Source organism: Camelina sativa, chromosome 4 (assembly GCF_030686135.1).
Source record: "Camelina sativa cultivar CO46 ecotype springtype chromosome 4, ASM3068613v1".
NCBI lineage: Eukaryota > Viridiplantae > Streptophyta > Magnoliopsida > Brassicales > Brassicaceae > Camelina > Camelina sativa.
In genome coordinates this window covers 2,509,316-2,634,997 of record NC_141883.1, presented here as the reverse complement: position 1 = coordinate 2,634,997, position 125,682 = coordinate 2,509,316, and the positions used below count along the sequence as shown (strand labels likewise).

Below are 125,682 nucleotides of genomic sequence, written 5' to 3'. Positions count from 1 at the left end.
GATGATCTAGGGTCTCGTTTGTGTGTTGGTGGTTACATTATTTATGTTGGAACCTTGGATGGAGTTATGCTAGATTGTTGGATGGATTGGTTAGGAGTGTTATGTATTGATGATGTATTGGTTTTGTATTATTGGTATGTTTTCGCTTTGCTTAATGGTTATTGCTGGTTTAATGATGAGTTGTGGTTTGGGTTGCTTAATTAAGTAGTATGGGATGCTTAATTATATATATTTTATTTATTATAAAAATAATAAAAAAAAAAAACGGGTCGGGTTGTTTCAAGAACTTGGCTCAATCTGATGGGCATTACAATGAGGAGTACAATCGCACTATGCGATCTACTAGAGAGGAAGGTGCCAAATACAAGAGGGACATGAAAGCCCTCAATGACAAGCTCGATAAGCTCCTCAACCAGCAGCAGCATGTTCATGCAATCTCAAGAGGAAGAGCAGTTTTTACAACAAGATGGGGAGAATGTTCAGCTAGAGGATGTGAACTACATAAACAACCAAGGAGGTTACAACACAGGGTACAACAACTACAAGCCGAATCCGAATTTGTCATACCGTAACCCGAATGTTGCCAATCCTCAAGACCAAATCTACCCATCCGCAGTTCAAGGGAACCAGGTCCAGCAAAAGCTTTTTGTCCAATACAATCAAGGCTATGCTCCTAAGCAGTAGTATTCTGGTAACTACCACCAACCCATTGCACCACCTGGATTCCAACAACAACAAGGCCAGCAGAGCCAATCCCAAGAAGCTGATCTACGCTGCTTAATTCAGCAGATGATTCCAAATCAGGCCTCGGCTGCTATGGACAACGCAGAACTGTTTGCAGAGATGAGCAACAAGATCGATTCTGGATACAACGACTTGACTTCCAAGTATGATTCCCTCAACACTAAGCTGAGGTGCCTAGAGGGCCACCACAACAACCACCCACCTCCAAAGATCAAGCAGTTTCCAGGTAAACCTGTTCAGAACCCAAAGGATTATGCCACTGCCCAAGCCATTTTCCTTGATGATGATTATGAGGACTACCTCACTGAGGACAGTAATGTTCAAGATGGGGAGGATATGGATCATTATGGGATGAATGAGTCCCAGTACTACATATTCGAGTATGAACCCGAGCCTTCACCCGAGGAGACTGATCGAGTCAATGATCGAGTAATGGTTCGAGAATCACAAATCGATGAACCACCCGAGGCAGAACCCGATGACTCACCCGATGATGGTGATCGGATGATACATCGAATAGATGTTCAGATGACAGATCAACCTCAACTGCCTGTACCAAAAGAAGGGGAACTAGAGGAAAGGTTTAATGCTGCTCTTGACATCCAATTAGAGGCGCTTGCAGAGCGCATGGCCAAAACGAAAAGCTCCACCTCCTAAGCTCTTGCCACCACACGAACTTCAAGAGGAAATCACCAAGGATACAGCTCAGCTGGAGATTGAGATTAAGGAAGCTGTCAAGGAAATTGGGAATGCAATATTGAGGAGTGGAGTGTGCTTAGATCATGAGCTGCGAATCGAGGAGAAATTGGAGGATCCGGCTCTTTTACTATGCCATGTTCAATAGGTCTTAGGATTTTCAACAATTGCTTGTGCGATCTGGGAGCTTCAGTCAGCATCATGCCGCTATCAGTTGCTAACAAGATGGGTTTCAGCAGTTTTAAACCGAGTAGTCTGTATTTGGTTCTAGCTAATAGAACAATCAGACATCCGATTGGTATCTGGATAACTTGCCTCTCAGGGTTGGAAGAGTGAAAGTTCCTACTGATTTTATGATCCTTGATATGGATAAGGAACCAGACGATCCATAGATCTTAGGGAAACCATTCTTGGCAACAATAGGAGCAGTAATTGAGGTGAAACAAGGCAAGATCCGAATTGAGCATGGGGAGCATTTCAAGATGGAGTTTGACGTCAAGAAAGGCATTAAAAGGTCAACCATTGATGGTCAAGTTTTCTCCACTAAGACAAAGCAAAGAAGAGTCAAGCATCTTGAAGAAGTCAACACTACATTTGCTGTGGAACCTGGACAAGACTTGGAAAATCCATTGAATCAGCCTGCTACGGTGGAGATGATTCCAGAACCTCTCCCTCCTAAAACCCATGCTTAAAGAGCATGAAGAGTCAAGCTTAGTGACTTAAAACAAGCTCACTTGGGAGGAAGTCCCAAAGGTATCCTTTATTTTGTTTTAATTCTTATTTATTTATTGTATCTTATTTTCTATTTTTGCATATTTACATTTATAAAAAAAAAAAAAAAAAAAAAAAAGAGAAAAAGGAAATTTTGGGGAATCCGAGACTCTACCCGAATTCGTACCCGACGCGCCTGATCGTGTTCCTACTCGGGTGGCGAGTGGAGTCCGAATTCCACAGTCCCAAACCCACTCTCGGCGAAGCCCAAGTTGAAAACCCTAGCGGCAGCCACTTCTATTTAAAGAGGACTCTCCATTCCCCAAGATAAAACCGATAAGTGCTAAAAACTTTTAACCTTCTTTTTTATACTTCTTCTCTCTCTCAAACTCGAGTGTTCTGAGATTTCCTGGAACTGACCCTATTGATCTCGAGTTTAGCTTTTTTTTTTCTTTTCAAAGATTCAAAAATGGCTCCAAAGGTGAAGACTTACCAAAAGAAGGGGAGCAGATCAACCTCTGCCGCTGCTAGAACCGGAGGTGATGCAGCCGAAGCTCACGATTCACAAGGAAGGGGAGACGTTCCACATTCTCAACCATTGGCTAGACGTTTCGCATCCCCAACCCGATGCTCAACCTGATCCACCACTCGCGAGGGTGCTCGAGCAACCGATCCTGTAGAAACCCGTGTTCTTTCTCCCAATCCTGTAGCAGTCGCAATCCGCCGATCTCCTCGACGTAGGGACCTGTCTACGTCCGAGAGAACCGTTACTGATCCTATGGAGGTCAATTCTGATGTCGGTGGAGGAGAACCAGAGGAGATCCAAACCTCGCGGTTAAGGAGCAGAGCTGCGGTTGCAAGAGGGAAGAGACCAGCCTCTGAAAGGGCTGAGAAGGTGGCCGAGAGAGCAGCTGAGGAAGAGGATCGAGACTCAGAGGAGGAGAGCCGTGACCGAAAGGAGGAGCAGAGAGAACGCACAAGCTAGGCTTCGCGGAGGCTGAAGCAGAAAGAGGTGGAGACTTCGGCCAAGATTTTCAAGGTCCTCCGCAAGATGAGATTTGTAGGAACTCCTTTCCCTCATCATGAAACAATGAAGCAGTTGGGAATCATACGAGATGTGGAGTTCCTTTTCGACATGTGCCACCTGGGCCAGATGATGCAAACCAACCTCGAAGCTTATGAGGAGGAGACGGTTCACTTCCCCTCCACACTGTGGTTGCACTATTTTGAAGACCACCCGACCCTACTACCCGATGGGGGGATCGGGTTCATCACTTTCTCCGTACGCAACAAGGAGTACCAGCTTACCTTCAAGGAGATGTAGACTCTATATGGTTTCAAGGCTGGGAGTGGAGAGAACATGGAAGTGAGCGAGGAGGATATGAAGTCCTTATGGCTGACAATAGGCCACAAGCTCCCTTACAAGTCTACAAGCTCCAAGTCTGCTCAAATAAGGAGCCCTGTTCTGAGGTATTTTCACAAGTCCCTAGCTTGCACCCTTTTTGCTAGAAAGGAAACCGGGAATGTGAACGATCATGAGCTCCAGCTGATATACATTGCCTTGTGTGGAGTGTTAGACAATGCTAGGGATGGTACACCGCTAGTCGAAGATGCCGCGGACACTAGTATGGTCTTTGTGCTGCTCGATCAGTTCCTCTACCTGAAGTCTTGGGCAATGAAAACTGAGACGAGGGATGGAGCTGGAGAGATATCCATTGGAGGATTGGTCACACCAATCTTGGTAGCCTGCGATGTGCCCTAGAATGGAGTAATACATAAGCCGAGATGGCTAGACATCGACTACATCACGATGGCGAGATTCTTGGCTTATGAGAGGCCAAATGATATGTTCTTGTTCAAGTTTATCCATCCAGCTGCCGGAGCCGCCCAAATGATCCTACCCAACGTCGTATGCAGAGTCCGGCTAGGGGACAACATAGACTTCACACCACCTTCGGAGGAGCTGTACAATCCGGAGGAGGAATCCGAAGCTGAAGAGAACAGGGAGATAACTCGGAAGATTTTGATTTTGAGGAGTATGTTTGCTCTCAAAAGCAACATGTTGGGGTGAAGGAAGCTCACAAGAGGATCGGCTGGTTGAAGAGGATGAACAAGTTTTTGGCAAGGAAGGTAAAAGACCTCGCTGGCTCAGTGAAGGTGATGGGAGGGCAGATCAAGGAGCTGCAAGACAAGGCAAGCTGTGCCTGAGCTCCCACTTCGGCATATGCACCCACATGGATGGGGAGAAGAAGACCGCTAGGAAGAATCCGAGGATTAGCACCTCCAAAGCCCCACAGAGCATCCTCCTACGAGCCCCAAGTAGAGGAGGATGTCACCATACCAGATAGATTGCGGAGAAGCCACTCGGATGCCTATCCGACGCCTAACCCGATGGGGTACACGATGCCCTATCTGATGCCCCAGCCGAAGACCCAATCGAATGCCGTATCAAATGCCTTACTTGATGCATCTTGGAAGCGACTACATGGGTGATCATTCTGGACCTCTCCCACCATACCCATTGTATTATCCAATACCCTACCCGATGACCTACGCGACGTCGTACCCGATCAACCCCTCGGATGCTGGTCCGAGCAGGTAGTTCGTGCGCATAACCGAGCTCTCTGATGAGCGAATCCCGGCACCTGCTGAAGCCGGTGATGACCCTGGTTACACGTTAGCGAGTATGGAGGTTGCTACAACCTCCTTCTTCACCAAGCCATGAGGTACCACATTCATCCAACCTTTGTAGATAACATTCCATTTAGTTTTATTTCATTTTGTGTGATTCTTGGATTCTTTTTCAGACTTTTATTTACACAGGGACTGTGTAATTTAAGTTTGGAGGTGGGTCCTATAAAGTATATAACATTGTGTTTTATTTTCTTATTTCAAATTATTGCATGCTAGTTTTACTCATTTGAGTCTGCATCTATTTGTATAAAAAAACCTAAAAATTAGAAAATTTAAAAAAAAAAAAAAAAAAAAAAAGTGTTCATGTAGTTGCATTTTCATATTAGGATTGAGTCTAGATTTCTTCATATAGGATTGTTGCATATGCATTTTAGGGGACAATGATTAAAACCACCTTGTTTAAAGTCAAAACCTTAGGATTGAAGTTATAGCCCTTAATCACAGTTCATTGTTGCTAGATCAATCTTTGAGAAAAAAATAAAAAATCTTTGTTTAAAACCTTGTGTCTTTTGAAAGCTTCCTCTACTTGTGTGAAACTTGCTTGAACATTGCATCATCTCTATATTATTGGACTTAACCTGAACTTCAATTGTCTTGCTTATGGAATTTGAATACTTGCTCATGGTAACTCTAAGCTCGGGTTAACACTCCATTTTTACCAATCTTTTCGTTTAACCCGATTTGTTTTTCCTACCCTTGAACCCAAACATTTCTTTCAAACCTTGTTGTGAATCGTTGAGTGAGGCCTTTTCATTGTGCTATATGTTGTGAAACCTTGAGAGTATTGAGAACGATAAAGAACTGGCTCTTGTTTTAGCTAAGTTTAGAATCATTTGGACTAGCTAATAGAATCGGTTTTGAAAGATAGGTGGTTAGCATGATTATTTGGGGTTGGGTTGAGGAATAAAAGAGAAATTAAAAAAGGAAGTCCCTAAGGTCCAATTTAATTAGCTCTAAGTCTCTAAGTAACAAAAAAAAAGCGAAAAAGATCTTACTATAGTCTCCTAGAAAAGAAAAAGAAAAAAAAAATCTGGGAAGTTTTATTAGGAGTTTAGCAAAGAAAGAAAAAAAAAAAAAAAAAAGAGAGAGAGAGAGAGAGCTATATGTTTAAGGTTTAAACCTTAGGGATTATAAAAAGGGAGTTAAAATCAAGGATGTGGGTAGTTTAATTCTAAGGGATTTAATAAAAAAAAAAGTGAATCAGAAAAGGGTAGATTATCAAGAGTTAAGTTTTGTATGCCCTAATTGTTCTCAATCTTAGATAGTTTTCACAACTGCCCAGCATTCCTCCTTTTGAGAGTAAGCCACCCAAAGAAATTGTTTAAAACCACCCACCAAAAAAATCTTTACCCTTGAAACCGATTGAGCTTGATTCACCTTCCATTTGCAAGAATTCGCCAAATACTGTAATGAATGTGAAAGAGATGTTCTTTAGAATTGCAAGTCTTTACTTTTAGTTGGAGGATGAATTAGATCGATGCATGGTGATAAGCATAGAAAAATATTTGTAAGTAGGTTGATTGATCTTAGCACCATTAAACTATCTTTAAGGACTATAGCTTGAATCCTTCGCTTAAGCTCAAAAGGTTATAAGTCCCATTTTTAACCTCTTCCTCCTACTTCCTTGCTAGAGGACTAGCAAGATTTAAGTTTGGGGGTCTGATAACTCTCTAATTTACATGTTTTAAGCATCCTTTTTTGTCCATATTTTGCATCGTATTTGCCCTAACCTTAGCAATTTTAGGTCATTTACTGTAGGAATCCACATTTAGGCCATTTAGGGTGTTGCACTTTTTGTATTTGCACTTTTTGGATGAAAACAGGTGCTTTAGTGCCTAAAATGGGAAGAAACAAGGTCAATCCGAGCATGTACTCGAAGGAGCTATGAAGCAGGAAGAACAGTCCGAACCTCAACCCGATCGAAGAGGATCCAAGGGCAGGAAAGACCAACCCGAGGACTTATCCGAAGAGCAACCCGAGCTCATCCTCGAGCACCTCATCGAGCAGACCCTCGCGCAGGACTGGGAAGCTAGGCTTAATGGGTTTCCATTTATAAATTCCCCCTCTTCTTCCTCTCGCCCTAGCATGCCGCAGACCCTCAGAACAGAGAGTGAGAGCTTCTGGGAGAGAAACTGAGCGATTCAAACTCTTTTTACACTTTGTTAGGATTTATTTTACATTTTTTTGTTATCCTTTTAGATTTCTACTCTATACTCTTCTACTCTACTTCTATTTTAAATACAATGCAATTTTCGTGTATCTATGTTTTTATGTTTTCAGCAATGAGATCTGAGTAGTGAAGTAGAGTTTCTAAGAATGGGATAGACGATTTTTTGTTCTTGATTGGTTAGCATGTCTTAGCTTGATTGTTTATGTTTTATAAATTCCCTTCTAGATTGGTGTTCTTAATGTTATCAAAAAACTGAGAGGCTGAGATTAGATCTAGGGTGTTTTACCATCGTGAGGTGTAGATGAAATGATTGAATCAATCAATGCTAGAGATTTACTCACTTAGCCTAAGAGATTAGATGAGTAAGGGGTTTATTGACAATAATGAATCGGTTCGTATTGCCTGCTTGGTCATGTTTCTCCAACGAGAGTTGAGTAGGGGAGTGATCAAGGTTGATTGTTTCTATCATGAGAGTATTTTAACAAGATTTTAGAGATTCATTGTCTAGGGAATATTTGCTTGAGGAATTTAGGACATCCATATTGGTCAGGAACACTTAGGAGTCGATTACCCCATCCTTAGAAGCTTTCGCATTTCAATTGTTTGCATTTTTATTCCTTACTCGATCCCTTACCCAAACAGGTACATGATCACCTGCTTCGAGTATACCTTCGAGCTGTTCATACTCATCTTGCTTACTTGATCACCCCACCCGATCTTGTACTCGAATGCTTGCATCGAGTGCTTAGGCTGTGTGGTTTCTTGTTTATAATCTTTCTTTCGCTATTCTAGGATTGTTAGATAAAACCCCTTTTATTGCTTGGCTTGACTTGCATAGTTCTGATCGCATCCTATCTGCTAGCATAACAACCATTTGGATTGATAACCCTTTGTACTACAACTGCATAGGGAATTGATACCCTGGGTGAAAATCATACAATCACTGTTACAAAACCTGACCTTTCCTTTGTGATACATATTTTGTCTCAGTTTATGCATGCTCCCAAAGCAGCTCACTAGGTGGCTGCACTTCAGGTGGTTCGATATCTAAAAAATAACTCGGGACAGGGTATTCGTTTGTGGGCTGGGTCTGCTCTGCGTATCACTGCTTGGTGTGATTCTGACTATGTGGGATGTCCGCTTAGTCATCGTTCGCTTATCAGCTTGGTGGTTCTCCGGGCTCGTGGAATATGATATGACCCGACCCGTATTTTTTTTAATAATAATAAATAATAAATAATAAAAATAATAAATAGCTACAACTAGTGGTCCCATATCCACTAGCCACCTATCCACAACCACAACCAACAACGGAAATAACAATACCAATAAATATCCAATAATGAAATAACCAAAACATCATGAATCATGAAACCGGCAACCTAAACAATGTTTTCTAAAGACCCAACTCTAGCAACCTAGCAATGCCAGATAACATACAATCGAGTCCCTAGAACATCCTCCTCTTCATCGCCTTGATTCCACGATCACACTTTGCCTTTACCTGCACCACAAACACATATTGAGATGCATGAGTATTTGAGAAACACTCAGTGTGGCAATCTTCCCATCTACTGGGCTACACACACAAGCAACAATGATACCAATGTTCTAAACAATAAACAAACAAGACAAAACAAACCAGGAAATCAAACATCATCTCGCTGGAAGGGAGGTATCGACCGACACCAGTCAAGTGTCGATCGACATTGGCCTTGGTGTCGACCAACACTACCCCACAGTGTCGATTGATGCCCAATTTGCTGGTGTCGACTGACACCAAGTGGTGTCGATCGACACTCCCTCTGCAACCACGATCCGCTCGAAGCCAAGACTCGAATCTCGCTTCCCAACCTCTTTCCAAATCGTCCAATACTCAAAACCCAAGCCAAATACGTCTTTAGGAACCTATAGCAACCAATCCCCAGCAAGAAAACACACAAAACAACAACACACAAGCAAGAACAAGGAAATCAAAGGCTTAGATTAACCATGGTCATGCACTCACCTCTTTGCAGGAAGATTCAGACCAACAACAACGAATCCAACCTTCCTAGCAAGCTTCTAAATCCTTCCCAGCCTTGGATCTCTCAAGAAACAGCAAGGAATCTCACAAATCTCTCTCAAAAGCTCAAAAGCGAGGTTTTCTCCCTTTGACACTCAAAAACGATAAACGGCGACAAAGACAAACCAAAAACCCTTCCTTTTGTCGACAAATACTTAAGTAACCCGGTTCAATGGTTTCCTAAAACCAAATCGACGATTACAACATTCTTGTCGAACCAGAAAACCTTGGTGTCGACCCCCACCACCATGGGTGTTGATCGACGCCCACCCCCAAAACGCAGAGTTTTGGTTCGCGAGCGTTACAATTCTCCCCCACCAATATAGATTCGTCCTCGAATCTCAACCAAACATCAGTCAAGGACTCTCGTGCCACCGTCTCCATGGCCCGCACTCCTCCGACCGATCTACGAAAGGTGACCTCTAGGCGATAAACTCACGCTCCATGCATTATTTGCTCTCGACTTTTGGACTTTCCTTTACTCATAGGCCTAAACCTTGAGTTTTTATTGGCTCCTCATCAGACCTAAGTCTGCATGCTATAATGTCGGCTCCTCATTGGGCCATGGCTTGCATGCCATAAGATATATAAGGAAAAATCAAATACCCGTCTCTCGGGTTGCCACCGTACAGCGCGCCCCCGGATTGTCATCCGAAGTCGATATACCAACCATACTCCCAAGCCACAAAGTCTCAGAATATGGCAGTACTAGGAGAACCTAAGTCCCCCAAGAGTCGCGAGCAAACATTTCTGAACACGTCTGAGTCCTATCCCTATCCAGGTTTCCTTCCCGTGGCTCGCGTAAGACAACATGATGCCCTACCAACCACATATCCCCTCACTAGGATACCTCATGACCACACAAGGATCATCTCACTGCCCAACGGGCCGCCACAAAGGCCAAACAAATGTCCTAAACAGGACCGCCACCAAGGCCAAACAAATGTCCTAAACAAGACCGCCACCAAGGCCAAACAAATGTCCTAAATAGGACCGTCACCAAGGCCAAACAAATGTCCTAAAAAGGACCGCCACCAAGGCCACTCGTCTCGAAGGACGGTCACAAAGACCATCTATCCCGAAGGACCGCCTCAACAGGCACTCTGGCTAAACAGCCCGCCACAAAGGCCACACTCTGGCTAAACAGCCTGCCACAAAGGCCACACAATGGCTAAACAGCCCGCCACAAAGGCCACACAATGGCTAAACAGCCCGCCACAAAGGCCACACAATGTCTCGAAAGACCGCCACTAAGGCCACACAATGACTAAAAAGTCCGCCACTAAGGCCCCACATGCCCCTCCACGGCTTCCCCCACTAAAATGGACAATTTTTAACTCACATAAAACTTTCCACTTTTACCACTTTCCACTTTGGGAAACTTTCCATTTCAGGAAACTTTCCTCCAAAAACCCCGCCTCACGGAAACTATGTACCCCGAGCACCACCTCATCTTGTTACTTAGTCGCACAACCAACCACCCCAAGCGACCAAGTAAACAAGAGAGATGGGCTGGAATACCACTTCTTAAACCTTGCCTTAATCCTCTCCTCAGGCTCCCAAGTCTGCTCCTCAACACCATCACAGTCCCAAAGGACTCTCATCAAAGGAATCTTCTTCTTCTGAAGGTCCTTGATCCTCCTCTCGAGAACCCTCACTGGTCTCGCCTCCAAAGTCATGTTAGGCTGAAGATCCTTAGGAATCTTAGCTAACAACTGATCATCCTCACAGAGACACTTCCTCAACATAGAAAAATTGAAAACCTTATGGAATGCACGTATAACCTCAGGTAACTCCAGTCTATAAGCCACTGGTCCAACACGCTCAATCACTCTGAATGGACCCATATACCTCAGACTCAACTTAGTCTCAGTCAATGACCTGTTCGGACCCCGCAACATGGCCATCTTGAGGTATACTCTATCACCAACCTGAAACTCAAGATCTCTCTTCCTCCTATCGACATAACTCCTATGCCGATCCTGAGCTTCCTTCATGTTCAGCTTGAGAACCCAAATCTTCTCTGAGGTCTCCTAAACAAAATCTGCCCCGTAAATGCTCCTCTCCCCCACCTGAGTCCAGCATAACGGTGTAAGACACGGCCTCCCATATAAAGCCTCATAAGAAGCCATCTTAATACTTGCTTGATAACTGTTGTTGTAAGCAAACTCTACCAAGCTCAAATGATCTGCCCAATAGCCTCCCCAATCCAACACACACATCCTCAGCAAATCCTCCAGCGTCTGGATCGTCCTCTCTGACTGTCCATCTGTCTGGGGATGATAAGCTGTACTCATATGCACCTTAGTACCCATCTCTGCCTGAAACGCTCTCCAGAACACCAAAGTGAACTTAGAATCCCTATCAGACACAATGCTCGCTGGCACCCCATGCAACCTGACTATCTCCTTCACATACTTTTTAGCCAAAACCGCTGCTCCATCAGTCTTCTTAATGGCGAAAAATGTGCCGACTTAGTCAACCGGTCCACAATGACCCAAATAGCATCAAACGTCCTGGACACTGGCAAACCTACCACGAAGTCCATAGTAATCATATCCCACTTCCACTCCAGAATGGGAAGACTCTTCAGCAAACCGCCTGGTACCTGATGCTCAGCCTTCAATAGCTGACACACAGCGCACCTCGCAACCCAACTAGCCACGTCCTTCTTCATCCCGACCCAGTGATAATACCTCTTGAGATCATGGTACATCTTAGTCGCTCCTGGATGAATAGAAAACATGCTCGCATGAGCCTCACTCAGAATCTCCTGCCTCAACTCATCATCCTTAGGCACACAAATCTGCCCATGCACCAGAATAGTACCATTAGCCGAAACCTGATACTCTGAATCAACATCCTTTGAGGCATTCACCAGCCCCAAATCCTTCTCCTGAGCCAACCGCACTCTGCTCAATAGATCTGCTCTATCAGCTGCAACTAAGCCCAACAGCTCCTGAGAAACCGCACACAAGCTTAACGCATTGATCTCTCCTACCAGAGAATCCATATCTTACTCAAAGCGTCTGCAACCAAGTTAGCCTTACCAAGATGATAGGCTATCTCCAGATCATAATCCGCCACCAGCTCCATCCACCGCCTCTCCCTCAAGTTTGGCTTGGGCTGAGCAAATATATACTTCAGGCTCTTATGATCCGTAAACACCTGTACCTTTGCACCATAAAGATAAGATCTCCAAATCTTCAGAGCAAAAACTACAGCACCCATCTCCAAGTCATGAGTAGGATAGTTGTCCTCATGCTTCCGCAACTGCCGTGAAGCATAGGCAATCACCTTCCCATGCTGCATCAACACACATCCTAAACCCACTCTGGATGCATTTGTATAAACCACATAGGATTCTCCCTGCTCAGGCAAAGCCAACACCGGAGCAGTAGTCAACATCTCCTTCAGGCTTGCAAAGCCTTCCTCACACTCCTGTGACCAGACAAAAGGAACATCCTTCCCCGTCAACTTAGTCATAGAACGTGCTCTGCTCGCAAAACCCTGCACAAATCTCCTGTAATACCCTGCCAACCCGAGAAAACTCCTGATCTCCGTGGCATTCTGCGGTTTAGGCCAATCCATGATAGCCTGAAGCTTCTCCAGATCTATAGAAACCCCATCTGCAGACACAATGTGACCCAGAAAACCCATCTCACGCTGCCAGAAACTACACTTGCTCAGCTTAGCAAACAACTTATGCTCCCGCAGCTTCTCCAGAACTGCTCTCAAATGCACTGCATGCTCCTCAGGACTCTTAGAATAAACCAGGATGTCGTCGATGAAAATGATGACAGACACGTCCAAAAACTCCTGAAACACGCTGTTCATCAATCTCATGAACGCAGCTGGTGCGTTAGTCAACCCAAACGGCATCACCACATACTCATAATGCCAATACCTCGTCCTGAAAGCAGTCTTCCTCACATCCGCCTCATCTATCAGGATCAGATGATAACCCGACGCCAGATCTATCTTGGACAACCAAGTAGCACCTCTAAACTGATCCAACAACTCATCGATCCTCGGCAAAGGGTACTTGTTCTTCACAGTGACCCGGTTGAGACCCCTATAATCAATACACAAGCAAAAACTCCCATCCTTCTTCTTAACGAATAACATCGGCGCTCCCCACGGTGATACACTAGGACAGATGAATCCCTTGCTCAACAAATTCTCTAGCTGCTTCTTCAGTTCTGCCATCTCTGCTGGAGCCATCCTGTAAGGAGCTTTGGATAACGGTGTCGTCCCTGGTTCTAGTTCAATCGTAAAAGGATCAGACCGAGAAGGTGGTAATCCCTGCAATGACTGTAACACGTCTTCAAACTCCTTTAAAACCTGAATACCGCTAACCGTAGACTTCCTTACTGACTCTGGCATAGATATAGTAACCAAATAAGCCTCACAGCCCTTCTAGATCATCTTCCCAGCCTGAATGGTCGAGATCACGAGACTCCCCGAAGTCGGTCTAATCCCCTGATAAACCAACTTCTCTCCTCAGCGCTCAAACTCCACTCTACCCCGATGACAATCCAGATGAACCATATGCCGATACAACCAGTCCATCCCCAAGATAACGTCATACAGCTCCACTAGGCTGATAAGAAAATCCGCTGCGATATGAATATCAATTCCTCTGGCTCGTCCAATAACCCTCAGGAACTTGCCTCCAGTAACTCTGACAACTCCTGTACGCTCCCTGGAATCCCCTCTGATTCCCGCGCTCTCTGCACACTCCGGAGTAATGAAGCTATGCGAAGCTCCAGAATCGAACATAACATGGGACTTAAACCCTCCCACCAACAAGGTCCCTACACAAACCTCATGTGTTGAGAACCTAACACTTTATCACAGGACAACATAAAATCTGAACTTACTAAGAATTCACAAATATTAAGTACCAGAAATTATACATGTGATCGTCCCGTCACTGGTTCCACCAGTCTCTACAGTCGTGTAAACCCATGGCGCCTGCTCAATCCGTGCCACCTGTTGCCCTCCCGTCTGCACCTGCTGCAACGCTGCCACTGCTACCGGCTGCAACTTGGGACAATAGGGCCTATTGTGCCCTGGCTCCCTGCAATGATAGCACACACGATCTGCAGCCGTCAGAGCACACCTCTTGGGACAGCTAGCAACCTTGTGATCCTTGCCTCCACACCCGAAGCAACTCGGACAACCCGACCACTGCGTAGTCTCCCATCTCCTTTTGGTTCCCTGCGCAAGCTTGCCGCCCTTGCTAGAACCTCCCTGATGCTGAGCCTTACTAGGCTGAACTGCTGGGCTAGCCGCCACTGATTGTGCCCGGATATCCTCCTCAATCCCTGCTGTAGTGAACCCTCAAATCGTCACGTAGGGCCCTCAAAAACCTCCTGATCTGAGCCTCCTCAGACTCCATATCCTGACCCCCATACCTCAGAAGTCGACTGAACTCCAAGTCAACCTCCCGCACTTACCGAGTTCCCTGAGTTTGTTGAAGGACCCAACTCTAGCAACCTAGCAACGCCAGACAACATACAATCGAGTCCCTAGAACATCCTCCTCTTCATCGCCTTGATTCCACGATCACACTTTGCCTTTACCTGCACCACAAACACATATTGAGATGCATGAGTATTTGATAAACACTCAGTGAGGCAATCCTCCCATCTACTAGGCTATACACACAAGCAACAGTGATACCAATGTTCTAAACAATAAACAAACAAGACAAAACAAACCAGAAAATCAAACATCATCTCGTTGGAAGGGAGGTGTCGACCGTCACCAGCCAAGTGTCGACCGACATTGGCCTTGGTGTCGACCGACACTACCCCATAGTGTCGATCGATGCCCAATTTGCTGGTGTCTACCGACACCAAGTGGTGTCGATCGACACTCCCTCTGCAACCACGATCCGCTCGAAGCCGAGAGTCGAATCTCGCTTCCCAACATCTTTCCAAGTCGTCCAATACTCAAAACCCAAGCCAAATACGTCTTTAGGAACCTGTAGCAACCAATCCCCAGCAAGAAAACACACAAAACAACAACACACAAGCAAGAACAAGGAAATCAAAGGCTTAGATTAGCCATGGTCATGCACTCACCTCTTTGCAGGAAGATTCAGACCAACAGCAACGAATCCAACCTTCCTAGCAAGCTTCTAACTCCTTCCCAGCCTTGGATCTCTCAAGAAACAGCAAGGAATCTCACAAATCTCTCTCAAAAGCTCAAAATCAAGGTTTTCTCCCTTTGACTCTCAAAAAACGAGAAATGGCGACAAAGACAAACCAAAAACCCTTCCTTTCGTCGATAAACACTTAAGTAACCCAGTTCAATGGTTTTCCAAAACCAAACCGAACCAAATCGACGCATACAACATTCTGGTCGAACCAGAGAACCTTGGTGTCGACCGACACCACCATCGACACCCACCCCCAAAACGCAGAGTTTTGGTTCGCGGACGTTACAGAATATAAGGCAATGGCTGAAACAGTTTGTGAGATTCTTTGGCTGTGTGAGTTACTTACGTTTCTTGGTGTTAAATGCCCATATTCTGTTTAGTTTCATTGTGATAATTAATCCGCCATACATATTAGCAAGAATTTGCTGTTCCATGAACATACTATGCATATCCAGTCGGATTGCCATTTTATCCGTGATGAAATTATTCGAGGTGTGATCGCTCTTCAATATGTCTCCATATGGATTCAACTCGCTGATATTCTTACTAAGCTCTTGACCGCAAAGAGTTTGACAATTTCCTGTCCAAATTGGGTATTTGTGACCTCCATACTCCAACTTGTGAGGGTATTGAATGCAGAAAAACCTTAGGTGTAAATATATTATTTTATAAGTACTATAATGTAATTTATGTTAATAACCTAGGTTAATAACATTTGCAGAATGTATATATATGGTGTGTCGTCCAATGAATAAAGTAAGAAAACCTTTGATACCAAACTAGTTTTCTTGACACAAATCCTAGTGAAGTATACATTCCAGAAACTTCTTTACAAGTTTACAAATACTCCCTTTGTTTCTTAATTTTTGAGAAACAAAAAAAAGTTTTAAAAATGTGGATATTTCGTATTTTCAATGCAAATTTTAACATTTTTTCTTCTAATTATACCATATTTATTAGAATTAAAACGAAATAAATTAGTTAGTTTTGAAAAATAAAATAAGAGTTTAATAGGTTGATAATATTAAAATTACTAGGTTGGTACCCGCGCTACGCTGCGGATTAATTTTTTATGGTAATGAACTTGCAATATTATTATTAATAGGTTGGTACCCGCGCTACGCCGCGGGATTAATTTTTTATATTATTTTTTTCAAATTTTTCTGTTTTGTTTTTCTCGATTCATAATTTAATATATGTTATTTGGAAGCAATTCATAAGTTTTTGATAATTTCAATAGTATTTTATTATTATTATTATTATTTACATCATCATGATACTTGAGTTTTTTTTATTTCATAAACTTAGTTTCTGAATCACTACAAGAAAACATGGAATCGCCGACTACAAAAACAATCACTATATAGTCGCAAACTACTTAGTAACGACTAATTGGCGACTGACATACGTAGTCAGTAAACAGTGCGTCGCTAAAATAATCAATCGCTAAACAGTTGACACCGAGCTACTAATTGGCGACTGGTAATTGTGGTCGTTCTTCCCTCGCCAAACAGTCGCTAAATTTAGCGACTGAATTGCAACGGTTTAGCGATCGATCTGGTTACTCATTTGCGACTGTTTTGGTTACTGTTTTGTGTACGTTTTGGTGACTGTTTTACGACTGTTTAATTATCATGTTTTTTAAAAAAAATCAGGTAAAAAATAATTATTTGATTTTGTAATACCAAAACTGATTATGAAAACTATAACTAAAACATAACAAACATGAAATCAAACAAAGACATAAGTTTAATTTTACAACCAACATAAGTTCCAGAAAACATCCAAACAGTCATTAAAAATGTTTTTATGAGTTTCAGAGCAAAGAGGTACAGGAAGTGGAATCGGTTGGCATAGAAACAACAGGAGTTTCAGAGCAAAGAGGTACAGCTGCTGTCATCTCTAACCTTCTTCCCTTGGACTAACACCCCAATACGTATTCCACCACCGAGTAAAGCAGTAACAGCCTCTTTCACCGCAAAGTATTAAGTATCATGACTAATGTTATGAAATAACATTGATCATTGCACACAGCAGAACCGAAACATCTAAAGAGACGGACAGGAAAAGACAAATAAATCACGCACCTTCAGTAAGCCTACAGTTGCTGTCTCTGGAACTTCAATAACAAGCTCCAGAATCCTAAGGGACTTGATAATGAACTTTACTGCAAACAATGATATAACATGAGACCCACCACTACAAGAAATATGAGTTTTGTTAGCACTAGAAAAACACAAGAGTTATTGAAAAATAAAGATTCAACCCTTTATAATACCAAAACATTAAAAGCCAAGTGAATATACCTTGTAAGCACCAACATAAAACTCATTTTCGAGCATGTCCTACAAGTGTTCATCGAGAACATAGACAAACTTCTTGAACCGAGATAGTCACTTGCACTTCTTACAACAATTTACCTTCGTTCCTGCAAACATCGGAGGTTAAAACATGAATCAAAGGTTCTTTACTTTTTCAATCTCCAGAACATTTGTTCATTTATGTGTAAAGACGAATAACTAACCAGTCCTTCACAATTTTTCTTCTTCCTCATGATCCAGCTCAGTAAAGAACACCTGCAAGATATCAACGGTATTGGATATATGGACTAACCTGCTGTCGACTACACCTGCAAACCAAGAAGTAAAATTCTTCTGTTATTGTTCTCCAATTTCAAGCAGATTTTACTAATTCTTAAATAGAAATTAGAGAACAACACAACAATGATGATTCTCTTGCTTCCCTTCTTTGCAGAGCAACGCTCAAGTCTTAATTCAAAACTTCAGATTCACCAAACAAATCTAGCAGCGTAGAGAGAAGCACAAGAAACAATAGGTGAATTAAGAAAATCAGAGTCATCTAGCCAACTATAAATAAAACCTTTTGAAAACTTCATTAGCTTTAAAAAAGACATCTGGCAAGAAACACTTTGATCTCAGCCGAGAACCAAACCTAAACTTAGAGACATCTTGAGATAGTTGAACAGGAAATATGTAAAGTGAAGCTAGAAGAAAGTTTGAAACTTTAACCTGAACTCTTTGCAGAAAGAATCACAAGCCCATCTCTGTTAGTAACCCGAAACTGGGATCGTGTGAGATAAAAGGAGACATCAACGGCAATAGAAACGGCAGCGTTATAGCTTGAAGGCGTAGTAGAGAGAAAGCGACGAGGGGAATAATGAGGAATAGGGTTTTGGATCTGGGTCTGGAGGAAGTAGTACGATTGAGAGCAATTGAGAGATACAAGGAGGGACTATGGCGTTTTTCGATTGAGTTGGGGATGTGAGGGATTAGGGTTTTGAGGAATAAACGAAAGAAGAAGAGAAACAATTGAGAAGAGATTTGAGGGATTAGGGTTTTCTCGGGGAAGAAGAGAAACAATTTGGGTTTGAGCCGTTTTGTTACGGTCCAAATTTGGTTTAAAGCCCAAATTAAATAAAACAGTCGCTAAAGAATAGCTGTTTAATCGCAATGTTTGGCGACTGTCAAATTGGTCTCCAAACTAGTCACAAATTGGCGACTACACTGCGATATTATGCATCAGTCTTGAACTAGCATCTATTAGGCGACTGTTTTATTTTAGTAGCCATTGAGTAGCAAAACAATAGCAATAGCAATTTAGCGACTGTGTTTTAGGTCGCAACTTTCAGTCGGCAATTCCATGTTTTCTTGTAGTGAATAGATTTTAAATTTTATTACCAACTAAGTTTAGTGATTACAAACCATTAGTTCTTGATTAGTTTCTCACTCACAAACTTTCTAGAACAGTAAAACATATTACTCTTTGATGTCTACATTTTAAATGTTCTTGATGGATCTCTTAGAGTACTTTAGGTTTAGCCACTTCAATCTTTTGTCTCATAAATCCGACATAAACCAAAGATGAAGCTTTTGAAATTTACTAAGATCAAAAGGAAAAGAAAAAATGATAATTTTCATATAGAGAGTTCTAGAAGTAGTAGTAAGTAATATGTATTGTACTAAACCTTGAAAAAAGAAAATGTTCTGATCCAAAGCAGCAATCTGCTCAATATCATCTTCATTTAAGACCTAAGTCAACAAAGAAGAGGTGAGTCAATTTACGCAAACTCTAATATTTCTTCTTGAATCAACCCTAAAAGCTTGAATAAAAACGACATCTTTACCTCGATTGGACCTGCGATTCTAAAATAGATTAATGAACTTTGTCATGCCGAAGTTGCTCTTTTGTAAATTTTTTAATCTTTTTTATATCAGACGTCAATTGTGTGGTTAGGGAGGGGCTTACATGAGGAATTGATATCTATATGTCTCTCTTCTCTTCTTCCTTCTTCTTCTTCATATCACTATGTGTTTCTCTCTCTCTGCTTTCTCCTTCTCTCTCTCTATTCTATCTTTCCAAATTTCTTCCCTATTCTAATTTTTAGCCTCGCCTCTTCTTCCAAAGAGTTCTCGATAACCGGAGAATTTGATTTCAAATGAAATTCTTGTTCGAATTAATCAAAGGTGAATTTGGTAAGTTTTCTTTGCCTCTTTAACAATGACTTATGCTTCTTCTATGTCTCCTGCCGCACGAGTCGTGCGTTTTCTTCTCTTTATGTTTGTTTCATTGAAGGCAAAACTTTGTGACAATTCTTTTGTTTCTTCTCTCTAACTGAATCCAAGAGCAGTCTTATAGTGTGAAGGAGAAGAACACACAATTAGAGTCGTCGTGTTTTTTTTTATTATGTTGGCAAAGGTCTATGAAGTGAAAGAGAACGTGATGTGGCACATAGAGGTGTCAATCGGGCTGGCTCGGCCCGGTCCGGCCCGAAATCCGCAAACTCCGCATATATTTGAACCCTTCTCGGCCCGAGCCAAAATATTTTCAAGTCTATATTTCAAAGCCCAACTCGCCTCTAAGAGGGATACAAGACTTTTCGGGCTTTTCCGAGCTTATCTTACGGATTAAAAATTCAAACTTATAAGTTAGTTTATAATATGTCTTAAAAAAGCAATGTTTAAAGGTGCAATATAAACAAATCAATCAAAATTTAAATAACTCATCTATATTCACTAAACCCAACTTAATCTAAAATAAATAAAAAAATAAACCACCGATGTAGTGGGCTAATGGTTTAAGTGCAGGAGTTGGATCTTTGTGCTCCCTAGTTCGATTCCTGGTGGGAGGGATGCTTTACGCCATGTCATAAGGTATTAGCAAAGGTTGGTCCCGGGCCATGGGAGAGATTAAGGTCCAGGCCCGAACTCCTCCTAGTTAACAAAAAAAAAAAAAAAAAAAAGTTAGGGTTTTGGAGCAGCTGGTTCCTCAAAAGCCCAAGAGTTCTCCTTGCGAACTTTTTCTTCTTCTTCGGGTGTGAAATCGTTCTCGATATTAAAGATCACACGAACCTCCTCTGGCGTCATGTCTTTGATGTGATCTGCAACGTTCTGGCAAGTGAGATCAAGAAGGCCTTTGACGTTGAGATAGTTAGCAGCGAGAATGAGTTGGAAGACTGTCGCCAGATCTTTATCCTTGAGAAACTCTGCTTCCCATTCCTTGATCTTCGCGGCTTCTTCTTCAGACATTGAATCAGCTTCCTTCTTCTCCTTGTCTTCCTTGCTCTCTTCTTCAGCATCTACAACATTGACGTGTGATTTGCAATACTCGATCACCATGGAGAGGATCTTTCCGGTGACGTTTGAAAGCGGGATCTTCGATCATGTGCCTTACGATCTGCAGTTTTCTCGCCATCAGAGCTCACCAACTCAAATTTTTTCGAAGACATATTGTTTATGAATTATGCAAAAGCTATTGGAATGAGAGAGATTGTTGAATGATGAATAGAATAAAGAGGAGTCGAAGAAGTTCTATTTATAAAGTTTAAGAGTCGGTTAATTGTGTTTTCCTTTCACAATTGGAAAACATGTGTTTCTTCTTTTTTCTTCCAAGTGCCAAACATAATAGGAAAAACCAAATCCTACTTTAACTAGGTTTTACTTTTAATAATTTGGGGCTTAATCGCAGATAAAAATTCTGGGCTTATCTAGTTGATTCAATAAACTTCTTTAACATATATAAACTAAGAGATATCTCTTGCTTACAGCACGGATCAACATTTTAAAAAAAAATTCTAGTATAATAACAAAAATTATTGTTATAATTTTTTTAAAAATTATTTTGTTTGAGATAATATTTATTTTTAATTGTTCTGTAAATTTATTAATCTTTTTAAATACTAATTATTTTTGAATATTACAGTATTTTATTTTTGATGTATATTACAGTTTTATATTGTTTGGTTGTTGTATTTGCATCATTATTTTGTGAAATATGAAGGAGTAATTTTAATATTATAATTGTGAACAAATAAAAATGATTAATTTATCATCTATATAAATTTAGTTTTACCAACTCGCCAATGTGGAAATTAAAACACACATTTCTTATAGATTGAGTAATATATCTTCATTTTAAAAAATTCAAATTACAACATATGCAGAAAAAATTCTGCATTTTATTAACCATAAGTATTATATGAAAATTCCAAACAATTAGTAAATAAAAATAAAATAAAAATGATAGGAGAATCATAATTTGAAATTTTAACAAAATCTTTGAAATTTTGTTATTAAAAATAATTTTATTGTGTACTTGGATATAAAATCTTAGTTTTTGAAATTCTGATTGGTTTATATTTTTAAAAAAAATATTTAGTAATTTTCGTCCATAATTTATTAGAGGGAGAAAAAAAAATTATATTTTTTTAGATTTTTTTATATTTGATCTGACAGCGTTTTTTATTTTTTTAACTAATTACCTTTATATAATTAATTAACTAAGCTCAATCAAATTTTTCTAATGGCAATTGAATGTAATTTTTTACACATTTTAAAATTAGTTTCATATTTGTACTTACCAATTAATATAGTAGGATATATTCATTTTGTTTATTTATTATTAGTATTATCTATGTAACGATAAATGTCTTATTATAGATGTTATACTATTTTGGTATTTTGTAACTTAATGTTTCTATTAAAAAGAAACTATTGTTATTTTTAATATAAAAATGGTACCTATTGGCTATTCTGTATTAAAATATAGGATTGGACTTAAACTAAAATACAACTTATAGTTTTTTGTATCACACACAGTATTACTACTAGTTAATTATATCTTATTTGCCGATCATCCGTCCACTTGCTGTAAGAAATTTAACACACGTATTGAGAGGATTAACCTTAGGCTACGTTCTCGTAATTTTCCTTAGGTGCAGTCATATATCACATTCTATCGTTATTCTATAAAGTGTTGATGAAAGAGTTTGTATTGTCCGTGTATCACGTTGTTCACCGGAGAGGTATGGTTTCTTATATAGCTATCAGATAAGATTAGAATGGAGATGAAACATGCTTTAACAACAAAATTAATTATAGAGACCAAAAAAGTTGATCTTACATTCTTGAGAAACGATCTTCCTCGGATGCTTTGTTTTGTGTTTTTGGCATCTATTTGAGTTTTATACGGTCAAGACAACCAGGGAGTGGTATTTTTTCTTGAGTCATTTAATCAGTTGATTTCCTTTAGTGTCCTTAAATATAATTTCTCCAGACTACGACCACGACCACAACCACAACTTCCTTTGTCTTCCTACTCAATATACTTTTGTCAAAGAGAGGTTCAGCTGCACCATCTCCTTCAGTTGAATCATGATCATCATTGACGTCGATTGATGATGATCTCTTATTGATTGAAGAAGAAGAGTACAACACATATACAAAAAGAGGCTAACAAGATATTCTATACACTACAAGAAAAACGATGGGACACATCCGTTTAATAATGTCACAAAGTAAACCGACGTTAAAAGTTTTGAAAGCAAGGAATTTCCCGTCGATTTACGAACCGACCCAAATTTTATTAAGACATAATAATTCATTTGTTAAGTTTTTTTCTTTTGATGTAACCAAAAAACGAACTAGATTTGGTCGTAATATGTTATTATTTTATAAAAGTGTTGATGAAAGAGTTTTTGTTTTCCATGTCGTTATTTTCCACCACGTTGTTCACCGGAGGGATAAAAGTATAAGAAACATGCTCCGCTCACGCTCTTCCTCGGATGGTGTCCTTTTGGCATCCAATTTTGCCGATACAATCAGGGAGTGGCATTAATTGTTTATTGTGCATCTGTTTGCTTTCCTTACGTCTCCTAAATTATAATTTCTCCGACCACCACGACAACCCTCGTCTTCTTACTTATGATCTTTTCTCAAAGAGATTGGACTTGGGATTAGAAGAATATCTTGTGATACAAGCTATGGTTTTATGTTTATGTTTAACTTAGCCTAGTCAATTATCTAGGTAAGGAATGAATAACGCTATTAAAGAGACCCTAAAATTTGATCACACACTTGAGAAGCAGAAACATATAAGTCATTCACTAAATTAAATCATATATGGAAAAAGAAAAAGAAAAAAAAAACTAAACTAGAAGCTAGGGTTTTTTGGATCTTCAAAAGCCCAAGAGTGTGCCTTGTGAATCTCTTCTTCTTCTTCGGGTGTGTAATTGTTCTCGAAGTTAAAGATTTCTCGAACTTCCTCTAACTCTCTTTTCTATGATATAATCTGCAACGGCCTGGCAAGTGAGATCAAGAAGATACCATCACACATTGAGATAGTCAGCAGCGACAAGGAGGCTAATGACCGTATCAACATCAAGATTCTTCATGAACACTTTGTCCCAATCCTTGAGCTTCTTCTTCGCATCCTCAGTTGCTACATGATCATCATCGACGTGTCTCTTGCAATACTCGATAACCATGGCGAGGATCATTCCTGTAACTTTTTGAAGCGGGATTCCGTTAGTAGCACAGTCGTCTTCAATCATTTGAAGCGGGATTGCCTTACGGTCTGCATTTTTCTCGCCACCACTTCCTCAACTTCGAAAGACTCGCCATCAGAGCTTGTCAACACAATCTTTTTCGAAGACATTGTTTACTTTGAATGAGAGAGGGTTTTTGGATGTCTATATTTATAAATGTAAGAGTCGGTCAATTGTGCAATAATCCTTTTCACAAATAGACTTGGGGAACCCTTTTTCAGAAAAAAAAAACAATAGAATTGGGGTAATTAACATGTTATTTCCTTTTCTCACAAAAAGAAAAAAAGGAAAAGAAACGCAAATTCTTATTCAAAAAATCGTTTCGTAAAATATATTCCAGAAAATTTTTTAGAAATTGACTAATAGTCTTCTGTTTCTTAATTTAAGGAAAAAGTGTTAAATGTGAATATTTCGTATTTTTAATGCAATTTTTGTATAACATTTTCTAGTTTTTCCATATTTGTTAGAATTAAAATCAATAAATTTATTTTTCTCTTCTATATAAATTAGATATTATTGAATTATATAATAACAGCCTAGTATTATTTTGTTAAGAGTTTTAACCTTACACACCTATTTTATGGTATACCATATACCACTAATGGAAAAAAAAAGGTCGCACGATTTCTGGTTATTTGTACACGTTGCTTTGCTTGTGCCTCCAACTCTCCAAGAAAGGAATACTTTGACTCTTTGAGACTCATAAGAGATTTCCAACAGGATTCTTTATTTTTGATTATATTTTGGTGTAATTTCATTTTAAAGATGGGTTTTACTCCAATTTATTTCTTCGCATTTGACTCCAAAAAAGGAATATTTTTAAAATATTATTTTCATATTTTATTATTAATTTATATAATAATCTTTTATATATTAAAATTACAAATTTGTTCCAATTATTTTATTTTAGCAAAAATAAAAAGTTAGCATCTTATAAAATTTATTATTGAACAACAATACATTGCACAACATTCATTAATTATTAGTCTTTGTTGTATTAAGTTGTTTTTAATCTTTAGTTTAAGTCATATTATGTATTTTAATTTTTTATGGTAGTTATACTATTTTGTACTTTTTGTATTATCTATTTTCTATGTAATATATTTTATTGTTGAATTTGAAATTATTATTTATAAATTAGGTATAAAATAATAATAATTAGCTCTATTTATATATAAAATATAATTATATATAAATTTAAAGGATTGATTTAGAAATAAAAAAACACAACTCCAAAATGGAGAAATGACTTAAAAAATTTCAAATATAAAGATGAATTATAAAGATTTCTATTTTGGAGATGAAAATAAAGTTGGATTAGAGAAAGTTTTTTCTTCAAAACGGAATTTGGAAATAGGAATGGATATGGGCTGGAAATGGTCCAAAGGTCATCCACCTAACCAATGGCTGATATGCTCAATGTTTTTTGTGTTTTTTGTTTATATTCATCGAATTCCGTGAATATAAAATCTCTTAAAATAAAAAAAATATGTACACGCACATCACGTTCCTAGGTCTAATTGATCGTCTTCCCTGAAATATATATACTATTGAACTTTTGGAATTCCCTAATTGATCGTCCTCCCCTGAAATATACCTACTTAATGTTCTTTTCTCAAAGAGATTGGACAATTAGGATTAGAATTTAGAAGAATATCTTGTGTTACAAGCTATGGTTTTATGTTTATGTTTACCTTGGCCTAGTCAGGTAAGGAATTAACAACGTATTAAAGAGACCAAAAAGTTGATCAGACACTTGAGAAACAGAAACATATAAGTCGTTCACCAAATTAAATCATGTATGGGAAAAAAAAAAAAAACTAAACTAAAAGCTACTCTCTTGTCTATGATAAAATCTACAACGCCCTGACAAGTGAGATCAAGAAGAGACCGTCACACATGGATATAGTCAGCAGCGACAACGAGGCTAATGATCGTATCAACATCAAGATTCTTCATGAACTCTTCGTCCCAATCCTTGAGCTTCTTCTTCGCATCCTCAGTTGCTACATGATCATCATCGACGTGTCTCTTGCAATACTCGATAACCATGGCGAGGATCATTCCTGTAACATTTAGAAGCGGGATTGCGTTAGTAGCACAACCGTCTTCGATGATGTGCCTTACGATCTGCATTTCTCTTGCCACCGCTTCCTCAACTTCGAAAGACTCGCCATCAGAGCTTGTCAACACAATCTTTTTCGAAGACATTGTTTACTTTGAAAGAGAGATGGTTTTTGGAATGTTTATATTTATAAATCTTAAGAGTCGGTCAATTGTGCTATTATTCTTTTAACAAATATAATTGGAGAACCCTTTCTAATAAAAAACACAAATAGAATCGGGGTACCATGCATATTTAATGTTTATTAAAAAGACACTATAGTTATTATCTTATTAGAAAGAAACTATTGTTATTATATTAGAATATATATAAAAAGATACCTATGGTTACATTAGATATAGAATTATAAACTAAAATACAACTTATATATCTTTTTTTCACCTATAAACTTAATGTATTAACTATAGTGAGATTTTTATGAGTTTTTAAGTAATTAATCTTTCATATTTAATTTAAGAGGATGCTAGTGGAGTACAATTCCCTCGTCACGTCGGGGACCAAATTAAGCATTTATAACAGTTACGTTGTTCTCTAACTTTTCATCACTTCGAAATCAGTGTTTAACAACATACCATATCAGTCGGAATCTTCTTTAATTTAATTTACAAATAATTTATCAGAACTGGAGTACTAGGCCCTTTCTCTATTACAGTTGTCGCTTATAACTTCTGAGGTTTTACATTTGTGTGGCTACTATTGGGGTTAATTAGTTGGGTTAGAAAACGTGCATGATATGGCTGGTTAAGGTCTGGCTATTGAGCAATCGTTATGGCTTGATCATTGCTGGTCCAGTAACAACCTAATGAATGGAAATATCATTAACTTGAAATTTGTTAGTAGCCTTTTGAGGTCAGCAATACGGTGTTGGAAAGTTATAGAAATCCATTCTTTCCGTTTGGCGGTTAATGTTTTTCAGTGTTGATTTGGGCCTCTTGTAATATAAGAGGTTAATGGATGAGTTTTTAGCCAATAGTTTTTGAAAATGGTTTGCTATTTAATTGAAACATACTAAGCGTCGATAGCTCAACTGGTAAAGACTTTCTCGCAAAGTCTAGAAATCGCTGGTTCGAAGGACGGCGCTTGGGAAGGGGCCATATAAAATGCTCTGGTCTCTGGTCTGATGGTATGTACGGGCCTAGGCCTGGAACCTCTTAGTAATTCAAAAAAAAAAAAAAAAAATTTAACTGAAACATAAGGAAAAATACAAGGATTTTTTATGGTTCAGTATGTAGAGAGGATTCCTTAGGCTACGTACGTTCTCCCATTTTCTCTTATGTGCATTGTCGTTATTATATAAAGTGTTGATAAAAGAATTTGTGTTGTCCCCGCGTGTATCACGTTGTTCACCGGAGGGATATATGGTTATGAAACATAGCTTAAAATGGAGATGAAACATGCTTTAACAACAAAATTAATTATAGAGACCAAAAGTTGATCACATACTTGAGAGACGCTCTTCCTCGGATGCTTTGTTTTGTGTTTTTTTGGCATTTATTTGAGTTTATACGACCACGACCACAACGCCCCTCGTCTTCCTACAAGCTATATATGGTTTTATGTTTATGTTTAACTTTGGCCTATAGCTAGTCAATTATCTAGGTAAAGAATTAACAACGAAATTAAAGAGACCAAAAAGCCGAGATCTTGTCTCTCTCTCATCACATTTTTATTACTTTTTTGCTTTTTATTAGTTTGACACCCACCACAGGATGACGGAAAAACGGCTTTTTCATACCTCCACAATAGTCTTGTGTTGAATTTATACATTTGATTATTGATCTGGCGTAAACATACATTATGTTGATAGATATTTGAATTTCGTACCCTAACTTTGAAATCAATACCCCAAGTATAATTGTTGTGCCATAACATACAAAAACGTGTTTATCGACTAACTCTGTTAAGCTTCCGTTTAATCAAAATGACGTGGATTCCACGTGTGCGCGACGATCCAAACAACGTCGTTTTGGCAAAGCAAAGAATCAAAAATTTTGTCTAAAACGACGTCGTTTTTTTATTTCTATCCAAAATCTTTCTTCTTCTCTCCCGAAACTCTCTCTCGCGGCGGAAGAACCCTAGAATTTGGGCGTTTTCAATTTCGAGTCGATCTGAAGTAGGTTATCGTATGTATTCATCATCTAGTTCTGGTAAGTAATAATTATTGTTTTGGTTGATTTTAATTATTCAATTTCGATAATATATATGCGAATTTTGATTTGGAAATTTGGCTATGGGTTGAAAGCGAGCTACAATCGTCGTGGACAAGAAAGAGGGATACCTAGAAAATGTAGATGTGGTGCAGTGTCTGTAATCAAAACTTCGGAAACATTGAAGAATCCAGGGAGGTTATTCTATTGTTGTCCTTATGGCTCAAAGGAGAATTGTGGTCATTTGTTCAAATGGACTGATTTATCTATGGTGGAAGAGATTGAAGAGGTTGAGAGTGTTGTTGAGAAGATACAAGTAGATGTGGGAAGCTTAGAGAAAGGCTTACATGATGTGGAAGCTGAGATGAAGAGTCTAGCAATGAATAGCAATGGAAGTGAAATAGAAGGCATAAAAGCTGTTGCACAAGGATGTGAGAAGGAGATTGGAGAACTCAAAGCCATGATCGTTTGTTGTGAGAAAGAGATTCAAGCATTACGTAGCTTCAAAAATTTGATTGTGTGTAGTGTAGTCATGTTTGTTGTATATGCTTTAATCTTTTAAGCAATAAGCAAAACATGTCTTGACTTGCTACCAATGTTAATGGAGCAATATGTTTATGTAATGCTAATGGAGCTAAAATGCTATAAAGAGTGTTGTTTTAGATGATTCCATTTAGATGACAAAGTTTTAAACAACATCCGATTCAATAAGTAGACAAAAAACAAGCATCCTACATCTTAAACCATATACCAAAAAACCATCATCCTAAACATTCAATCCAAACAACATGATCCTAAAACTTTGAACCATCCTAATCATAAGCTATAAAACAACTAATCAGCAAGTGAAATCTGTGATGGTTGGCTTGATTGGCTTGGTTGACTTGCTTGACTTGGACCTTTCCCTTGTGCTTTCCTTGGCTTATAGCGATGGACCCCAAGATTAGGACAACTTTTTGTGTTATGTCCTACCGTGCTACAGTTAGCACAACGCAAAATAATTCCTGCTCTGCTAATTTTAATCTTCTTTGGTGGAGCGACATCTTCTACAACCTTTGCTTTCTTTTTCCTTTTCTTTGGAGATTCATTTTTGCCCTTGATTCGTTTTTGTATCTTTGTCCGCCCTTTAGTTGGCTCTCTAGGTGGTGGTTGAATCTCTGTTTCACCCGATTTTCTCCAGAAGTACATACCATTAATCCCCTCATTGTCTCATTGTATTGAGCCACCCATCTTGATGTCAAATACCAGTCAGAGTTAACAAAATCCTCAGGCTTCAGATTCTTCCTCATCCCAATTACACGCAAGACATGACGGCAAGGAATTCCTGTCATACTCCACCTTCTACATGCACATGTTTTTGCATTCGTATCAACCCTGAAACCATGATGAACATGTTCTGCCACCTCATAATGACCATTACCGCAGGGGATTACCTGACAATACTTCAAGTATCTCTGCTCTTCCTTAATAGTCTTGGCCACTTTCGGAGTATACTTCCCCTTGTGCTTTGCAGCCTTCTTTCTTCTCTTTTCATTTCGGACCAAGCATTGTCGCCTTATGGTCTCCAACATTGCTACCAATGGCATCTCTCTTGCTTTGTTGATAGTATTGTTGTAAGACTCTGAGAAGTTATTCGAGACATCTTCACACACTGATGTGTAGCCGAAGAAAGCACGGCTACAGTTCTCTGGATTCTTCGACATCACAGCATCATAAACACCTTGATCAAACTTCTTCAGTTCTTCAGTGGCTCTGTTGTAGTCTGCGTTATTGAAACTTTTGGCAACAGCCCAAAATAGGTGTTTAGGCAGCTCTTTACCCGGATATGCTCTCCTAAGGTTCCCATATATGTGGCGTGCACACATACGATGTTCGACTTTGGGCAACTCTTGTTCCACAGCAATAAGCAGGCCCTATCATAAAAATAGTAAGTGTCTCAAACTCATATTTTAAGTATAATGTAGATTAGGAGAGTAAGTGTCTCCAACTCACCTTCTGCCTGTCTGAGATGAGACTAAATCCTTCACCATCTCCAAGTTGCAAGTCTGTTTTAAGAAGCTGGATAAACCATAGCCAACTATCTGTATTCTCTACTGGCACAATAGCCCATGCAACAGGGAAGAACTGGTTGTTGGCATCTCGTCCTATAGCTGCCAAGAGTTGACCTTTGACATCGTTCTTCAAAAAACAACCATCTATCCCAAATATGCGTCGACATTGAGCAACAAATGTCTTCCGGAGTGCTGCCAAACAGACGTAGAACCTGTCGAACTTCTCAATACCTTCATCCGTTCTCATTGTTCCCACTTCAACAGTGAGCCTGGGTTAGAACTGACAAAAAAATAAGCAAAGTAAGAGATGAGAATCGGTTTCAAAAAAGTAAATGCAAATCTACAAAGAAAAACTTACTCAAGTAGCTCTAGACGGTAGTCCTTTAGTCTAGCAAATTGCTCATCATGTTCAGCTTGAATCATTGCCAATGCTTTTGTCTTGGCTTTTCTACATTGATCTGGAGTGACCACCAAGTTGTAACGGTCCTCCATTACTGCTTGTATTGTCTTCGGCTTGAAAGTAGGATCATTCCTAATGTCATCCAATACTAACTTAGCAATGACCCCATCCTTCACTACCTTGCTATACTTGTTTGGGACACATGAATGGACGTCATTGCAGTACATGACTTGGAATGTGTTAAGTTCTTTTTGAAAAGAACAATAGAGTCTGAATTTGCAACCACCACCAAGAGAGCATATGACTTCCGATTTCTCAGATCCCCATCTTGAATACTTCACATTAGTTCCTTCCTTAAGCGCATACTCAACAACAGCTTCCTTGAACAAAGGTATGCTGTCAAATACCTGCCCCAATCTTATCTCTCCACTGCCTTTTTTGTACCTAAGGTGTTTTTCGGATCCACCATCCTCATCATCTGAATTCTGAGGAGTGGCCTCAGAATCACAAGCCTCATCTTCCTCATCTTCCTCATCATCATCTCCTCTACCGAAACAATCCTCCTCATCACTACCTCTAGCAGACCAAGCTCTATCGTTGCCTTCACCATCTCCACCATCATTGACTCCTTCTTGACCAACTCCATCATCATTGTGTTCTTCTTCACCAGCTCCATCATCATTGTGTTCTTCTTCACCAGCTCCATCATTACAAATCTCATCCTTCTGCACATAGAGTTCTATTGATCTTGTCCACAGCGCAGCTGAACACATTCTCTGGAAACTATCGGATCCATCATACAACAACTTCAACTCTGAGAACATCTCGTAGGGGTATTTAAACCGTATCCTTTGCCCAATCATATACAACCCAATCGACTCCACCATGTTTGTAAATATTGTCTCTGCCTTGCATTCAAGACTACAAGTCTCGCCTCCAACATATGCAATCACAGCACCATTGGCGACTTCAAACTTTCCATTATAGAAGATTATGAAAATTGGATCTTCAAGTCTACAAAAACAAAACCAAATATTGTTCAAAACCGAGATTTTCTCTAACATACACACACACAAATCATACACAACTTATACAAATACCCACTATTATAACACATTTTTGATGCAATTACACAATAGAATTCAACAAACTATCCAATGCTAATCAATCGATGAACTATGAGGAATTTCGTAAATGATTTTTCGAAAATTACCGGTTTCGATCTCCAGGTGCAACCTCCGAACCACCTTCATCCCCGGGAATCATTGCCTTCGGCTTCAGATCGACTCGAAATTGAAAACGCCCAAATTCTAGGGTTCCTCCGCCGCGAGAGAGAGTTTCGGGAGAGAAGAAGAAAGATTTTGGATAGAAATAAAAAACGACGTCGTTTTGGACAAAATTTTTGATTCTTTGCTTTGCCAAAACGACGTCGTTTGGATCGTCGCGCACACATGGAATCCACGTCATTTTGATTAAACGGAAGCTTAACAGTGTTAGTCGATAAACACGTTTTTGTATGTTATGGCACAACAATTATACTTGGGGTATTGATTTCAAAGTTAGGGTACGAAATTCAAATATCTATCAACATAATGTATGTTTACGCCAGATCAATAGTCAAATGTATAAATTCAACACAAGACTATTGTGGAGGTATGAAAAAGCCGTTTTTCCACAGGATGACTGATGAAAATGCTCTTATATTTTTCTCTTATTTATTATTATTTTAATAAAGAATATCTACTCTTAACATCTACTGTTCTTGAAATCATGAATTAAAAATCTAATTTAAAATTCACTGTTATTCAAAACAGTTTGTGGATTTGGATTTTAATAAGTTTTAGTGATTCTGTAGGATTTGTTTAGTTAAAAATACAGAAATCCAAATCTCATAGTTTTAGGTGGGATTTGAAAGAAGTTTACCATAAATCATATCAACTTCTCTAAAATCTATCAAAATTCTAAATTTACTAAATCACATAAAATCCTCTAAAATCATGGTTTCAATACATCCCCTAATACTCCCTTTGTTTCTTAATTCTAAAAGACACAAAAAAAAGTGTTAAATGTGGATATTTTGTATTTTCAATGCAAATTTTAACATTTTCTAATTTTACCATATTTATATTAGAATGTTAAAAGTTATATTTTTAACAACTAAATATTTTTAAAATGTTATTACTAATGTCTTATCGAAAACCTAAAAAAAAAAAAATGTTGTTCTCTTAAAAAATCATCACATCATCACAAATTGGAGGGGAAAAAACCTGTTGCATAAACAAAACCCCTTAATATATACGTGATGATGCATCTACTCATGTTTTAATTTAGTGAATTTTGTTAAATTATTTCAAATTATTTGGAAAATAACTAATTGCCACGTACATTAAAGATAATATATATAGAAAAGGTTTGCATTAGTAACAAACTAACCTTGTTTCACTTTTCCGTTCAAGGTATTGAACCTGTGAATCATCAAATCAGAGTCATTATGATTAATCAGTAGACAGTAGTGCTTACCCCATTATTACGATTTAAGGCTTCAAAGCTACGTACGAATGGCTACAGAGTCTCTTCCAAGTCATGTTATTTGAAACAGTGATTTTCTAATCTCCTATAAACAATTTAACGCTAAGTAAGGATGTAATAATATAATAAATAACGATAATTGTAAAAGGTACCTTCTAATTCCCAAATACAGTAGAAAATGCGAGCCCTTTGCATGGAAAGCGACTGTTCCGCACAACCGATCCCTTTCCCCAGTCGAGTTTTTCTTTAAGGCTGCTCTTGGGAAAAAAAATCTCTTGTGGCTGTTATCGAAGTCTTTATTCCAGTGGCAGAGACGTCTAACAGTATGACTGTATGAGGTTGGAATTGGAAGTTGAGGTTCAAGAGGTAAGAGATTCGGGGACAGAAAGGGTGGCGATGGTCCCTTTCCATAGCAGTGGTGCGTGAGACACCAGAGAAAATTTAAGGATTTAAAATTTATGGGAGTATAATGATATGGGTCTGAGTTCTCAGTTAAATTATAGAGGAAGTTGAAACGGTTTCACCGATCTTGGGATCGTGAAAACGTGGTGATGGACTCTGACTCTCGTAGGAGAAAATTTAGATGTTTTAAAAATACTATAGCAAAATTAGAAAATTCGTAATAAAAGGGGTTGGCCGTGTGAAGTTGATTTTTTTTCTTTTCTAACAAGATAATAATTATGTTTCTTACCCACAAATGAACCATGTAAATCTATAACAATTTAATTAATGAGTGTAATTATCCACAAATTGAAGTATGTATCTCTTTCCTCGTCTCTTTCTTTCACATAACTTTTCTGTTCTTTCTCCTTCTTCTAGTTAAATGGCAAGGTAGGGTTTTGAAACACAATTTTCCTTCATTCACTTGTTTTTTTATACATTTTTTGGGTTTTAGCATATATGAAGTTCATAGATCTGATTTTTTCTATGGTTTTTAGTTTTTTTTTGGATCTTGAAAAGTTTTAATTGTTTTTTAACAAAATTTAGGGTCCTCTTGTACCTTTTGATATCTTTTCAAATACTTTTATTACTTGTGCAATGCTAAACCTATGTTTATTTAACTTTGGTGATGTAATTATCTAATATATTCACAATTTTTATTTAGGGTTTCTGTATGAACTAATATGATTTTTTTTGTTTGATGGTTTCCCGTGCAAGATACTCTCTCCATTTCAAAATATAGGATGTTTGAGTTAACACGCATATAAAAAATAGTTACTTTTAAATTAACCAATCATAAACAAGACAGCATAATATAAAATATAAAATTAGTCAAAAAGTTGAATAGAAAGTTGGAAACATCATATATTATGAAACGAAAATACTTCTATAAACATCATATATTATGAAACGGAGGGAGTATATCCCAACGGTTCTCAAGGTTCATTCGATGCTACTGGTGGGTCTGGTGGTAGAGGTGGAGACCACCATGGAGGTGGTGACGACCATGGAGGTGGAGGTGGTCAATAGGATTTTTTATTTTTATTTTTTTTGTGAAAACAAAATTAAAATTCTAGAAAACATGAAACAAAGGGAGCAATAATTGAATACAAAACAAATGGAGTTATAAATTCTCCAAGAATGGAATAACATAACAACTTTGATTTCATGAAATACGAAGACAATGCATAATCTAGGGTTTCCGGTCGGTAGTAACAATTGATGTAATCCATCAAATGAAAACTCATTTGTTCAGGATAGGTAGTCATCTGAGACCAATCATTCCTCTTGTTGACCCTGATTTTGACTCGGATTATCAATTCCATATTGAGGCACAATCGCCGGATACCATCATGTTGTTGATATTGATTATGACCAAGATGGTTAACATTTGCATTATGATCATAAACACCAACTGTATTTATCACTGGATAGTAATCTTGTTGGGCAGCAGCAGCAGAAATATTGTAACCGGAAAAAGTATTAACCTCCTCTGGTATCTGGATTGAAGAGATTATAGGCCTCAAAGGCCATAAATCATTAGTTACTTGAGGAGAGTTGGAAACATTGAGAGTTGGAAACATTGAAAGTTGGAAAGAATTGAGAATTCACTTCAACTGAAGATGTTGGTGCCATGACATTTGTAGCAGCTTCCGATGATTCACCATATTCAACATGAGATTGCCTTAGGATTTTATTTTTGTGGTGATAAAGTTCTTTAAGATACTGATCAATGTACTTACACAAATCTTCACGATGTCTGTTAGTCAGCTTAAATCTATCTGCCTTCCCACCAAGAAGTTCGAACATGGCCTCTTTCATCATCCTCTCCGCATTGTCCTTCATCTTTCTCTTGTTATTCCCCATAGCTTTTGATATGTTTTGTTTGAGAAAGCCTTCATGGTTCACCATTTTTTTCTCTTGCCTCATATCTGTCAGCATCTCAAACTTCTCCACGACGTTCTTTACTCCCAAGTTCGATGGCCAGGCCTCCGTAACTGAGTTGGATGGACTGTAAATCACAGTACATGCTTCGATTCCGCAGAGTACGAAAGCTCGTGGATCTTTTTCACGAAACCTTTCTTTCTCTTATTGAATGTTGCTTTTCTCAGTGAATCATTTTCAATGTAAGATAGGTTTAGCTTCTTTCTCATCACCATAATTGAAGAAAAAATATGTGTGTATATGAATTATGTTTTAGTGATCTTGTATGGTGTGTGTTGATTTATCAGAAGTTCGTTTATATAGAACAAATGATGAGCTGGCAAAATTTAATTATAAGGTATCACATTTAATTTTATAAAATTTATTAATTACATATTTGAAGTAAAAAAATCTTTAGGCATGCCATTTGGTTGGATACAGTAACAAATATTTATTGGTGAGATTTGTTGCTTAGACTACAAGATTAATTATCATTACAAACCATCATAAATGTTGTATTCACTGGTAAAATTCTGGCTATGAATGAGTAAATGAAAACACCAAAAGTTATCATTTTTATTTATGAAGATACATGGTAATTAAATTTGGTGAAAATGTTTTCTATATAAATTATAGTCAATTATTATTTTATTTTGAATAACAGCTAATATTTACACACATTTGGATATCATGAGTAACTTTAAAAAAAAAATATATTTCATACATTATTACAGTGCATCAGCATATTAAATACATAAAAATGATAGCTTTTAGTGTTATGATCACTCTATCACTTTATTTTTAGATATGATTTGTTAACACAAACGACGACTTTATAATATATCTGCATATATATTATGATCACATATCATTTTTTCTGTGTACCGCGGGTTAAAATTTAATAAGTTAACAAATCTATATATTAAACTTTACAGATATCCAAAATAAATTAAATAGCATATTAAATACATAACACATATATTAATTATACTAATAAGATAAATCTAAAATAAACTCAATCAACTTAAAATACTATCCAAAAATTTCAAAAACATTTACACCAGGCCGCAATGATTATCTAGTTTCTACTTCGTATTTACAATATTAGATGAGTACCCGCACTACGTGCGGGTTTGTTTATATATGTATATATACATTTATTGTAATACTTTATTTGTGCTTCTTATATTTTCATATTTGAAAGATTAAAAATTATATAGTAACAAACAAAACAAAGTTTTTTTGCTGAGGAGGTAAAGAATACTAAATTTTGATTAAAGCTAAATCTTATTGTAAAGTGATTTTTGTAGACGAACATTATTAGCATATTTTTTTAGGAAGTAAAATAATCATACCATTTGCACATTTGATTGGTAGATAAAAACATTTAAAAATCCTACAACTCTTGTCTAAAACTTAGGTGTTTAGATATATTTGTATTTAAGCTTCCCAACTAAATACCATGGGACTCTCAAATTCTCTTTTATCAAAAAGTTTTTCATACAGGTTGATTAATTTTTTAATGGTTATACTTAAGATAGACAACTTCCCTTCCTGCTAGCTATTCAATTTCTTGAATATAACTCTAGAATTTAATTTTTAATAAGAATTTCATTTAATTTCCATGTTCTTTTTTTCTCTGTATTTTCCTCAACCAACATGCTATCATTGATTTAACTATCTTTTATTCGATAGTGAACAAAACTCCGATCTTTTTCATATATAAATTTTTATTTCTCTAAGGATACACTTTCATGAATTTCTCTACAATATTAACCAAATTCCCAGTCACTGCTGCAACTCTTCAAATTGTTGAGAAAATTCTAATGCCTAAACCATATGTTCATGGTTTATCCTAAGAGAACGAAGCGAATATTTGGTTTTACTCTCGAAACATTTTTATCTTTTGGTGATGTATCTACTTACTTAAAGAAAACATCAACATATTCTAAACCTCTCTAGATTTCTTATATAAATATTGAATCTGTTTGTGATATGAAAAAAAGAATAAAAGTCATGAAAGATGTTTCAAATTCCTCTTTAATTTTAAATATGTTTGCTTTTAATTTGAGTTGACATGTGGCATTCTCTCCACTGCTGACGTGTCATTCATATGGAGAGAGTTGACCATCTTTTATAGTATAAATATATTTTTTATAAAATTATGAAACCTCGATTTTTTTTTTAACGTCTCTTACTAGATATCATAAATGGTTACATGGTCTTGAAATAAATAACTCCGTAAAAACATAGGAGGATAGAAATAAGTTCGAGTAGTTTCTTCTTGATAATGAGCTATCTTAGCCAACTTATCAGCAACCTGATTATACTCTCTCCGCACTAGGGAAAAAGATATATCAGTGAAAAGATCTGCCCAACTACGGATATCAATTAGGAGATTATCCATAGTTATACCTTCCATTAGATCGTCTAGAGCTTTGCAGTCTCCTTCAATTATCACCCTTCAGTATCCTCTACACCATGTTGTCTGAATAGCATGTAGTAGCGTTAGACCTTCTGTCTCTAGTGGATTAGATGCTTGTTGAAGTTTTGAGCTCCCGGATAAGAGATAAGTTCCTTTTTCATCACGGATTATCCAACCAACTCCAATGCTACCATTATGATATTGAAAACTTCCATCAAACTTTACCTTAACGAGGCCCGTTAGAGGTGGTTTCCATTGCAATGGATGAGGGGATGTATGTGGCGGAGAGTTGCAACGTGGTTGTTTTGCAGAAGATTGTGTCGCAGCCAGCCATTTATCAACATTGTCAGTAGCCTTAGTAAGGACCAACTCTGCTTCCCATCTTACTTTGTTAAAGATAAGATCATTCCTTGATTTCCATAATTGCCCGCCGATCAAAAAGGAAGATGACTTTTATCTTTATCTATCATAGAGTTGTGCATCATCAGTAACGCTTCAATATTATCTTCAAGAGATGATGAAAAAGTCTGGCTAGCAGGTAGATTTGACAATAGCCATATTGTTTTTTTGTTTTTTTATTTCATTATTATTTATATTTATTTTTTAATTAAAATATAAAATAAAAATTTATGTGGCATAATCTAATTTGTCTAGGTGACTTGTGGGATAAAGAGTTAAAATAAAGAAATTAGTTACTTTTGATTTTCTTTTTTTTTAACCAGTTACTTTTAAATTATAGAAAACAATGTATACACAACTTTAAACATATAATTTTTTTGTAATGAACTCGCAATATTATAATTATTACTTCTTCTGTATTATAAAGGATGATGTTTTAGTATTTTTTTTTTTGTATCACAAAGAATGATTTCATGTATATTTTTATCAATTAATGCTAAGAAATTGTAAATTTCAAAAATCATTAAATAAGAATTTAAAAATTTGATGAAATACTACTAATTAATAATTATAAAATATGTTAACATAAATAAATAATACACTTATTGTTAAACATTAAATGTTTTTTTTAATATATGTAAAAATCTTAAAACATCATGTATTCTACAGAGGGGGTAGTGAAAACAATTGGAATTTGTTGGTGGATCAAAACAGACCAAATAATGAAAAGCATTTCTCAGGAAATTCCAAAAGGAGACGAGACGAGAGAACATTATTAGCGTATGTTGTTTCTATAGAGACATTACTAGTGTATGTTGTTTCTATAGAGACAACCTAACAAGTTTATTGTATAAAATTCGATCATCTCTTCCAGTGCTGCTCTCTAACAAAGCGCTTTGCACAAGTTCCTGCAACATCATCACACATTGTTTAATATTACGATGATTCTATACAAAGTGATGACAACCGTATTTGAGAAATCTACAAGTTTTACCTTGACTTCACGGTGAGATAGAAACTTTCCCAAGCTGTGAATGGTCATCCTCATGTCTTCAACCTGAAAGAAAACAAACACAAACAGTATTTGCATACTCATCCTGAGAGATTTTGATATGATTTTATTATGTACAAGAAAAAAAAAACAATCTTCTTTCTTACCCTAACATAGCCTGCCTGGTTACGGTCAAAGAATCTGAAAGCCTGAGCCAGAAAAACAAATAAACAAAGCTTTTAGAACTAAAACAGCAATAAATAAATAAAACACAATATCTGATTTCTCAAGTTTTGAAGGGAGTATTTAACCTGTAACAGCTGTTTATCAACAGTTTCCTCTCTTTTTGGTGCATCAGACGTTCCTCCCTCTTGCCTCCCATGCTTATCAGTTCCAGACTTCGTCTTGATTTCAGTTTTTTCATCGATCCGACCTCTTTCTTCTTTTTTATCAGTTGCCACTTCAGTTATGGGATTGGCAACAGTACCACTAGTATTCTCAAGGTTTCCTTCTTTCTTCTGCGGCGAAACAAGAGACATGAAACAAAGTGAGAAGATTTATAAAGAATACAACTTGTTGGACTCAATTTGAAAAAATGCAAGTCAAATGTGTTCATACCTCTTCAGCAGGGTCTTCTTGCTCATAATTTGCAACGTCCATTTCCTCGCATTCTTCTGGATCTTCTTCTGGGTCTTCTTCAGGGTCTTCTTCAGGGTCTTCTTCAGGATCCTCCTCAGGATCTTCCTCTGGATCGTCATCATCATCCTGGTTATCCACTTCCTTATTAGATGTTTCATCCCCAGTAACTTCTTTACCGCCCACAGTTTCTTCAGTGTTGGCTACAGCTTCCTTATCTGAAATTTTCCGGCTACCGTCTACGATGTCCTTGCCTGAATTTTCTTTATCATCTTTCCCAGGAGCGGATTCGGGTATAACAGAGGTATCCTTATCTTTATGTTCAACTGTCTTTTGACGCTTATTTTGGGATTTTGCTTCATTTTGCTTGACAGACAACTCCTGCTGCTGCCTCTTCCGTTGATTTCTTTGTCTCAAAAATTTTACACGTAGTTTCTTGAAGGGAAAAACGAAAAAAAGACCGTATAAGAAAACAGTTCATGCGAGTCAAAAACAATAACGTCAAAGATCAATTATAAACAAACCTTAAGAAATTCAAAGATACGGGAACCCATTTGATACTGCAGCATCTCAAACAGCGATTCCGCAAACAATGAAAGCTGCAAGAACATAGAAGATAGTTTGATTAAAACTAAGTAGTTCAGAGGCAACAACAAAATGTGATACACAGAGTTCCAGTGGAAAAATGAAAACAACAAACCTCAAATGATGACTCATCAATGTCCTTGTCAGTGTAATCCAAGAGGGAATCCAAAGAGACCGACAGTGAACGCAACTGCAAAACAAAAATGGAAGAAGTTACGACCAATAATGTAGCCATTACCAAATGTTATGAAACCGCTTATATACTGTCCACCTACTTTGGAGTCTTTGTTACGTTTTGTCTGTAAAATAAATCCTGGCCGAGGAGGTTCCTCTGACTTTTTCCTGTCCTTCATTTGTATCCTGGACTCCTCTTTTCCACCTTTCTCTTTAATCTCTTTCTCAGTAATTTTTTCTTTAACCTTTTTCTCATCAGCATTATTCCTATCAATTTTTTTCCCCTCAGACTGAGTCTCTGAGTTGTTTTTCCTTTCATCCTTCTTGTCTTCACCTGTCTTAGTGTCTTTCTTATTTGCAGTAGAGGAACCCTCCTTTTTCTCAGTATCTGGAGATCCTGTATTCTGTTTTATTTTCACACTAGTGGAGGCATTCTTTTCTTTCACTGCTTCTAAAGATTCAGCCGTCGGTTTCATCTCCATACTACCTGAATCAGGGGTTTTCTTGCCTGCCTCCACTACCTTCTTCTCATCACTATCTCCTTCTTTCTTAAAATCACCGTCCATACTATTGTCTATTTCAGCGACCTTCCTTTTAGCCACCCTTTTGATGACTTTTTTCTTTACAATTGTCTTCGAAGGAGTTTGCTCACTAGCCTTAGCACTGGGATCTGAAGTATCTCCAGTTCCAGCTCCCGTCACAATTTCTGAGCCCTTCTCTTGACTTTGTGTGGGTCTCGCTACTACCTTTTTCACTATATTTTTGTTAGACGATATACCAATGGATTCTTCTTTAGGGACTGTGGTCTCCGATATGGCGACCTTTTCAGGAACTACCTTCTCATCCGACTTCTCACCTTTTTTAACAGTTCCTTTTCCATCGTTGACAGGCCTTTTAACAACTCTTTTAATGATCTTTTTCACGGTCTTTTTAGTTCCAGTCGTCTGAGTGCCAGAAGCGTCTCCTGGGGACTTTTTCTCTGCATCCTTGGTAACTTCAACAGTATCACTGCTGCCCTTTCCTGCAATGACATTTTTCTTAACCTCCTGAGAGAGTAGCCGATCTCTCTCAGTAAGAGCTTTCCTAAGTGCCAACCATTGGGTTCTCCATGCATCAGAGGAAGGAAGGCATTCTGATAAATCGGGGACATATAGTACGGTGATCTCTTTGTAGCTAAAACCCCCATCTGAACCAACCCTTTCATAATGTATCTGTAAATGCCACAAAAAAAAGTCAACGCAAATCTACTTAGATTTCCAAACAAACTAGTAAGCAGTATCGCTTTGTTCGCTTGTACGTATCTTAGTGCTACCATAAATAACAAAATGAAATTGCAGCAAAACAGGACACGAAAAAAAAATATTTGAAAAACATTCATGGAGAAAATCTCTAGATAAACCAATAGCAATAATGGTTGATGATCCACATATTTTATACTGTCAGAAAGAATCCATATATCAGGCAGTCCACTACTAAGCTTTATATCATCTTCAACGTCAGGTAGGAAATAAAAGATTGTAGGATATATATACACACTATCTTAGCTACAATACTCGAGTGTCATGTCCCCATACGTCCAATATCTCAAAGTCTTAAACCAAGACTCTTGGTCCAAGAGAAGGAAAACATACCTCGAGAAATGGATTCCAGTGACGGCAGTTGCTCAGATCAAGATTAAGCTTATCCTTTGTGTGTCTGCAAACTCAAAAGGTTTTTTAGTCTCAGACTAAGAACAAAAGGCAGCAAAGATGATAAATGAATAAGTGAAGAGACAAACCTCAGCATTGTCTGAATTAAGGAAGACTGGTCAACTGATGGGTCCATGCCATCTGTGGGATCCCAGGAACCACCAAACGCCATGAATGAATGATCCTTTTTAAGAACAGCAAATTTTAATATGTTGCACACGTGAGGTATACGGTCCTCAAATAATTTCTCTGAAGAAAGATCTTCCAGAGCAGTCCTGCTCAGCCCGCTCATCAAAACCATCTGAACAGTAAAGAAAACCCATAACACATCAGCAATTCTTTCAATATACTCAGAAACAATAGCAGCAATGATATATCATGCAAACATGACTATATAAGAAGATAGTAACGAGCAATGACATAATTAAAGAGACAATCTTTATCAATGAGAAAGAAATAGAAAAAAAAAAGCCAACCTTGGCATTCCAAACAGTTTTTCCTCCAGATTTCAAAGCTAAAGGCTTCGTCGAAGTACATTTCACATCAGCTCCACCATCTTCAATGTAATCATGCTCAAAACTGCCGTCCTCAACAAACAATGGTTAGGTTTGCAAAAACAATTAACTAGAATTTAAAGATAGTGTAACAAAAGTGAATCCACAAAATTTGAAAAATGTGTGCAACTCTAGTATAAGGTACAGTCAAGGGAAACAAAAACTCCAGATCAGATCTATTGAAACCGCGTAAGAAGGATTACAATCCTAAGGCAGACAAAAATTGTAAATAGGAAGCAGAATAATTCACCTCACAGCAGTATGCATAGAAAGTGTAAGCTTCTGTTTCGGCCAGTTCACAACAACCTTAAATATATAAATTTGAGGTTAACAATCATTCAGAACTCCACTCCGTATTAGATAATAATTGGGGGGAAGGATTAGATAGAAATACAGAAACCTTGGAAAACTCAGAAGGCACAAAAAGCCTGGGATATCTTTTATCTAATGTCAAGTAATCTCTCTCCATGTCAACCAATCGCGAGGATAAAACCTGCATACAGGTCGCATAATTTTCAAATAAAAAATACTGCACACTATGCTTAAGCACTGCATCACACATAAAGAGGGCAGGTAACTCTGCGGTTTTCTACATTTAATTCAATACGAAGTCCATAAGACAAAACTAGCAATCAGGCAAATTAACTGGAGACCACAAAAACCAGAAGCCATATAACAGGTTGCAATTGCCCTCCAAAAAACTACCAAACTCAGGAAACATAGATAGAGCAGTCTGATATATGTCAGACTAATTTCAAAAGCAGGTAAAATAATCCCCAGATGTGGCAAGAAGTCAGAAGCTTGGCCAGATAACACCCACAACGAGAGAAGGCCATAAAAGGAAGAGGAAGTATAACAGTCAGAAGCTTGGCCAAATAACACCCAAGTACAGGAAGACATCTGATGGAGAGAAAAGGAATGAGAAAGCTGAACTTGACAGAGTTTACATGAAAAAGAGGCAATGGTCGGGAAGTAGGATTTATCATGAATTTTTTTGTTGTCAATGATTGTATTGAGATGGCCAGGCTGATATAGTAATCCAGAAGGGACCAAGAGATGCCGAAGTCAATCAATAAGAAAACATGTAGAATGCAGGAGCTGATAGGAAGATGAGATAATACTGAGGAGCAGGTAAAAAACATCATTAGGTGAGGAATCTCTTGGAACACTTATTACCTTGCAGACATAATCTCTCCTTATTGGCTTAATCGGTGAATATCGCCTTCAGGTATAACAGAAATAAGGTTAGTGTCTGGTGCAGCAACAGAAAATGCCCTGTATTCCAGATGAAGAGCGTGACAGAGATAAAAAAATTAAACCTAATTGATGCTTCACGATGTTGTGCATCCCGTCGCAAAGTGGAACTACGTGCATCCCTAGAAATAGATTTAGGAACTGGAGTCCGCTCCTTAGTGTCCTTGGACGTAGCTCTTGCTGTTGGAGTTCGATCTCGTTTTATTTCGAGAGCACGTTTTCGCTCACGTTCTCTTTCTCCTTCCTTCTCTCGTAGCTCCGATATGCGTTCCCTTTCCCGGTCCTTAGCTCTTTGCCTGTCTCGTTCCCTCTGCCGCTCTCGTTCTCTATCACGTTCGCGTTCCCTCTCTCGCTCTCGCTCCTTATCTCTGGAGCGTAGATTCTCGCGACGACGCTCTTCTTCCCTTAGTTCAAACTCCCTGAGATAACTCGCCCGGTCATCTTTCCGGAGATCATCAACACGAGGACCACCACGAGCCAGTATGCCACCAGGGTAGTCCAGGTCAAGAGATGCTGCACTGTGGATACCTTTCCCAGTGCCATAATCCCTCCCTGGAGGTAAGCTAACGCCATAACCAGGATTTGAAGAATTCTCCGGATAAATATAGTCATCTAAATTTCGCCGAGGAACAGCTCCTAATAACGATGGGGTATGTTGGCTGGCATAAGAAGATGTGCCGCGTAAACCGTGAGGATCAGACTCCAACCTTCCTCCATAATGCATAGCTTCTTGATCAGAATGCCGTACAGTAGAACTTCGTTCTGTAAGATAATCGGCTTGTCTGCCAGAAATGTATGCTACTCAGTGCAGTAAGATATAACTTTCCTTCAAACGTTATTGCAAGTTTTGACAAAGTACAGTTGTTTTACAATAACAAAGGTCTTGAGAGAACAAATAACAGACGTAACCAAAAATGCAACAATTTGAACAAAAAAACATATGCTAGAAAGAAATCAGGTTACCGCTAATCATTGAAAAATACCTGACACCTCCATCAACAGAAGAGGTATGGAGCGACTGAATTTTTAATAATTGTTCTCCTCGGAGGAGAGATGCTTGATCAATGCGATCATACAAGTCAGTCTGCCAAAATCATAAAATTAATGCCAATTGTAACACCACGGAACAGAATTTAACCAAATTCAAGAGATTTTCAAATAAATGTGAGGGTGGGCGCACCTGACGACCAAAACCAGATGACTCAGCATATCGACTAGTTGGTTCATTTTGCAACTCCCTACCGACATAAGCGCTTGACCGTTCACCATACTGCCTTCTGTCAACCGGAATGTAACCAGACAGCTTATCAGAATACAAATCATCCGCCTTTTGACCATAAACATGACTCGAGGGGGACAAGTAGCTTCCAGAGGCAAATTTAGGCGAATCTGGTAAAGTAGGAACATATCCCGAGCGGCTATCCAAGACTGATGAACCTAAGCCATTGGTGCTTAAAGGCTGAGAGCTGCTAAGAGAAGATGATCCATAGGCAGAACCATACTGCGTTCCATAATGACTAGCAGATGTTGACAAATGCGATCTGTATCCACCAATGTCAGTTTCTTGAGCACCACCACCTGTAATTGAAGGATGGCGAGAACTACTCAAAGAAATCTGAGAGCCTCCTTCTGCACCACCACTGACTGAACTTCCAGGATAACCAGATCCAAGCTACATAATAATAATAACATAGCAATTAGCAATAAAATTCTACCCACTTAAAAAGCATAATGCACAACAATGGAGTTCAATGTAATTTCTTCAATCCAAGAAAATTAACAATTCCCAAATCAAATATGAAATTTCGTGAAATTAAACATCAGAAAGGTGGGATTTTGATTTCATGGAATTGATGATCTTACATTCTGACCATAACCAGACTGCGAGCCGTATTGCTGCTGTCCGTAGCCACTCCCTCTTGAAGAATACATATCTCTATGCATCTGATTCAATTTGTTATAAAAGTTAGTAAACCATTGCCTTAGATAGATAAATACAAAGAACGAACAATAACAAAAACCGATGGAAAAATATACGAGAATCCAAATACATGATTCGCTCAAGTGACGGGGGCTTACCTACAAGAAGATTGAAAAAAAAAAACGTGATTGACGGAGAAGGAAGATCCTAAGCAATTGAGAGATTTCAAGAAGAAAAAAGAAAACCCTAGAAATCACACAGATTGAGGAAGACGAACTTGAGACTCTGGATTGAGAGGATTAGTTTGGTGCGAAGACGAACTTAACAAGGGTTTCTTTTCTTTTGGTTATAGAACACGCATGCATTATCTTTTAATGGGCTTAGATTTTATGCTATAATCTTTAGCCTTTTTTAAATTCGTTATAGGCCCGTTCCTTTATATATAATATGCATATTTGTTTCCAATTAAGCATAACAAATTTAACTTGATAAGGGTTTGCATATTACTATTTACCTTTTTCTTTTAAAATTCTTCTATGTTTTTAATTCACATTTTACAATTATTTTCAAAACATTTAATTTGGAGGACTGGAAAATTAATCTCATACTGAAAATATTCTCTAATATTGATTTATGTAAAAATACTTCAATATAAATTTGAATGCCTTTTTACTCTTTCTGTATGATTCTATCTCAACTATTTCCTCATGTGCAGCCATTAGCCGAGGGTACTCATCTTTGAGTCGATCTACTAACTTCTGCAAGATTCAGTATCTGTCAAAGTCAAATATCGTCTTTGTTATCAAGCAAGTTACTTTGGCGCAGTTGGCGACTTCCTTCGCAGTCATGGCAGGAGAAGCGTCTTTTTGTCTCTTTAGAGTGGGTCGTACACGGTACATCTAATTGCATTCCCGCCTTGTGATTTTTGCAAAATCCTTGTAAGCTTCGAGTTTCTCTATATGGTGATCCGTGATCGTTTCTTCTTCCATAACTGCAACCAAAAAAAAAAAAAAGACAGAAACTGAATTTCCAATCTATGCTGGCACTTGAATTTAAAGTTGGCAGCACTAAAAAATGTTACTACCAGTGAATATGTTCATCAAGCTAAAATATAATTTAGACATGCCCAAAGAAAATCATGGTGTTCAAACTATTGTGCTTTCTAAACACATTTCAAGAGAACAAGAGAATTTATAAAATGAGGTTAACTTTACTGTCTAATATCTATGCAAAATTATCTTTTCCATGTATAAAAAATAGGGAAATGGATTATTTATTCAATCATACAGCAAGCATATCACATGAGCATATAATAGAGCATACCAGCCCAATAATATAATGTGATCTTGAAGTTTTGTCGTTCAAAGCAGTTTCACGTACTTGCCTTTGAGCTATAAGAATATCAAATGGAAAATCACATAGATGAATGTAAAAAATGACCAATATATCTCATGAACGAGACAATGAGTCATATTTCATTTTCATCAACACATTTTGAGGCTTTGCCAAACGTATGCACCTAGACTACTATCACCATCAAATGCATTAAAAAGTATCTTAACAAGTGATAGGAAGTATTACCTTCACAGTTGCCAATTAAATGCTGTAAATGTTGCCTGCTTTCTACCACGTCCTCCACCATATTTTCCAAAATGAATCCATTCTGCAAAATAGACAACATTCTCAAAGTTGCTGAGATTGTGTATGTCTATTTCAGCAATTAGCTTAGTGCTTCCGACCTTTTAAATACCTCTGAATCATCTACCAGTCCAAGGGGACCAGTATCAAGATTTAAAAGGTCAACCAGAGTCTCTTTATAGACAAAGCTCCTTTCTTGAGTCTGCATAGATTTTACAGGATTCATGGGCTTAGAAGAAGAACATATCACCTCTTAACAAGAGCACAGAAATAGGGACCTTCAAGTTGGTCACTCACTTCTTATATGCTCGTATATATCTTTAACAACACTTTCAGTAACCCCCATGTGCAACACTTTCTCTATTCTACTTTATTTACATCTTTTCTCAACTGCATAACCCTGCAACTAAACCTCAGTCTCCTCCTCACTCCGGGCTTGCGAGAAAACTCCAACAACTTCTTTTGATTTAGTTCACTCTGTTTACAGCAACTCGTAGCAGATCTACAATCTGAAAAATGATAAAAGTATATACCAAAACAAACTGTAAATCAGATATCTTAAGTTGCTCTGAACACCTAAAATAAAGTTACAATTTGAAGTTCTGTACGGCACAATGGGTCAACAAATTTAGTATATACCTGCGTGCACTTCCAACTTCCTGACTCCGATTGTAGAAAACTATACCCCATCTCATTACGCAGCTTCAGGTCGTGTATAACTGCGTCTTTACCAACCCTTTTACCTTGGTAAAGACGCCAACATGATTCTGAAATGAAAATAAACTTCTTTTTGTATGATATGAAGCAACTTTAGTTTTCATCTCTGCCTCCATAACAAGACCGACACAGCAGCTTTGACATACCCAAAAGATCACATACAACTTCTATATATTATGTATACACTGTTATGATACTTTGTACTTAAACAAAAGCATATACTCGATTAGGTACAGAAGATGTACAAAAAGGGTCTTATGCTTCCTACTTACAAGTATGCGGATCCGAAGCTCTTCTTCTGTCCTTATTGTTTTTACTTTCACCTACTCCCTTTCTATCCTTCTGCGCACAATAAATCAGTTTTCACTCTGCAAATCACCGAGAGGGCATGAGCACAGCATGTCGTTTCTTATTGTTTACCTTCTTCTTAATTATATTTCTGCATCTTGGTTTCTGGAGAATGTCTCGGATAAAGAATGAGTGCCAACGCTAAAGAGACCCCAAGACCAACCACTCCGCTAAAAGGCTGTAAAGGGCGGCTCCCTGCAATCCAAGCCGGAGAACTTGGGTTGTAGGTGAGGAATCCACCTGACTGTAGTAAAAAGCTTGTTGCTATGGTTCCTGCTCGCAACCCGATCGGAACAATCAGATTTCCTTGGCTTCTTGCACGAGCTCCAGCGAGCGCCAACGACAGAAGCCATAACCCTGGAATTGATCTCAGGGATCTGGAAAATTCGACAAGAAAACAAAAACAATCATTATATAGTTTGTACAGTTAGCATTACGCTACGGTACTCCTCATGAACAATAGTGGTGTACAATTGCAGTATGACATACACGTATATCCAGTTCATCCATGATCTATATAAACAATAATATACTTGGAAAAGATATATACCTTTGGAACAAGGCAAATATGAAACCAGTAATGATAATGCTTTGATGGTAGCCTAGATCTATAGCAATCTCATCAGGCATCCATGACCTGAAGAGTAACTCTTCCACAAGCACAACAAATGTCGCAGCTGTAATTCCCCTTACTATTAGCATAAGCAATTGCCCGCATCCCTTGAGACACTTCATGGCATCAAAAGGATGTGGAAAATATGGCGGTCGAGAAAAGATTGCAGCTCCTAATATTGCATTTACGAACTGTATTAATAGAACGACTGTCATGCCCCCTGCAAAGGCCTTCAAAAACACTTGAATCTGCAAGAAATCTTTATAGTATCATTTCTACTGTTTTAAAAGCATGAATGTATGGAACTGAAGAAAAGGAGAACATATGAAGTTAAGGGAAAAGGAAAATCACAACTACGCCATATATTTTTGCTGTTTGAAATTCAAACAGGTCCACCAAGATCTTTGTTGAAGCAAATTGGCATTTGTATTATTTCCTTGTTTTCGTATTTATGAGGGAAACTGATGCTAATGCGCTAATAAAGAAATCCAGAAGGCAGGATCACGGAGTATTAATGGCCAAGAAGTTTTCTCCAGCTGTGCAACGAAAACCAAACTATTTTAATCTCAGTGTTACGTTTAAGGTTTTACCTTTACTTTGACTGATGCCTTAAAATCAAGCCCATATTGCATGAATGGGTTTTCATACTTCCGTACTCTCTTTCCCCACAGCATGACAAGAATAAAAACAGCAACATAGAGGCCAACTACACTAGCTAATTCCGCCACTCTAGAGGGATTACTTGTAGACCAGCTCTGGAGGAGTGTTGGAAGCAATGGAATCACAACCGGTGACCATAAAACGAGCAACATCCCAATAAAGCCCACAGCCCTAATAAAAACAACAAAATAACGATACACACGAGAATCATTAGGACCAGCTGATATGAAGAAGAATCAAAGGACCCAACTTATGGTAAAATCACAAGAGTATGGAATCTTTCACTGTTATCCGAAGAGAATGTAACATTTTTAAACGAGGAATTTACTAGCAAACATGTATTGAAAACATAGCATATTTAAGAACGGGGGGGAATCACTCACAAACCTGTAGAGAAGAATAAAACGTTAGTTCTCCTGTTTGTCTTTAATTTTATGGGAATGGTTAACACACATCGATAGTTTAGCATTCATTATTTAAGACCCACGTAAACCACAAAAAACAAAATTTAGTAAAAACATTCTGCCAACGGTAGTAAAAAAATAACAGAATACAAATATGAGCATCCACATTTTATATTGATAAGAGACTACTTCAAAACCAACCACATAAGTTCCACGATACTGGAAAGAATCAACAAAGATGCTTAGAGAGAAAGCAGCTTACCTCTTGAGCAAGGGCCACTCATCCATACGCAAAAATTGGATTAGCTTATCAGTTAAACTCATAGCACCACGAAGGCCACCCCAGAGCAGAGCAAGTTTGCCAACTAACTTCAATATGCCACCCCTTTGACCCAAATCTGCCAACATTGCCACAATCCTGTTCACATGAAAACCAAGGGCTTTTAGATCAAGAAGAATCTTAAGGCACTGAAATAGAGGAATTGACTTATCTACTTTTAATACCTATCCTGATCCACTTCGCCAGTTTCCTTTGTTGGAACTGCAGGACCAGCTATGGACATGGCTTTCTCAGCAAAACTTGCCACCATATTGCTCTGATCGAGCTTTCCCGATTCTTTATGTTGACTATCTTTCTCCGATGATTTTGACATGAATCCACCTCTTTGTGGATCCTGTGCAGGAGACACTAATTACAAGGACGAACATATATTTATGATCTTTTGCTTAAATATTTATCTGAATGCTAATGTTAAACAATACCTCGTCTTGAGCCAGCATCGCAGATGCACCCAAAGCAGCTGTTACAGCACCAACCATGACACCCTCATTGTTAATACTTTGCAGGCCAGATTCCACCATTTCTCCAATGGTCGAGTTGTTTTGTTTGCTCTCCTTGCTCACTTTGCTTGGCACAACACTCGTTGTTGCCCCACTGTTAATATTTTGCAGGGCAGATTCCACCATTTCTCCAATGGTCGAGTTGTTTTGCTGGGTCTCCTTGCTCACTTTGTCTGGCAGAACCCTCTTCGCTGCACCATTGTTCTCGTACTTTTGTGTTCTACCCGGGACAATATCTCTCTTAGCACTGTTGGTTGTTGTAGACACATCGAAATATTTTCTCAAAGCAGCTAAAACAGAGCCAACAACAACACCAATAGGCAGTACTTGTCTGAGAAAATGCGCCTCCTGGACAGCAGATGCAATTGCCCTAATGATAGCGTCCCCATGAAGTTTACCTACTTTTCCAGAAGGGCCATTGGAAGTTTTGCTATTCCTTATGAAAGTCCAAGTAGGCTCTGCATATACAACAGAATAAGAAAATGTCTTTGCCACCATTCTTATATCCTTACTGAGTTGAGACTTAATTTGTCTCATGCCAGCTGAACCCATCCTGCGTTGAACTTCTACGTTCAAAGAGTCCGATACAATAACTTTAATGAGGTGCTCTAATTCCTCACATCCTTCGTCTAATTTGTGAGGACCATCATTTTGATTGTCCGTTGCATCATGCATTTCGGAGAGCTCCGACTCTTGTCCATGGTTCAATATCATATATGCAGGCTCAATGACGTTGTCTTCATTACCTACACTAAGGGAATGAACCTGAACATTTTCGTGCGTATCTCTGCTGGCTGCTGCATTGTCGGCAAGGTTACCCAAGTATTCTGGTTGTTGATCTAGGAGCTTCCATTTACCTGCCTCTGGATAATAGTCATTATCCAAGTGTTCTGGTTGTTGATCAAGGAGTTTCCATTCACCTTCCTCTGGATAATAGTCAAGCATGAGAGCAGTGGTTGTATCTAAGTCTAACTGCTTTGCAATCTTTTCTTTTGAAAGTTTCTCCCCACGGTATCCACGGTATCCATCATGAGAAGAATTTTCGACAGAATCTGTATTTCTTTCAGGTAGAACCTTTGGTGAATGCTTACCATTCACAAATTCATCTCTGCCCAAATCTTTTTCAATCATTTCCCCTGTTACCTTATCACTTTCAGAACTTTTTTCTGTTTCATTCACAATGCATGCAGGATCATGTGAGTTTTCAGAGGGCATAAGGCTCTCGGTTTCTCTCTTGTCGAGAATTTCCTCTTCAGATGGAGACATTGCCTCATTAGTGATATTCTTCTCATCGTTGAGAGTCTTCGTATCCTTGAGATTCTTCTCATCACTTACCTCATTTCCTTCTTTATTTTCTTCATCCAGCTGAGAAATCATGTTTTCGAGCACACCGAAAACACTATTGACAGCTACCTGAGTTTCATCATCCATCCCCGTCAATGCTTCAAATGCGTGGGAAACATTAAATTTGGACTGATTTGGTTCCTGAATTGCTGGCTTAGTTTGGTCTGATACAGGCTGCATAATTTTGGTTTCTTTGCTCTGATCATCACTTATGTCTTTCTCTACAGGCTGTGAAGCAGAAGATTTTCCAGCATCTCCTTCATTGTCGGTAGATGTCACCTTGTCTTGATCTGTGGCAGACTGTTTTTCGTTATCATTATTTTTATTAGTTTCCTCCTTTCTTTGTTGTTGAGATAGTACAGCAGCTTGGTCCACTTTGTCCCCATCACTAGTTATATCGTCTACACCAACTGGCGGTGGGTTGATACTATCATTCTTTGTATCTGAAGCCTTCTCGAAAGCATCAGCTACACTGGATTTTTCATCAGCAATTGGTGCTCCTTTCTCATCGTGTTTCTTAGTTTCTACCTGTCTTTGAACCGTAACTACTCCAGAACCTTGCTCCACTTTGTCATCATTACTAGTGACATCCTCTGTGCCGATTGGCCCCTGGTTAACACTATCACTCTTTGCTTCGGAAGCATTCTCAGAACCATCAGCTGCACTGTTCTTTTCATTGGTATATGACTCGTGATTTCCAAGACTATCATCTTGATCACTGTCAACAGGTTGGGACTTTCCAGAATCACCGTCTTTCTGGGAAACCTCGGTAGGGGAATGCTCTAGTTCTATTCCACCTGGAGAATTGTCCGAGCCAGTAATGGTGTCGTCTGAGCCACTCACCAAATCATCGCTCTTATCTATCGGATCGGGAGAATGAGAATCCTTTTGATCTATGGCACTTGATGTTTCTTTCTTTGCTTCCTCCGCTTTTTTCAATCCTGGTGATATCCTAGGAAGCTTCAGCTTTTCAAGATTTAATTTAGTGCCACCTGACTGCAAGATCCCAGTTACAGCTGTTGTAATCTTCCCACGAACGTCTTCTGGCACGGCATCTTGCAATGCTGTTAGAACTGTCTCTCCTCGACCAACAGCATCCATAACCTAAACATTTACTGAATAATTGTCAAGCAATTGTCAATGCAGCGACAACAGTAAAACTTGTTAATATTATTTTTACTTTTGATACGTTGGGTGTTACCTTTTTCTTCTCTTCATCTTTTAGGGTGCCAGGCATGGTTACATCCAGCATGTTGACAACCACTTCTGCAGTCTGCAACACCTGACCTCTTTCACTTTCTTCTACGTTAGACTCATTATCTTCGATTGATTCAACTTCAACAAGACTGCTTGTTGAAACTCTACTATTTTCTGTTTCATCAGATCCATTATCGACTTTAACATTCTTTTCTAAATCTGTTCCAGTCGACAAATTTGAGTTTGGGGTGATGTCACTGTCTTCAAGTGTTTCCTTGAAAGGATCTACATCGTAACCATTCACCGTCTTTTTATGGGCTGCCTGTACGAGCTTCTTGGCCCCGATACTTTTTTCAGGTGCTCTGGCTTCCGAAAAAACTAAGCCCTTTGAAGGGTTAACAGTAACATCCACGTCTTTCAAAAGTGGATGACGACCTTTCAGAAGCGCAAGTTCTACAGCTGTCAACCACTGCATGGCCAACATAGAAAAATCAATCTCTCAGACATAAAAAGAACATAACAGGACAGTCAACTAGGAATTAAAGAAAATAAAACCTATTCATGTGAAAGAGAATGACTTGCATATTATTTGCATCTTAACCAGTAAAAAAACCAGATGTTTATACTAACAGTCTGTCTAACGTAGAGAAATTATCAATTACAAACAACATGATCGTAATAGTGAGCATCTTGGATATAGAGGGTATCATGCCTGCCTTTTATTATTCAGTAGTAACAGAAGAAAAATAATCAAAATTATACAAGTTGGTGTATCTGTCGGAGAAGCATTATGTTCCACCAAGATGGATTGACTATAAACCACTGATTTCAATATAATATGTCAAGTATAATTCATAACATTTGTGAGTATGTGTGACTATGCAAGAGAGAAATATAGGGAGAGAAGTTGCCTCAATCGCAAGGTCCTGGCACCAAGACACGGCCACTGTACGTCCATCGATCAGATCTGGTGAAGACGAGCACAGAAGCAGACTTGTGTATGGATTTTCAGCTATTGAACTCCGTGGTATTGTATAAGGTGGTACCACATTGTCATTCTGACAAATACACACAACTTACAGAGTCAAAATATGTACAACACAGTTCACAAAAGTCATTCAAGAGACCAGTATTAGACTATCTAAATAAAATTTACACGTAAAATGAAAACTGATTTAAAAATTGAAACCTGATTTAAGTTTACAAATGTAACTTATGAGTACCTATGTCAAAGGAGATAACCGCATATTGATCCCTTTTAAGGAAATTTTTAAGCATGTTTATCCTAAGGATCAAGATCCTATTTTGTATCAATGCCAACATCACCCTAAAATAATGCCATCACAGCAGCTAGTAACTCATTCAACATTATTCTCAGATTACTTCATGATCCGTGCAGCATAAAATCTCCTTTGACATAAAATGTCCAATAGTTATATTATAGAATTCCTTAACTAAATTACACATACCTCTAAATATGAATTTTTTACTATAATGATACCAGAAAATATAGCACTTCTGAATTGGAGATTAAATCAGGTCAAATAGAGAGGTATAACCTTAAAAGATAACTGCATAGCCAGAATATTCACCTGTATAAAGAGGACAGGAACTTTTATTTCCCCAATCACATCTCTGGTTGCACAACTGGAATAGAAATCTTCTATACTCTCGCAACCATATGTCACCATGGACAAGGCTTTATCAAATTCGCGAACTGATTTTGAAGACAAAGCCTTTCCAACATCAAAGGCTTTTGCTCTGCCTTGGAAAAGCTCCTAGAACGTGAAACCATATGCATAGCCCAGTCAGTATAAGAAGAGCTCACTCTAAACGAGTTCATAAATCATTATGTAGCTTTACTAAGAGCAATACCCAACCTTATTTGCCAGCAATATCTCAACTAATCCACCTGTAATTTGTTGATCCAAACTAGTAGAATAAGGAGATGTTCGTGTGATCTCCTCAAGGTCAAAGGGATTATCAATGCATACAGCAGCTGTAAGAGGTGATCTTTCCCCAGCTTCTGCCAGGTACTTTGTCAACATATTTGCACCATACCCTCGCCCCACAGCCGTAAGTGTCGTCCATGGCCTTGTCTTGGTTAAGAATCGCAAAGCTGTGGATACATCATCACTGTCACCAGCTGTAAACAACCTACAATTGCAAAAAATCCATCTGATCAAATAGACTCACAAAGCACACAAGAGATAAGGAACCCTTAAGAGAATCTACTAGCTCACCGAGGTGTAGTGAGAGGCGAACCAGCACAACCTCTAGGGTTCATGACCACAGGAAACAATCCCCGCCTCAGAGCTTCGCATACAAAAGATCGAACGCCTTCATCCATACTGCCTTGCGGCGTTCCAGGTATAAAAATCACCGTCGTATCCATCCCACGCTCCTCCTTAATGTCCAAATTAGCCGGCCAATCAAGGGATACAACGCCACCGTCCTCAGTAGTGATACAAACCCTCTGATACTCCAACGGAGTCTTCTCATCCGGAGACGATACAGTAATCTTCCCGGTATCCGAAGTAACGAAATGCCTCTCATCAGTCACGAGTCTGTCGCTTAAACTCTCAGAAGAGTCATCAAAGGAGAACAAAGAGGAGCAACGGAGAAGAACAAATCTGTTAAACGGCGTAGGAGTCGTGAGAAGAATCCATTCCCCAGCAACAACGTCATCATCAACGATTGATGATCTTCTTCCAAACAACCTCGACGATAGAAAAACGGCAAAGCCGGAAGCGAATCCGGCGACGGATGGAGCAAAGGAATCGAGAGGAACGCTGCCATCGAAAGGAGGAGGGAGAATTGAGGAATTTACGCGAAACGAACTCCGAGTCTGTTGTTTGAAACGAGCTCGCTTCCTGTGAAACACACCGAAGCCGTATGAGCTACGGCGGAGCATAAACGGAGAGGCGTTTGGTATAGGTATGGCGGTTGTTGTTGTTGCTGAGTGAAATTGAAGAAAATTGGAAGACGAGTACATCTTTGATTCGTCCAAGATGAATCATCCGAGTTTGTGAAGAAGAAGAAGAAGAAGAAGAAGATGAAGAAGAAGAAGAAAGAAGAAACTCTCAGAAGAATTGAGATTTGAAATTTTTATTTTTATTTTTTTGGTGCTTCTCAATTTGTTCATGTCTTTATTGTGGTCTATATAATTCCCTATTTCTTAAACCATTTCTTAGATAAATACACTATTTTTTTCTACGTTAATGGCGCACTTTTTTAGATCACTCTAACCAAGATTATGCTTTATTATATACATTAACAAAAGTTTCTATTTCGAATGCTGCACTTAAGGGATACAGACAACATGTCCTAAGTTCAAGAATTGAGATAGCAACCAAAGATGGTTAGAAAGGAATTTGAGATATGCAGACATTTGACTTGGTGCTCTGCATAAGTGATAGTTGAAATATGAGCAACTTCTTACTGTTCAAAAAATAACTTCTTTGTTTCTTATGACTCAAATTTCTTGTGATGGCAAAGTCTCAAGAAAGGAAGAAGTGAACAAGATCGTCTAGCATGTCTTTTTGAAACAAGTCTGGGATTAGAATGTTAAACCATACATTTAAAAATCAACACAGACTGGTTGTGGTGTGGAGCCAGCCAAGTAAGAAAGCTGAGTGAAGGATCATAGAATAACAAAGTTCCCAAATTCAACGATTATTATTATGCCAAGATGAACGACTTTGTAATACATAATACTAAATCAGCGGTTCAAGCGGTGGTTGATCGCACTATCAGACATCGTCTCCTCTCCATTTCAGGATCGACGACTTCCTCGTCCTCGCTCTTAGCCGGTTATTTTGCTTGTATAAGCTTTCCCTTTTAATTTGTTACTAGGTAACAACCCGCACTATATGCGGAATAAATCGACTCAAATAAAATTATTCCAAGTAAAATTATTATTTAAAATTTAAGGTGTCATAATAATAATTTTACACATTATTTTTTTATTCAAATTTACATTTAATTATTTTTGTGTAAAGAAATATTTCACCCGTGAAATGTGAAAAATAATGTTAATTGTTGTGATAATTGTGATAATATTATTTATTTTTAAGATTATTGTAATAATTAATTTTTAATATATACTCCTTTGTTTCATAAAGAGTGTCATTTTAGAATTTTATTTTTGTTTTACAAAGACTGTCATTTTACATTTCCAATATACTATTTTATATTTTTAATGCATCTTTTCATTAGATTTTCTAGCTTTACCCTTAATCTATGACTAAATTAACTCATTAAACATTTATTAAATAAGGACATATATGTATATTTTAATATATTTTTAATTTGTGTAAAATGTGTCAAAATGACACTTATTGTCAAAGAGAGGGAGTAATTGAATAGTCATCAAATTTTTTAAAATCGAAGAAAAAGTTTTGTATTTCAAAAAGTCAAATAGTTGAATAAGTTTTTAATAGTTTATGAAATGCAAATTACTTTAAATTATTAACTATATTTTATTTTTTTAATAGTTGATGAAATCTTTCATTTGAAAAAAACTAATAGAAAAAAACATTACCTTATATATTACAATGACACATTTATGTAAATAATAATGAAATAAAGATTTCTTTATATATTTTAATGGCACATTTAATAAATCAAAAGACTTATTTTTGTAAATATGTTTATCTTGAGCTGCTTAATTGCAATTAAATCTTCAAATTGCTCTGGCGACGACACATCAGCATTTTCAACAAAATACTTGTCTATTAATATATAAGGGATGTTATTTGCTTTTTGTACAGAAAAAACTGAAAATGGTATAAAATTTAACCTTTTACCAAAAAAAAAAAAAAAAAAAAACTAGCAAACATTAGGAGAAACCAACACTAGAAATTAGAAAGCCTAATTGAGTTAATAATGAAACTTTTATTAATGGTATCATCAGCTCATAGATGAAACAAAAGATACCAAGGGTAACATACACCAGACTTGGAAACTCAGTCCAAAACAGCTATTGCACCAAGTGCCTTCAGCTTCTCCACGATCTCCTCTCCTTCTTCTTTTGATACTCCTGTTTTCAAAACCGACGGAGCCTTCTTCACCAAATCCTTCGATTCTTTGAGAGTCTTACCTGTGAAACTCCTCACCTCCTTGATGGTCCTGATTTTCCAACCTTCATCAAAGGACTCCAATCTAACCGCAAACAGAGTCTTCTTAGCTTTGATCACCACTCTCATTTTTCTTTGATTTCTTAGGTTTCCCTTAATTCTCTACATTTTTATTGACTCATTACAGATACCTATATACATAACATACAACTTGCTCTACAAGCAAATAATTGTACTAGAGATGTCGGAAACAGAAAGAAAGCAATAATTGTACCTTCATTACTATCTTTGCTTTCTTGACTCGAAATTGCTCCCCAAGCAAAAATGTCACTTCCCCAACACAGATATTTTCTACTTATTACGATGTACTTCGTTTTTGCCAAATTCTATATTTTAATTAGTATTTTTAAGCCACAAGTTACAAGATCATAGTTTATCCCTTGAATACTACTACCTATGTTCTTTGCCTCCCACACTATTCATATCCTTCCATGTCGTCTACAATAGTTGAAATGATTTAACATAAAACACACATAAAGAAGAGTCAAAGAGAACCTATTATCTTAAAAGGTCAAAATGAAATCTGTTGTAACTTAATAGTAGTAACTTACACAAGTCTTTGACAAAAGAAAGTTTGAAAATCTAATAAACCAAAAAAGGGGTTAGAAGGGACTGATTGCATTTGGAAACAAAACTGTTTTCCTTTCGTTTTCCATATTTTTAAACACATTTATGTGTATATATATTTCTCCTCTGCCCTTCTTTCTCGATTTTGCCTCATTCATCATGAGCTTTGTTAACCTCCTCACTTGTCTTTGATTCATCAGTCTTTGGTTCCTCGGTCTTTGATTCATCAAACGCCATCAACTGCAGCAGCAACAAAAAAGAAGAAGAAAAAGACAATAAGCTCACTAATCCTTGACTACAACCATAATATAAACATGTAAAGCAAACACAAGGTAACAAGGAAAGTTCTTCTGCTCTGTTAGGTTCCAAACACAATTATGAAAAAACTGAAAATGTTTATACATACATGTAAATGCTTTTCGTTTGCATTTACAACATTCGAAATCTACGAGGAGAAAACGAACCGGTTTGATGTCACCGTTCCAAATGCAGTGAGAAGCCAAGAACCCAATTACGGCTGGGACAATGTATAACAAAGCAGGCTAAAACAGAGGCAAAACACAAACCCCCATCAGAGAAAATCCCAAAAATTAGGTAACAATATAATGGATGACAACAATTAAGACACAGAGACAGACCTGTGCTGCTTGAAACCAGTTCATGACTACAATCGTGAGGATAACACCAACAGCGTATCCGATAAATGCACTTGTGAAGTATTGTGGTTGTCTACGTCTTGACACATCAAATCTTAAAGCAAGTGCAACAAAAATACCTAAAGGAAAAGAACAGCTAATGTCTCATATTCATATAATATCCGAAATACAAGAGTGTATAACCAAAAAGCTGTATATAGTTATTGAGTTACGCATTAGAGAACATACCGGGAATGACAATGTCACCAAGGCCAAGCATAGAATAGGGTCTTAGAGCATCGCCCGTAGGGAATAAAAGCTGAAACAAATATGCAACAATGAGATTACATACAAGATCACAACAACAAAAAACCAATTTAATTTTATTTGGTGTGTACTTCTGAGGCAATTTCACTAACCTTTATTGGAGCATCAAAGGATTTGGCAACACTAACCATAACCGGAGTGAAGAAAACCCAGAAGATATCATAGAAAAATAGTCCTGCCTGGAAGTCAAGTTAAACAAACACCGAAATGATTAAGACATCTTCGATGACTTGAATTGTCTTATCATCTAATCAAATTCAATAATAATAACATTCAAAGATGCGGCTCTTACCAAAAGGATGGCACCAGTCTTGAATGATCCAAGAGAGAGCATCTCAATTCCCTGTATTGGCCACAAGATTAATAAGAAAACGAAGTCACATCCAACAACAGTAACGACACTGATTCCAGTTCAATTTTAAAATTCTATAATATGTTTTGATAAAGAAGCCACGTAGCTTATGCGTTCCCATACAATGTTCTTTAGAATGGACGGAAAGGAACCTGAATGCAGAAGGAAAGGCCGAGAATATTGTTAGCCAGCCAATGTTTTTTCCACGCATACCACGCACAGAAGAAGGTTCCAGGGATTCCTGCAACAACTTGGGACTTTGTGAACTCTACCTCCAAAGCTGTTTAAAAACAAAGGTGTCAGTAATAAAAGAAAAAATTAGTCTGAATTACACAAGCAGATATCAACCAAAGGATAAAACCAAACACTGAATAGAGTACAAAGAGTAAAACAGATATGCAAACGGGACAAACACATAGGAATTTGGATGATCATAACATTAACCAAATTAGCATTGAAAGACTATCACTAAGCAAACAATGACAAACAAAACCATAACATCACATCCAAATATAATGAGAGAAAAGGTACCAAAGAACATTGATGGTAAATCTTAGCTACATACACTTGAAATACGGAAAACGCCAGATGATAAGATTGTCGTTCCAAGGATCAGGCAAAAATCTTCTGATGGCAGGTAACAATGTCGCCCTGCAAAACACATAATTATGTCATGACTTGACCATAGCAACACGCAAAGAGAAAGAAACATGTAGCAGGAATTTAGATAAGACACATACGAAAGAGCGACAATCCCAAGAACAAAGAAGTAAGCTGTTAGAACAGCATTGACCAAGTCCTTTGAGAGAAACTTGAACAATAAGAAAAGGGAGAGAAGCATAGCGCTCCCAACCAATGGGAAACGCATGGCATGTTCTTTAGACATGGTCTCCTACATCATTAAAACAAAACATTTTAGATCAAATTGGAGAACTGAATCACTTAAAACTAATTAAAAAAAAAGAGAGAAATCTGATCACGTCTACGTCTTACCGTTGGAGGAGTATCCTTCACTGAACGAAAGCAACCCACATAAACAGTGATACATGCCGTAAGGATAACATTCAAATTTGGATTTACTCTCACCACGAGTGGTGCCAATGTCAAACCTGTAACAACAACAACAACAAACCCCCTCAATTTTGAGTCCTTACGTCAAAATCAATAACACCCACCAACCCTAAACCCTAGAGAAACCAAACCAATAAGAAACAAACAACAAAAATTGCATATTTCCAGCAAATTCGAAGAACAACCCCAAAACCGAAAAAGTTAACAACTTCGTCACCAAAATCATAAATCAAAAGAAACCCATCACACGAAACAATCACATGATCGTAAAAACCGATCGAAATTGAAATCCACTAGACGAATTGTAAGAATTACAAGAGTGAAAGAGATAAAAGACGAACCTGCGAGAGCGAGATTCGCAAATTTCTCACAGTTCTTCATAATTGCTTCTTCTTCTGTTTCGTATAAACTCTCTGTAACTCTGATGAATGTATATGTATAGAGAGAGATCCAATGGTGTGGTGGGGTCAAAAAAAAGATAAAATTTCCACCAGATCTGTTAAAAAAAAAAATTAAGATGAAGACGAAGAAGAAGAGAGAGTATGGAAAGAAAATTAAGATACTCGATGACTACGAAAGTTACGGGACTGTGACCTACTTATGTGACAGACATAAATTACTGGTAACGTTCACGTGTTTATGACATTACGTTCGAATTATATTGGTCGATTAATTACCCCATTCATCACCACCGCATCACAATTCACAAAATATGTATTTTTTGTTTCCTTACATGTGTAAGTCAAAAAAAAAAAAAAAAAAATGGTAACCGATACTTTTCTACTTCAACTGAAAACAAAAAGTGCTGAACAAAATCATAGTCAAAAATTGTAACACATAATTAAATTTTGGGAGATTTCGTAATCACAAATTAGTCTAATCTTTTTTATTTTTGTATTATTGTTTTCCATATTTAGTCAATGTAAAAATATTATATTATATACAGTTTGAATTGATATAATTCTATATTATAGTAATTTTACCAAATATGTTAATATAGATATTAATCAGATGATTAAACCAAAATTTGACTTAGGGATGGTAAACGGAAAGAAAAGATGGGAGCCGATTGTGTTTGACTCTTTCATCTTAGTTTTGGTACTAGTTAGAGACCAAAGTAGGGGAAACTTGTGCATAAGCACACAGTAAGCCCAATTTTTGATAATGTTTAATCAAAACATGTTCACAACGGTAAAAAAATAGAGAAAGCAGAGGACAATACAAAGTTGAATACTATTGAAGGAAACCGATACAATGAAACAACGTTTATGAAGGAACGCAGAATCACTTCTCACCTGCAAGAATTTCGGAAGAGAATCTCTAGCAAAACGTTGAGGAAGAAAGTACTAGAAAGTTCTAGAAAATGTTTACAACTCTGAAAATGCATAAAAGATAAAGATGAGCTAACATTGCTCTTATACTGCCACCACACTAACAGTGTTTAACCGTTACTTGACATTGACAGCCTGCAACCTCTGCCACCTGCACACTGCCAGCTTGATTATTCCTTCCTCACGCGCTCGTCACTCTCTTATCCAAAACAATAAGCCCCACGTGCACTAAATGCCTCTTTTGCTATATCAAAGCCCCCTGTTCTAAGAACCTTGACCACAAGGTTCAAAGGCTGGAAACTTGCACTGTAAGTCAAACAAGAACTCCCAGGTAGCTTCGTCTTCCGTTTCATTTGTCCATTGAACCAAGACCTTTGTAACCGCACGACCCTGCCGCTTAACCATTTGACGAGCCAAGATCTGCACTGGTTCCTTGACACCGATATCCGACACAATAGATGGAAGCTGAGACGAAGTGGGAACATCACCAACCTCTGCCTTGAGTTGTGACACATGGAAGACCGGATGAATCAGAGAATGGTCTGGTAGCTGCAGTTTGTAAGCCACTTTACCACAACGGTCAACAATCTTGTTAGGGCCATAATACTTTGGAGCGAGCTTCTGAGTTGAACACATAACCATAGAGCCTTGGCGATATGGCTGCAACTTGACAAACACAGACTCACCAATATCAAAGTGCCGCTCAGAGCGATGCTTATCCGCTACTTGTTTCATACGGGTTGAGCTCGCATAAGGTGAAATTTGAGGACCAACAGCATTGCTTCACGTTCCTGAAGACTTCTGGCCACAACAGCAACCTTGGACTCACCAGGAAGATAAGGAAGATGCACTGGAGGGGTTTTACCATAGACTGCCTCAAATGGACTGAGCTGAGTGGAAGTGTGAAAGTTGGTATTATACCAAAACTCTGCTAAAGGTAACCAACGACTCTACAACTGAGGACATTCACTACACATGCAACGAAGGTAGGTCTCCAAAAATCGATTAACAACCTCCGTTTTTCCGTCACTTTGAGGGTGATAAGCACTCAAAAATTTCAGTTCAACTCCCTGTAGAGAAAAAAACTCCTTCCAAAAGTTGATGACGAATATCGTATCCCTGTCACTCACAATAGACCGAGGACAACCATGAAGTTGAAAAACAGAGTCCATGAACGCTTGTGCAACTGATACTGTCGTATACGGATGCGATAGAGCCATGAAATGGGCTGCTTTAGTCAATCTGTCCACCACCACAAATATCACCGTCTTACCAAAGGATTCAGGGAGACCGTCAATGAAATCCATTGATAAGTCAGTCCAAATTGTATCTGGAATGGGAAGTGGTTGCAGCAAACCCAAATAAGCGGCAGTGTCATACTTGCATTGTTGACAAACTGCATAACTCCTTATAAACATTTGAATGTCCACCGCCATGTTCTTCTAGAAAAATAACCCTTTCACTTTCTTATAAGTCACATCCCTTCCTGAATGTCCACCTATTCCCGAGCAATGCATCCATTGTAAGATGGTTTTTCGTAACTGATCATCATTAGGGACTACGATTTTGTTCTTCCTACGCAGAACTGATTGAATCCATGAATAATGTCTTTTTGCTGCAGGATCAGCCTGCAACTCGCTTATCAACTGTTTAAGTTCTGGATCTTTCTCATAATGAGCTTGAATTTCTTTCATGAGATCGCACTCTAGGACTGACATTTCCATATGTAACACTTCAGCACCCTCTACGCGTGACAAAGCATCAGCTGCTATATTGTCTTTTCCCTTCTTGTACTGAATTTCGTAGTCAAACTCCAACAGCTTAGGTAACCATTGTTGCTGAATGGGTGTGTTCAACATCTGCTCCAAAAGGTACTTCAAGCTCCGCTGGTCAGTTTTGATAACAAAGTGATTTGGCAATAGGTAATGTCGCCATTTCTGAACCGCAAAAACCACTGCAAGCAACTCCTTCTCATATATCGACAAGTTCAGTTGTTTACTTTTCAAATGTCGACTGATAAAGGCCAAGGGATGGCCTTCCTGCATCAACACAACGCCAATACCGGTGGAACAAGCATCTGTCTCCACCAAAAACGGTTTGCTAAACACTAGGAGTGCAAGAACCGAAGCATGACTCAAAGCTGTCTTCAATTTTTCGAAAGCTTCCAGTGCCTCTTGAGACCATAAGAACAAATCCTTTTTGGTCATGGCAGTCAAAAGACGAGCAATGGTACCAAAATTTTTGACGAAACGTCGATAGTAACCTGCTAGACCGAGAAACCCACGTAATTGTTTTAGATTCGCGGGAACTAGCCAGTTTGCAACAGCGTTGACATTGGCAGGGTCTGTAGATACCCCACCAGCAGCAACAAAATGCCCCAAATACTCAACCCTATCTGTTGCAAACGCACACTTGCTTTCCTTGGCAAGAGTTTATTTTGCCTCATTGTCTGAAAGACATGCTGCAAGTGATTGATGTGATCTGTCAGATTGGAACTGTAAATCAAGATGTCATCGAGGAATATGAGGACAAACTTGCGCAAAAACTCCCTGAAAACATCATTCATCAATCCTTGAAACGTAGCCGGTGCGTTAGTTAAGCGAAATGGCATTACCAGATATTCATGATGTCCACTGTGTGTTTTGAACGCAGTTTTGTAAACATCCTCTGGCTCCATGCGAACTTGGTGGTACCCTGCTCTTAAGTCGATCTTAGAGAACACAGAAGAACCCCCAACTCGTCCATTATATCCTCAATGAGTGGAATTGGGAACCTGTTTTTGATGGTAAGAACATTGAGACCCCTGTAATCCACACATAATCTCCAAGTATCGTTCTTCTTCTTGACCAATACTACAAGCGATGAAAAAGGGCTAGCACTAACTCAAATGGTACCAGCAGAGAGTAACTCCCTAACCATCTTGTCAATCTCATCCTTCTGGTACACCGCATATCTGTAAGGACGTTGGTTAACCGGGTCGCTTCCCTCCTTTAAAACTATCTTGTGGTTATGCCCTTCACGAAAAGGTGGTAAAGCTGTGGGTTCTTCGAACAAATCTTCATATGTGGTCTTTAACTCTGTAATAGCTTGGTTATCAGCATTGTTACGTTAAATTAGCTCCACTGCATAAACCATTGCCTCCTCTTGCTCAACTACTTCCTGAGCACAGATCATCGAGATTTGTATCGCCTCCTCATGATTCTTGTTAAACTTGATGGCCTTAACTGTTCTTACTTACCCTTGTTTGATTCCATGAAGAAGTATTTTCTGATTCTTCCACCAAAATCCCATTTCTAACTCCTGCATGTTCCAAGTCGTGTCTCCTAATGGTGCTAACAATTGAACCCCCAACACCACATCGCAACCACCCAAAGGAATGATCATGAAATCATCTTGAAATTCCGTACCCTGAAAAGACCACTGAAATTGAGAAGCCTTACCTTGTACCCCCAACTTACTTCCATCAACTACTGCAACTCTCGAAACACCTGCAGATTGTACGTTTACACCTATCTTCTTTGCTGCACTGGGATCCATGAAATTGTGTGTAGATCCCATATCAAGGAGTATAAACAACACCTTTTTCTTGTGAACTCCCTTAACCTTCAGAGTTTTGTAATCCGAAATCCCAGCTACTGCACTAATAGACACCATTGGCATGTCTTTATCCTCCTCGGTTACCATCAGATCAACATTTCCCGTATCACCCTCATCCTCTTTTTCGACTTCAATCATTAAAACTTGTGACTTCTTATGCTTAAGATAGTGGTCTGGTGTATACTTTTTGTCACAAATATAACACAACCCCTTTGCTCTCCTAGCACTCATTTCCTCTTGAGATAAAAATTTCCTCGCCGGTTTCTGAACATTAGACCCCACATTCTCCGATAGATTCTCCTTCTTACTTTGAGTTGACTGTTTTGCGACTGTTGTTGTGCTTCCACCATGAAACTGCTTGGTATATGATCCACCAGACGTAGTACCCTTCGACATAGGATGAGCCTTCTCATAGAGACGACTGAGCATAAAACATTGGCGAACGGTCTGTGGTGAAAACATTCTGATATGCATCTGAGTATCAAGACGAAGACCTGCAAAATAAGAACGCACCAAATAATCTTCTGAAAGTGTAACTCTCGTTCGGATCAAATCAAACTTCTGGTGATAATCCACTATTCCATCAGTCTCCTGCAACGCTTTCAACTCAGCAATCGGATCTTCCAACACATCAATGAACCTTTCTTTCATCAATAACTTGTACGACGGCCAATCATTCAACAGACTCTGACCAAAAGGTGTTTGTACCAATGCATGATGCCAAACAGACGTGTGACTATCAAAATGCATAGTAGCCATACGAACCTTTGTGTCGTTTGGTGTAGCATCAAGAATAAAATAGTCTTCCACCTTACAGATCCACTCCGAGAAATGTTCTCCATCAAAACGGGGAAAGTCCACATGCACTAAACGAGTAACTCCCGAGTAATGACCAGATCCCGATGAACCTCCACCGCGTTGTTGACCAGAACCACCTCCACTTCCCTCTGGCAACGCCGACACCGCCAAGGGACTACACTCTCTATGAGATTTGCTCGAGGAAGTCGGTGGACCCGGTATCAACCTGATCAAATGCATCATGTCAGCCATATTCTGCTCCATCCTCTTATCTTGCGCTTCAATCTCTCGTTCTATCGCATGAGTCCGATCAAGAATGGTTCTCGCATCACCGATCGTCTCACTTCCTCCTTCCTGAACTTCTTCCCCAACCAGATCCTGCCGATTAATCTGAGATCTCGTCTCACACCCATTGTTTCCGAGGTTCGACTTCGCTCTGATACTAATGATAACGTTTAATCAAAACATGTTCACAACGGTAAAAAAAAACAGAGAAAGCAGAGAAAAAAACAGAGTTTAATATTATTGAAGGAAACCGATACAATGTTCAGGAAGGAACACAAAATCACTTCTCACCTGCAAGAGTCTCGGAAGAGAATCTCCAGCAAAACGATGAGGAAGAAAGTACTAGAAAGTTCTAGAAAATGTTTACAACTCTGAAAATGCATAAAAGATAAAGATGAGCTAACACTGCTCTTATACTGCCACCACACTAACAGTGTTAACTGTTACTTGATGTTGACAGCCTGCAACCTCTGCAACCTGCACACTGCCAACTTAATTATTCCTTCCTCACGCGCTCGTCACTCTCTTATCCAAAACAATAAGCCCCACGTGCGCTAAATGCCTCTTTTGCTATATCAATTTTACAAAATCTTCAGACACGAAGCCGTTGAGGTGGACTAAGAGATAACTTCTGGTTCCTCCTGAATTTTGAGCAACTCGAAGATGATTCTTGAAAATATCAACCAGTGAGAGTCATCATTATGAATTACACTTAACTCCATCACCCGATCATACATCATCTTACCAACATCAAATCAAATTCCAATGGCGCAAGTCCCTCATTTCAGAGAGATGATTCTTGTGAGTAGAGGGAAGCCAACTATAAGCAGCAATCATGGATAGAGCACCAAACAAGGCTGGCATGTTCTTAACGGACAGAGGTTTCCAACTTGATTTGTCTTCTCCAGTAAGAGCAATATCATCCAATGGTCAGAAAGGCAGGGCAGAGCTCTAAACAAAGTTGCCTCTCCTAATGTCAAATATACTTGTTATGGGAAACTATTGCAACACCAAAGTAGGCTCAAAAAGGGAGCCTCTTCGGTATTATGGTTACATTTTTCAGTTGGAGTGGTTAATATTGCTATAAATTGCAAAGTTATTTACAGAGGAATGTGTTCTGTATTGAGAGGAGACCCACTGCCAAAATTTGCAAGTCGTAGAGCCCGAGCAGGTTTCTGTTGATCAAAGATCTTATTGGCGTGGAGATAATGAGGGAACAGCAAGCCAACAAGAGCACGAAGGAGAAGCTCTCAAGGTAAAAAGTAAATGGAGAATCTGAACAATGCTTAGAAGGATTCCAACTACAGAAAATGACAGTTTAAGTCCTTACATATCAAACAACTAGGTAACAAAACCACAACCGCCCAATAAACCAATTAGCTCAAACTTGAGCGGAACTCACAAAGTCGACTTCATGTATTTTGATTTTCAAGTTAAAATATAATATATCATATTAAAAGCTTCACAGTTTGATTTAGGTATAAATTATGCAATAAAGAGTCACATAATACAAGTTTTCTTAGAAAGGCATAAAACATAAAATAAACAAGTAGCGGCGGCTGCAGCTGCGGCGAAGGTAAAAATGACCAAAATATTTAGCAAAATGTCTTTTTTTGTGTCTTTAGTCTTCTTGATCTTTTTGGTCAAGCTCAGCAACCGTACTGTCGAGCATAGCTTTCCTGTAATATCAAATAGCAAAAGATAGCATGAGAGTTTAATTAATGACAAGTTACGTTCTTAACTAGTAAGAAGGGATTTAATACTAATAATCAAGAACAAATTTATGTACCTGGGCTTACGACCAGCTTTTTGGTCAGACTCAGCAACCATACTGTCGAGCAAAGCTGACCTGTAATATCAAAATAGCAAAAGATAGCAACAATTTAAATTAATGACAAGTAACGTTTTTAACTAGTAAGAAGGGATTCAATACTAATGATCAAGAATAAATTTATGTACCTGCGCTGTATAAGACCACCCCTAGTTTCAATGAAGCGTTCGAACAAACGCGTCCTTTGAACGCGGACACAGCGTTCACACCCTATAAAATTAGGATACTTACGACTTCCAATTAAACTTCTAGCACATCCAACCTCAAGCTTCAGATTTCCCAAGTAACTTTCATCTAGTGCTAATGCCTTCTTTTTGTCCGGCAGTATATTTAACAAAGCAAATCTGAAGAGAAAAGAAAAAGAAAAAAAAAACAACAAGTAAAAAATTTTAGTTTGTATTTTAACTTCTAAAACTAATAAGAAAAAAATACGAGCAAGAAGTCACAAACCCCAAGAGAGAACCAGTTTTACACTCTGCCGGAACAAAAATCCGAGAGATCACTCCACATGAATTGAAGTGTTTTCTCAATGTACTCCTGATATCAGCCATAGGTAGGGAACAATCGAATCCCCTAACGAAAATGGTCATTGGAGTGCCTCCATATGCATCTTCATTTTCGTAAAGGCAATGATATTCTTCGGCCTTGTGTGTTTTGGAGTCAAAACAAGAAATGTTCAGGTTTGGGAAAATACAGAAGCTCTTAGAAAGACTAACGAGAGCATACAAAAACAAAACATACAGAAGCTAAGTTAATCTTACCTTTTTGTGCTTCTTCCGAACTACTTGTTCCAAGTCATAGGACTCGGACTCGGAATCCTTCTCTGATAGGAAAAAAAACAAAAACTTGCAATTAAAAAAAAGGAAGACATATATAAAAATATTAAACAAACCAATAATCAGACTTATATAATTCGAAAATAAAGATTGCAAGAAACCAAGAACAAAGAAGTAAAGTTCAGCACCAAGTTCGTACCATTCTGCGTAGTAGAATCAACCTAAATAGAGAAAAATATAGAAGAAATGACTAATACAGAAAAATTGGTTTAAAAAAAAAAGAACTGAGAGAGGGAGAAATCCATAAGGAAAATAGGATTACATCGGTGGATGTGGAGAGCCTCTTGCCCATGGAGAAAGTTAGGATGAAAAATAGAGCGACTGCTAAGTTTTTCGATAATAGGGGAGATGAAAACCCCTAGACTGACTTTTGTTTATATATATATTAGTAGCCTGGTTTTAGATGGGCTTTCATGGGCTATTTATTTTGTCTCGGCTTGTGACGGTGGCCCATTTTCTTGTAAAATACCTTTTGTTGCCAAGCTATAGAAGAAAGGATTTTATTGGTTTGTGATTTAAATAAAATATTATATAGAATATATGTTATTATTCAATCAAGAATTTTTAAAATTCTGTTAAAATTTGGTGTTAGTAGTTGAGGATTTGTAAAAATTGATCTAAAGTTTTCATAAATTTAGTATTATTAGTTAAGAGTTTTATAAAGTCATGAAAAGTTTTATATTATTCAATTAAACAAAAGAATTTTGGATTGTTAGTAAACTAAACTATTATATTATTAGTTTAGGATTTTATATACTTTTGTATTATTGTTTTCCATATTTAGTCAATATAAAAATAATATATTATATACAGTTTGAGTTATTATTTTTCTATATTATAGTAAGTTTTACAAAATATGATAATATAGATATCAATCAAATGACTAAACCAAAATTTGACTTAGGGATGGTAAACGGAAAGAAAAGATGGGAGCCGATTGTGTCAGACTCTTTCATCTAGTTTTGGTACTTTTGGATTAAAATTCATGACATTTAACTATATGTATATCATACAATTAGACAATTGGCTGAAAGTTAGAGTATGAGTTACAGAATTTAATTTGATCATAAACTCGCAATTAAGTTTTGAATTGGTAATCTAGAGGATATAATTAATTTTTATATTTTAAATTAGTTTGTATATATACATATATTTCCTGCTTTTTCAACACTTGTCCCTTTGAATAATATTGTCATTACTTATTAGAATACTTAGAAGAATACGTAGATAAATTATATTCCTTACAATAATAGTCACTAATTAGAGAAAGAGATTAAAATATATCTACTCGGCCTATACAAACATTAGTTTTAAAACTTACAGCTAGTGAAAAGTTGAAAACATTGGCTTCACATCATTTCATATTTATAACGGAATAAAGACACACTAAGTATCATTTTGTTTTTGTGTGAGCAATGTACAAGATTAGCTCAACACAGTAAGAATCAATGTGAATTTACATTTAGTTTAAAAGAAAAGGAAAGATTTATCTAAGAGCGAGTTATTGGTTCTATGATTTTAATTAATTTGGAAATCCAAACAAAAATCATGTGTTATTCAATCATTGATTTTAAATATTTATCAAAATTATGTGTTATTGGTTCTATGATTTATAAATACTTGTTAAAATATCATATTCTTCATTTAATGATTTGTTTTTGGATTTGAAAATCTACATTATGTTTTAAATAGATTTGAATGGATTTAAAAGTGTAAAATAGATGGATTCAAATCCAAGGATAAAACATGTTATTTCAAAATCTATATGTTTTGATTTTCATAATTTACAATTTTATATGGATTTAAAATCATTTATCTAATAACAGCTCTTAAATTATATGTACCGTGAATTCAAAGACTTGTTTAATGATGGGAATATGATGAGTCATCCTGATGAAACCACCATCTCCCCATCCTTTTCCAAACGAATCTTGCAACTTAAAATATAATATTTTTTCTCAAAATAATAGCCACAACCGGATATAATCAAGCCATGACAAGGATACTTTTCCAAAACATTCCTCAGCAAATCAATATCTGAAGGACAATAAATCTCATGAAATAAGAAATCATTTCCAAATTAATATAATTATGAAATTAAGTGCAAAATGGAATTATATAATCAAATTATGAAATTAACTTACTTTGCCGTCCCACTCATGGAAACTAGGAAGATAGTTAATAGTTATGGCAACGGGAACTTTCCTTGTTAAAGAAATTGTTTCCTCCTCAAACTTAAAAGAATCTTCTTCACTACCACTCTTAGGTCGGTGATGAAACTCCATGTCTTTGACATATGACAATAAGAATGGTTTGGCATTCTTCATATTGTCAATGCCTTGTCCTGTGAAGAGATAACGCCTATAAACCCCCTTCAACAACTTGTCAATAGTAAGATCACTCTCTGAACCAGAGAGCTTATGAGCAGCAAGTTGAGCTCTGAAAAGAACCACTGCGCAACATTCATCTGCAAGAATGAATTAAAGAACAATTGTTACAAGTTATCAAATGTTTTTAATTTCATATCATAAAAGATATATTAATTTGTTCTCACGTGCTCTTTGTCTATAAGACACAAATAGATCAGAATTATCACTCCAACAAAACACCACCTGTTTCCAAATGAATATGAGATGAGCAAAACCAGTTACATAATTTAATTCTCATAAATTAAGTACATCTAAATAATAATATAGACATTTTACCTTCTGGTCAATCTATGAGAGTAAAAAAACATATCAAGAATCGAAAGGATCAATTAGAGTTCAATTCCATTATGTTTGACTACTAAGTGAAAAGGTTTACCTTTTCAAAGACACGTTGATCATCATTTTCCTGTAAACAAAAGCACGTCAATGTTGTGTAAAAAATAATATTATAGTTCAAATTCAGTAGTTATGTAAAAAATAATTATGCATCCTTACCATAATAGAGTCAATAACCCATGATTTGAGATTAACTACAAAAATCTCTATATACTTATTTAAGCAATATTGTTAGAAGTTTAACCCTATTATCATTTGGTATGTTACAAAAAAATGTCAATGCATTTTAATAAATCTAGTAACTAACCAAACAAAAGCCTATATTTTTGAAACATGATATAAGAAAACAATATTTTAAAAATTATTAGCATACCATTTATTGTTTCAAAATCTTAGGAAACAATAACAAATTATTTAGAATAGTTATAAAACTACGATTTAATATATCCCTAAATATTTAATAATGATATATATATTTTAAAACTAAGATACAACATTTCTTATATTTTAAAAATATATAAGTATATTTAATTTATTAAATAATTTTTTTGCAATGCATATCAACGCAGTGAAATCTTATTTAAATCTAAGAAATCACAAATGTTATATTTTATTCAATATAGTATATACAACTAAAAAAATCAAAAAGTTAAATCAAGATTTCTAAACACAACCAGTTCAATATGGATTTTGTTTTATTTCTGGATTTTATTCACGGATATGAACATTGTATCATGTATCGAAGATGTGTTGAAATCAGAATATGAAACTAAGGAAATCAAATGAAAAAAAAATTATAAAATGTATCGAGTAGATCAAATAAAACTTTAACTATTATTTTATAGCTAAAAAGTTACAGCAAAATTTACGCAAGCATTTCCTATGTTGTACAGCACGGTAACTATCTAGTATTTAGTATAAAATCTATCATCTTTCGATAGCCTGGATCGATATTGTTGCCTGAGACAACAATACATGACATTGTTGGTTTAGGGAACGCTGGAAGGGGGAGATTATTTGTAGTTTTACAGTTTTGGGAGTATTCTCGCTCTGTCTCAGACTCTCAATGGAGATAAAGACAATGGAGGTGTAATGGTTTTAGGTGAAAACCAAACCAAATACCTGTTTATATCTGTTTATTTGTTGATATCCTCAGTTAGTAAATGCAATATTGCATTGCTTTCCAGCACGTGACAAGTTGTCGTGTAACAATTAATTATGAGTTCAGCAGTAATGACCTATTTTGTATCTTGATCAAATGAAAGTGAAGAAAGTGCATATTAATAAAGTTCTTGCCTGATTTTGCTTTGCTTTGCTTGGCTCTTAGACAAAATGGTGGTTTATGATCTTGATCACCAACAGATTGGGTGGGCAAAATATAATACAACTGTGAGTGTGAGTGTGATTGTGTTTGAAAGATTTGAATATGGTATAGCCTAATCAAAACGAAAATATGACTTTGCAGGCTCCTTGAATGTGATAAGAGGACAAAACTACAACATTATAAAAACACAAGGCAATACAACATTAAAATTTGGAGCACCTCAACAATTCTTAAAAAAATTGACACACAAAAGTATGTGTAGTTTGTGATTAATATTCTTCTATTTTTGTTTTGGTTATTTAAATTTGTACATATAACTCTGACTTCGAGTCATTGAAATAAATGGTTGCTTAGATTTTGCTTATGTTTTACTCATATTTTTCTTGATTTTTCCTTGAATCAGATTATCATAATTTTTTGGTTATTTTGATGCAACATGTCTTTTGAAATTAACCCAAAAAAGCAAACCACACCAAACCAAAATAAATAGTTTGGTTATAGTTTAGTCTAAAAAGCTATTTGGTTTTCATATTTATAAATCGAATGGTTTATGTTTAGTTTGGTTAAAATCTGTAAACCCCAATGTTTTTTTTTAGTTTTTGATGAATATTTGGAATACCTATTTAATTGTCTACTTTTGTTCTTTACAAATAATTCTATGTTATTATAGGGAGAATCTTTAGTTTACTTGATCTAACAACCTCTGGGTTTTTGTGGAAAGAGAATAACACACAATCATTAGTGAAAAACGAAAACATACAATTAAATAAATTTTTAGACTCTCCAAGTTAGATAATTAGGAGATGGGTGGTGTACGGTTACTACGTTTGATTTTGGTTCGCTTTACGATTTTCGGTTTTACATAAATTGAAATCTTTTAGAAATTATATATATTTCGATTTGGTTATTATGATTTATGGTTATCATTTTTATAAAGAAACAAAATCATATGCACATCGGTTTGGTTTGATTTTGATTTTGTGAGTTATTTTATATTTTAACAAAAACTAAGTTTATTGCATAAAGAAACGTAAAATAAAAATAATATATCAATCAGTAAATTAAAAAATAGATCCAATTCTAATTTTGTAAACCCAAAGCTCCCAAATAATTTAAAGAATAAAATACAAAAAATATAAGTCTTATGTTTTTAATACTGAGGGTTTAAATTTCTGGCTGCAGAGGTTCCAAATATATTCAGGGAAATGTATGCATCTGAATGTACTCCAGAGAGGAAAGCAAGACAATTATTGCAAAATAAACACACATTTTGCAATAATTATCTTGTTGGTTTCTTTTTTGAAGGATTCTCCGCTTCATAAAATATATCACAGAGGGAGAAGGAATGTATAGGAACTCTCACTCCCCGAGTTTCAGTTTCTCCATCTCCAACAAGAATCTCTGTTGCTTCTAGTTCCAAATACCCACAATGTGTTGGCAATGACTGCCCTAACCACTCAGTTTCGTTTCAAACAGCTACAAATGAACTATCATTATCGCTGTGTACAATCACTGGAGTGACCATTGATGTAGAACAAGTGGAACCTACATTAGTTTGATTGAAATATTCGTTGGTTTCAGAAGGACTCTAGAAGTTGATGCTTTGTTCCAAGAAATACTTTAATTGGAAGCTATTCGGTGAGATTGTAAGGCACTTTACTTAGAAAATATTTGAGAATATGTATGTTAGAGTTAGCTGTTAAGTCGATGATATGAAAGGAGAAAATGTTGATAAGATTGAGGAGTTATCAAAGAAGAGTTCATCGGTTCTTAACAAGAAACTATAAGCCACTTGTCACTTAATTGTTGGTTTTAATCTTTAACAAATTTATATTTGATTAAATTTTACAAAGAATTATTATTATTTTAGTGTTAGTATACCCACGTGTCCAACACATTCTTAGTTAATTACTTATGGTAAAGATATTTTCAATAAATCAAAGATAAGAGACTTATATTTATAAAATAATTTAAAATGCAAACACAATTCCCAATGGACTTATATTCAAAGATAAGAGACTTAGATCATGTGATCTGCATATATATCTCTATTTTTTACTTTAAAATAGAATAATTCTAAAATAACGCATAGTTTTTTTCCATTGTATTACTCTATTTTTTATTTTAAAATAGAGTTAGTGTAAGAAAAATATAGTTGAAAATAGAGTTAGAGCATTTCCAACCCATCAATAGTTTTTAGAGGCAAATTTGCTCCAGCTCACCTCTATTGTCATCTCTAAAATAGAGATTGCTATATTTTTCTCTATTTATAGAGGAAAAAAATAGAGTTTATATATATATATATATATAGAAAGAATAGTAATCTTTATTTTAGAGTTGATAATAGAGGTGTGTTGGAGTAAAACTCACCTTTATTATAAAATTTATTTATTTTAGAGATAAAAATAAGGAAAACCATTGAAAATAGTCTTACTCTATATTACTGGAGCAAATGTTACTCTATAATAGATTTTTGACTCTAAAATAGAGTAGAGTTGGAGTTATATTCTTAATAAATAGGAGAGACTTTGTTTCCTCACTTCGCACCAAAAATATATATAAATAATTTGAAATGCACACACACAGCTCCTAATGAAAAATAAAATTATAAGTTTTAGAGTCAAAAACTTCAGAATAATTAAGGGAAACATATTACATGATGTGGAAGTTTTTTATATTCATTTTTATAACTAAAAGAATACACACATGGCAAATGTGAAAAACATATTAATGCGGAAGATTTTTTTAATAAATTATTTACGATACATATTTAAATAAATTCAATATAAAGTCATTTATATATATAAAACATATTAATGTGGACGATTTTAGAGTAAAAATAATAGTCAAAATTTAGACTAATATGATTGGAAAATTCGGAGTCGAAAATTTTGGACTAAAATTTAGTCAAATGGGAAAAAACATTATTTAAGAGTCAAATGGACTAAAAAATTAGTCAAATAGAAAACATATTAATGTGGAAGATTTTATACATATACATATATGCATGTATATATAAACTTGGCCTACATATATGTTCTTGATAGATTATATTCATATTAAAAAAAAAACACAAGATAAATCTTGTTTCAGTGAATACGATTTCTGTAGGAAATGTTTGACGTCTTTGTTTAAGAAACAAATAATTTCTATAAAACAATGTAAATAAGTCATTCTAACATTGATTTGTACGTTAATTTTTCTATATGTTTTTCTTTTTTCATGAGCTTAGAGTTGTTGCATCTTTTAGAAACACAAATAATGACAACGGAAAAGTTTCACCTTTTTTACTATCTTCGTTGAAAATATTTGCTCTCATCCTTATGCATAACAATCAGATGACGAAACCAAAAATTTACTTGGGGATGGCGGTAAACGGAAAGAAAAGATGGGAGCCGATTGTGTCTGACTCCTTCCACACTTTCATCTAGTTTTTGGTCCTTGAGGATTAGAGATATATGAAATTCAACTATAATTTTTAACGAATCATAGACTATCATACCATTAGAAGAACAATTGGTTGACCCCTAAGTAGAACGTAATGCGCAGCAAAGACGCGTCGGAGTTCAAAACAATGCTTTTGGAACCACTTCATGATTAAGAAGTTATTCAATTATACTCAAGAGGGAGTCAAAAGTTAAAGAAACTCTCGTGCTAAATCTTTAATGAAGATTACAAAAAAAAACTTGTCATTCGTTCAAGAACTTCCGGCATTTATAGATTTCTTGAGACTCAAAACAAACCCAAAATCCTCTTTTTTTTCCTTGGATTCCAAAAAAACGCCCAAGTGTGTTTTTAACACTATAAGTGTTTTCAACATAATAGAACGATACCCTTTTACGATTGTTTGGTGATCAGTAAACTCGCTTTCTTCTTGGGGAATTTAAGTTCTGCAACAGAAGCAAAAAAAAAAAAGAGATCATCAAAACTGAATCTCTATGCAAGTAATTTTGGTAACCAGAATCATAAGAACTTTATGAGAATCATACCATTTGACTACTGTAGTCTTCCTTTCTAGCAGTTTCCATGGAGCCATGAGAATGGTTCTCGCGTGTTTTGTGCTTAGGCTTGCTCGAAGTCTCTGTTGTTTGAGAAATATAAGGAAAGAAAGTTGGAAGCAGGACAAGACCATGATCCATGTCAAATACATTGGCTCTTAATCGCAACATCACTTGAGTAAGAGCTTTGATTGCTGCATCAAAACTTCCTGTTATCTAAACCACAAGAAAGAAAAACATGGTTTTCAGATAAGCCTCTTTTAAAACAAACAAAACTGGGAAGCATTAAGCAATAATAAAGTGTCAAGATTTTTATAACCTGGACCATCTCCTCGCCCTCACGAGCAATTGTTGGTACATCTTCGCCTTGAAAAATGCGGATATTTGCTTTTGTGACACTCCTCATCTCAGATATAAGAGCTCCGCCTTTTCCAATGAGACACCCTACTTGAGAACTAGGAACAAGTACACGAGTGGTGATTGCAGAATCACTTGAATCTTTCCCCACTTTCTCACTGCATCGTGTTTGTAAGCGTAAGGCTGCAATCACGGTTGGGGATTGATCTTCGAAGAACTGTTATACATATATAAACTCGGTTCAACATTTCACATATTGAAAATGAGACTTTCAGTAAGAAGAAAAGGTTACCTCTTTTGATGATATGTATATAACGCAATCATCATCTTCACCAGTTTCGGAGGTATCAACTTTGATGCTCGCACCAGATTCTTGCCTAATCTGATTAATGAAACAGCCGCCTTTTCCTATTACACCTCCGACATTTTCAGCTGGACATATGAAGCAGATAGAAAACACTCTTTCATCGGAAACATCTCTTGGCGCAGAGTAATTTTTGCGAGAGCTTGTTAGTGCAGGACTCATTAGAATTCCACCGTGTTGATGCTGCGGGGTACTAGGGGAAGAGAGAAAGTAGTTCTGAAATTGCGACGGATTCTCATAAAGCAGAGAGGCAACTTGGTAAAGAGCTTCTCTAACAGCAGAGGGATTTCCAGTTATCTGAAATTCAACCAACAACATTCATAAGGTATATATCAGAAACACAACCACAGTAACTCTAAGCTCGATAAATTTTCTTGAAAGACTTTTATGACAGTACCTGAAGAAGCTCATCATGACTCAAAGCCAACGCACAAATAGGCAGATTATCACTTATAACACGAATTTGAGCATTAGTTTCATTACGCAGATTTTGGATAACTTGTCCACCTTTTCCAATAAGGCAACCAATTTGATCCGAAGGCACAAGCATCCTTGCAGTAACAACAGTTCTATACTCATCGTCATCATAATCATAATCATCATTGCTAAGTTCTTGCCCCACAATCATATCATGAACCTTGAAAAGAGCGTCAAAAGCAGGACAAACAAAATCCTCATCATCATCATCAATACGATTAGTCTCCTCGCTTGTAGAATATATAGTAACAACACGCTCGTCACAACCAGGTAAAGCCTGGTTTACCCTCAGGTTTGCTTTCGTCTCAAACCTAATCTGCTTTGCAATCTCACCACCTTTGCCAATAACGCTCCCTGCTTTTCTCACAGGACACAAGTAACGATACACAGTATCTTCGAATCCATCACCATTCTCATCTGTATCATCATCAGAAAGAAATTAAAAAAAAAAAAAAAAAGCTCTTAGCTCTTACTTCCTCCGTTTCCGATAACATCAAAATTCGAAGAAAAAAATAACTAAATCAGATCTCTTACCATGAACGTTCCTCGAATAAGCCATCCTAGTGAGACAAATACACGAAATCACAAACCTGAAGAACATAATAAGTAACACAAAAATTAGGGTTTACATTAGGTTTCAAATAAGCAACAGAAAAAAACTTTTAATACTCAGAAGACGACTTCGTTTCTCTATAGATAGATTTTAAGAAACCTAATCGACGACGATCGATACGCAAAATCAGATTCTCACGCAACCGATCGACGAAACTTGATATGATAGTACACTTAAACATTGCTAAAAGAAGCGGAAAGGCGAAAACAGGAAAATCTCACCGGAGAATGAAACAATCGATGATCGGTTAATCCGTCCGTGGAGCTGTCGTCTCGCCGGAAAACGCAACGGCCTCTCTCCGTCTTTGACTAGCTTTTGGAATTTGAAATTGAAAGAATGGGTAAATTGAATGAGAGAGAAGAAAAGAGACTCTTTGGGCTCTATAGGAAAACTACTAAAGGCCTAACAAGTGTATGTGGGCTTTTTCAATATTTCTTGCATCGTGACGGCACGTAGCATTTATTTAATTAAGCCATATTAATTTCAAAATTTAATATATCGGTTAAACAATGTCATTAGTTGACCATCTAAACAAGTGGTTAACAATCAATAAAAAAAAATTGAACATGATTAATTAAACAATAGTAGATCAATTATAAACAGATATAATTCGATATCAATAAAAATAGGGAGATTCTCAAAAATAACACCAAAATAAGTTATTTTTCCAAATATAGCACAACATCTCTAAAATTTTAAAAATAGCACAATATTTCAAAATTAAATTGTAAATAAATTCTAGTTAACGAAAACATTTTTACCAGTACACTAAAATAATATTTCATATATAAGAATAATCTATATATTGTTTTATAAATTATTTGAACCTATAGTGTTTTTTTCTTTCTAGACTAAGTGATAAAAAAAAAATTAATCAAGTTTTTAAAGTTGTAGTGATAACCTTTATCATTTCTAGATTGATTTTAAGTTTTTAACATATCTTTTGATTTAAATAATAATATAATAAATATCAAATGCTTCAGTTTTGAGTACACATTCTGATTTCAAGTACCTTAAATTGTTAAATCCCCATATTTCTACTTAAATCTACGTCTATGCACCAAATAAGTACATGCTATTATGTTTTTAAAATATTAAATTTGATTATTTTCATCTATTATACTCGACTTGATGGAGTACCAATATATATTGGGATTTTGAGAACACATATTATCCAAATATTATAAATAGGTTTTTAGTTTAAGCATACCACATATTTCACACTTAAATTTTTTTTTGCAAGAGTTTATATTTCAATTAAGTGGTAAATTTGGGATACCAAAAAAAATTAATATACAAAAAAAATCATATTTTTGAGGGAGAAAATTATATTTATAAAGGTGTTTCAAAAGAAAAAAAAACTTGTAAACAATATTATTTTTTTATAAACACATGCATCTCAAGAAATTTAGTTTATACAAGTTACATTGTTATATACTTCTGATAACTGGTGATGAAGATCTCGAGAACATGGATTCAAAATTAAGTTACAGCGGCTCAATTGCATTAATAATTAATGGTTATAAAAAAAATTAAAACTAAATGAACTTACAATCCACACAAAAGTGCTAAAAAGAAATAAAAAAATAATACAGAATGAACATACAATAATTAGTTTTTTCAATTATAAATGCTTAAATGGTATTGAATTATCGTCTAAATCATGTATGAGATTACAAAATATAAACAAAAAGGTTTTTGATGCCAAAAAAAAGAAAACAAATAATTAATTTATCATCATCAAAAGAATTTATTTGACTAATCAAAGTTAGGCGTACACTACAATGATAAAACACAAGGTATTTGCTTTTTTTTTTGTAAATTATTTGAGCCGATAGGTTTTTTTTTTTTTAAAGCAAACGATAAAACACAATTCATCGAATTTATTAGTGTGATAGTGATAAATTTTTATCATATCCATGTTTTTACATAGCTTTAATTCAAACTGCGATATATTAAGAACATAGGTGGAGGTGGGGAGGAGAACAGCTAGATTTCAAATTGGGAGCAACATAACCGATTACCAAATTTTTAAAACATGGGACTGGCATTTTATATAAATGTTTTTAAAATTATAAAGGGGAAAAAGTAATTAATAATTAAGACCTAAACTAATCATTTCAATTAAATATGAGAGAAAGTTGAGTAATGGCAAAACTAAGAAATAATGGTCACGGATTACTAGCAATTTAAAGAAGTCTACCATAAAAAAGAACTACCACCAAAAAAGAACTACCACCAAAGCAGAGTAGAGTAAAGAAGTGGAAATTAAAATCAGTGGTGATTCCTGTGCAGAAGTGGATGAGTGGAACCCATTCAGTGTAATGCAGGGAATGAATGTTCTCCACAATGAACAAGAGTAAGTGAACAAGAACAAGAGTAAGTAAGTGGCACAATGAACAAGAGTTAGTAAGTGGTTTACCACTTGACAGTGGAGCAAGGAAGGGAAGCACAATTTCCTTTTCATAGTAGTCCAAGATCGTTGAAGTATGTATCTTCAAATCCCATTTCAATGCTTTTTTCCACTTTAGAGTACTGAAAAAAAATATTTATCCTTCACAAATAAATCAGTTAATTTTTTTACTTTATATAGTTAGGCGTTAAACAAAAGAAAATCGAATGTATAAATATAAAGTTAGGCATACAATAAATTACAATTCAGCTAGTCATTACAATTCACGATAGCACAGTTCAGTTGCTACTTTTTATTCTTGTTGAATTTTATTTTCTTGAGATAAGATAATCAGTTTGATAAAATATGTATAGTGAAGCCTGCTAAATTTACTGTCGGCAGTGGGCTACTCACGGCCACGGACCAATATTGCAGAATTTTTATTTGTTTCCAAATTATATGTTTTTTTTATAATAATTTATTATACTTTTTTATAAAAGTAACATTTTATTTTACTTTAGGATTTCGAATATATTAGATGGAAAATGTGTCTAAAATCTTTATACATTAATCAGGGCTTCTTTATACTATTCTATACAATAGCTAGCCGATTTTGTATCCAACGACGAACAAAATATTCAAATATTTAAAATAGTAAAACAATACTTAATATAAAGCCGATTTTGTATCCAACGGAAAAAAAATTATTAGGGATAACTCTGAAGATTATAGCTCTGAAGGGATAACTAGAATTACGTTTTCTTGAAGCACAAAACATAAATAATATAAAAATTTGAAGACTTGATGAGAGTTGAGACATTTACAAGTTCAAGCTTTTACACGACATACAATACTTCTCGCTTTAGCCATGTTTTTTTCATAAAATTTCAGATGGTATTAATCTTAGATTTTCGCATAAATAGATAGTTTAAAAGATGCCAAGAACAACATCAAATCTGGGGAGAACAAACTCCGTAGAACCAAATGATATATAAGAAAAGAAATGAAGAGAGTTAAGGGGAGCGAAACCACATCATGAGCAGGTCTTGGAACTTCGGAGACTGATTCCTAGCCAGGCATGTGTTGCGGATTCTTCTATCAAGCTTTGGGAAGAGAGCTTCGACCGGAGTAAGGATGCCATTGAATATGTGTGTGTTTCTCTCCTGCCAAAGAGTGTATACCACCGCCTGAGCAGCCAGTAGTTTAAGAGTGTTGAGTTTTGCGTCGTTGTTGGCGCAACGTAGCCAATTAAGAAAAGAATCCCATGTAGTGAATCCCATAAAAGGGAGGTTAAGCTTATGAAGACACCATCTCCATAGGTCGTAGGGAATAGGGGCAGCGTAAGAAGAGATGATCCTTGGTTTCAAAATAAATCTCACAAAGGAAGCAAGTGTCATCCTCTAGTGTTCCCCAATTTCAGAGTCTTGATAATGTAGGAAATCTGTCAAGACAGCAGAGCCACGTAACGAATGAGTGCTTAGGTATTGAGTTTGAAAACCAAACTTGCTTATACCAGGGCACCACTGGGGTTGGAGGCTTGAGGAGCTCCCAAGTTTTGGCAAAGCTAAACCGTCGTAGCGCTTCTTCGTTCGGTCTAGCCCAATAGTAAGAGTCTTGTGTTCCCTCTGAAATTTGTGTTTCAGCGAGATGGATAAAGAGTTGTTCTGCATTGTCACTACGGGCTCCTCTGAACATCCATCCTTCCCCTGAATGAGCTTTCGCCACTGTTGAATCTAGAGGTAGACCAAGTCGTTGGTGTCCATCCTTCCCTCGGTAAGTAAAAAAGTCTCCAAACGGAATCCAGTTATCAAACCAGAAGGAAAAGGTTCTCCCATCACCAATTTTGCAGGAGAGAAAAGTTTTAGCAGTGTCTCTCAACTTAAGAAGTTGTTTCCAGAAAGAGGAGCCCTTACTTAAAGCTGAAAGCCTCCAAAAACATCTCCTTCTCAGCTTGTTTTTCCTAGGCTTGGGCATAAAATCCGAAAATCCGAACCGAAAAATTCGGATAAAAACCGAACCGATATTGAGGAAATAACCGATCGGTTTTTGTTTTCATTACTTTTGGATATCGAATTAAATCCGATCCGAACCAATATCCAATAGATATCCGAATATAACCGATAATATAAGAAACAACTTTATAAAGATAAATGTATACGTAACTATATAAGATATATATGAATCATAGATATAGATACCTAACTATATACAATATACACAAATCGTAGATATACTCTTATATCTACGTTATTGTTTACTTTGGTTTTTATTTTTTATCATTGGCACGGTCTTATATCTCACTTTGGATGTTAGTACGTCACACTTTTATGTATTGGTATAATTTTATGTTAGTTTGAACTTTAAATTTGTTATTTGTTTCATTTCTATTTTTTCACATACTCGGTTAGTATAGTTTTTTGGATACAATCGTATTAAAACATATCCGAATGAAACCTTATCCAATAAATTTTGTTTAATGTTGGTTATCGACAATATATCCAAACCGATCCGAAATTTGAATTATCCGAACCTAAACCGATCCGAATTTTTTAAATATCCTAATGGATGTTAGAGCCAATATCCAAAAAATCCAAAATCCGAAATATTCGAAACGAATCCGATCCGATATCCGAACGCCCAGGCCTAGTTTTTCCTACACCAGGCAACCCACAGAGAACCTAAGGCCAAGAATAACTTCCATATTAGTTTGAGACCAAATACCTTATTCCATTCTCTAAGATCCTTTAGGCCAAGGCCGCCTTCTGATTTGGGAGAGCACACTGTCCTCCAAGACACTTTTGCTTGCTTTGGGATTTCACTTGCACCCGACCATAAAAAATTTCTGCAAAGCTTGTCAAGGTCTTTAATGCACTTAGCTGGTAGGATGAATGCTGCACACCAATACACGAAAATGTTCTGAATCACAGAGGTTAGCAATTGTAACCATCCTGCATTAGAAAGGTGTTTATGCTGCCAGGACTGAAACTTCCTTCTGATTCTTTATATTAAGGGTTCACAGTCAGATCTGGTGAGAGGGTTCGGGAGTAGAGGGAGACCTAGATATTTTACCGGGATAATACCCACAGAGAAACCGGATGAAGAGTTGAATCTGTTCTGATCAGCCAAAGCGGAACCTGCTATGTAGAGTTCCATTTTATTTTTGTTAAGAACCATTCCCAAAATGCTTGAGAAGTACCCAAGGAGGTCAACAATAGCTTGCAAGGACGAGTATTCTCCGTCGAAAAAACCATTACGGCGTCCGCGAAGATAACGTGAGTGACTTTGGGGTTCGACGCTTTGGGGTGGTAACCAATTTGGCCAGCTTGATATCTCAAGTCGAGGAGTCTAGAGAAGATGTCCATGCCAATCAAAAAAAGGTAGGGGGAGAGGGGGTCTCCTTGTCGTAGTCCCTTTTTTTCTTTGAAATACCCACAGAGCTCTCTATTGACAGAGATCGAGAACCTTGTAGTTTTGATACACTGGCTGATCCATTGGATGTATTTACTTGGAAAGTGTGTTGCAGTCAGGATGTCTATGATGAAGCTCCTCCATTTGATATAATCAAAGGCTATTTGGAGATCAATCTTGAGCATACCTCTTTTTGAAATCCCACTTTTGTTATATCCTTGCACTAATTCGGATGCTAGGAGGACATTTTCGACTATCTGCCAGTCTTTGATTAATGCAGTATGGTTCTCTTGAATCATCTCTGGAAGCAAATGTTGGAGCCTTCTAGCCAGAAGTTTTGAAATAACCTTATAAATAGCATTCAAACACGAGATGGGTCTGTATTCAGCAACTGTTTTGGCATTCGTCGTCTTGGCGATCATGGATACTGCTATTGAAATCCAGCTAGGTTCCATCTTACCGTGTACAAAGAAACTCCGAACAGCAAGAGTGACTTCTTCACCCACAATACCCCAATAGTGCTTGAAGAACTCACCCATATAACCATCAGGGCCCGGGACTTTATCTTGAGGGAGGGCAAATAATTCTGCCTTTATTACAGAGGTAGTGAAGACTCTGTTTAAAGCAGTTCTCTGAGTCTCTGAGCACCTAAAAGGGTGGATTGACTAAATGCATGTCGTCAGGCAAGGGGTATTTCTAGAAGCACCAAAGAGGGAAGTATAAAACTCAACACATGCGTTCTTTATCGATGGTTTGTCCATGATGAATGTACCGTCTTAAAGGCGAAGTCTCTTGATACCACTAAAAGCGTTTTTGATAACCACACTCTTGTGGAAAATACTTTTGTTCTCGTCACCATCAGAGATCCATTTGAGACCTGAATTTTGATGCAAAAAAAGTTGATTCGGCTGCAGACAGCTTCTGCCAAGATAGATATGCCTGACGCTCTTCGACTTCTACCTCTTGAGAAGGAGAGTTAAAGAGGTTAAGTTGTGATGCTTTCAGGTCTGCCAAAGCACCTCTCACTCTGTTCTCTATCCCTGAAAATGCTTCCTTATTAAGTTCTCACAGCTTTCCTTTAAGCTTTTTAAGCTTTTGGTTTATTTGATACATCTGAGAACCTGCCACTTGGGTTGAATTCCAGCACTCTTGCAAAATGTGTAGGAAGTTTTCATGTTGCATTAAGTGATGATTGAAACGGAAATGCCGAATTACCCTTGGTCCTCTGTCCTGGAACCTGATGCATCAAGAAGCATGATCAGAGAAAAGAGGTTCTTCGAAAGTGGCAATGGAATTCGAGAACTGAGGAAGCCAGAATTCGTTGCCAAGCATTCTGTCAAGCTTCTCTGCAACAGGAGTATTCTGCTGGTGATTCCACCAGGTGAAGATGGGCCGTGAGCGGGAATGTCCAAGAGACCACACGCATCCATACATTGTTGAAGCTCTCGGGCACCCTCTAAGTAGACAGAGTAGTCGTCTCTTCGGGAATGCTCCTCAGGAAGGAGAGTCTGGTTAAAGTCACCTGTTACTAGCCATGAGAAGGATCGCAATGGCATGTTAGCTGCCATGTCAACGAGATCGTTCCATAGAGAAACTCGCTCGTGTCTTAGGTTTGCTCCATATACAAAAGAAACTGTGAAGTTAATCTCTTTTTCTGGCCAAGAGATACCGCAAGTGATGTGCTGGCGAGACTTCTTGCAGAGATTTACTCTCACATCTTTACTATACACCACCAAAATTCTCCCTAGATGAGAGTGTTCATAATTTGGGATGAGACTCCAACCTGGCAGGATCCGCTTCATAACGGTCTTCGCGTTGTGTTCTAAGACATGAGTCTCCAAAAGGCAACCAAAAACTGGTCGATGTTGTTTATACCACGAAACAAAATTCTGCTGCTTGTCAGGATCATTGATCCCACGTACATTCCAACAAAACATGAGCATCACAAAAGAGAGTCTAACAAAAAAGAGACTCGTTGCGGAAGGAAAACCTTCCCGCATGGATTTGGCCCTTCTTAAGCTTGGCCCTGATCTTCTTCTTCTAACTTTTAGTTAAGACCTTGACAAATTCCCATTACTGTGAGCAGTTCTGCCCCTCTATCCTTTGGGCTCTCTACGGCATTGTCTCGATCAAGGCACAAAGCAGCAGAAGAGGGGTTTAATTTCTGATTGGTCGACACTTCTTCATTAGCAACATGTGAAGGAACTTTGGTCTCTTGGTTCACCTGTGGGCTCTTCGACGAAGAAGCTTCATCTGAACTTTTCCTGACCCATTGCTTTGCTTTGGAGATTGTCTCTGGGGGTCCAGAGACTTAAGGAAGTTTATCAGGCATGACTTCTTTCTCCTTGTATGTCCTCCAGGGGTAGATAGATTCTGCATGGTAAGCTTTCTTGCAGCATATACATAATGGAGGAGCATTAGTACAATGCTTAGACGAATGTCCCGCCTCGTCACACAGAGGACAAATGGGGAGGGAGGTGAGGGCAAGAGACCGCTACTCGTCGTGTGTCCCCTGATTTGAATTGGGCACAAACAAATTCGGGAAGAGGTTTATGCAGATCGATTTTTGTGAACACTTTTGTAACTTCAAAATTGGTCATTGACTATGTTTCTTTGTGTAAGCAAATTTGATGTCCCATGATACTGGCAATACGACTCAGGGCCGATGGGTTGTAGAATTCGTATGGCACATGCGAAGTTCAATCCAAACATGAGCCATTTTCAACGCCAGTTTTGATGGTTGAACCCCCAGAGTCCATTCAGCGACAAACATAGTTGAGCCGTCTATGGACAAAATTCCTTCTTTAAGAACCCTCTGTCGAGTGGAGGAATTGGGGATCTTGAAGAGGAAGGTGTTTGGTGTGTCGAGCTTTGTGACAGAGATGTCATGATGCCATTTACTCCAGATAAGATTAACCACTGCTCGACTCGGATCTTGCCAAAGGAGAGAGCTTTTCGGTAGAACTGACCAACAACGAAGCTCTGCCACAGAGGCTTGCTGTCTTCTATAACCTTTTTGGAATTTTGATGCAGAGCTCACCTGAATCCAAGAGAAAAGGTGAACCACATTTTTCAGTGTGGATGTGCCGCCGTAGGTACGCTCAGCCCAAATAACTTGAGGAAGTTTTTCGTCAGATCCAGGCACCGACGAAGTTGGAGGAATCACTTCTCCCATTGGTGGGGTTGGATCTGCTACTTTCTCAGGGAGTGGAAGCAGAGATCCACTGGATCTGGAACTCTGGCGTAAAAGGGGGGGAGGGGGAGGTGGGATGGTGGAAAGAGGAGGTTTTCGTTTTTTCTTGGCCATGTCAGAAGAAGATTCACCAATGGTGGTCGCCATCGGTTCAGGGAAAAAAAAAAAGAGAAGAGAGATGGCGAAGATCGCCCGAAAAAATCCTACCTCGAAAACCGTTTTTTGTTTTCATAAAAAAATGTCGAATTTTCCATTGACAGAGATCGAGAACCTTGTAGTTTTGATACACTGGCCGATCCATTGGATGTATTTACTTGGAAAGTGTCTTTACCTATGTATTAGAAACACTAACAAACTGGCTTTACCCATTTATTATAGTAGGCATCTCTTAGAAATAGGTGTCGGCTAATTTTTTCTTTTTTGTAATAGTGTATATGCATTTCGTTTATGTTTAAATCTACATGTTATTTATACCATAGTGACAATACAATCACTAATTATCAAAATGCATGTTTTGGCCATGTTGGAACTGAATTTTCAGAAAGAAGTTTTAGAAAATTGCAGGTTTTGGGACAGTGACTTTCCGGCGACTTTCCGGCCAAATTCCAGCCAAATGGCTGATCAGAATTGTCGGGTTGATAGTGCAATGGAAAGCTTGGAAAGTTGATTTGAATGAGAAATAAGAGTGTGAAGTAAGCTACATGGGATGGTTTGGGAAATATCCCACATCGGAAATATGACTGATTTTCACTCATATATATATATAGTTTCACACTCTTCTAGTTTTAAAAGTGTGTAGATGGAAGAGGAAAGATTCCCACACGCGAACCGAACCAAACCGGGCTGGGCCGAGCATGGACGCGGGGCGGGCCGAGCATGGACGCGGGACGGGCCGGGCTGGGCGTGGACGCTGGCCATAGGCCCTGGGCTTTTGAGGTTTTTGGAAAGTTTTAGACCCATTTAATTTTTTGGAAAGACATGGTGTGAACTCCAAGCAAACTTGGGCAGTACCCCGAGAATATTCACTGAATATTTTCTTGAGACCTCCCTCGTGCCACTATATATAGAGGCACACACAAAAACACAAAGCACTCTTTTCTCTGAAGATCTCTCTCCCTCTCCCTTGCTTAGTTCAAGTAAGTTCTTAGTTTAGTAGTCTCGAGAGTATAACGTAGATCTGTTCGCTCGAGTTCTATTACGGGTGTGCTACTGTAATAGTTCGTGATCGGTTGTATCCTGGGATTCATAAATCGTGATTGTCCGAAAGCACTTACGGCCGATTTATTGAATTAAGGAAAGAGATATCAGATCTTGCCTCCATGATTTATTTTATGCTTTATATTATGATGTTGTAATTCGTTTCTGATTTCGTTAATTTAAATATAATTCGCATCTTTTCTCAATTCGATTTTTGCACTCCTAACAGTCTTAATTCAATAAATCCGCTTTCTGCTTATCGCTTTAAACGGATTGAGAATTTTTCGAATTTTTTATTTTAAAAACGATTTCAAAATCTTCTAAAAACTGTTTCTGCTTTCATCTTTCGGTGCTTACGCGGAAAGTTTTTGAAGAACGCTTTTACTTTAATTATTTCTTCTTTACTCTCTCTAGTTTCCACGAACGCTCTTAATTGAGTGAGTTTGGGAAACAAGTTTCTGCGAACGCTTGTTAGCGAGTTTGCAAAACTAATTCAGTGTAATTTAATTACTTGAATTGTTTGATTAATATATTAATCATATCTGTTCTGTTTATTGTGAAACAAAAAAAATGTCTCGAGACAACACCAACAACGTTGACGGTGCTAGGGTTCCTGCAACCCCTGTTGAAACTCTTGCGGAGTTGGCTCAGCGCCTTGCTAAAGAACTTGAAAACACGAAGCTTACCGATTCGGGTATGGAAAACGTGCGCCGAAATCTGTTTGGTAATGGATCAACCCACATGGGGATACCACCTTCGGCTTCCCAAGGGATGATGCCAGATAAGTTTGATGGCAAAGCTGGGTTCAAAACGTGGCAAAACAAGATGCGCTACTACTTGGCCAGCATGAACATGGAAAGGTACCTCAGAAAGGATCCACCAACGCTTCCACAAGGTGACACTGACATGTATGTGGTTGGCAGTATGGATAGCTGGGCTCAAGGAGACTATTGTTGCAAAGGTCAGATTCTGAACCGTTTGGTCAATGATCTGTATGACCTCTACAGTATGTACAAGACTTCAAAAGCATTGTGGCAAGCTTTGGAAACCAAGTACAAGACTGATGAGTCTGGGATGCAGAAGTTCTCAACTACGAAGTTTCTGAACTTCAAGATGGTGGATTCCAAACCAATAATGGAACAAGTGGACGCTCTTCAACGCATCTTTTAGGAGATCGAGTTGGAAGGGATGACGATCTGCAATGTCTTCAAGACGAATTGCTTGATCGAGAAGCTACCACCAAGCTGGTCGAATTTCAAGCATTACCTTAACTTCAAGCGTAAGGCAATGTCTCTTGATGATCTCATCCGTCGGTTGAGAGTTGAGGAAAACAACTGTGGAGCTCATTCGGATGCTCAAAGCCAGGGGCATGATGTTCATGTAGCTGAGCATAAGGCCAAGTTTAAAGGCAAGGGTATAGGGATCTCTATTCCTCATAAACCGTTGAAGGTGTCATCTGGACCAAACTTCAAGAAGAGCAACCTTGAGAGGAAGTTCAAAGGAAAGTGTCATCATTGTGGTAAGATTGGACACAAGGCTGATGTTTGCAAAAGCAAAGCCAAAGATCTCAAGTTGCAAGCAAACCTAACTGAAGAAGACATGGTTGCGGTGGTTACGGAATGTAACTTGGTTGATATCTGGAATCCAGTGGAGTGGTTCTATGACACTGGTGCTACCACACATATATGTACTGATAGGACCATGTTCATCACCTACGAGAAGAACAAGTCAAACGAGCAGCTTTTCATGGGCAACACGGCGGTTTCCAAGATTGAAGGTAAGGGCAAAGTGGTTATGAATCTAACTTCTGATTGTGAGCTCACCTTGCAGAACGTGAAACACGTACCTGACATGCGGAAGAATCTCATCTCTGGAACAGTCCTAAGCAAGCATGGTTTTTCCATCAATTTTGAGGCTGATAAGTTAGTTCTTAAGAAAAATGGGATGTATTTGGGAAAGGGTTTTGTTAAGGGTGGACTGATCAAGATGTTTGTAACGACAGTCCATCTGAAAATAGTAGCTTATGCTTCTGTTGCTGAAATGAAAGAAAACCCTATTGCTTACTTGGTTGAGTCGTATACTACTTGGCATGAACGTTTAGGACATGTCAATTACAAAACAATGCGAAAAATGCAAATCTTGAATTTGATTCAGAAATTCAAAACTAACCAAGAAAAATGTGAAGTGTGCGTACAGGCCAAACTCACTAAAACTCCCTCACCACACGTTGAAAGAACAACCGAACCTCTAGGCTTAATTCACACAGACTTATATATATTGCTATGTATATCTCTTGCATAGCAAAAATGGAGCACTGGAAAAATTTAAAGAGTTCACCCTCGAAGTAGAAAATCAGCTTTAGAAAACTATAAAAGTAGTTCGAAGTGATTGAGGAGGAGAATATACGGAGCCGTTCAATGCATTTTATAGAGAAAAAGGCATTATACATCAGACAACCGCTCCCTACTCGCCAGAATCTAACGGAGTAGCGGAACGAAAGAATCGAACTCTGAAAGAGATGATGAATGCATTGTTGCAGGAATCTGGATTAGCCTAGAACATGTGGGGGGGGGGGGAAGCTTTGCTTACCACAAATTACATCCTCAACAGGATACCGCATAAAGTGACTGGCAAATCACCATATGAGCTTTGGAAAGGTACAGTACCTTCGTACAAATACCTCAAAGTGTGGGGGTGCCTAGCAAAAGTGATTGTACCACCTCCTAAAAAGGTCACAATTGGGCCAAAGACCGTACACTGTATCTTCATCGGATATGCACATAATAGTAGTGCATATCGATTTCTGGTTCATGAATCAGATATTCGAGATATCCATGTGAATACAGTTATGGAGTCAAGAAATGCTTTATTTTTTAAAGACATTTTCCCCTGTAGGAAAACTCAAAAACGGACTCGTGAACAACGAGATGCAGCGACCTCTGAAGCTGGCAATACTTTGAGTAATACTACTGTAGAAACAGAACTTGAACCTAGACGGAGCAAACGAGCTCGCAAAAGTAAATCATTTGGTGATGATTTTCTGATGATGGCATTTCTTGTTGAAAATCTACCTAGAACATAGGTAGAAGCTATGTCTACACCTAATCCACCTTATTGGAAGGAAGCTGTCAAAACCGAAATAGACTCTATCATGCAACATCATACATATGAGATGGCAGATCTACCACAAGGATTTAAGCCTTTGGGGTGTAAATGGATTTTTACGATAAAACGAAAACCCAATGGCGATATTGAGCGGTACAAGGCTAGGCTTGTAGTGCAAGGATTTCGGCAAAAAGAAGGTTTAGATTTCTTTGATACCTATTCACCGGTAACAAGACTATCTTCGATCAGGATGCTCATAGGTATTGCAGCCTTGAGAAATCTTGAAATCCATCAAATGGATGTAAAAACTGCTTTCCTCCATGGAGATTTAGAAGAGGAAATCTACATGAAACAACCTGAGGGTTTGTTATTCCAGGACAAGAACACAAAGTGTGTAAACTTGTAAAGTCTTTATATGGATTCAAACAGGCTCCTAAGCAGTGGCATGAGAAGTTTGACAGTATGATGATGTCTAATGGTTTTCGCATTAATGAATGTGACAAATGCATATATTACAAAACTACTCCATCAGGGTATATTTTGTTATGCTTATCATCGGCAGCAACAAAGACATCATAACTCAAACGAAAAACATGCTCAAAAGACATTTTGACATGAAGGACTTGGGTTTAGCATATGTAATTTTGGGGATAAAAATCATCATAACTGATGAGGGCCTTTTCTTGTCTCAAACCCACTATGCTGAAAAAGTGCTTGATCGATTCAAGCATTACTCAAATGGGACTGCAAAAACTCTAGAGGATCCTCAAATTCACTTGACCAAAAATTCTGGTGAACTTGTGCAACATGTGGAGTATGCAAGGGTAATTGGCAGTCTAATGTATTTGACAAACTATTTAGCGCACTCTGTAAATATACTTAGTCGCTATAGAAGTAATCCAGGATTTTGGAAGGTTATAGTGATGCCAACTGGATCGCAGAATCGAGAAACTCCAAATCCACGAGTGGATACGTTTTTACACTTGAAGGTGCAGCAGTGTCCTGGAAATCTTCCAAACAAACTCTGGCAGCTAAATCAACTATGGAATCTGAATTCATAGCTTTGGAGATAGCTATGTCGGAAGCTGAATCACTTCGTAATTTCTTGGAAGACATCCCAATGTGGGGGAATCCTGTGCCTGTAATACGTGTACATTGTGATAGCCAATCGGCTTTGGGCAGGGCAAGGAATACCCATTACAATGGCAAATCTCGTCACATCAGACGAAGACATAAAACTGTTAGACAACTTATCTCAACTGGTGTAGGTACGATTGAGTACATCCATACGAAAGAAAACCTAAAGGATCCATTAACAAAAGGTTTGGCGAGAGATCAAGTTATAAAATCATCAAGAGGAATGAGTTTAAAGCCTACGACTTAAGAGGAGGTTTGATGGTAACCCCACCTACATAGATTGGAGACCCCATGACCTAGATTCAAAGGGACAACTAAATCAAGCTGAATCTGCTACAAGCACTAAGAGACTTTTGTCTTTTCCCAGTTCCTGAAATGATGTAAAGTGCTTCCTGTATGTTAGAGGTTAAGCATATGCTTTTAATGATTTGAAATGTAGCTTTGTAAAATATTTGAAATAATTACAAGATATTTCTTTAAATACAAGCAGCTATTAAAATCACCTTGTGAGTGTGAAATGGGGCCGTTTCTAGGAGAATAAATGAGGGTATACTCTCCAACTTCACTGATGATTAACCAGGCATGTTCAAGGCTACAATGAACACAAAAAAGAACCTCGTTCTACGAGAAAACGAAGCTGTGTAATGTTTGCTGTCTAAGTTTACATACAAATCCGGATGGTTCAAGACATCATGTTCACCATCTGGCCGAGTAAACTCGACAGGTATAACAATGAGTCGGTTCAAGGTTGAAAAACACCACCAACTCAGATACAGTTAGTTTTCGCATATACTCTCGAAGGTCTGTCTAGTCTAGCTAGTAGTGTCAGTCTATAGAGTTAGTTATGTCGTCATATGTTTAGACTTATTTCTATTCATGTGGGGGATTGTTGGAACTGAATTTTCAGAAAGAAGTTTCAAAAAATTGCAGGTTTTGGGACAGTGACTTTCCGGCGACTTTCCGGCCAAATTCCGGCCAAATGGCTGATCAGAATTGTCGGGTTGATAATGCAATGGAAAGCTGGTAACGAGTACTACAAGATGGTATAATCATACGTCCAAAACGGAGTTGATTTGAATGAGAAATAAGAGTGTGAAGTAAGCTACTTGGGATGGTTTGGGAAATATCCCACATCGGAAATATGACTGATTTTTCACTCATATATATATAGTTTCACACTCTTCTAGTTTCAAAAGTGTGTAGATGGAAGAGGGAAGAATCCCACACGCGAACCGAACCAAACCGGGCTGGGCGGGCCGAGAACGGACGCGGGACGTGCCGGGCTGGGCGTGGACGCGGGTCGTAGGCCCTGTGCTTTTGTGTTTTTTGGAAAGCTTTAGACCCATTTAATTGTTTGGAAAGACATGGTGTGAACTCCAAGCAAACTGGGACAGTACTCCGAGAATATTCACTGAATATTTTCTTGAGACCTCCCTCTTTCCACTATATATAGAGGCACAACCTCTCATTATTTTTCACACACAAAACACAAAGCACTCCTTTTTCTGAAGATCTCTCTCCCTCTCCCTTGCTTAGTTCAAGTAAGTTCTTAGTTTAGTAGTCTCGAGAGTATAACGTAGATCTGTTCGCTTGAGTTCTATTACGGGTGTGCTACTGTAATAGTTCGTGAACGGTTGTATCTTGGGATTCATAAATCGTGATTGTCCGAAAGCACTTACGGCCGATTTATTGAATTAAGGAAAGAGATATCATATCTTGCCTCCGTGATTTATTTTATGCTTTATATTATGCTGTTGTAATTCGTTTCTGATTTCGTTAATTTAAATATAATTCGCATCTTTTCGCAATTTGATTTTTGCGCTCCCAACAAGCCAACCTTTTTTATCATTTGTGAGTCGTAAACAATACTTTTTTTGTTTCACTTAAAGTGATGTTACTTAGGTTTTTGCAAAGAACCTGATAGGATCATTCTTTAGGGCTATGGTACACACCAAAAAATAATTGGATTTTCATTAGATTTGTTGGTTAACACGTCATTTTCAGGTTTAGTGGAATATGATTTGAATGTTAGAATCATTAAAGGAGTAAATTAAAACCTATAATTGATAATAGCTCTATAATATAATGAACGGGGAAGATATGCATCCTATCAAAGAATCCAAGATAAAATGGTAAAGCCTAATACAAAAAGATAAATCAAATGTTGGGTTTAATTTTAAGATTAATCATATCTTAAGACGACCTTAGAGTCTCGTCGTATCTCTCGTGACACCTACCTTGTCCCTTATCTTTTTTGTGACCAACATACATATGTGCATGTCATCATACAATATATCATGATTGCAAGAAAGCAAAAACAATTGCACATGATGCCATGAAAACAAACTACACAAACGAAAATTATCGACGTTCATCAAAATACTTAAAATCTTTTAAAAAAAATAAAAGGTACTTAAATCTTCAAATTATTTTGACGTGAGGCACAACAACAACAAATACTAGCTAGAGCAAGATTTCATATTTTAGTGGATGGATTAGGAACGTAATTTTGAAATTATTATTATGAACAATAATAATATAAATACGTTATTGAAAATATATATATATATATGTATAAACTCAACTTGAAACACTATTATACTATGATCAGTTAAAAAATTATACTCCCTCCATTTCAAAACATAAGATGTTTTGTATAAAAATATAATTACATGATGATATCTATATAGGTCACAACTCACAAGGAATGAAGGAAAAAAAACGTGTATTATGTCATTGAGTATCATATATTTTGTTTCTTAATGAATGTTCTTATAATTTGACCACTCCAGTTTCCACGAGGAGTGAAACAAAAGTGATATAGTCATGTGCTTAATCATGATTAACAGATTACTTTTTCTCCAATTATTGAACATGATTTAGGCTTAAAACACTCGAGGTTAGTATGACATAGTTTGCTAACTATATGTAACTGTCGGTAGCTTGAAGTTATCCTAAAATTAATAATCAGCTACCAAATTTATATTGTTATCAATTTAACCCATCATCACATTTGTTACAGCTGAGTGGCCAGTCCAATGGTATAACTTAAAATATAGGTAAGTGAGAAATTATTTAATGATCGTCAATAACTTATACAACTAAAACATGTTATGTTTTTCCGCCTAATTGTAGTTAGTACTATTAAGAGAACTTAAATCTCGAATTAGGCTGAACTCAGAGAGCTTGGCAATTTGGCAAATTACACAGACTTAATGTGCCGCATACACATCTGGTTTTATGGTACTACGCAGACAACGAATCAACCCTGCTCGTGCAACATGCGATCAATCTTAACCGTTGAATATAATATTAAGAACGGTGTAGAGGAGATCTTAAAAAGGTTTTAGACAATTACCTCAAAAGAAGAGGAATACCAAAAAGGCTGCCCTTTGGAAAAATCTTGAATTATAGTTGAACGGTTGGTGGTTGTTAAACCTTCATTTGTGATTAGATACTTTAAATAATTAAAATTAAAAAATGTAGAGGTCAATTATCAAATTTTGAAAGGTGGTATTACAGGATCACCAGTCAAAGCATAGTCGGACCAACAGTAAAAAAACATAAATGTCAGAGAAAAAACATGGGCTGTATATTAGTAACTTTTTTAATTTAAAATTGTTTTTTGATGAGAGGAAATAAAAAACAAATTTGGGAATTGAAGACTCTGCAAAATACTGCAAGGAAGACATAAGAGCAAACGAACTTTCACACCTTTTGAGGAAGCCATTTAAAAAAAAAAAAATCTTACAATTTTAAGTTTATGATGACAAGAAGATGAAAAAATCTTTTTTCGTAGTAAAAATGTTTTGACCACATTGGAACTAGTGATTACTCTTGTTCTGATTAGGCTTAGTGATAAAAATAATATTTAAACATGATTTTCTCCAAAAATCACGGTGTTAATGACTAGGCTCTAGACAGCAAATCATAGTAAGATATCGTTAACCGTGACGCAGCATTAATAAAAAGATACGATTAGTTTTGTGTTTTTAAAATACGTTGCATGCTTTATGCTTCAGTGTGGTGTCAATATTATTCTAAAATTTTATAGACCCAACCTTTGCGGGTTAAAATTAAAGACTGGTTTTTTCGAATCTTCATTTAGTTTTGATAATATATGCTGGTGAATTTATAAAGAGTCCATTAGTGTATTAGATATTTTTTGAAAAATAATTGGAGAAATAGACAAATTTTGTTAAAAATTTGAAAAATAGTCATTTTTTTTGCTTTTGTGAGATAGAGTGTTTGTGAGAGAGTATAAGACAAAAACAAATAAAAAAATCAATATATCGATGACTATGTGTTATATAAAAAGAATTTTATTTGTGGTCCCAGTTTTTGAGTAAAGAGATAGAATATCACAAAAAAAAGAGAAAAATTCTAATATTTTTTAATAAGAGTTTGTGTGTGTTGGACCGATTTTGAGGTACTGTATCAAAAATTAATGTTTCATATTCCACTAAAATTTAGAAAATTCTCTCAAATAACTTTAAATAATTTTTAAATATATTTAGCACCCTAAAAATTCTAAAAATATGGTCTAGTTTAAAATTTTAATTTTAAAATTAAACCCTAAAAAAAAATCTAACATGATGTGGTTGTCTATCTAACATGCTGAGAGAAGTATGATTGTACAAATACTTTTTTGTGGGATATTTATGTTTGCACAAAAAATTAAATAAGTCAATTACTAAAATGTCTCTCTAATGGATAGTTGTATTAGAAAAGAGAGAGAAAAGTGCTTATTTCACAAATATATTTTATAAAGTGTCTACTTTACAAATTATTCTATGAAAAAATGTCTACTTTTCTAATTAAGTAACTCAATTCGAGATATGCCGACAATAAGTAAGAAGCAAATTCTTATATTCATGATTACACGTTCGTGTAGAAACTGAATTCTTTTACATTTCAAAGCTTGCCAAGCTTAGGCGCATCTTCGGAAGTAAAGAAAACATACATCAAATACGGTCGATCTCATTTGAAACTCTAGTGTAGTGTCTTTTACGAACCTTCCAATGGTCTCAAAACTAAACAATCTTTGGAAATATAAGTCGAAAAATACATGAAAATGATGTATAATTATTTTTATTTATTTATGGTTTGAGTTACTTTTCTGTTTTATATATCACTACATTGGTAGAGAGTAAGTGGTCTCCCCATTATACATGTTCAAGTATTTGTTTTCTTCATGAGATGTGATAGGATCTATCCCAACATGATTCAAATACCTGAACCAGGACTTTTATATGAACAAGTTAGTTGTCTATCTATCTTTTTGATTATTTTTTGTAAAAACCACATATGTTGGATATGATTGACACGGCTAGTTTTTCTAACACATCATCGATGCATGCATGGTAATTAGATTGGTACAATGATATGACATCTTATGTACCACATTACGAAATACCACATAATATATCCCATTTATATTTAAGAAAATGCTACATTTTTTCCTTAATATAATTAAGTGTCTCTCGACCAAATGTTAATGTTATCATAATGAACCTTAATAAACTTATCGACCACATCATGTATTCACCCACTATAAATATTGAATGAATACATGATGTTAACAGAAGAAAAAAAATAAAAAGAATAAGAGAGATGGCCCATTTGGATACTAAAGGGAGAAAAAGGTTTGCAGAAGAAAAGTCACACGCTTCCAAAGTTCCAAACCATCAAAACCGCCTGCGACCCTCCCATGTGCTCTCTCTCTCCTTCTCACACACACAATACCAAAGGATGCTCGTGATTATTTCAAAAGTTTGCGGTTTAAAAACTTTATTTTTCAAAAAAAAAAAAAAACCTCATATATAGAAAATCATCACACGAAAGAAAAGAATCCAACTCTTTTTTTTTATGTGTTGCTTTGGTGTAAGAAGAATCGAGCTTTTCGTAAAATTTAAGCATTGATCAAAATAACCCTAAAGTTTTTTTTTTTTTTTTTTTTTTGTCAACCATTGGGCCACAACTGGCCGGCCCATTAGCCAAATTCCTACATTCGTAGGAGCCGGGACTCGATCCCGGGTGTGATGGTGCCTTCTACAAATGGACTTACCTCCTGCCACTGCACTAAGGTCACTTCACTAACCCTAAAGTTTTTGAATATCAAAATTTTGAAAATTTAAAAAATTTAGTTGAAAGATCAAAGTTGATGACCCCTATCTATTTGGTGAAAAACAGTAAATGGGGTATATAGAAAGAAGCATAAAAATAAATGTGAGAAGTTAATGTCAAACGTATAGAACAGGTGAACCAAGCCAACAAATGTTTAACAAAACATTCAATAACTATCATAATTCTGACCCCTATTTTATTCTTTTATAAAACCATGTTTTGCTGCAAAAAATAATAACTTCACCATTTTAAAACCTTAAATAAAAAGTAAAAAATAAAAAAACCTAGGGAAGACAGTTAAAGCAGTAGTAAATGAAGGGGGGGGGGGGGTGTCAAAAACATTCTATAAATACCACTTCAACCATCAACCTTCTTCTTCACTCCCATCAAAGCAAAACTATCTCTCTCCTTCACATTCCATTTTTCTCACTCTCCAAAAAGAAAGCTCTGCACTTTCTCAAAGAGAATGTTCATGTAATTCATCTCTCTCTCTCTCTCTCTCTTTCACTCCACTCTCTGTTTTCGTTATTTTCTTGATGATTGATAATGTCTAGAGTTCTAACTTTATTTGGTTAAATTGCAGGGGAAAGATGGGTCTTTTGGGAATCTTGGTGTTGTGTTTTGCTGCAATGGTGTGCTCTGTTCATGGCTATGACGCTGGATGGGTCAATGCTCATGCCACCTTCTATGGTGGAAGTGATGCTTCAGGAACAATGGGTATGTACTCTGTTCATGGCTATGTTCTTTAAAATGCTTCTACGAAAACTTTAATGTATAGGAAATTTACAATTTTGTTGTTGTTGTTGTCTCTAGGTGGAGCTTGTGGGTACGGGAATCTCTACAGTCAAGGATACGGAACAAACACTGCAGCGTTAAGCACTGCTCTGTTCAACAACGGGCTCAGCTGCGGCGCGTGTTTCGAGATCAAGTGCCAGAGCGACGGCGCGTGGTGTTTACCTGGCGCTATCGTAGTCACAGCCACCAATTTCTGTCCTCCCAACAACGCACTTCCAAATAACGCTGGTGGTTGGTGTAACCCTCCGCTTCACCATTTCGATCTCTCTCAGCCTATCTTCCAACGCATTGCTCATTACAAAGCTGGTGTTGTCCCTGTTTCTTACAGAAGGTAAACATACACTTGTACTGTCACAAAGTCTTAATCTTTTCTACCTAAATTACCTAGTTGCTCTGTTTCTTAAAGAAGAAGTCACTTTGCTCTTGAAAGTTTCAATTTTTATTCAATTTTCACAAGTCTTGTTAGTGCTCTGGTTCGTTTTTATTATTTAACTGATGGGTTCTTTTTAATTTTGCTTGATATGTAGGGTTCCGTGCAAGAGAAGGGGAGGGATAAGGTTTACAATCAATGGCCACTCTTACTTCAACCTTGTGTTGGTGACCAATGTTGGTGGTGCTGGAGATGTTCACTCGGTTGCGGTTAAAGGTTCAAGAACAAGGTGGCAGCAAATGTCAAGAAACTGGGGACAGAACTGGCAAAGCAACAACCTACTAAACGGTCAAGCATTGTCCTTCAAGGTTGTTGCTAGTGATGGTCGAACTGTAGTCTCTAACAACATTGCTCCAGCTAGTTGGTCATTCGGACAAACCTTCACAGGCCGTCAATTCCGTTAAAATTGGTGTTTAAGTTCGGTCTTTACATAGTTTAGGGTTTGTGTAGTGAGGAACGAGGAGAGGGTTTAAGGCTTTTTAGGGTTTTAAGTGGAGAGCCTTAAAAAACTCTTGAGGTTGTAAAATGGAGAAAATAGCTTATTTTGAAAGGGCTCTTTTAGTCATTTTAAGGATTAGGGTTTTAGTAAAGTGGGTATTGGGTAGTAGAGTGGTGTTTGTCTAAAGGGATCTCTATGTTTCACCAATGGGTTCCTTTTGTTTTATCACTTTTTTTTTTTTTTGCCTTTTTCTGTCTTGTGGTTTAAAAAGCAGAAGTGGGTAGGGGCAGAGGAGAAATTCACCTCCCGCCTTGTGTTCTTGTTGGGTCGTTTTTGTTTGTTTACGATATGAAGTTGTAATGTAAGGGTTGTTTAAGATCCAACTTACCTAATGTGTTTTTGTTCCGTGTGATTTGTTCCGTGTGATTTGAAGTTTATTATTGCTTTCATAGTTAAGAACAGTAACCGTTTTGAACATTCGAAGACAAAAATAATAAGAAAGCCAATGCCCATGTGAGACAGTGAGAGTATGAACATTCTATGGGAGGACCAAAAAATTATCAAAGCAAGGATCACTGAATAAATATAATTTGAATTTGAGATTCTAGAAACTTTTTGGGTAATGTTAGGTGACATTAAATAGCATTGCAAAAGGAAAAAAATATGTTAATCAATGCCCATGTGAGTATGAACATTCTAAGGTAGGATCAAAACATATTTTTATGTTTCCCACTTAGTAAGTAATAAGTGACCTACTCTATATGAATAACCAACACTAGCTAAAAGCCTAACATTATGGTTTACTATCTTATGGTATGTTACTACACCAAACATAAACTTATGGTATACAATGGTTATGATCGAAAAATGGCCATAATGATGATATCAACTATGAACTATAAGTATGCCATTCTCAACTGAACATCATAAGTGTAATTAGCTTTGCATAGTTGGATTGTGGAGGCCTAATGTAGATTAAATTTGCAAACAACTAAAAATTATCTTATGCTAATCTTTGTGGTTTATTTGATTTGGAATTTAGTTGGTTTTATGTACATAATTCTTTTTCATCTGGTGACTAATAAGTTGATGAGTCTAAAATTAAATTTTGTATTTTATTCCTAATTATGTATACATGTCGTAAAGTGTACCTAAGAATTAGAAAGTATTATCCGTTTGATATTTGTAGTTAAAAAATTTATTTTTTTAAAATGTAAATAGTCTGGACAGTAAATATAAGTTTTATTTTGTGTTTTGTTTTAATAACCGAATCATGTGTATATATGAAAACATATAAATGGCGAGAACAAAAAATATACTTCCTCCATTTCATAATATAGGATGTTCCCATTCATAATATAAGATGTTTTAGAGGTTTTTTTTGTTTCATAATATAAAATGTTTTCAACTTTTTAATAACTTTTATATTTTCTTATTATTTATTTTATGCAGTCTTATTTATGATTGGTTGAACTTTTTTAAAGTGATTATTTCTTAATTTGCGTGCTTTCACTCAAAACATTTTATATTTTGAAATGGAGGGAGTATTATCTGATAAATAAGAAGACAAAAGAAGCCTAAATTCATGAAAATTAATATGTATGAAAAAGCTTAAATACGTGTAAAAGTTATTAACAATATCATGTACTATGAAGTCTATGTTAATAAAATGTGTCTTGTTATAGATGAAAAGACGGTGAGAAGGATAGGAAGATGCAAAGCTGTATTCCATTATTCGAGTTTTTAACAATATGAAGCTTAAAGAGACATTTCACAACTTCTACTTTGTCTCCTTTATCTATCTGTCCGTTTCATTTCCGAAGCTACTATGGCTGGCTAGCCTGGCTTTGGTGTTTGCATTTACTTCATGACAATAGTATTATAGAGAGACAAGAGAATTTGCACGTCCCCCATTTGTCAGATTCTTTTCTTGTTTTTGAAGCCATTTGTCAGAATCTTCCCGGAGACTTTCTTTGTTTTCTTTTTGTGTATGTTAAGCATTTATTATAGTTTTGGGCCAATCTCATTCTTAGCTATTTATTAACTCTAGTTTTGTACTTATAAGTGGTTAAAGTAATCAGCATTGGCTAATTGGCTATCATTATATTATCATTCCTAACTTGTACTTTCTTGTGAGGGGTTAAAATTCAGTTTATATCGGTTCAGTTTGATTATAAAATTGGAATGAAGATTTTTATAAGATTTTTTTGGGTTTATTTTTAGAGAAATTATGCTTTATATTACACCTACGTATATAAGATTTAAATCAGTTAAGAAAAGAAGACAAACCTAAAAATAAGTACATAAAAAATGAAAATGCTAGTTGTATACAAATTTGGTTGACAAGAAAACAAAAGAAAAATTGCCAGAAAAAATTAAATAGCTATCGAGTCGCAGTTTTGGAGCTCTCAGAAAACAGGTAAAGGGATTCTCATAGACACGTCGCTGTCTCGAGTCCCGTGTACAACAGAAGCGCGTCTACGTTTTGTCTTGTACCCATCAACGGCGTCGACATGTCCATGGCTTTGATACGTGTCGAATCCTCTACAAACTTGTCAGAACCATATCGATCCTTCACCGTCCGATGTCTCTCTGCTTCACGTTTGTTAGACCGCACAGTAATTAACAAAGCAGTGTGTGAAGTAAAGTACAAAAACTTGAGAAAAGTTTGGCGGGGGTATCAATGTTCTTTCTTTTGAGGTTTAGAATGAGCCAGGCCCATTTTAGAGTACTACAAACGTATAGGCCTATGCTGATTACAACAAGCCCAAATCATAAGAAAAAAAGGATTATTGAGGATTCTGTTGGTGCCTTTGCTGCGCGTTCTGCTGCATCATGTTATTATTAGACTGTAGCTGCTGATTTGTCTGCATATTTCCATAGCCTCCTCCTTGTTGTTGTTGCTGCTGCTGTTGTTGCGGTTGCGATTGCTGCGTTTGCATCATTCCGCTGCTGTTAAACACTGCAAAGACAGGATAAATTAAGTACTGGGTGAATCGGTTTACTAAGAAAAGAATGTTTTACAAGACTTGTTTACTTACTCTGGTCACCCAACATTTGAGAAGAATGGCTTCTTTGAGGATTTGTACCCGAAACTCCAAATTGCTAAGAACAAAAAAAGTCCAAGAGAAATCAGATTAGGACAACGTTCATCGTTTTGATTTGGGTAACATAGTGACGTAGAGAAGTTTATGAGCTAACCTGCATCCTAGGAACCAGTGTCTGAGATTGCATAGATGACATGTTTGGTATCTGGAATTAAAGGAAAAAAGTCAAAACCAAATCAAGTAATCACAACATAAGTTCTAAACCAAATAAAGTATTTAGTTTCGAGTTCAGCAATTCAGTAATTCAAGAGGTTTAAAGAGAGGTGACTGACCATTTGGCTACTTGGGGAGCCTTGTGCAGAAGTAAACAATGCACTATTGGCGCCACTTGAAAACTGGTTTAAGTGACGGTTCATCGCTGGATTCAGCTGTCCTTGAGACATGCTATGCTGAATATGTCCACCTGAGAGCTGTCTAGCTTGGAGTTGTTGGTGCCCAGCCATTGGCTGGGAATATGACATTTGATGTTGCCCATGTAACTGAAAAGTAAGAGGGAACTCAACTTAATAAACTTAACAAGACAAAAGCTCTACTGTTTGAAACTATAAACTCTCAGAACCACTTTATAAAAAAAAACTTCTGCCAAGATCTAGTATAATTTCTCAAGCGTATGTATCATTCACTGCATAAATACGTCTTATCTTCTTCAATTATGGCCTCAACAAATGTGCACAATGATTCAAACAATTGACAAAGGTTGGGTATGATCCTTTTCGCGTTACAGAATGCAAAACCTCATAGCCTAAATATGTTTAAGTTCCATCTCTAGAAGAACTTACCGTCTGAAACTTCTGCTGAGGTTGTCCATGCAAATCGTGAAGTGCTGGTATCTGGGTCTACACAAAGAATTAGCATGTTGCCTGAAAAAGCAGATGGCAGAAAAAACCCTGTCAACTGCTACGTAAGAAAATGTTCAAGCCTACCTGACCCAATCCCTGCATAGAACTTTGTCTGAGCTGTTGTTGTTGTGCAAGTAGTTGCTGCTGATGTTGAGGCATCTGCATTAATTTTGCCCTTTGCTGCTGCTGAAGCTGTTGGTGCAGGATTTGTTGCTGAGGCGAAGGTGCATTAACCATACCCGTAGCGCGAGGAGAATTGGAATATGGTAATGGAGATGTTGTGTTATCAAAGTTAGGACCAGATGGTGATGCAGCTGATCTTCCCATGAATTGTGTTCCAGAAACCTAAAAACACTCAAATACATAAGCCTCCAAAGACAATGATACTAACAGAAACAATAATCATCACATCTGGAGAGAATATAACTTAACCTGCATCATTCCTTGATTGTTGATGTTGTTTGACTGCCCAGGTAATGCAATCTTACCTAATGAAAGAGAAATTTTGGAACCATTAATATCGTAAGAATGCCATTGGTAATAGTATAAGAAAAAGATTCACGCATTGGGTTTACTTCTACCAGACAGATCAATGAGACAGTTACCTGCATCGTTGATAATTAGCACATCTGCAAGATGTGGTGGAAGTGCAGTGGTTATCTGTCTCTGGTCTGGAGGCAGTCTTGTTCCTTGAAACAATAATTGTGAAAAAAATATGAGACAGAACTCAACAGAACCAAAAAATGCAGCTTCTCACCAAATCAAAATGTTTTGATATAAGTTAAATAGGAATTTGAAGGTTCTTCTTACCTGCGCCGTCGTTCACAGCTGCTCGTAGCATGTTCTCTTGCTCTTGAATCTTTGCAGCTTGACCTTTATCCATGGTTGGAAGCACAGATGGGCCTTGACGAGCGCCAAATCCGTAAGCTTTACGAGTATCAGCTAATACTTTCTCTGCATTTTCACAAGCTGCTGCAATCATATCCATCCTCGCCTGTAAACAAAATTCCAAAACAAAGTGCTCTCTCAAAACCAGCCAAAGCCTAAAACATAGAGAGAAATCACAACAAAAATTCATGCAACTCACCTTTAGCCTTTCAATCTGCATCGGTATTGGCAAACTCTGAACGCCCTGAAGCAACTGCTCCCTCTTGGCATTATCATCAGTTTCCATCTCCGGTAGTAATTTGGAAGACAACATAACCGGTAAAACTGCAGATTCACTAAAAGAAGCTAAGCTAAACCAGTTCCATCGCACTCACAATTCAGTAACTCATCAACCAAAAACAAAAACAAAAAAGAACATACTTCCAGCATTCACGGCATTGACGTTCTTAGGAAGAACAACAAACGCATTGGAAACTTTCTTCACCTCTTCCACAATGTTAAAAAGCTCCAGATTTACCATTGAGTATTGCCCTAATATATCCTGCCTGTTAAAAAAAAAAAAAATCATCAATCCCTTGTTACAAAAACTCAATAGACCCAAAAAAAAAAAAAAATCAAAATTTGGAATTCGAAGATGAACCATTTAGGAGTAGTGTTGGTTCGACCATAAGCGTCAAAATCTTCAAGGATCCGAGAAATAGCTTTGAATAAACTAAGGGCTCGTGTCTTCAATGACTCCAGATTTAGTTCCTTCTCCAATTTCGGATTCAGCTTCTCAACCACCGGTGGTGGTGGTTGCTGCGGCTGCGTCGTCGCCGCTAACCCAACTCCGCCCTCCATTGATAACACAGAGCTCCTAAACAAGAGCCCTAATCCCAAATTAACGAAATTTACGGTTTCTATCATCACAGCGATTGAACTATTAACTAGGTTACGATTAGAAAAAAACACAAATACATACTTACGATTAGAAAACGAAACCAAAACGAGGAATGCGAAAGCAAAGACTGGTTGGTGGTCTAAACGCAAAGATTGAAGAACGCTTCGATTTTGGAGAAGACGAGAGAGAACCGGGAAACAATAACATACCAATCCATAAATATATATATATATATATATATGTTTTCTCTTTGAATATTGAGTTACATGATTTGATTGGTATGGGCACCCGATTTTGGTTTAACATTATTTAACTATCTGGTTTGGATTGGTGTTGCGTTGAATACACACAATGACACATTCTACATCAAAAGCACTAGAATTTTGAAAAAAAAAAAATTGGGGTTTTAGTACATTTTCAAAAATCAAAACTTAGTTAAAGAATTAATACATTTACTATTTAAAATTGGCAAAACACTCATTTTCACTAACTATTACTATTTAGACTCTTTCCTAACCTTCAACAAATTATTTTTTTTCTTTCAACAAAAAGAATTTATTCAAAATAAAATCTTTCAAAATACAGAGGTTCCATCAACCATACATAAGGATTACAACAATCGGAATAAAAATCTATATCATTACAATCCAATTTAGCTAGTAAATGGGCAACTTTATTGTTTGTTCGATGAATAAATGAAAATTTAACTTCTTCAAAACTATTGGAAAAAAGCTTTATGTCATCAAGTAGGCCATGAATGACAACGTCTTGTAGAGATCCATTGAGACAATCATTTAGCGTTTTGCAGTCTCCCTCAAACCAAACCTTGTTGAAGCCCTTGTTAGAAGTTTGTTGCATGACAAACAATAAAGCTTGTGCTTATCCTTCCAAAGAATTATTTGCATTCCTTAAAACATTGGAACCCCAATAAGTGGCAACTCCAAGATGATTATGAACCATCCAACCTCCGATCGTTTTCTTTGTATCCGCTCTGTAGCTAACATCAAAGTTACATTTCACTAAGGGATATTCAGGTCTCACCCAATGGGGATGAACTGTTTGCTCTATACTAGTTGTAGTAAATGATCCCGATGGAAAAGACTGTATCCATTCAGAGACATCTGCCTTAGATTGTGATACTGTTCGATTATGGTCGCTAACAACATTTTGAAAACTGAATTTATTACGATCTTTCCATATGTTCCAACAGAGCTAAAAAGGAAGAAGATTATGTTCCTTGGAAACTGAGTGATCATCGTAGATGTGTACCAAAGAGGAGATATTTAACTCATAATCTGTATTATGGAAAGTTGAATGGAAGGGTAGATCAGCCAAATCCCAAACCAACCTTGCTGAAGGGCATGTGAATAGAGTATGGTTGATTGTTTCATCTGATCCTTGGCAACGCTGGCAAAGTTTACTAATGTTAATACCCCGAGAAGCAAGTCTAGTTGCATTACCTAAAGATTTAGATAAGACATTCCAAAAGAAATGCTTTATCATTCGTAATACTTGTAGTTTCCAAATTTTGTTTTTCAGCTCAATGGTTCCAAATTTTGTTTTTCAGCTCAATGGAACCATGAGGAATATTAGGACCAAGTATCAGATTCGAAGGATCATGTGTAGCTAACCAATAACCGGACCAAACAGAGTATTCTCCAGAGGCATTATAATGCCAAATTATTTTATCCATTGTGTCAAATTGTGGTATGTAGATTTGTGTTAAACCCTCATAATCATTCGGTGAAATCATGCTATAAACTGCAGGTATATCCCAGGATTTAACGGTACAAAATCAGCAATAAATGATGATAGCATTCCGTTATAATGAGGATCAATAGAGCAAACAGGACGTGGTGGATGATCTGTTATAACATTATCAACATTGACTTGTATTGTCAACCCATTCCCGACTATTACTCGAATCCCTTTCTTTAAAAGAGTTAAACCAGTAAGAATGGAAGACCAACCATAAGATTGTGACTTTTTAGGTGTTGCATCAAGGACTGAAGTATCAGGAAAATATCTTGCCTTCATCACTTTAGCAAATAAACTGTTAGGACATTTCAATATTCGCCAAGCCTATTTTGCTAACAGAGCATCATTAAATTTAGCTAAGTCCCGGAATCCAAGACCACCTTCTTTCTTAGAGTATTGAAGTCTTTTCCAAGCAATCCATGAAATACCTCTTGACGATGCTGATTTCTTCCACCAAAAATTCATCAATAAAGACTCTAGTTCAGAGATAAGAAGTGGTAGTTTAAAAAAGGACATAGCATAGACCGGCATCGCAGCTGCAACATATTTGATCAAAACTTCTTTCCCTATAGGTGAGAGGAACTTGTCACTCCAATTGGATGTGCGTTGTCGTACTCTTTCCACTATATACTCAAACATTTCTTTTTTTCTTCTGCTAAATTGTTCTGGGAGTCCAAGATACTTCCCACCTCCTCCATGGTTTGAAATTTGTAGAATTTGTTTCATTAAGCTTTGTCGATGACCAAAAACCCGGGATCCAAATGTAATTAAGAACTTTGATGTGTTGATTTTTTTGACCTGAGTATTCGTATACATTAAATACATCTTTTAAGGCTTGGCAGTTGCGGTTGTTAGCTCTGCAGAAAAATAAACTATCATCTGCAAATTGGAGGAACACCATTTCCTATTTTAATTCTTTGTAAGCATTTTGAGTACACCTGAGACTTGATAAGGTAACTTAGAATGTCTGCACATAAAATGAATAGATATGGAGACAGGGGGTCGCCCTGTCTTATCCCCCGAGTAGGTAACACTTTCCCAAATGGTGTACCATTAACAAGAACTGCATATTCAACTGTACTCACTGTAGCCATAATCCAACTGATCCATGTAGGCGAAAAACCAAATAATTTCATCGTAGTTTCCAAGAAGTTCCATTCCTCCCGGTCATATGCTTTGTTGACATCCGTTTTGATAGCCATATATGTTTGTGAAACACGTTTTCTAGCTTTGAGTGAATGCATAAGTTCATGAGCAATCAGTATATTATCAGTGACCATATGCCCTGGGATAAATACTGCTTAAGAATCAGATACAATAGTGTCCAAATGACTTTTTAATTGATTGACAAGACAGTTTGAGATGATCTTGTATATAACATTGCAAAGACCAATGGATCGGTAGTCAGACAGCGTATTCGGCTCTGTATTTTTTGGGATCATGCATATATTAGTATTGTTCAGTCTTGGTTTCATATGAGAGGTAGAAAAGAATTCTTTAACTTCTTTGGTAATATCCTCACCAACCACTTCCCAACATTCTTTGTAAAATCGAGCCATGAGACCGTCTGGACCAGGAGCTTTGTCATCTCCAATCATTGAGAGTGCCTTGAAAATCTCCTCGGACGAGAAGACTTTAGTCAATTCATCGTTAATAGCTTGTGTAACAGTGGGTGTGAAACTAGCAAAATCCAATGGTGAAACCGAATGGCCTGTTGAGGTATACATGTTTTGAAAATATTCTGCAGCATGATGGCCAATAGCTGTATTGCCACTAAAAGTATTCCCCTGTTCATCTTTGTTACGATCTTCAACTTGCAACCATAGGTTTCTGCTTTTTTGTTTCCAATAGATTTCTTCATTTTTCTATGTAGTAGAAAGTTGTTGTCGTAATCGTGGAATCAGGTCCCGTTCTGAACGTCAAAAACTTGACATGACTCTGTTTAACCGGTAATGGAGAACGTCTATTTGTTTAGCATAATTTAGATTGTTTTTGTGTTTACATCGAGCCATAAAAGTACGACAATGCCTTCTCTGATCCACGATAGTGTGATGACGTTGATCCTTACATACATTCCATCCCTCCTTTACATAGCTTTTAAAGCTTGCAACATCTAATAGCCGCTTCTCAAAACGAAAAGGTTTCCGTAAAAATGGGTCATGATAACCAAAACGGAGTACCACCGGTCGATGATCAGAACCGTAGAAGTCAAGAAATTCCGGTTCTCCTCTTGGAAATGTAGCAGACCATTCCGAATTAACCAATACTCTATCCAGACAACACTTGACTGTGTGTGAGTGCCGTTCACATACCCAGGAGAACCTATCCCCCGTGGACTTTAAGTCTGAAAGATCACAAATGGAGACCATATGTATAAAATCTTCAAAGGTCCAGTTAGCTCTTAAGGGACCACTGATGTGTGTAGAATTTCACTCCAAATCTTTTACCTGAAAAGACTACACGACGACTGAAAGTGCACAGTTAAGAGGAGGTAGAGAGAGGACGAGATTCGACGGCGGTAGAGGAGTCTCTGGTCGTCTCTACGTCAGCTGCTGGTGGTGTGTATGAAGAACTTAGAGGCACAAAGGAAGCACACCTCAAAACCCTAGGTCTTAAGAGTATTTATAGGGTTTTGTTTAGGGTTAGGGTTTTGTAAGGGAATAAACGTCTTCTCTTCTTAAGTGCAGGACAAGGGGCGGCGAAAGAGGCTTCTGGACCGTGGAGGAGGCTTGGACTGGGCCGCAGTGGTGGTCGCTGGTCAGGCCTTGAATGAAAGCCCATCGGCTGGTTGCTTCTCTTTACGTCGGTTTATAACATGTCTCGGTAAATCGGGAATAACTTCCGGATGAATGAATGGATTGACTTGATTCTACTTTGAGGAGAAAGATGACTCTTCCAGCTTTCCATAGATACCAAGCATGATATACTTTGTGTTCTGGAAGCTCTTCAAAAGTTGCCGATACTGTAAAGCTCTGAAACTTTCCTACAACGTATTTTCCTTGTCTTTTGGTCCAAATTGCTATAAAACCTGTAAAACCTTATTGAAACCTGAAATACTTGATAATAGACATTTTATACTTGAAATCTCATCAAACTCTTCCTAAATGCATATGAAAACTATAGCTAATATGAGTAAAATAATGATGTTATCAACTCCCCCAGACTTAGACTTTGTTTGTCCTCAAACAAATAATCAAACTAAATCATGGAAAAGAGGTTTAGAAAATAATGGGAATTCACTTATCTTTGGGGATACCATCTTTGCACTCTTCTTCGCCTTGACATTAGGAACTTCCATTTGTAATCCACCATGAGAATCATCAGCGCTCCTTGATCCCACAATTCTTTAGAGTTTCCAGAATCTCCATTGTCATCTCTTTACATAAATTAAGCAGTAATAAAAAGTGAAATCTTACCAAGGGAAAATCGATCAGAGGCTTGTAGACTCTCTTCAAGCCAATACTTTTTTCATATGATTCCTTTCCTCTCCCTTTTCTCACTTCTTCTTTTTTTTTTTTTTTAAAAAAATCAAAGGTGTAGGCGAATACTAGGGTCATCGGTAATTTACCTACCCCTCGCTTCCAAGCTTTGTGTGATAATTTGACTCAAGAGTAGAATAATGAGGTCACAAGTAATTTACCTACCTCTCTAAACTGATCAAAATCATCTCATCTTTTATTCTCTCTCTCTTTTTTTTTTTTTTTTTGATAGAGTATTGAAGGGAAGAGAGAGGGGAACATACTTTTGAAGAAGTGCAATGTCTTGTGTGGCTTGAATGTAGAGATCTAGTCCAATGTATACCAATTCCCAGGGCTTGAAAATTAAGTCCGGTTTAGGTCCTATAAAAGTTATAGACAACGTTAGATCATCTGAATATCCATCGAATAGGGACTTGGGGGATTGTTGAGTCGGCTCACAGTCTTTCCAAACTTGGGTTCTGTTGTCAAGCATAATCAAGAGTCATAAGAGTGTTAATCCAAATCAAATAAACCGTTAGAATAAGATCATAATTCCCTACTAGTTTTCACTCAATTAAAAAAAATGTGACTCGATAAAACTTCAAAATTATTGATGTAAAAAGTGGAAAAAGGTCTCAAGTCAACAAAATAGAAAGTAGCATTAGTATAGGATGGAACATCCTTCCCCCCCAGACTTAAATCACACCGTCCTCGGTGGGAAAAAATAAAGAGTTGAGGATTAAAAATCATAAGGAAAAGTGTAGGGTTTAAGAACAATGTCACCTTGATGGAATGATGTTGTGTCGACTCTTAGACATTTTATGGTTGCCCAAAAAGTTGTCTAGAGTTCGGCTGTGGTATGAAAATGTGGTGACTAACCGTTTATACTTCCTTTGGTTGCTTGACATCGAGTTTGAACTAGGCTAAGTTCATTCGAATTGTGTTTGATATATCTCTAAATGCATCCTCCTTGAAACAAAAACCTAAAACCATCAATAATAATGAGAAATAAAAATAATAAAAACATACCTAAGTAAAAGAATGCTGATGGTAGGTGGTGAGGATGGTGTGGGTTTGGAGTTGTCTCGCGGTACACGAATGAACGGTCGAAGACATAAGCAACAAGTACGGTACGATACGCGGTACATGGTAAAGGACATGGCATTGGCTAAGGTTGGTACGGTTGGTGGGGACTCTCGGCATCGATCACTCAAGGATGGTGATGATCTGTCGCCTTCGGTATACATCGGTCACATTGGAGGTGGCCGGTCAGTAGGTGGTGCTTACCACTAGTCATAGTGTGCATTGCCAATCCATGGGGACTTCTTCTTCCTTCTTTTTGACTTTCTATTTTCTATTTTTTTGTGTTTTTTTTTTATGAAAACCTGAAACTAAAATGCAAAAATATTAATAATAAAAGAAAATAAAACCTAAAAATAAATACTTACTAGCTTGGGTTGCCTCCCAAGAAGCACACTTGTTTAACGTCGTTGGCTCGACGGTAGCGGCCAAGTTAGGCTTGAGAAGAGTTGACTTCGGGAATCAATGCTCCTTCGGCTCCTTTGATATCTTGATAGACTTCTCCAGCTTCAATAACAAGTTGTACTTTTGCAGAAGTTTCAAAAACTTTAGCAATGAAGAAGAACTTCTTTAGTATGCCTTATCATTTCTTGGATCTGTTCCTTACTTTCGTTGCTTAGCTCAGGAGGAACTATGATCTTGATCTTGGAAATTTGTGGTGGCTTAGGCGGTTTAGGTTGCTTGGGTAGCAGGTTGTTGGTACTTGTGGATGCAGAATGGTTGAATTGCTTCATCTTGTCTATGTTAGGATCCATCGACTCTTCATGTAATGAGTTGGTCGGCCATAGCTTCGGCTTGGAGAGAGTCAGATATAACTTCTTCTTGTTGATGTTGGCGAAGGTTGTCCTCTTTGACTTGTGGTCGATGATGGCTCCAATAGTAGCTAGGAATGGTCTTCCTAAGATCAATGGTCTCTCGGTTTTGTCTTCCATATCCAGGATGTGAAAATCAGTAGGAACTATGCAGTCTCCTACTACAAGTTGTAGGTCTCGAACAAATCCATCGGGAACCTTTTGTGATGAGTCTCCAAAGACTAAACTGAGGTTGGATGGTGATATATCTCGTAATCCTAGTGTATCGGCTACACTTCTTGACAGAACATTAACATTAGCACCAGAATCCCAAAGAGAGTTAGAGAATTCAATGCCTGTTATGGAGCATGAGCAAACAAAACGTCCAGGGTCTTCAGCTTTAGGTAGTCTCCTTAAGGGGTAGTGGCTTTCGGTTTCTTCATCAAATGGACATGTCATACGGATAGCATCTTCATAAGATTCAAAGAGTGGTACCATAGGCTTAGCTTCACGGTAGGTGTGGGCTGGTACGGCTGAGATAGCATTGCAATATCCTTTAGGATTCTCTTCGGGTTTTCCCGGAAGTACACCAACTTGGCGTGGTACATCATTGGCGGTTTGAGCATCTTGAGTTCAAGCTTCTTAACATGGATAGAAATGCTTTCAAACTTCCCATTCAGTTCGGTATAGATTTTATCCATCCTTGAGTTGATATATCTTGATTGCTTTTGAAAAGCAACAAGGAGTTCTTGCATCTTTATGTCAACGTTAGCAACGACTTGAGAGGAAGGCGCCTGGGCAGGTCCGGATTGGAAAGGCGGCTTGTTGTTGTTGAATTGAGGTCGCAGCTGAAAGTTGTTGTTGTTGTTTCCACCATAGTTGTTGCCTTGAAAGCGGTTAGCTTGCTGAGGATAATTCTGATCTTGGGGATTCTCCACATTTGGGTTCCTATAAGAAAGGTTAGAAGTATTTCTAAAGTTGTTGTTGAAGTTGTTGTTGTACCCTCGGTTTTGGTAGTATCCTTGAGCACCAACATAGTTGACTTCTTCTTCTTGGTCATAAGAATCTTCTTGGAAAGGCTCCATGTTTCCATTGTTAATAATCTCACAAGAGTTTACTCCGCGTTGTTGGTTCCTTATAAGTTGGTTCATCATGTTCTTGAGGTCAACAATCTCCTTAGCGTCGGAATTGCTAGAACGGATGGTTCTATTAAAATCGGTGCAAGTGTTGCTACTACTTGCGGCAAGGTTGTCGATGAGAGCTCATCCTTCTTGAACGGTCTTCGTAGTAAAATCTCCATTGCTGGCCGTGTCGAGTGAAAGTTGATACTTAGGGTGTAATCTTCTATAGAAAGTACTTAAGAGGTTACCTTGAGCAAAACCATGATGGGGGCAGTCACGTTCATAGTCCTTGAAACGTTCCCATGCTTCATAAAAATTTTCGACCGGTCCTTGTTGAAAACTTTGCAGCTTGTTGCGAAGAAATTTGGATCTCGACTTGGTGTAGAAGTGGTTGCGAAAGGCTGACTTGCATCCTTCCCAGCTAGTAAGCGATCCAGGAGGTAAAGACTTTAACCATCTATGAGCCTTGTCGGCTAGAGAGAAAGGAAAAAGCTTACACTTCAAGTATTCTTCGGGAATTCCATTGGTTCTTGTTGTAGAGCAGATTTCTTCAAAAAGATCAATGTGGTCCATCAGATGTTCGGTAGTAAGGCCATGGAACTGATTTTGTTTCACCAAACCAATAATTTGAGGTTTAATCTCGTAATCCCGTCTTGGAGGATGAGTGATACGGATTGCAGCGCGGTCTTGAACGAATTGGTTAGGAGCATCATAATCGGCTATGGTACAGTTAGGTGCTGCACGTCTTAGCAGGTGCACATAAGCAGGTTGTCTTCCGCCAGCTTGAGGTAGTGGTGGATTAACGACGAGAGCAGGCTGGTGAGGAGGAACATCGAGGTTGTCTCCTACGCCTAGAGGATTAGCATCACAAGGAACTTGTATATTGTCTCGGCCAACTTCAGGGTCGATTTGCGGATCAGCGGCTACAAGGTTGGGGTTTCCACCTTGTGCAAGAATCGGTTCTCCTTGCTCGTTGAGGGCAGGAGGTATCAGCGGTTGGTGGAGGTTAAGGAGACCTTGGTCCTGGTTCCTTTCTTTGGCCATGAGTTGTTGTCTTTGAAGTTTCCTAATTTCACGTTCTAGTCGATCAATGTCTTGAATTGGAGATACGGTTCTGGAGGGTTGACTCCTAGTCATGCATTACAAAATCCAAAAACAGAAACTAAAAGGGAAAATAGAGGTTATCGATAAACAAGAAAATTAAAACTAAAATTTAAAAATTTAAAAGAAAATTTTCAAAGTATCTTAGACGAGAGTTCTTATCAAATTCAATGGGCAGCTAGTTACTCCCTGGCAACGACGCCAAAAAGCTTTGATGTCTGTAGAATTTCACTCCAAATCTTTTACCTGAAAAGACTACACGACGACTGAAAGTGCACAGTTAATCAATTGTAGTATTTTAGGATCGATCCCACAGAGAGTAATAGCAAACACAAATTGAATTATAAGAGAAAGAACTATGGCTAAGACTAAAGAAGAGATTGAGGTTTTGGTTTTCCTAATAACTATTGCAAGAAAATAAAAGTAAATAAAAGCGGTTTAAAACTATAAGACTAAGGCGTTGGGCGTTTTGGAAGTCATCTCAGGGTTTTCATGGTGCTAAGCAATATTAAGTGTAAGATTTAACAAGTAAATACTAATTTTCGGTCTAGGTTCTCAACTACGAAACACTAATGAACTAACAAGCTATTCTCATAGAATGAAAGTCTAAAGTCTTCACACTCCGTTACTCAACTTTCGCAGGCAACGACGCATGTCAACCAGCTAGTTAAACAAGTTCGATACATTCACCAAACTTCGCAACTCAACTTACGCAGGTTACGAGCAAGGTTTCAGTATAACACTAGTTCGGAGAAGTAGGATAACGCAGTTAGCGCTCCCGTTCTCTAGATCAGTACTTGGTGATCAATCCAAGCATAAGCATTAAGATAAAGATGTCCCAAAAGAACTCTATAATAAAACTGAAAATAAGATCTAACAACCTAATTGAAGCGAACCATGAATTCTCCTTGAATCACCCCATAGAACCCAACAAATAAAACTACTCGCTCATGATGCAAAGAAACGACATTGATATTATAATGTATAGCATCAAAAGTGTATCAATAAACAAAAAGGGGTTCAAAGAAACTTCTCTATTTGTCACAAAAGTAATTTGATCCCAAAAGCTATGTAAGTATGAAAGAAATAAGGAAGAATAGAGATTTGGTGTCTTCGGCGATGGCTTCTAAGAGGAGGTGAGAGAGGACGAGCTTCGACGGTGGTAGAGGAGTATCTGGTCGTCTCTAGGTCGGCTGCTGGTGGTGTGGATGAAGAACTTAGCGGCACAAAGGAAGCACACCTCAAAACCCTAGGTCTTAAAAGTATTTATAGGGTTTTGTTTAGGGTTAGGGTTTTGTAAGGGTAAAAACGTCTTCTCTTCTTAATTGCAGGACAAGGGGAGGAAAAAGAGGCTTCTGGACCATATAGGAGGCTTGGACTGGGCCGCAGTGGTGGTAGCTGGTCAGGCCTTGAATGAAAACCCATCGGCTGGTTGCTTCTCTTTACGTCGGTTTATAACACGTCTCGGTAAATCGGGTATAACTTCCGGATGAATGAATGGATTGACTTGATTACACTTCGAGGAGAAAGATGACTCTTCCAGATTTCCAAAGACACCAAGCATGATATATTTTGAGTTCTGAAAGCTCTTCAAAAGTTGCTCGTACTGTAAAGCTCTGAAACTTTCCTAAAACGTATTTTCCTTGTCTTTTGCTCCAAATTGCTATAAAACCTGTAAAACCTTATTGAAACCTGAAATACTTGATAATAGACATTTTATACTTGAAATCTCATCAAACTCTTCATAAATTCATATGAAAACTATAGCTAATATGAGTAAAATAATGATGTTATCAACCACCAATTTTCTCATTGTTAGATAGTATCTCATTAAAGTCCCCAACCAAAACCCAAGGTCCATCTTTAGTTCGAGATATAGGACAAATAAAACTAGAAGTTATTATTCTTAATGTTTACATCAATGATTCTAGCATCTTTAAAGATTTGGGATACTGAAATATTGTTTTTCTACAACAAGGCTAAGCCACCACTCCTACCATGAGGGGGCACCGTAATTACATTAGGAAATCTTAGAGAATGAGCAAAGTCACAAACCATAGCACACTTATTAAGAGTTTCAACAAGAAATAACATATCCAAGAGATGATCGTCACAGATACATTGGGGGCACCGGGCCCCCCGCCTCTATCTATCTCATTGGTTGCTGATATGCTCAAATTTACCCTAGAGCTACTCTCTCAAATTAAGAGATCAATTGTAGTATTTAGGGATCGTATCCACAAGGACTCTAGATCACACAATAGATTTATTAATCTTTTAATTAAGCTAAACAGAAATAAATTGTATTAAAAGATCAAAAGAGCAAGAAAATCAATAAAAAGAAGAGTTAATTCAATAAAAGAGACGATATGTTCAGGGAAATTCATAAAAATCAGATAAAATAATTGTTAGGATTTATTAAGAACAATTCTAGAACTCAAATCACAAAGGTAATATTAACCAGCTCTCGCTGCGAAAATTATCTAAGTCTAAAAACTAGAATTCCAAATCTCTTCGCAAATCCTAACGATTAAACTAGCATTAAATTCAGGTTTGATAAGTTCACAAAATCCCTAAATCAAATCTCTCTGTAAATAGGTATTTTGCTCATCTAAGATTATTTCAGGAAATTAATAACACTCTCATGTCTATCAATTAACCTAAGATCAGATTCTAGGTTGCTCTCGCTACTCTAGAATACACAATAAACCAATCTAGATGAAGAATTCTATAGATATTAACCTAACAATCTGATATCCTAACAATTCATGAATTCCTTTGAAAACCCTAAACCTAACAAGAGATCTACTCAGACATGATCAATGAAACACAAATCATGAATAAAATAGATATCATTAAGAGATTAAAAGAAGTGGAAAAAGAGTTTTGAATCTTCTCTGGAAGGAGTCTTGATTCTTCTCTCCAAAAACTCTCTAAAATCTCTCAGGGTCTTCTCTCAAAAGTTGCAGGGAAAAATAAAGCTTAGGTCTAAACAATGACCATAAAAATCCTATATATATTCCTAAAACACGGCCAGGGACTAATGATGCAAATATGGAAACTTTGGGGCAGTTTTGTAAATATTCAAAACTTGTGGGAAAACTTCCGATTCTTCTTGTGGCTCTGCATTGATCGACACTATGGCTGCATCGACCGATGCTTACTCTTTAACTTGTCTCCTAACTTCGCAGCTTCAGCCTCAATGCTTGATTATACTCCAAATCCTCCTATTTAGCTAAATTAAGCTCCCATCCATCCTAAATCCTATAAAGACTCAAAAGACTCTAAAAATACCACAAAGACTCTATAAATAAGACTTATATCATGGCTAAAAACCATGATATATCAACGCCCCCAGACTTAGCCTTTGCTTGCACACAAGCAAAACATAAACTTAGACCTGTGAAAGAGGTTTGAAAACGCAGAAACTCATTTTCTTTTTAAAGTAATGCCATGATCATCCAAACCATAATCCATATGCTTAGAAGATAAATCCAAATCGAACCACCATGTACTTCTCCGTCGACTTTTGTAGCATCCCAAATTCAAACCAAATTCCACTACTTCCTCCATTACGCCTTCATCGGTGGGACTCCTCAATTTGATCAATGTCAAGAACCTTCTAGACTTATTCCCGTGTAATACCATAACAAACAAGATATAACTTTTACCACATGTGGTACTCTTTCTCTCCCCCAGACTTATTTTATTTAATATTCCTTTGAGCTTTGCTTTGTTTTTTTTAAATATTTTTTCTTTTTATCAAAGGTGTAGGCGAATAATGGGGTCATCGGTAATTTACCTACCCCTCGCTTCCAAGCTTTGTGTGATCATTTGACTCAAGAGTAGAATAATGAGGTCACAAGTAATTTACCTACCTCTCTAAACTGATCAAAATCATCTCATCTTTTATTCACTCTCTTTCTTTTTTTTTTTTTTTTTTAAACAAAGTTCTCAGGAAAAATATTTCAAACTTTAAATAAAGGAGAGGAGTACCAATTTTTTCTTTTGAAATCTTACTTGTCAGGTATGAACAAGGAGTCAAGCTCTATGAACATCAATCTCCTTGATGAGGTAAAAAGAAAAGTACATAAATTATCTCAGGCTTTTAGGATTCTATTGGAAATTTGGATGTTTCTGGTTTACTGGTCAGCCATTGTATTTGTCATTAGTCGGATTGTGGATTCAATCTGCAGCATTAATCAACCAATGCAGTACACTAAAAAGAAAGATCATAGTTTCCAACAAAATTTTGACTCAATAAAACCATTTTTTTTTACACTCAAAAACAAAAATGTAGTTAGTAACTGCCTCCCCCAGACTTAAACAACATTGTCCCCAGTGTTATCAAGTAAGAGATTGGCGAAGAAAAATAAACAAAATCGAATAAGTATTGAAATTGTGAACAAAATCGTGTTACCAATCCGGATGTTCTGTGTCGACCAATGCTGATGATGTGTCGGTCGATGCACTCTGCAGATGCAGAGTGTTCGAACATTGCTCCTGAGTTAGCTGCGATTAATTTGTGTTTTTCTCTCATTCTTGGGATATTAGCACTGCTAAGAATCACTTAAACACAAGATTAAACACAACATGATAGATAAAAGTTCATAATTCAATACAAATTCAAACTGACTCAAAGCAAGAATAAAAATGACTCAAAGTGGAAAAGAAAAACCTATGAGTGGGTTGCCTCCCACTAAGCGCTTGTTTTCAGTCATTAGCTTGAATGTGTCAGATCTCAAGCATCCGGTAGATCGGAACATGGTAATGAATGTGTCCGAGAGAATGTCCTCTTCATCCAAGGTGGTGTATAGGCAATAGGTGCATGAGGAACCGGACCAGGACGAGATTGAGGTATGGGTGGCTTTCTCTTATGCCATGCAAAATTATCAACAGAAGAAACAAGCGCTATACGATAATCTCGTGGCTTGGTTAACTCGAAAACAGTTTTTGTACCTTTGAAATGCTTATTTATGAATGGAGAACGTTTGGGTGAAGAAAATGCATACCTTGGCCTTACTTGTGGGTTCTTGACTGTGGAATGGTGAGATTTTAGCTTTACAACTGGTCTAGGACTTGCAGCTAAGAAATCAACTCGTGTATCTTCGGTTTTGGACAAGTCCGGACATTCTTGTGAAGGTGTGTCGATTGATGCAACAACTGCATCGATCGATGTTGAGCCTGTAACTCGTGTTTCTTCAACGATTTTGCAACTTTCCTCAGCTATCCGTGTTTCCATTACAAAAACATCATCTACCAGCGACTTGTCATGGATCAGAACCTCATCATGGTCTCTAGTACAGATTAGATTATCTCCACTCCAATCTTCAAGCTTAACAGCTTGCTTACTCACTTTCTCAACAATCTCCAACTCTTTGACATACCCAGCAGTAATGTCTCCATGAAGCTCTATGATCGGATTGTCATCAGAAACAATCTCCACAGAAAATGTCTGACCATCAATAGTGGAAACCCTTCTCAGCTTGTCCATTTCAAAGTTCATAACCAAATCTTCTACATTCAAGGCTATGTGTCCCTTCTTAACATCAATGATGGCACCAGCTGTAGCCAAGAAAGGGCGTCCTAAGATGAGAGGATCACTAGGCTCTTTGTCATACTTCAACACCACAAAGTCAGTGGGAATCATGCAATCTCCAATCTTGATTGGAATATCCTCTAAGACACCTTCTGAAATCCTTCTGGACCGATCAGCTAAGATAAGAGAGATCATAGTTGGCTTGAAATCCGTCATCCCAAGTCTCACAGCAACAAAATGTGGCATCAAGTTTATACTAGAACCGAGATCACAAAGTGAATGAGCAAACCGTTCTGTAGAGATAGAGCAATCAAGTACGAAACTTGCAGGATCTGGTAACTTCTCAGCAGTCCTGCACTGAATTACTGCACTCACTTCCTTAGAAACAACCAATTTCTGCTTCTTTTCTTTCTTTCTCTGTGGAGGCTGCTTCAACAGAATTGAGCTGACATCCTTGGTTAGCAAAGCTCCTTCCTCAAGACTCAAACCATTGGTGACCATCCGCTTCACATACCGCTTAATCCCAGGAGAAAACTTGACAGCATCAATTAAAGACATCTCAATCATTACCTTGTCCATCATAGTTTTGCATCTAGCTTCCTCAAGCTCCTGCTTAGACCTCCTAGGCTTAGAAAAAGGAACCTTAGGCTTATAAGCTTTTTCTGAATCGATTTATGGAACTAGAAGAGAAACCGGAGCTGTTCGTGGGGGTTGTCGATCGATACTGATGGAGCATCGATCGATGCTCTCGTTCTGTAATCTGTTTTCCTCGATGGATGGTGACTGCATCGGTCGATGCATTGTGATGGCATCGATCGATGCTGGTTCTACTTTTGTCGTATTATGGTTTTCTCTTTCATTGACCAGAATTGCATTGCAAGCATGCCTTGGATCCGTCTCTGTTCTTCTAGAAAGAAGTTCCTCTTGTCTTTTAACAGACCCAACAGTCTGAATCACTTGATTCTCCAGCTTCTTAACATGAGTGTTTAATGCATCAAACTTGCCAGTAAGCTCAGTATAGACATTGTTCAATCTTACCATTGAATGTCACTGTCAACTGCTCCTGTCCTTGAAGAATCTGCTCAAGCATTGTTTCCATCCTACTTTCAGTTGTCTTAGGAGGAGGAGATTGGTAAGAGGAGTTGCCATAGGTTCTGATGTAACCACTGCTCTGCTACTATTTCTGATAATCTTGCTTAGGAATAAAGCCTGTAGAATTAGACTGATAATTGTTGCGCTGGTTGTTTCCACTGAAAGACCTATTGCCTTGCTGATTTCCAAACCTTTGGCCTTGATTCCCATACACAAAGTTGACATCTTCTTCTACATTTTACGGCTCTGGCTCAAAAATCTCAATATCTTCATCAAAATTGACTGACTTCTTTCCAACAAGAAGGTTATGAATTGTATCCAACTTGGCATTCACTGTAGCAAACTGGTTTGAATCATACCCTTCATTTGCTCTTTTCTGCTCTAAGTCTGCATTCTTGGTACTGTTGCTTGATGCTAGCCTCTCTATCAACTTTTCAGCCTCATTTGGGTACCTTGTCTTGACGTTCCCATCACTAGCAGCATCCAAAGCCATCTGATACTTCCAATCAATACCACTGAAGAAGATACTACTCAGCTGCACCTCTGAGAACCCATGATGCGGACAATCTCTCTGGTATGCTTTGAACCTTACCCAAGCAGCTTTGTAAGATTCAGCAGGTCCTTTTCTAAAGGTGGAGAGCTTAATCCTAAGCTCATCAGACATCACATCATCATAGAAGTAGTTCAAGAATGCCACCTTGATGTCATGCTAGGTTGTCAGAGATCCCGGTTTGAGTTGTCTTAGCCAATGAGAAGCTTCTCCAGCAAGAGAGTAGGGGAAGAGCTTGCAATAGAGATAGTCCTCTGTAACTCCATTAGCCTTGATGCTGGTGATTATATCCTCAAAGTGCTCAATATGGTCCAGAGGCTTCTCATGCGGCAAGTTTTGGAATGGCCTTTGTCCAACAAGAGCGAAGTAGGCAGGCTTCAGCTCAAAATCATTCCTTAGGAAGGGAGGAAGGACAATTGCGGAGCGGTTCTCATAGAACAAGTCTGGTCTGTTGAAGTCCGCAAGAGTTTTGACAAGCTCTCCATTGTCATCCTG

The 125,682-nt window shown here is 37.3% G+C and overlaps 10 protein-coding genes, 2 non-coding genes and 3 pseudogenes across 39 annotated transcripts; 4 read left to right on the top strand and 11 right to left on the bottom strand.

Moving 5' to 3' along the window:
* Positions 1 to 20,709: 20,709 nt before the first annotated feature.
* LOC147945254 (uncharacterized) lies at positions 20,710 to 28,948 on the top strand. Its single transcript, XM_087509172.1, has 2 exons — positions 20,710 to 20,860; positions 28,459 to 28,948. The coding sequence occupies exons 1-2, from the start codon at positions 20,710 to 20,712 to the stop codon at positions 28,923 to 28,925; spliced, it is 618 nt and encodes a 205-aa protein (XP_087365298.1). The 3' UTR covers positions 28,926 to 28,948.
* LOC147945255 (SKP1-like protein 17 pseudogene) lies at positions 23,698 to 24,201 on the bottom strand (annotated as a pseudogene).
* Positions 28,949 to 29,383: 435 nt separating the features above from the next.
* LOC109124947 (uncharacterized) lies at positions 29,384 to 30,276 on the bottom strand. The gene has a single exon (XM_019244034.2). The coding sequence runs from the start codon at positions 30,226 to 30,228 to the stop codon at positions 29,410 to 29,412; it is 819 nt and encodes a 272-aa protein (XP_019099579.2). The 5' UTR covers positions 30,229 to 30,276; the 3' UTR covers positions 29,384 to 29,409.
* Positions 30,277 to 30,328: 52 nt separating this feature from the next.
* On the bottom strand, positions 30,329 to 32,080 carry LOC147945253 (uncharacterized; annotated as a pseudogene).
* A 2,955-nt stretch (positions 32,081 to 35,035) lies between these two features.
* On the bottom strand, positions 35,036 to 35,945 carry LOC104783474 (agamous-like MADS-box protein AGL80; annotated as a pseudogene).
* A 3,194-nt stretch (positions 35,946 to 39,139) lies between these two features.
* Positions 39,140 to 46,716, bottom strand: LOC104779639 (protein SHORT ROOT IN SALT MEDIUM 1). 4 transcript variants are annotated; one of them, XM_087509785.1, is made up of 19 exons: positions 46,493 to 46,716; positions 46,277 to 46,357; positions 45,594 to 46,085; positions 45,397 to 45,497; positions 44,479 to 45,195; positions 44,336 to 44,381; positions 43,560 to 43,652; positions 43,410 to 43,465; positions 43,082 to 43,184; positions 42,695 to 42,906; positions 42,549 to 42,612; positions 41,019 to 42,128; positions 40,859 to 40,933; positions 40,683 to 40,757; positions 40,141 to 40,593; positions 39,834 to 40,040; positions 39,690 to 39,731; positions 39,526 to 39,588; positions 39,140 to 39,439 (listed from the first exon to the last, which is right to left on the bottom strand). In XM_087509785.1, the coding sequence occupies exons 2-19, from the start codon at positions 46,355 to 46,357 to the stop codon at positions 39,353 to 39,355; spliced, it is 4,077 nt and encodes a 1,358-aa protein (XP_087365911.1). In that variant the 5' UTR covers positions 46,493 to 46,716; the 3' UTR covers positions 39,140 to 39,352. The 4 variants fall into 4 exon arrangements, with proteins under 4 accessions (XP_087365911.1, XP_087365912.1, XP_087365913.1 ...); XM_087509786.1 differs by having other exon boundaries at positions 46,612 to 46,707; XM_087509787.1 differs by lacking the exons at positions 44,336 to 44,381; positions 44,479 to 45,195 and having other exon boundaries at positions 46,493 to 46,693.
* Positions 46,717 to 46,913: 197 nt separating this feature from the next.
* Positions 46,914 to 57,300, bottom strand: LOC104779638 (uncharacterized). 18 transcript variants are annotated; one of them, XR_015596445.1, is made up of 19 exons: positions 56,339 to 57,300; positions 55,976 to 56,252; positions 55,688 to 55,873; positions 55,007 to 55,153; positions 54,100 to 54,564; positions 51,477 to 54,002; positions 51,219 to 51,388; positions 50,977 to 51,132; positions 50,393 to 50,481; positions 50,002 to 50,186; positions 49,588 to 49,898; positions 49,110 to 49,414; positions 48,962 to 49,031; positions 48,612 to 48,739; positions 48,270 to 48,481; positions 48,085 to 48,174; positions 47,916 to 47,997; positions 47,658 to 47,725; positions 46,914 to 47,325 (listed from the first exon to the last, which is right to left on the bottom strand). XR_015596445.1 is itself a non-coding variant. In XM_087509784.1 (12 exons), the coding sequence occupies exons 1-11, from the start codon at positions 57,088 to 57,090 to the stop codon at positions 49,117 to 49,119; spliced, it is 5,529 nt and encodes a 1,842-aa protein (XP_087365910.1). In that variant the 5' UTR covers positions 57,091 to 57,300; the 3' UTR covers positions 48,826 to 49,031; positions 49,110 to 49,116. The 18 variants fall into 18 exon arrangements, 2 of the variants coding, with proteins under 2 accessions (XP_087365910.1, XP_087365909.1); XR_015596448.1 differs by lacking the exon at positions 50,002 to 50,186 and having other exon boundaries at positions 50,241 to 50,481; positions 51,219 to 51,402; XR_015596451.1 differs by lacking the exon at positions 47,658 to 47,725 and having other exon boundaries at positions 51,219 to 51,402.
* Positions 57,301 to 59,712: 2,412 nt separating this feature from the next.
* Positions 59,713 to 62,899, bottom strand: LOC104779637 (signal peptide peptidase). Its single transcript, XM_010504018.3, has 11 exons — positions 62,527 to 62,899; positions 62,108 to 62,223; positions 61,855 to 62,006; positions 61,680 to 61,765; positions 61,267 to 61,394; positions 61,055 to 61,105; positions 60,855 to 60,941; positions 60,685 to 60,754; positions 60,439 to 60,575; positions 60,265 to 60,342; positions 59,713 to 60,040 (listed from the first exon to the last, which is right to left on the bottom strand). The coding sequence occupies exons 1-11, from the start codon at positions 62,564 to 62,566 to the stop codon at positions 59,951 to 59,953; spliced, it is 1,035 nt and encodes a 344-aa protein (XP_010502320.1). The 5' UTR covers positions 62,567 to 62,899; the 3' UTR covers positions 59,713 to 59,950.
* A 6,716-nt stretch (positions 62,900 to 69,615) lies between these two features.
* Positions 69,616 to 71,228, bottom strand: LOC104779636 (nucleolin 2). 2 transcript variants are annotated; one of them, XM_010504017.2, is made up of 7 exons: positions 71,126 to 71,228; positions 71,003 to 71,024; positions 70,789 to 70,850; positions 70,478 to 70,671; positions 70,156 to 70,371; positions 69,986 to 70,045; positions 69,616 to 69,875 (listed from the first exon to the last, which is right to left on the bottom strand). In XM_010504017.2, exons 1-7 carry the CDS (start codon positions 71,153 to 71,155, stop codon positions 69,818 to 69,820), a joined length of 642 nt encoding a protein of 213 aa, XP_010502319.1. In that variant the 5' UTR covers positions 71,156 to 71,228; the 3' UTR covers positions 69,616 to 69,817. The 2 variants fall into 2 exon arrangements, with proteins under 2 accessions (XP_010502319.1, XP_087365908.1); XM_087509782.1 differs by lacking the exon at positions 71,003 to 71,024 and having other exon boundaries at positions 71,126 to 71,213.
* A 7,318-nt stretch (positions 71,229 to 78,546) lies between these two features.
* On the bottom strand, positions 78,547 to 81,131 carry LOC104779635 (KH domain-containing protein At4g18375). Its single transcript, XM_010504016.3, has 7 exons — positions 80,983 to 81,131; positions 80,683 to 80,738; positions 80,069 to 80,565; positions 79,600 to 79,968; positions 79,270 to 79,524; positions 78,942 to 79,166; positions 78,547 to 78,842 (listed from the first exon to the last, which is right to left on the bottom strand). Exons 2-7 carry the CDS (start codon positions 80,705 to 80,707, stop codon positions 78,807 to 78,809), a joined length of 1,407 nt encoding a protein of 468 aa, XP_010502318.2. The 5' UTR covers positions 80,708 to 80,738; positions 80,983 to 81,131; the 3' UTR covers positions 78,547 to 78,806.
* Positions 81,132 to 84,166: 3,035 nt separating this feature from the next.
* Positions 84,167 to 85,127, bottom strand: LOC147945252 (uncharacterized). The gene is made up of 2 exons (XM_087509171.1): positions 84,657 to 85,127; positions 84,167 to 84,553 (listed from the first exon to the last, which is right to left on the bottom strand). The coding sequence occupies exons 1-2, from the start codon at positions 85,125 to 85,127 to the stop codon at positions 84,167 to 84,169; spliced, it is 858 nt and encodes a 285-aa protein (XP_087365297.1).
* A 16,428-nt stretch (positions 85,128 to 101,555) lies between these two features.
* On the top strand, positions 101,556 to 103,395 carry LOC104779634 (expansin-A15). The gene is made up of 4 exons (XM_010504015.2): positions 101,556 to 101,793; positions 101,903 to 102,036; positions 102,133 to 102,445; positions 102,642 to 103,395. The coding sequence occupies exons 1-4, from the start codon at positions 101,786 to 101,788 to the stop codon at positions 102,946 to 102,948; spliced, it is 762 nt and encodes a 253-aa protein (XP_010502317.1). The 5' UTR covers positions 101,556 to 101,785; the 3' UTR covers positions 102,949 to 103,395.
* Positions 103,396 to 105,621: 2,226 nt separating this feature from the next.
* On the bottom strand, positions 105,622 to 108,979 carry LOC104779633 (mediator of RNA polymerase II transcription subunit 8). Of its 7 annotated transcripts, none has more exons than XM_087509776.1 (13): positions 108,783 to 108,979; positions 108,458 to 108,673; positions 108,238 to 108,362; positions 108,017 to 108,141; positions 107,740 to 107,923; positions 107,535 to 107,618; positions 107,362 to 107,417; positions 107,014 to 107,274; positions 106,870 to 106,926; positions 106,363 to 106,569; positions 106,185 to 106,235; positions 106,025 to 106,088; positions 105,622 to 105,945 (listed from the first exon to the last, which is right to left on the bottom strand). In XM_087509776.1, exons 2-13 carry the CDS (start codon positions 108,655 to 108,657, stop codon positions 105,773 to 105,775), a joined length of 1,587 nt encoding a protein of 528 aa, XP_087365902.1. In that variant the 5' UTR covers positions 108,658 to 108,673; positions 108,783 to 108,979; the 3' UTR covers positions 105,622 to 105,772. The 7 variants fall into 7 exon arrangements, with proteins under 7 accessions (XP_087365902.1, XP_087365903.1, XP_087365905.1 ...); XM_087509777.1 differs by having other exon boundaries at positions 108,779 to 108,977; XM_087509779.1 differs by having other exon boundaries at positions 106,870 to 106,920; positions 108,783 to 108,977.
* Positions 108,980 to 117,161: 8,182 nt separating this feature from the next.
* Positions 117,162 to 117,268, top strand: LOC147945251 (small nucleolar RNA R71). The gene has a single exon (XR_015597922.1). It is a non-coding gene; the product is annotated as a small nucleolar RNA R71 (small nucleolar RNA).
* A 7,917-nt stretch (positions 117,269 to 125,185) lies between these two features.
* LOC147945250 (small nucleolar RNA R71) lies at positions 125,186 to 125,292 on the top strand. The gene has a single exon (XR_015597939.1). It is a non-coding gene; the product is annotated as a small nucleolar RNA R71 (small nucleolar RNA).
* The last annotated feature ends 390 nt before the right edge of the window (positions 125,293 to 125,682 follow it).

Excerpts from the sequence above, each read along its gene's own strand:
- LOC147945254 (XM_087509172.1), top strand. The coding sequence starts at position 20,710 with ATGAGTTGGAAGACTGTCGCCAGATCTTTATCCTTGAGAAACTCTGCT. Across the intron at positions 20,861-28,458 it reads AGCATCTACAACATTGACGT|CGAGCTACAATCGTCGTGGA; the intron begins GTGATTTGCAAT and ends ATGGGTTGAAAG.
- LOC109124947 (XM_019244034.2), bottom strand. The coding sequence starts at position 30,228 with ATGTGTGCACGCCACATATATGGGAACCTTAGGAGAGCATATCCGGGT.
- LOC104779639 (XM_087509785.1), bottom strand. The coding sequence starts at position 46,357 with ATGCATAGAGATATGTATTCTTCAAGAGGGAGTGGCTACGGACAGCAG. Across the intron at positions 43,466-43,559 it reads TGCCTTCTGAGTTTTCCAAG|GTTGTTGTGAACTGGCCGAA; the intron begins GTTTCTGTATTT and ends TATATATTTAAG. Across the intron at positions 43,185-43,409 it reads TCTATGCATACTGCTGTGAG|TTTTGAGCATGATTACATTG; the intron begins GTGAATTATTCT and ends TGAGGACGGCAG.
- LOC104779638 (XM_087509783.1), bottom strand. The coding sequence starts at position 57,090 with ATGTACTCGTCTTCCAATTTTCTTCAATTTCACTCAGCAACAACAACA. Across the intron at positions 55,874-55,975 it reads AGATATTGCTGGCAAATAAG|GAGCTTTTCCAAGGCAGAGC; the intron begins GTTGGGTATTGC and ends TTCACGTTCTAG. Across the intron at positions 50,482-50,976 it reads GAGTGGCCCTTGCTCAAGAG|GGCTGTGGGCTTTATTGGGA; the intron begins GTAAGCTGCTTT and ends TGTTTTTATTAG.
- LOC104779637 (XM_010504018.3), bottom strand. The coding sequence starts at position 62,566 with ATGAAGAACTGTGAGAAATTTGCGAATCTCGCTCTCGCAG. Across the intron at positions 62,224-62,526 it reads TGCGAATCTCGCTCTCGCAG|GTTTGACATTGGCACCACTC; the intron begins GTTCGTCTTTTA and ends TTGTTGTTACAG. Across the intron at positions 60,942-61,054 it reads AGACTGGTGCCATCCTTTTG|GCAGGACTATTTTTCTATGA; the intron begins GTAAGAGCCGCA and ends CTTGACTTCCAG.
- LOC104779636 (XM_010504017.2), bottom strand. The coding sequence starts at position 71,155 with ATGGGCAAGAGGCTCTCCACATCCACCGAT. Across the intron at positions 71,025-71,125 it reads GGCTCTCCACATCCACCGAT|GTTGATTCTACTACGCAGAA; the intron begins GTAATCCTATTT and ends TTCTCTATTTAG. Across the intron at positions 70,672-70,788 it reads TTCGGAAGAAGCACAAAAAG|GCCGAAGAATATCATTGCCT; the intron begins GTAAGATTAACT and ends AAAACACACAAG.
- LOC104779635 (XM_010504016.3), bottom strand. The coding sequence starts at position 80,707 with ATGGCTTATTCGAGGAACGTTCATG. Across the intron at positions 79,969-80,068 it reads GTCATGATGAGCTTCTTCAG|ATAACTGGAAATCCCTCTGC; the intron begins GTACTGTCATAA and ends GTTGAATTTCAG. Across the intron at positions 78,843-78,941 it reads AAGACTACAGTAGTCAAATG|AACTTAAATTCCCCAAGAAG; the intron begins GTATGATTCTCA and ends CTTCTGTTGCAG.
- LOC147945252 (XM_087509171.1), bottom strand. The coding sequence starts at position 85,127 with ATGCCCAAGCCTAGGAAAAACAAGCTGAGAAGGAGATGTTTTTGGAGG. Across the intron at positions 84,554-84,656 it reads TGGTGCCCTGGTATAAGCAA|AGGATGACACTTGCTTCCTT; the intron begins GTTTGGTTTTCA and ends GGGGAACACTAG.
- LOC104779634 (XM_010504015.2), top strand. Across the intron at positions 102,037-102,132 it reads TGATGCTTCAGGAACAATGG|GTGGAGCTTGTGGGTACGGG; the intron begins GTATGTACTCTG and ends TGTTGTCTCTAG. Across the intron at positions 102,446-102,641 it reads GTCCCTGTTTCTTACAGAAG|GGTTCCGTGCAAGAGAAGGG; the intron begins GTAAACATACAC and ends CTTGATATGTAG.
- LOC104779633 (XM_087509776.1), bottom strand. The coding sequence starts at position 108,657 with ATGGAGGGCGGAGTTGGGTTAGCGGCGACGACGCAGCCGCAGCAACCA. Across the intron at positions 108,142-108,237 it reads CAATGCCGTGAATGCTGGAA|TTTTACCGGTTATGTTGTCT; the intron begins GTATGTTCTTTT and ends GTGAATCTGCAG. Across the intron at positions 107,619-107,739 it reads AGCTGTGAACGACGGCGCAG|GAACAAGACTGCCTCCAGAC; the intron begins GTAAGAAGAACC and ends TATTGTTTCAAG.